This window comes from Polypterus senegalus, chromosome 10 (assembly GCF_016835505.1).
Source record: "Polypterus senegalus isolate Bchr_013 chromosome 10, ASM1683550v1, whole genome shotgun sequence".
Lineage (NCBI taxonomy): Eukaryota > Metazoa > Chordata > Cladistia > Polypteriformes > Polypteridae > Polypterus > Polypterus senegalus.
In genome coordinates, this window is record NC_053163.1 from 158,051,273 (window position 1) to 158,195,451 (window position 144,179).

The 144,179-nt window shown below is 42.6% G+C and overlaps 3 protein-coding genes, 2 long non-coding RNA genes and 1 other non-coding gene across 8 annotated transcripts in view; 5 read left to right on the forward strand and 1 right to left on the reverse strand.

Moving 5' to 3' along the window:
• Nucleotides 1–13,511, forward strand: part of rexo1 (REX1, RNA exonuclease 1 homolog) — a 123,255-nt gene extending 109,744 nt beyond the window's left edge. The window contains exons 14-16 of the mRNA XM_039767122.1: nt 171–309; nt 7,116–7,236; nt 13,020–13,511. Coding sequence (XP_039623056.1) covers nt 171–309; nt 7,116–7,236; nt 13,020–13,108 — 349 coding nt within the window. The 3' untranslated portion in view covers nt 13,109–13,511. The remainder of the gene's footprint in view (nt 1–170; nt 310–7,115; nt 7,237–13,019) is intronic.
• A 19,723-nt stretch (nt 13,512–33,234) lies between these two features.
• LOC120538287 (thymic stromal cotransporter homolog) lies at nt 33,235–47,285 on the forward strand. The gene is made up of 4 exons (XM_039767749.1): nt 33,235–34,219; nt 37,191–37,274; nt 37,416–37,572; nt 46,383–47,285. The coding sequence occupies exons 1-4, from the start codon at nt 33,235–33,237 to the stop codon at nt 46,471–46,473; spliced, it is 1,317 nt and encodes a 438-aa protein (XP_039623683.1). The 3' UTR covers nt 46,474–47,285.
• A 2,626-nt stretch (nt 47,286–49,911) lies between these two features.
• trnaf-gaa lies at nt 49,912–49,984 on the forward strand. Its single transcript has one exon. It is a non-coding gene; the product is annotated as a tRNA-Phe (tRNA).
• Nucleotides 49,985–67,586: 17,602 nt separating this feature from the next.
• Nucleotides 67,587–88,412, forward strand: LOC120537875. The gene is made up of 3 exons (XR_005635405.1): nt 67,587–67,831; nt 71,738–71,908; nt 87,086–88,412. It is a non-coding gene; the product is annotated as an uncharacterized LOC120537875 (long non-coding RNA).
• Nucleotides 88,413–114,063: 25,651 nt separating this feature from the next.
• LOC120536303 lies at nt 114,064–117,892 on the reverse strand. Its single transcript, XR_005635100.1, has 2 exons — nt 117,041–117,892; nt 114,064–114,265 (listed from the first exon to the last, which is right to left on the reverse strand). It is a non-coding gene; the product is annotated as an uncharacterized LOC120536303 (long non-coding RNA).
• Nucleotides 117,893–118,140: 248 nt separating this feature from the next.
• LOC120537876 (polypyrimidine tract-binding protein 1-like) lies at nt 118,141–137,795 on the forward strand. 3 transcript variants are annotated; one of them, XM_039767123.1, is made up of 16 exons: nt 118,141–118,225; nt 119,705–119,758; nt 124,619–124,649; nt 128,571–128,634; nt 128,711–128,883; nt 129,051–129,197; nt 130,557–130,715; nt 130,799–130,909; nt 131,015–131,216; nt 131,598–131,678; nt 131,841–131,986; nt 133,309–133,342; nt 134,671–134,763; nt 136,316–136,532; nt 136,922–136,999; nt 137,151–137,795. In XM_039767123.1, the coding sequence occupies exons 1-16, from the start codon at nt 118,218–118,220 to the stop codon at nt 137,281–137,283; spliced, it is 1,731 nt and encodes a 576-aa protein (XP_039623057.1). In that variant the 5' UTR covers nt 118,141–118,217; the 3' UTR covers nt 137,284–137,795. The 3 variants fall into 3 exon arrangements, with proteins under 3 accessions (XP_039623057.1, XP_039623058.1, XP_039623059.1); XM_039767124.1 differs by having other exon boundaries at nt 124,622–124,649; XM_039767125.1 differs by lacking the exons at nt 118,141–118,225; nt 124,619–124,649 and having other exon boundaries at nt 119,718–119,758.
• The last annotated feature ends 6,384 nt before the right edge of the window (nt 137,796–144,179 follow it).

The window sequence follows — 144,179 nt, forward strand, 5'->3', positions numbered from 1 at the left end:
CTTGCTGTTGCATTTCATCCAAGTCCAAAAAATTATCTATCTAGCTGTTGTTTTCCCAGCTTCTGTCACTTTAAGCAAGATTGAAGCCAGTGTTCACCCGTGCAATTTTGACTTTGAATTTGTGTTGTCAAATGAATACCATATGTTGTTTTCATATGTTTGTACACTAGGTTTTCTGGGGTGACAGAAGAAGATCTTGAAAACACAACTATCACAATCAGGGATGTGCAAGCCGTTCTTCTGAGCATGTTCTGCTCAGACTCCATCTTGATTGGGCACAGCCTGGAGAGTGACCTTTTTGCACTGAAGGTGATTACAATTGTATGAAAGAAAGTGAGTTGTTCACTACAGCAATTGGGGCATTGGGGCTTTAACACGAATTACCAGAGCCTACGAAAAAACTTGTAGATCCGTCCCACCTTAAATCGCTTCGAACCTCTCCATCAGCATCTTTTGTCCTTTAAATGTGTTAATAAGCAGCAAACAGCAAGCAGACTGCTATCACATCCCCCACCCCACCGGCGTTTTCTCAGCTCAAGTCTGTTTACCTGCAAGTCAGTTGCTTAGAGCTGTATAGAGTGACAAGTCAAGCAAAATCACACCTTTTATAAATACTATATCATTATTTGGAACACTTGCATTTAATGTGTACTCCGTGTCTACAGCGATCGAGTAAACACATCGTTAAAACAGAAACGTTTTTCATGTTTTAGTAATAATTGACAAAATGTAGACATGAAGTGTATAATGTGTGAAGCCTGAATTCCAAATATCAAAGAAACGCTTTCACAAAAGGTACAAATATCACAGAACAAATGTGCTTCCATTCAAAAATATAACTGCAGAAAAACTACCCACGTTAGGATGCGACATTGATACGCAGTTGCTACGACAGCTTCAGTGGCACAATGGTATCAGCTGTTGACTGGTAATCAAAGCTTCACAGGTTCGATCCCGAAGGAGTCCGTTTTGAGAAGTGAGCTGCTCATACTCTTACTATTTTAGAATAAAAACATAGATTTGATTCCAGTCTGTAACAGCTGGTGTAATTTATGATACTCGTAAAGGTTTGCTTTGTTTTTTTTTTTATTCTCTCCACTGCATTCACGATCCCAACTCAAATCAAGAGTTAACATTTGATCTGGCTCTTACATACAAAGGATGGTGCATGTGCCCAAAAAATGAACATTTATGTTACTTACGTAAAAGCCACATTGAATGTTATTTACCCATTTACCGTTATCATGATTTGAGTTTACCTCTGTTATAGCACGTCTATGTGAAAACAGCAGTGTTAAATTCGGGGGTGCGAGGGGGAGGGGACTTGCGATCATGGGCATGGCTGAGAGAATAAAACTAAATAAAAAAAAAAAAAACACAAAGCTAACCTTTACGAGTATCATAAATTACACCAGCTGTTACAGACTGGAATCAAATCTATGTTTTTATTCTAAAATAGTAAGAATACGAGCAGCTCACTTCTCAAAACGGACTCCTCCGGGATCGAACCTGTGAAACTTTGATTATCAGTCAACAGCTGATACCGTTGCGCCACCGAAGCTGTCATAGCAACTGCGTGTCAATGTCGCATCCTAACGTGGGTAGTTTTTCTGCAGTTATATTTTTGAATGGAAGCGCATTTGTTCTGTGATATTTGTACCTTTTGTGAAAGTGTTTCTTTGATATTTGAAATTCAGGCTTTACACATTATACACTTCATGTCTACATTTTGTCAATTATTACTAAAACTTAAAAAACGTTTCTGTTTTAACGATGTGTTTACTGTGCATCGATCGTTGTAGACATGGAACACGCATGAAATGCAAGTGGTCCAAATAACAATATAGTATTTATAAAAGGTGTGATTTTGCTTGACTTGTCACTCTATACAGCTCTAAGCAACTGACACGCAGGTAAACAGACTTGAGCTGAGAAAACTGTGTGGGGTGGGGGATGTGATAGCAGGCTGCTTGCTGTTTGCTGCTTATCAACACATTTAAAGGACAAAAGAAGCTGACAGAGAAGTGCGAAGCGTTTTAATGTGGGACGGATCTACGAGTTTTTTCGTAGGCTCTGGTAATTCTAGTGTTAAGTATGTATAAGCTATACATGTTTTCAGATTTTTGTCAAGTAAGTTGTTTCTCTTTTTTGTACTCTTTATGGGCCTTTTCTCTCTGGGACATGTCTAAGGTTTCCTGCACTGTTGACATGGCTTCTCATTATAACATTTTTCCAACACAGTCGATAGCTATGCCCCCTCTAGAGACTCCTAATGGTTTCTTTCATAACTGTGGGAAATGAAAGCAGTTGATCTGAATTTGAACACCATTACAACATCCACTCTGTAGCCTGCACTATAAGCATACACTCAAGTATAATGACGTCCTAAATAAAGCTCATAATGTTTTGCTACTTGAGGGAATTCCAGAGCCCTTTTTACAAAAATAAGAATTAAACAACTTCTTACTTCATTTGCTCACAGCCCTGTGAAACATTATGAACATTTCCCACTTTTTAAAATGACAAAATTTATAACAAGAAAATGCCAGCAGTTCTCTCCTGTCACTTCCTCTATTTTGAGGTCATTCATTCACATCAGACAATTTCTAAAACTTCAAAGCAGTTGCTGTCCATCTTTACCCTCACTAATTATTTTTCTGCCTCTATGCTAATGGCAAATTCAACTTTCCTTTCGACATGATGCTGCCCCTTCCTTTCTTTGTAAAGCCGGTTTATCTCCTCCAGTCTTATTACTCAGTTGGTCCACACATTATTAGCTTCTTGCTCAGTTCCACTTGTCCTTAAAACTGCTACTATCCTTAAGAAATGTGTCCCTAATTCATCTTGATCTCCATTCCTGATAACTACAAACAAACTTCTTGAATAAATGGGTTGTAGCTGAGTGAGAAGTGATTGGGATGGTAATCCGCATCCCTAAATTTGAAGCTGTGGTCCTTTCTCAAAGAGAAGCAACTCCTTCACTGATGTTAAGCAGTTAAGCAACTGTACCATGTGCAGGAGTTCAATTCTTCTTTGCCGATGAACCTCAGGGTCTTATTCATAGGCTAGGGAAGAAGCAATTGGGCGACCGATTGTCAAATCGGTGCCACTTCAACAGTATAATAACAACAACAACATTTATTTATATAGCACATTTTCATACAAAAAGTATCTCAAAGTGCTTTACATAATGAAGAATAGAAAAATAAAAGACACAGTAAGAAAAATAAAATAAGTCAACATTAATTAACATAGAATAAGAGTAAGGTCCGATGGCCAGGGTGGACAGAAAAAACAAAAAAAAAACTCCAGGCAGCTGGAGAAAAAAATAAAATTTGTAGGGATTCCAGACCATTAGACTGCCCAGTCCCCTCTGGACATTCTACCTAAAATAAATGAAACAGTCCTCTTTGGATTTTGGGTTCTCATGGAAGGACTTGATGATGATGATGGTCACGTAGACTTCTGCCTTTTAATCCATCCATTATTGTTGGAGCATCTTGAAGCTTTGAGTAGGTGGTGGTGGCGCAGGCCGCCACCACAAAGAAACCGAAAAAAGAAACGAGAGAGTAGGGGTCAGTACGGATTTTAGAGCCACCATGAATAGTTATGATGAACTGAACATACAGAGTATCAGGATTAAGTTAGTGAAGTTATGAGAAGACCATGTTACAGTAATGTGTTTTCAGCCGTGTTTTAAAGTGCTCTACTGTATCAGCCTGGCAAATTCCTATTGGCAGGCAATTACAGATTTTAGGTGCATAACAGCAGAAGGCCACCTCACCACTTCTTTTAAGTTTTGTTCTTGGAATTCTAAGGAGACACTCATTTGAGGGTCTGAGGTTACGATTTGGAATATAAGGTGTCAGACATTCCGATATATAAGATGGGGCGAGATTATTTAAGGCTTTATAAACCAGAAGCAGAATTTTAAAGTCAATTCTGAAAGACACAGGTAACCAGTGTAGTGACATCAAAACTGGAGAGATGTGCTTGGATTTTCTTTTCCTAGTTGGGATTCTAGCAGCTGCATTCTGCACTAATTGCAATCGATTGATGTCTTTTTTGGGTTGTCCTGTGAGGAGTGCGTTACAGTAATCTAGTCGACTGAAAACAAATGCGTGAACTAATTTCTCAGCATCTTTCAGTGATATAAGAGGTCTAACTTTACTTATGTTTCTTAAGTGAAAAAATGCTGTCCTAGTGATCTGATTAATATTCGATTTAAAATTCAGATTACATTCAACAATTACCCCTAAGCTTTTCACCTCCGTCTTGACTTTTAATCCTAATGTATCCAGTTTATTTCTAATAACCTCATTGTATCCATTATTGCCAATCACTAAGATTTCAGTTTTCTCTTTATTTAACTTGAGAAAGTTACTATTCATCCATTCTGAGATACAAGTCAGACATTGTGTTAATGAATGAAGGTCATCAGGTGCTATTGATAAGTACAGCTGTGTGTCATCAGCATAGCTGTGGTAGCTCACGTTGTGCCCTGAGATAATCTGACCAAACGGAAGCATGTAGATTGAGAAGAGCAGCGGATCCAGGATAGAGTCTTGTGGAACACCATATCAGATATCATGTGTCTTTGAAGTATAATTACCACAACTAACAAAGAATTTTCTCCCTTGTCAGGTAGGATTCAAACCAACTTAAGACACTGCCAGAGAGGCCCACCCATTGACTAAGGCGATTTCTAAGAATATTGTGATCAATGGTGTCAAATGCAGCACTCAGATCTAATAGGATGACAACAGATAAATGGCCTCTGTCTGCATTCACTCGCAAATCATTTACTACTTTAACGAGTGCCGTTTCTGTGCTGTGATTTGTTCTAATGAACGTTGTCCCAAACTCGGCAGTGAAGTAGGACCTTTAGTAGATGCAGAAAGTATTCAGACCTCTTCAGTTTTTTACATTATTTACTGTGTTGCACCTTTGTGCAAAAGTCATAACGATTTATTTTTTCCCACATCAAGCAACACTCAGTACACCAGAATGACTAAGCAAAAGCGGAATTTTAGAAATTTGTGCAAATTTATTAAGACTAAAAAACTGAAATAATGACACAAATTTTCCAACCATTTACTCAGTACTTAGCTGAAGTCCCTTTAACACAATTACAGCCTATAGTCTGCTTGGGTCTGATGTGTCAAGCTTCACTTGCCTGGATTTGGAGTTTTTCCGCCATTCTTCCCTGCAGATCCTGTCAAGCTCTGTCAGTTTGGATAGAGGGGATTGGTAGACGGATGTTTTCTGGTCTCCCTAAAATTGTTAGATTGGGTTCAAGTTTGAGCTCCCGTTGGGCAACTCAAGATTTCCAGAGCTGACTCCAAGCCAATCCTGTGCTGTCTTTGCTTAATCCTACGACAGTTGAAGCCTTCAGCCCAGTCTAAGATCCAAAGCCCTCTGGAGCAGGCTTTCAATAGGGATATCTCTTTACTTTGCCCAGTTCAGCTTTTGTTCAACCCTGACTAGTCTCCCAGTCCCGGATGCTTCCCCTGGAGACTTGGGTTTGCATCCCACTTTTGACGAATGGGACAGAGTTGTGATTTTGAGGCTAAGGGTCTGTGCTGGTACCCAGAAGTTGCCAGTTCGAATCCCCTTTACTGCCAAAAGAGATCCTACTCTGCTGGACCCTTGAGCAACACCCTTATAGTGCAATTGCTCCAGTGCCACTGGTTGACCCTGCACTTTGACCCCAAGGGCTAAGTGAAATCTAACAAATTCCTAATACAAGAAATTGTATAAGGCGAAATAAAGAACAAAAAAGAAAAAACATGCCTCACCAATGGAATGCTGTTGCACAACTAATGAGTGGTTCCTGGTTTCCTTGACACAAGATGCTAATCTTGCCTTCATCAGACCAAAGAATCTTGATTCTTAGTCTGAGAATCCTTCAGGCCTTTTTGCAAACTTGCAAGTGGGTTTCAGTGTGTCTGTTACTGAGAAGGGACTTACGTCTGACCCCACTGTCATAAAACCCAAATTTGTGTTGCAGTGTTGGGTGTCCTTCTGGAAGTTTCTGCCATCTCCACACACATTCTCTGGAGCTCAGCCAGGATGATCATCAAATTATTGGTCACCTCTCTTACCATGGCCCTTCCCTACAATTTCTCAGTTTCGTCAGTTCTAGGAGGAATTATGGTTGTTCCAATCTCCTACCGTTTCACATTTACGGACGCCACTGTACTCTTGGGAACCTTCAGTGCTGCAGACATTTTTCTGTAGCCTTCTAAAAGCCTGTGCCTCAACACCGTCCCATCTCTAAGCTATGTAAGCAAATTCTTTGACCTCAAGGCTCTACTGTGAGACCCTCTATCGAAAGCTATGCACCTTTCAAAATTAGTTCAAATCAATTGAATTCACCACAGGTGGACTTCAAACAAGGAATAGAAACATCTCAGTGATGATCAGTAGAATGGAATGCAAGCGAGCTAGATTTCAGGTGTCATAGAGGGTCTGAATACTTGTGACAGTGTAGTATTTTTTTAAGAAATTTGCAGAAGTTTCTAAAATCCTGGGGGGAAGAGAGTCTGGTTGACGTGGTTTTAGCATATAGTTAGAAGGCTTCTTTGGAGTGTCCGGTGAAAGATGTATAAGACATGGCCCACTGGGATAAGACTGATGGGCAAACCCAGACCACTATGGAGGGGGTTACATGTATTGACTGGCCTGGGACCATCTTGGAATATCCCAGTAAATGGTGGAAGAAGTTCTATAAGTTGGGTAAGCACAACATAGGGTGTTGCAATCTTGATCTTCATTAGGATAGGTCTAGTGAAGATAATGATGATAGTTGAGTATACATTAGTGATGATTTCGACTTTAGAAAGACCTTAACCTGAGCTCAACAACTCCAAAAATAATATTCCATGTTTAGGCCACTCTGCAGTGCATGTTGGGTGGGTGAATGGGATTTGTGGTTTTGAGGGCGTTGCGTCTAGCTGGCTTTCTTCAGCTTGTGTCAGTGGTTTAACCATAGAAGACCTTTCATGCTTCTGAAAGTATAACCAAAAAGAACAATATCCCCTTTGCCCTACAACTTCCTCAGTTTGCATCAAATGTAATCGATTCATTTGTTGTTTTTTTTATTATTATTTTAGTTAATTCACAGCACTGTTGTTGACACTGCAATTGTCTTCCCGCACCGCCTGGGACCGCCTCACAAACGAGCCCTTAGAAATTTAATGGCAGACTACCTCAAGCGCATCATTCAGGACAATGGTAAGCCTTCAGTTTCTTTTGTCACCAATGTGACGAGGTGTGCTATTCAAACTGTGCTGTTGAGGAAGTTCCTCTGTTGGTTATTTTATTTTACCAGTGCTATGTGGTTATAGTTAACTATGGCGTATGCGTGAATGTTTATAGCACCCCACATGTACAGCTTCATTTGCACATTGACAGCTGCCTTAAGCAAACTGAGACTTTGGTGTAGCTGCTTTATAGTTTACTACATGCATGGCTTTGCACATGGACACCTGCATCAAACAAAGAAACTTACTAGCAAGCATTAGCGGACCAAAGGATTGTCTTCAGTCCAGAACATCACTCAACATCTGTGCCACATGCCAAACCAATAAAGCAAAATTCATAAAAACACAGTAAAAATCAAAAGTATGAAATGTATTGAAATGAGTATTTTAAGATTACTTTCTTTAGGACACAGATGATGATGAGCTGTAGAAGAAATTAATACTGTTAAAAAAACTATAAATGAACTATAAGCCATCAGACAGGAGGAAGCTTTTTGTTGTGTCTCTAATTCCTCTTCATGAATAGGGAGCACCCTGAGCAGAAGTGTCAAAAGAATGGTCGTGAAGCAAAGACACTCATACTTATACTTATAGATAACTGAATTTACAAAATAGTGTTAAATTATTGCTTACATACCAATTGATATGTACTCTTCTTCTTCTTTTGGCTGCTCCTGTTAGGGGTTGCCACAGCAGATCATCTTCTTCCATATCTTTCTGTCCTCTCCATCTTGTTCTGTCACCCCCATCACCTGCATGTCCTCTATTACCACATCCATAAACCTTCTCTTAGGCCTTCCTCTTCTCCTCTTCCCTGGCAGCTTTATTCTTAACTTCCTTCTCCCAATATACCCAGCATCTCTCCTCTGCACATGTCCAAATCAATGCAATCTCGCCTCTCTGACTTTGTCTCCCAACAGTCCAAATTGAGCTGACCCTCTAATGTCCTCATTTCTAATCATGTCCATCCTCATCACACCCAATGCAAATCTCAGCATCTTTAACTCTGCCACCTCCAGCTCTGCCTCCTGCTTTCTGGTCAGTGCCACCGTCTCCAACCAATATAACATAGCTGGTCTCACTGCCGTCCTGTAGACCTTCCCTTTCACTCTTGCTGATACCTGTCTGTCACAATTTACTCATGACACTCTTCTCCACTCACTCCACCCTGTCTGTTCTCTCTTCTTCACTTCTCTTCCACAATCCCCATTACTTTGTACTGCCGATCCCAAGTGTTTAAACTCATCCACCTTTACCAATTCTACTCCCTGCATCCTCACCACTCCACTGACCTCCCTCTCATTCACACACATGTATTCTGTCTTGGTGGTCCTACTGACCAATTTATCTCAGTATTTGTGTGCCATCTAGCAGATAAATCCAAACAATGCATCACAGGTGACTAATCTTGATGTTTATCCCCCTTCCCTTTATGTTGATTGGTCGATATTTCCATTCATCCTGAAGGTGTTCATTAAAATGGAATTCAATTTCTGCTCCTGTTGGCCTGTTGCAATGACTTACTCAGGGTCACCTAGCGGGTCCCCTTTACATTACACACCAGCACTATACTTTTGGGGCTAAAATCTGAGTAAATGTATGTGTGTGCCCGTGCATACACACTACACACACATCTCCGTTATAATTGTACTATTCTTCAGCTTTGTGTGAAGTTTTTCTTTCTAAATTATTCTATGTATGTTAATCTGTATGTGGCATTGTGTTCTGTTTTAAGCAGCTCCAAATCTACCAAGTCAAATTCCCATACATTGAGTACCGGCAAGTAAAAGTGATTTTTGACATAAACCTGTTTAGATTCCACACTAACCCTTTGCTTACACAAGAAACACAAAAGCAGTGCATGTACCTGTTCTAAAACTGCGCATATGCCATGTCCCATGTGTTTTTAGCCACTCCCACTTCTCCTCCCACCAGTATCCATGTATGGCTTTAAAATACCATTTTTGAATATTCATGACCTAATCACCATGTACATTTGGCCATGTTCCTGAGACATCTTTACTACAAACCATGGGAGGGAACAGAAAACAAACCTTAATTGAATGTGAACTTGAGATATTACTTACATTTGGCGGAATTTAAGGAGTGGCAGTGAGGTCTATTCCCCCCTTCATGGACACATTATGCTATTAAAATATGTCTTAAATAAAGGGCACTTTTAACTCAGTTATTAAAGATCACACTTGAGGTAAATATGTTAATCAATAAATTAGGCACAGGGTGATACACCGATAGCATTTCTGTCTCTTAGAATGAAGTCTGGTGGACACCTCAGGTGCTCCTTCTGTGGAGTTTGTAGGTGGGTCTGCATGACCTTCCCTGGTTCCACCACACCCCAATCCCCCAGACTGCACATTCAGTGAATTTTCGATGGTAAGTCGGCCCTGTGTGTGTTCACCATGTCCAAGGGTTGTTCCTGCCTTTGCCTGTTGCTTGGTACCCTGGACAGCCAGGTTTATAGGATGGATGGATCAATGAATGCTGTAATTCACGGGTGTCGAACTCCGGTCCTGGAGGGCCGCAATGGCTGCAGGTTTTCATTCTAACCATCTTCATCAGTGACCCATGTTTTGCTGCTAATTAACTTCTTTTGCCTTAGTTTTAATTGACTTGACTCCGGCCCCTTCGTTGTTTCTTTTTCCTTAATTAGCAGCCAAACAATAGATAGATACAGTGCATCTGGAAAGTATTCAGAGCACATCACTTTTTCCACATTTTGTTATGTTACAGCCTTATTCCAAAATGGATTAAATTCATTTTTTTCCTCAGAATTCTACACACAACACCCCATAATGACAACGTGAAAAACGTTTACTTGAGATTTTTGCAAATATATTAAAAATAAAAAAATTGAGAAAGCACATGTACATAAGTATTCACAGCCTTTGCCATGAAGCTCCAAATTGAGCTCAGGTGCATCCTGTTTCCTCTGATCATCCTTGAGATGTTTAATTGGAGTCCACCTGTGGTCAATTCAGTTGATGTGACCTGATTTGGAAAGGTACACACCTGTCTATAGAAGGTCCCTCAGTTGACAGTTCATGTCAGAGCACAAACCAAGCATGAAGTCAAAGGAATTGTCTGTAGACCTCCGAGACAGGATTGTCTTGAGGCACAAATCTGGGGAAGGGCACAGAAACATTTCTGCTGCTTGGATGGTCCCAATGAGCACAGTGGCCTCCATCAACAGTAAGTGGAAGAAGTTCGAAACCACCAGGACTCTTCCTAGAGCTGGCCGGCCGGCCATCTAAACTGAGCGATCGGGGGAGAAGGGCCTTAGTCAGGGAGGTGACCAAGGACCCGATGGTCACTCTGTCAGAGCTCCAGAGGTCCTCTGTGGAGAGAGGAGAACCTTCCAGAAGGACAACCATCTCTGCAGCAATCCTCCAATCAGGCCAGACGGAAGCCACTCCTTAGTAAAAGGCACATGGCAGCCCGCCTGGAGTTTGTCAAAAGGCACCTGAAGGACTCTCAGACCATGAGAAATAAAATTCTCTGGTCTGATGAGACAAAGATTGAACTCTTTGGTGTGAATGCCAGGCGTCACGTTTGGAGGAAACCAGGCACCGCTCATCAGCAGGCCAATACCATCCTTACAGTGAAGCATGGTAGTGGCAACATCACGCTGTGGGGATGTAACTGGGAGACTAGTCAGGATAAAGGGAAAGATGACTGCAGCAATGTACAGAGACATCCTGGATGAAAACCTGCTCCAGAGCGCTCTTGACCTCAGACTGGGGCGACGGTTCATCTTTCAGCAGGACAACGACCCTAAGCACACAGCCAAGATATCAGAGGAGTGGCTTCAGGACAACTCTGTGAATGTCCTTGAGTGGCCCAGCCAGAACCCAGACTTGAATCCGATTGAACATCTCTGGAGAGATCTTAAAATGGCTGTGCACCGACGCTTCCCATCCAACCTGATGGAGCTTGAGAGGTGCTGCAAAGAGGAATGGGCGAAACTGGCCAAGGATAGGTGTGCCAAGCTTGTGGCATCAGATTCAAAAAGACTTGAGGCTGGAATTGCTGCGACAAAGTATTGAGCAAAGGCTGTGAATACTTATGTACATGTGATTTCTCAGTTTTTTTATTTTTAATAAATTTGCAAAAACCTCAAGTAAATTTTTTTCATGTTGTCATTATGGGGTGTTGTGTGTAGAATTCTGAGGAAAAAATGAATTTAATCCATTTTGTAATAAGGCTGTAACGTAAGAAAATGTGGAAAAAGTGAGGCGCTGTGAATACTTTCCTGATGCACTGTATATAGATAGATAGATATGAAAGGCACTATATAACATAGATAGATATTTTATTAATCCCGAAGAGGAAATTCACATATTCCAGCAGCAGCATACTGATAAAAAACAATATTAAATTAAAGAGTAATAAAAGCGTAGTGAAAGTTAAAAAGTGGAGGGGTGGAGAGTGCAATGCAGGTATCACAGACAATAACTTTGTATAATGTTAACATTTACCCCCCCCGAGTCACATAGTGTGGGGTCTCCTCAGTCTGTCAGTGAAGCTGCTCCTCTGTCTGGAGATGATCCTGTTCAATGGATTCTCCATGATTGGCAGCAGCCTGCTCAGCGCCCGTCGCTCTGCCACGGAAGTCAAACTGTCCAGCTCCGTGCCTACAATAGAGCCTGCCTTCCTCACCAGTTTGTCCGTCTTCTTTATGCTGCCTCCCCAGCACACCACCACGTAAAAGAGGGCGCTCGCCACAACCGTCTGACAGAACATCTGTAGAATCTTATTGCAGATTAATAATAATTAGTTAAAAATTATTAATTAAATATTAATAATTAAATAAATTAATAATGAGACACAAGACAAGGTGCCACAGGACCAGCTCACCTGTGCCCATCGTACAATATCAGAAAATAAAGAAAGGCGAGGGTCTCAGTAAGGCTGATCTCTCAGGTCACCAAAACATTTTGAGAGTGTTCTTAGTGAAAGGTCAAGCAAAATGCCACCTTTTATTGGCTAACTAAAAAATCATCAGTTTTGGAAGTGTCTGCTGTGGCAGAAAGAGGGCAGCAACAAGCTGTGGAATTAAACAACGGGTTTAATTAACAGCAAAAATCGGCTTCTCATTAAGAGATTGGTTGGAGTTTGAAATCCCAGTTTAGCTGGTCATCTGTTGGCTCCTTTCACACCTCATTTCTGTTTGGCTATCATTTAATGGAGGGAAAAGACAGCTGACCTCGGACAACTTCCTTTTTTGGAGCTCATCTGTTAAGACACAGGAAAGATGATCTTTCCTTCTTTAGGGCCCCATCTGTAACGTACACCAAACAAACGGTTGGCCGATTTGCGTAATATAAAATGAAATGCTCAGGTAAATGATATTGTTAAGTAAGGGGAAGGAAGGAAAACAATTAAAGCCAACTGAAAAGGGAAATCTGCGCTCTTCTGGCTTGCAATGCATGGATCCTATGTGCTCAGCGGTGACTGAATAAAGACAGATTGATTAAACTTTTCCTGTCTTCCTTGAGGGTTACTTCCACAACAGACCTACCACCAGACGGACGGACAGACAGACACTTTTTATTAAGGTGGCTGTTAGTGCCACCAGTAGTGGAGGGTACTGTATGTGTTAATTATATTCCCTTAATGGGCAGGAGTGTTACTAACACGGGATTGGATATTTTCTTACTATCAATGCATTAAGAATTTTTTCTTTTTTTGTTTTTATTTTCTTATTCCCCCAAAACCGTGCATTGTGTGGAACAGTGGAAGGACACGATTCTAGCGAGGATGCCAGAGCTTGTATGGAGCTGATGCTCTGGAAGATCAAGGAGGATGCAAAAGTGATGAGATGATGCTCCTTCGCTTTGACAATGACATACCAGAAAAGACGAATAAAAAAAGGAACGTTGACGCAACTCGGACGTAAAGCTGCGGATGGTAATGCACTTAGACAAGCGGCTCAAGGAGCAGTGGGCAGGGAGGCACAAGAATGTGTGAGGCCTTTCTGGAAAAGGAAAACCTTAATCTGCGGAATGAGGTTGGCTCGACCTGCCCCACCCGGGGGGGATGCCTGGAGCTCCTTGCTTGGGATCCCGATGGGGTGACAGATGCTGTTTGGGAGGTGACACAGTAAAGCAGTGTTGTGTTGTTGTGTCCCCTTTTTATAATGTTATTGGCATTATTTGTTTGTTAAATTGCCTTTAAGGTGCCACTTATGTTACAAAGTCTGAAAGAGAAATGTTAAAAAAAAAAAAATCGTTAAAGCCATCATATTAAAGAAAAGACTCGAGCAGTTAGTTTTGACAAACAAGCCAAAGTAAAGTAAAATATTTGTTCATTTGTTTGTTTCGAAGATGAAGGTAACACTGATTTACAGCGCTTGGCCTCTGAGAGACGGTTGCTGGCCCGAGCCCACGTAAATATTTATTCAAAGTTCTGTGTGGATCTCAGAGATCTGGTTACTAATTGATGAGATGTGATCATCGGCTCTTAGAATTACTAATGTTATTTTAAAAATATGAACAAGTAGACGGTGACAGATATCATTTCACCAAACCTAATGTGCATCTTCTTCACAGATCCAGACAAGTCAAGTCTCGGCACCACAGAGTATACCCGTTCATCGTAATCGAGCAAAAACCTACAGGTAGGGTGGAAAGGGGGTGGAGACGGGGTGGTCTGGTTACTACCTGCTAATAGCAATTTTACATTGACCAGTGTAACTTTAAAGTGCAATTGGAAATGTTGGGGCGGTGTGCCCGTAGAACTTGAGGACCAGGGCCGCCACTCCACTTCACTCCACCCCCTTCCATGTCTCTTTGGGGTAAGAGGATGGGTTATGGGCGAGGACGACGTCATGTGATTACTTTAGTGACGGTGCCCCCTAAACGGAATGGGAGTCTCCGCACCTTCCTCTGGTAATCTAAGCAAACCGAAAAAAAAAAAATGGAGCTCAAATATCACGAGAGGAGATTCTAAAATTTGCCTGCAATGAGGAGGCCAGTTGACTTGTAAATATAATGTAACATAATTTCTGTTTTTTTTTTTTATGTTTCTATGTTTTTTTTTTTTTTTTTTAAATTAAAACCCAAATATCCTTTAGTCTTTGCTTTGATGTGTTTTATTTTTTATTTTGTCGTTAATCTATTAGAATCTTAAGATTTCCGGTCTCTCTCTTCACCTGTAAAAATTGTTTACAAAGCGAATGCCTGGAGAGTCAACTTCAGGACCCAAGTTATACTTGACACGTTCATCGGGTGCCTCTAAGGCCACGTAACGAAAACGGCGTCGTCTGCATACGGTCATTGTCATTGATTTCACGGTGCAGACGTGGCAGCCTTGTATCCAAAATGGTGAATTTGAAGGAGAGGCTGGGTTACCTGGCTGCCAGAATTGATGAACGAAAGGCGGACTGTGACACAACAGGTCATCACAGCGCAAAGGAAGAAGGCCTGCAAAAATACATCTGCTCATCATGTACTCTACCAGTCAAAAGTTTTAGAAAACATCAGTTTTTCTTCAAATGTAATCGGTTGAAACACAATGAATGACTTAACGTGATGAAAAGTAAGCAGTAAACTCTCAGAGGGTGGCACGGTGGCGCAGTGGGTAGCGCTGCTGCCTTGCAATAAGGAGACCCTGGTTCGCTCCCTCTGCATGGAGTTTGCATGTTCTCCCCGTGTCTGCACGGGTTTCCTCCCACAGTCCAAAGACATGCAGGTTCCCTAGTGCGTGTGTGTGCCCTGCGGTAGGCTGGCGCTCTGCCTGCCCTGGGTTTGTTTTCTGCCTTGCGCCCTGTGCTGGCTGGGATTGGCTCCAGCAGACCCCCGTGACCCTGTAGTTAGGATATAGCGGGTTGGATAATGACTGACTGACTGACTAAACTGACAGGAGTTTAAATTTAAAGTTTAGGTTTAACATATTGTCAGAATATTACAAATATACCTGCATCAGAGAACAACTAATAATTTACAAACTACAGATGTTCTGCAGCAATTCAAGTAAATGAAGCCTTGCAAGTTTGAAGCAAACAATTTGCACACGTGTCCCAACTTGTGTTGATTACTTACAAACTCTGTGCGTCTTAAAGCAGAGTTGGAACAGACTGTGTTACTACACCCTCTGGGGTACAACGAGGACAATACGAGGTGAGGCACAGAAATACCCCGACTGGACTCGAGGTTTTCCTGGAAAAACCGCCTGGATGGTCGCTGGACGTGAATCATAGAACTATATCCCCTCCTAAACGCCCTCTCAAATCCCACGCCGGCTAGTTATATCCTGTGAATAGGCCAGTCAGTATTTGCACAACCGCTACACGAGTCGCCATGATAATGTCGGGCGAAAAAATCGATTTAAAATCAACATCAAACTTCTCGCAAATTTTCACTTTTTCCATAAATTAGTTTTTGACTGACAAAAACATTCCTGTCCTCGATCATCCTCCCTATTCACCCGATTTAGCTCCCTGTGATTTTCACTTGTTCCTGAAAATAAAAGTGACATAAAGGGAACATATTTTTCTTCAATGGATTAAATGAAGACAGTAACGGCAACCGTGTTGAAGAGCCTCAAGCAAGAAGACTTCCAGCGCTGTTTCTATCAATGGAGGATACGTAGGGAGCGGTGTAGAGATCACGAGGGGGACTATAGAGAAGGTGACAATGTTTAGAATGCTGGAATTCATCAGTAAATATTTAGGTTTTTTACCAGTCCGGTTATTTTTGTGTCTCACCTCGTATTCCAGTGATAATGACAATTAACAAATGAAATCGGATAGAGCGTTATTACCCTTAGAAGTGTAGGCCTTCCATTTCGGTGAGTCCAGTGGTGTCACAATCCAAAGGCAATTGGAAACTGGAAGAAACTCTGATAGGACGAGATCTGGAAGAGCTAAAGTCACTGGCCAATCAGAAGCCAAGTTTCTGAGGGTCACTGATCACAGCACAGCAGCATCACACGCAGCCAAAGAGTGCCGGTCGACAAAAGCAAATGTCAGCTTGTACTGTGAAGAGGAGACTTGGGGCTGCAGGTTTGACCGGGCGAGTGGCAGGAAGAAAGCCATTCCTTTAGACCAGGGGTCCCTAACTGCAGTCCTGGAGGGCCACAGTGGCTGCAGGTTTTCATTCTAACCCTGTTCTTAATTAGTGACCTGTTTTTAATGCTGATTAACTTCTTTTGCATTCATTTTAGTTGACTTGCTCTTGAAGACTCAGACTCCTGAATTGTTTCTTTTTCCTTAATTAGCAGCCAAACAATAATGAGATGCAAAATGAGCCAAAACAACTGGGGTCCATCACACAATATCTGAAAATAAAGAAAGGTGAGGGCGGCACGGTAGTGCAGTAGGTAGCGCTGCTGCCTCGCAGTACGGAGACCCTTAAGGGTTCGCTTCCCGGGTCCTCCCTGCGTGGAGTTTGCATGTTCTCCCCGTGTCTGCGTGGGTTTTCTCTGACAGTCCAAAGACATGCAGGTTAGGTGGACTGGCGATCCTAAATTGTCCCTAGTGTGTGCCCTGCAGTGGGTTGGCACCCTGCCCGGGGTTTGTTTCCTGCCTTGCACCCTGTGTTGACTGGGATTGGCTCCAGCAGACACCCGTAAACCCAGTAGTGAGGATGTAGCGGGTTGGCTAATGGATGGATAAAGAAAGGTGAAGGTCTCAGGAATGTTCGTCTGCTCAGGTCCTCAAAACATTTTAATGGCGCTCTTAGAAAAGAGAAAAATCCGCAGTTTCGTAAATGCGATTGCACCACGAGAGCCGCAACAACAAGCCATGGAATTAAAGAACGAGTTTAATTGACGACGAGACTCGACGCCTAATTAAGCAACCGGTTGGAGTCTGAGGCCCTGACTTAGTTGGTCTTCTGTTGGCTCACACACTTCATGTTTCATTTCTGTTTCGGTGCCATTTAAGGAAAGAAATGAAGAAATTCTGGGGAACAAAAAGAAACAAGTCAACTAAAATGAAAGGAAAAAGGAGTTCATTAGCAGCACAAACAGAGCACTCGTTAAAAGAAAGGCTTAGAATGAAAACCTGCAGCCACGGTGGTCCTCCAGGACTGGAGTTGGGGACCCCAGCCTTAAAGGGACAAAATAGAGGCTGGAAGTACCAGCTGTGGACTACTGCAGTGTTACAGGCGATGAAACCAAATTGGAAACGTTGCTTCATCCCGCAGGGTGTTTGTACGCCGTCGTCGTGGTGGTGGTGACGGTGGTGACGATTCCTCAGTGTGTGAGCCCAACCGTCAGACATGGAGGAGGAAGTGGGATGGTCTGTGTTTTTTTTGGTTTTTTTTTGTGCTTTTTGCAGGTGGCAGAGTTGGTGATTTGCAGAGTGACTGGCATTCTGAATCTCAAGGGTTACCACAGTTTGGCTCTTATATCAGTTAAAGGTGCAGGCTTCTGTGATTAATCAAAAAATGGGAATACAATATAATACACGTCATGAGTCCTTATTTGTCATTGTTTATTTGTTCTATGCCTTGAATTTATGAAACATTAACAACTACTATTTATGTATTCATTTCTATAGCACATTTTCATACAAATGATGTGGCGCAGAGCAACAAACAATAATAAGATGAGGTAATGTTAAGTAACAAAGAATAAAGTAAAATCAGATGGTAAGGAGGACAGAAAAACCAAACTTCAGGGCACTTCTGAGACCACCCAGCCCCCCTGGGCAGACTATACAGATATGATTCTTTTCTATCTTTCACCGCACTGAACACCTTCAGATGTGTACTTTAGTTTTGTGCTCTTTCACATCCTTATATCTTACCTACCTCCAGATGGGCTGCAGGGGTTCCAAGGCTAAGAGACCACCCAGCCTGCCCCCCACTGGGCATTCTACATACCATCAATGATCTCAATCAGCCCTCATGGCTTTTAGGCTTCACGTGAAAGAACTAGATGATGATGATGATGATGATGGTCATGTGGCCTTCAATCCATCAATGTAGGGACATCACGGTGCTTTGATCAGGTGGTGGGGGCCGCAGGTCAACACTACAGAAAAACGGAAAAAAGAGCAGAATAGAAAGTAGGGGTTAGTATGGAGTCTTGATGAAAAAGATTAACAAATACATGTACAGAATATCAGGGTCACACTAAAATGAAGCTCTGAGAAAGCCATGTTAACATAACGGGTGTTGTTAGCAGTTTTGTTAAAGTGCTCCGCCGTATCACCCTGGTGAATTTCTATCAGGAAACTCGTATTCCAGATTGGAGGTGCATAACAGCAGAAGGCCGCCCGCCCGCCGCCTCACCACTTCTTTAAAGTTTAGCTCTCGGAATTCTAAGCAGACCCTCATTTGAAGATCTGAGATTACGATTTGGAGTGTAAAGTGTCAGACATTCTGAGATGTAAGATGGAGCAGATTATGGAAGGCTTTGTGAACCATCAGCAGGATTTTCAAGTCAATTCTAAATGGCACAGGTAGCCAGTGTAGTGACGCCCAGACTGGGGTGATGTGCTCAGATTTTCTTTTCCCAGTTAAGATTCTAGCAGCTCCATTCTGCACTCGTTATAATCGATTGATGTCTTTCTTGGGTGGTCCTGAGAGGAGTGCGTTACAGTAATCTAGTCGACTGAAAACAAAGCGTGAACTCATTTTTCAGCCTCTTCTAGTTATAAGAGGTGTAACTTTTGTTATATTCCATAAGTGAAAAAAATGCTGTCCTAGTGATCAGATTAATATGTGAGTTCAAATTGAGATCTGAGTCAACAACAACAACAACATTTATTTCTATAGCACATTTTCATACAAACAGTAGCTCAAAGTGCTTTACATATTAAAGAATAGAAAAATGAAAGACACAATAAGAAAACAAAATAAATCAACATTAACATCGAATAAGAGTAATGTTCAATGGCCAGGGGGGACAGAAAAAACAAAAAAACTCCAGACGGCTGGAGAAAAAAATAAAATCTGTAGGGATTCCAGACCACGAGACCCCTGACCAGTCCCCTCTGGGCATTCTACCTAACATAAATGAAACAGTCCTCTTTGGATTTAGGGTTCTCACGGAAGGGCTTGATGATGATGATGGTCACGTAGACTTCTGCCTTTTAATCCGTCCATCATTGTTTGAGCATCATGAAGCTTTGAGTAGGTGGAGGTGGCGCAGGCCACCACCACAAAGAAACCGGAAAAAGAAACAGAAAAGAGAGTAGGGGTCAGTACGGATTTTAGAGCCACCATGAATAGTTATTTTGAGGAAATTGAACATATAGAGTATCAGGATTAAACAGTCCACAGTTACCACTAAATTCTTTACCTCCGCCTTGACTTTTGATCTAACTAATGATCAAGTTTATTTCTAATACCCTCATTATATCCATTTTTGCCAGTCACTAAAATTTCTGTTATTTCGTTTGAGAAAATTACTAAACATCCATTCACAAACACAAGTAAGGAATTGTGTGAGTGAATGATGAGAGTCGGGGTCATCAGGTGCTATTGACAAATACCGTTGTGTGTCATCAGCAGAGCTGTGGTGGCTCACGTTCGGCCCCGAGATAATCTGACCTAACATCATCCATTATCCAACCCGCTATATCCTAACTACAGGGTCACGGGGTCTACTGGAGCCAATCCCAGCCAACACAGGTCGCAAGGCAGGAAACAAACCCCTAGCAGGACACCAGCCCACCGCAGTGACCAAATAACAACAACATTTTCATACAAATAATGTAGCTCAAAGTGCTTTGCTAGATGAAGAACGATTTCTTTGTATTTCTATAGCGTTTTTCTCACTACTCAAAGCGCTCAGCAATTGCAGGTTAAGGGCCTTGGCTCAAGGGCCCAACAGAGGGGTGTCCCTTTTGACATTTACGGGATTCGAACCGGCAACCTTTCGATTGCCAGTGCAGATCCTGAGCCTCAGAGCCACCACTCCTCCTTCGAGTGGAAAAAGAAAATATATAAAAATAAAATTTGGGAACACCAATCAACATAGAATAAAAGTAAGGTCTGATGACCAGCGAGGACAGAAAAAACAAAAAAAAAACCTCCAGACAGCTGGAGAGAAAAACATAAAATCTCCGAGGCCACGAGACCGCCCAGCCCCCTCTAAGCAACAGAATGCTCTAACAGAAGCACGGAGATCAAAAAGAGCAGCGGACCCAGGATAGATCCTTGTGGACCACCATATGGAATATCAGGGGTCTGCAAAGTATAATCACCACAACTGACAAACAATTTTCTACTTGTCAAGTAAGACTCGAACCAATTCAATACGTTGCCCACCCACTGACTAAGGTGGTTTAGAAGAATTCTGTGGGCTGTGCTGTCGAATGTGGCACTCGGATCTAAGAGAACAAGAACTCCGTCCACATATCCCATAAGTCATTTACTACTCGAACCAGCACAGTTTCTGTACTCTGATGTATTCCTAAACCTGACTGAAACTTGTCAAGGATAGCAGGTTTATTCAAGGAATCATTTAGCTGCGTAAGGACGGCCTTTTCTAGAATTTTACTTAAGAAAGGCAGGCTAGAAATTGGTTGAAAATTGTCTGAAAAAAACTGAAGAGTTGAGATTGAGACAGTCTTAGACGACCCCCATATATACACACTGTGCACAATTATTAGGCAAGTGAGTATTTGGACCATATCATCATTTTTATTTATGTATTCCGACTCTAAGCTGTACAGACTTGAATAGTTATTGGATTTAAGCATGTCAGGTGATGTGTGATGAGAGGGGGTGTGGCCTAAGGAGATCAACACGCTATATCAAGGTGTGCAGAATTATTAGGCAGCTTGTTATCCTCAGGCAAAATGGACCAAAAAAAGAAGTTTAACCGACACTAAAAAGTCAAAAATTGTAAAAGGTCTTTCAGGGGGATGCAGCACTCTTGAAATTGCTCAGATATCGGGTTGTGATCTCCGAACCATCAAACGGTTTGTTGCAAATAGTCAACAGGGCCACATGTAACGTGTTGGGGGGTGGTGGGGGGGAGATGCAAATTAACCGCCAAAGATTTGAGAAGAATCAAACGTGAAGTTACCAGGAAGCCATTAGTCCTCCAGTGCTGTCATATTCCAGAACTGCAAGCTATATGGAGTGCCCAGAAGTACAAGGTGTGACATGGCCAAGGTGAGGAGGGCTGAAACCCGACCACCAATGAACAAGACACATAAGTTGCAACGTCAAGACTGGGCCAAGAAATATCTGAAGACCGATTTTCAAAGGTTTTTATGGACTGATGAGATGAGAGGGACTCTTGACGGAGCAGATGGATGGGCCCGTGGATCAGTAAGGGGCACAGAGCTCCACTTTGACTCAGACACCAGTAAGATGAAGGTGGGTTACTGGTATGGTCTGGTATTATTAAAGATGAGCTAGTTGGACCTTTCCAGGTTTAAGATGGGCTCAAAATCAACTCCCAAACCTACTGCCAGTTTTTAGAAGACAAAGACACTTTCTTCAAGCAGTGGTACAGGAAAAAGTCTGCATCTTTCTAGAAGGCCATGATTTTTCTGCAGGCCAATGCGCCATCACATGCATCGGCCTTACAGATACAAGAAAAATGGCATGGCCCCCTTCCTCACCTGACCTAAAGCCCTTCTTAAATGGCAGATTTATGGGGAAGGAAAAGAGAAGACGTCTCTGAGCGGCGTCTGGGTGAGGCTGTGGTTGCTGCTGCACAAAAAGTTGTCAACGGATGAAGAAACTGGCAGACTCCATGAATGGAAGGCTTATGGCTGATATTGAACAGAAGGGGCGCCACATTGGGCACTGATTTTTTTTTTGAAATGTTTCTTTGTAAATTTTGAGTTCTTATTCTCACTTTACAGATGAAAACAAACAAGTGAGATGGGAACATTTTCGTTTTTCCTTTAGTTGCCTAATAATTGTGCACACACGTGTATTCCCCTGATGATGTTCACACTCACGTTTCCTTTGTAAAACATTCCGGTTTATTAACATTTTGCTTTGACTGATCGCGCTGTATTTGTTCCAAATTAAGATGAATCCTCAGAAATACAGCTTGCCTAATAATTGTGCACACGGTCTAAGGATGAGTTTCTGATGTCAAGCAGCCCATCAGTTAGCACATCGGAGACTTCTTTGAAAAAGCTTGTTGGTACTGCAGGGTCAGGGACGCAGGTGGAGGGTCTCGGCTGAGAGTCTATTCTGGTGAAAGAATGGAATTTGCTTAAAACGGAATACCTGGATTTAACAGGATCAGCTTATGGGGGATGTTCTATGTTATTCGTGATATTGTTAATTTAAGGCTTTAAACTGCGTGCATTTCCGTAAAAACATCTCAGATCGTCTGCGGTGACATTATTAACTATGCGACAAAGGCTGTCACTTAGTGGCACCGGCAAACAAACGCTATCCGATTTGCTTTTGTCTCCATGTAAACCCTGTTGCTGCCTAAGCACCCTTAATATGGTGGTGGGGTGGGAAAAAATCCAAGAGGCTCCAGCAGCGGACGAGACGGTCTGAAGCCTCCGACCGATTCAGCAACCTGAGGCCCGCATGATGACGTCCCTGTCGGCGGCATCGCGTTGACTCCGCCCACTTTCCAAGAGCCACTCCCCATGTCTCGCCGGTGTATTGACGCCTTTACTGCTCTGCCCGTCATGTCGATTTCAAATCCTTTTAGTTCCTGCTCCTCAACTTGCAGGAGGCCAGTGTGTTCAGCATTTATTAAACTTATAAACTATCAGGGTCTCCCAGTTCTGCATCCAAAGCAAAACCACAGAATGAAAGTGTCTTTTGTTATATACTTTATGTGTATGTGTATACATATATATATTTATATATCTATAATCTGCTCAAAAAAATGAAAGGACCACATTGAAAACCCATCAGATTTCAATGGGGAAAACAAATCCTGCTGGCTCTCTACTGCTATAGACTGGTATGGTGATGTGTGAGGAACGAAAGGATGGAAATGAAACTGATGAACCGACAGAGGGACACCCCAAAAATCAAAGGGAACAAAATGAGGCGGCAGGCAGGCAGACGAGTCCATTTGGCCAAAATGTCATTGCAGGAACTCCAAATGGTACTCAGTAGTTTGTATGCCTGACAACGTCCTAATGAGACGGCGGATGGTGTCCTGAGGGATCTCCTCCCAGATCTGCACCAGGTCATCACTGAGCTCCTGGACAGGCTGAGGCGTTGGATGGACTGAAACATAAAGTCGCACCCAGAGGTGTTCTACTGGATTGAGGTCAGACGAGTGAGCGTGGCATTGGGGGAGAGGACGAGTCAATGGTATCAATTCCTTCATCCTCTCGCCACATGAGGCCGGGCATTGTCGTGCACCAGGAGGAACCAGCATAGAGTCTGACGATGGGTCCAAAGATTTCATCCTGTTACCTAATGGCAGTCAAGGTGTCCACCGTTGTCTACCCTGTAGAGGTCTGTGTGTCCCTCCATAGATATGCCTCCCCAGACTGACCATCACTGACCCACCACCAAACCGCTCATGCTGAACGATGTTACAGGCAGCATAATGTTCTCCATGGCTTCTCCAGACCCTTTCTTGTGTGTCACATGTGCTCTCATCTGTGAAAGGCACAGGGCACCAATTCTGCTATTCTATGGCAAATGCCAATCGAGCTCCATGATGCCCACTAGAGGACGTCGGGCCCTCAGGCCACCCTCATGAAGTCTGTTTCTGATTGTTTGGTCAGAGACATTCACACCAGTGGCCTGCCTGCCTGCCTACTGGATGTCATTTTGTAGGCTCTGTCAGTGCTCATCCTGGTCCTCCTCGCCCAAAGGAGCAGATAGCGGTGGGTCCTGCTGAAGGGTTAAGGACCTTCTACAAGGGGCCCTGTCCAGCTCTCCTAGAGGAACTGCCTGTCTGTTCAGACCTTCAGACTGTGCTTGGAGACACAGCAGACCTTCTGGCAATGCCACGTGGTATTGATGTGCCATCCTGGAGAAGTTGGACTACCTGTGCCAGCTCTGTAGGGTCCAAGTATGGTCTCGTGCCACCAGTAGTGACACTGACCGTAGCCAAATGCAAAACGAGTGACAAAACAGATGAGGAGGGCAGAATGTCAGTGGCCTCCTCCACCTGTTAAGCCATTCATTCCTGTTTTGGGGGGTCGTCTCAGTGTTGCCCCTCTAGTGCACCAAAGCAGCTGAAACTGATGAATGAGCCCCTCGGCTACTTCACTGAGCAGATCAACAGCCCACAAGTGTCACTGACTTGATCCTCTACTCTCATTAAAAAGGGTGCCTTTAATGTTTCTGAGCAGTTTATATACAGTATACAGATTCATTCGTAGTCTGAGTCCCGACCTGACTGTATGGGTGGTTACCTACCAGGTAACGCTTGTGGTTGGTCTGCAAGTCGGCTAACATCCGCCACGGTGCCCTCTTTCAGTTGCGAGAAGCAGATCATAGAATAGTTGAATAGTTTTACTGTCAAATAATGCAAAGAACACGCGACACGTGTTTCTCCCTCATTTGGGCTCATCAGACCACAACCACAAACATTACCTGGTAGGCGACCAGCCACACAATTCAGGTCGGGACTCGGACTACGAATGCAATGAATGTAATTACTCCGGACCTACTGGCTGTCAAATAAATGAACCACACGCCACGGCGCAGCGTAAAAGGGCTTCGTCTCCGACGCTGATGTCTGAGGTTCGATCCCCGAGAGGGGAGCAGTGAGTGTGTACACCTGATGAGCCCAAATGAGGGCGAAACTCGTGTCGTGTGTTCTTTGCATTAATTTGACAGTAAACTATGCAACATATATATACATATATATATATATATACTCATCAAAAAAAGAAACTTCCCTTTTTCAGGACTGTGTATTTCAACAATAATGTTTTAAAAATCCAACTAACTTTACAGATCTTCATTGTAAATGTTTAAACAATGTTTTCCATGCATGTCAATTCACCATAATCAATTAATTAACATGCACCTGTGGAATGGTCGTGAAGACCTTAACAGCTTACAGAAAGTAGGCATTTAAGGTGACAGTTGTAAAAACGCAGGACACTAAAGAGACGTGTCTACCGACTGTGAAAGATGCCCAGGGTCCCTGCTCATCTGCGTGAACGTGCATTAGGCCTGCTGCAGGGAGGCATGAGGACTGCTGAATAAATTGCCATGTCCGCACTGTGAGACACCTAAGACCGCGCTACAGGGAGACAGGAAGGACAGCTGATCATCCTCGCAGTGGAAGACCACGTGTAACAACGCCTGCACAGGATCGGTACATCCGAATATCACACCTGCGTGACAGGTACAGGATGGCCACAACAACTGCCCGAGTCACACCAGGAACACACAATCCCTCCATCGGTGCTCAGACTGTCCGCAATAGGCTGAGAGAGGCTGGACTGAGGGCTTGTAGGCCTGTTGTAAGGCAGGTCCTTACCAGACATCACCAGCAACAACGCCGCCTATGGGCACAAACCCACCTTCGCTGGACCAGACAGGAGTGGCAAAAAGTGCTCTTCACTGGTGAGTCACGGTTTTGTCTCACCAGGGGTGATGGACGGATTCGTGTTGATCGTCGAAGGAATGAGCGTTACACCGAGGCCTGTACCCTGGAGCGGGATCGATTTGGAGGTGGGGGGTCCGTCATGGTCTGGGGCGGTATATCACATCACCATCGGACTGAGCTTGTTGTCATTGCAGGCAATCTCAATGCCTTGCAGTACAGGGAAGACATCCTCCTCCCTCATGTGGTACCCTTTATGCATGCTCATCCAGACATGATCCTCCAGCAGGACAATGCCACCAGCCATACTGCTCGTTCTGTGCGCGAGTTTCTGCATGACAGCAATGTCAGTGTTCTGCCATGGCCAGCGAAGAGCCCGGATCTCAATCCCATTGAGCACGTCTGGGACCTGTTGGATCGCAGGGTGAGGGCTAGGGCCATTCCCCCCAGAAATGTCCAGGAACTTGCAGGTGCCTTGGTGGAAGAGTGGGGTAACATCTCACAGCAAGAACTGACAAATCTGGTCTAGTCCATGAGGAGGAGATGCACTGCAGTACTTCAAGCAGCTGGTGGCCACACCACATACTGACTGGTACTTTTGATTTTGAGCCTCCCTTCATTCAGGGACACATTGTGAAACATTTTTAGTTGATGTCTTATGGTGTTGACTCTTTTAGTGTTCATACAAATATTTACACATTAAGTTTACTGAAAGTAAAAACAGTTGAAAGTCAGAGGACGTTTCTTTTTTTGCTGAGTATATATGTGTGTGTGTGTATATATATATGTATATATATACATGGGGTGGCATGGTGGCGCAGTGAGTAGCGCTGCTGCCTCGCAGTTAGGAGACCCGGGTTCACTTTCCGGGCCCTCCCTGCGTGGAGTCTGCATGTTCTCCTCGTGTCTGCGTGGATTTCCTCCCACAGTCCAAAGACATGCAGGTTTGGTGCATTGGCAACTCTAAATTGTCCCTTGTGTGTGCTTGGTGTGTGTGTGTGTGCCCTGCGGTGGACTGGCTCCCTGCCTGGGATTTATAACCTGCCTTGCACCCTGTGTTGGCTGCGATTGGCTCCAGCAGACCCCCGTGACCCTGTAGTTAGGATATAGTAGGTGGGATGATGGATGATGGATGATGGATGGATGTTCACAGGTTTAAGTCCAAAATAGCACTGATGGTATGGAGGTATGATGGCGGCTTTAAAGGAAATGACATCCTGGAAGTGATGTTATCAGTGGCGCCAGAACCCTGCAGGATTTCCCGTGAATGGTCAGCAAGAGATTGAGAGAGAGTGCAGCCCTCTGGCCCCTGGTCTGCTGTGTCATTTAGGCCCAATCACACGTGTGTGACAATATATATGTATATATATAGGTGTGTATGTGTGTGTGTGTGTGTGTGTGTTGTGATAGGCGGCCAGGAGCCCTGCCCCGCTGCTTTGCCAGGAGGAAGGAGGACCGTGCAGTGTAATTAGTTTGTATACCTTGCTGTAAATGCGCGTGTGTGTTATCGACACTGCGCTGTCGTGTCTGTCTGTGGCCGGACTCGCTTTCACAATGTCTGTATATTTTGGTATTTGCTCCACTGTTTTCATTGTCTTTTCTCATGACCTTTGCGTGACGGTTCTTTGTTTTTCTGCTCTTTGTTGTGGCTGCCGTCCTTTCACAGAGGAAGCGGACCTGAAACCACACGATTGGGGAACTCGCAGTTTGACGCCCTCCGTATGCTCTGTAAATAGAAAGATGGAGTGTTAAAATGGCACTTTACGGGGTTGTTTGGTTCCTTGTTGAGCCGTTGCTTAATAATGGCCGCTTCATTCTGCATATGAGGGGGTTCCTAATACAGGAGCCAGGACGTGTTCAGCCCCTTGGAAGTTTTCACATTTTATTGCTCTACAACATTGAATGCCCGGGGGCTTTAAGTTGTCTTTTCTGACACTCGGCCATCAAAATGTCAAAGTGAAAGCAGATCTCTGTGACGTCATCTAATTGAATTACAAACGTGAAACACCGAATGCCTGATTTCATACGTCGGTATTTCAGCCTTGAGGCAGAGACAGAAGACAGAGCTGTGCCCACAACCCGCTCCGCCATTCTCAGGTCACGTCAAGTCAGTTTCACTTACAGAGCACATTTTAAACGACGCCATCTTGTCGTAGGATGAAGCGCCGTCCACTGAGTTTGGAGTCGTCTGTTGGAACTCGAAGGTCCCACGTCTCTACATCTCAGAACTCATTGTGCCGTCAGCAGGTCCATCATCAGTGAAGAGAAGTGTGCCAGTCAGGACCTGTGGCAGCCATACATGCCCACGCCATAATCCCCTGGCACCGCCATGTTTAACAGATGAGGTGGTGTGCGTTGGGCTCCACTGTTAACATTACAGCAGATAAAGAGCAGTGGTGGTGCCTCACAGTAAGGAGACCCGGGTTTGTGTCCCACGCTCTCCCTGTGTGGAGTTTGCATGTTCTCCCCGTGTCTGACAGGTCAGGTAAATTGGTGTTTCCTAAATTGGCGCGAGTGTGTGTGTGTGTGATGGACTGGTGCCCTGCCTTGCACCCTGTGTTAGCTGGGATTGGCTCCAGCAGACCCCTGTGACCCTCGCCAGGATGTAGCGGGTTAGAAAAGGACTCACTGAGGACAGTTTGTCGAAGGCCCTTTTCTGCTCCAGCATCACTGCGCCCCTCTGCACAAGACCAGGACCATAAAGACGTGGAGACCCCGACCACAACCCTGTTGTACACCTGAACTGGATCACCGATGGCCAGCCAGCCTTCTTAAGTGGCTCTTTTGGCTGAGTGGGCACAAATTCCCACAGACGCCCTCTAAAATCTCGAGGAAAGAAGAGTGGAGTCTTTTGTGAGGATGACTGGGGGTGGGTATGGTGAAGGGCATCTCCATATCAGTGCCCCTGGTTTTGGAGTGGAATGCCCAACAAAGACATAGAGGTACAGTATTATGGTCAGGTGTCCACTGACCCTTTGGCCGTGCCGTGTATTTTGAGCAGTTGACTTCCAGAATTATAAATGATGAATGGCACGTGTGAGAAAGACAGAGGGAGGTAAATGAAAGGCGCTATATAGAGAGGACGGGTACTGTCACAGATGTCTGGGGTTCTTACCTGGCCGGGATGCCTGGAGGGACCAGATAGAGACATTAAAAGCTTCCGGGTCAGGAGGACACAACCGCCCTGGAGCAGGAGAGGACGACGAGAGAGGAGGAGAGACATTCCAACTTGTTGGGACCCGTGGCCACCGCCAGGGGGTGCCGTAAGCCTCCGAGATCCTGGGAGAACTTTACTTCCGCCACACTTGACAAGATGGCGGAGGAACCTGCCAGGGACGCCCGGAGTGCTTCCACCACACCAGGAAGTGCTGCCGGAAGTTCGCGTCCAGCCACCTGGAATGCATCCGGGCGGGAATAAAAGGGCCCGCCTCCTAACAGTCGGGGAGTGGGAGCAGGACGAAGCTCCCAGGAGGAGATTGGCGGCCAAGGACAGAGTGATTGAAAAGAATTGTGGTCATTATTGCTTTGTGCATTGTGTGGTGTTTCGGGACTGTGTTATTGTGTTTAATAAATGTGTGTCTTTTTATAAAGATGTGGTCTCCGACTGGTGGTGTCCGGGCAAGTCTCACAGTACGTCCATTCAAAGCAGTCCCTCACAGCGCTGACCGATTTCCATCCATCCATCATCCAACCCGCTGTATCCTAAACACAGGGTCACAGGGGTCTGCTGGAGCCAATCCCAGACAACACAAGGCGCAAGGCAGGAAACAAACCCCGGGCAGAGTGCCAGCCCACCGCAGGGCACACACACACACCAAGCACACACTTGGGACAATTTAGGATCGCCAGTGCACCTAACCGGCATGTCTGACCGATTTCTCATTCTCAGATTCTCCTCAGAATGTGCATTACCTCTTTCTGCCCAGCAGGTGGCACCTCGCCCTTTACAAAACACAACCTTCAGGTCTCACCCGCTCATCTTCTAAACCTGCTTTGTGCGGAGTAAGGTGGTAGGGGAGCTGGAGCCGATCCCAGCAAGCATGGAGTACAAGGCAGGACCAACAGCTGGAGAGAGTGAACACACACACACACACACACACACACACTCTAGGGCCATACCTACTAAACCCAGTAGAGCCAATCGAAGCCCCCCATCATAAGCCCACTCTCACGTACAGCCACGCTTCTGCAGGGCCAGTCATGAAGCTGACCTGATCTCAAATTACTGAATCGTTTGGAGCAAAAACCTCCACACACGTTATCCAATTTAGAGGTTTTTGGGACCCATGCCAGTAATAATAATAATAATAATAATAATAATAATAATAATAATGCTTTATTTTTATAGAGCGCTTTTCCTACTGAGTGGGGAGCCACTTGAACCAAGATGATGCGATGGCAGCCATTTTGTGCCACACATGAGGTGTTGGGAGAGAGGCAGCCAATTAGAGACAGGGGGTGATTAGGGGGCTAGAATGACCAAGCCATGGTGGGCAAATTAGCCAGGGCATCAGGATAAAAACAAAGCCTAAGAGTTAGCCAGTGATGTACATGGTCTACATTCTGCTTTATTTTCTTCTCAATCAGCTTGCCCACCAGAAGGACCTTCTTGAAGTACATTAGATATATGCCACTGCAGTATGGGGTGGCATCGTGGGCAGCTCTGCAGCTTTGCCAATCTTGAGTTCACATTCAGCACCTGCTCATTGTCTGTGCAGAGTTTTTGCATCCCCCCCCAAAGACATTGAGGACTTTCCTCCTTTAAATAAATGGCAGTTTACTGGGAAGGGTGGTAGGCAGGAATCCCACCAGGCTGCATCAGGCACAAGGCAGAAAAATGGATGAATGGTTGGAGGAGAGTGTCGATGTGCTGCATTGTTGTGAACTCGGCACACCTGACAATACACTTTCTGGGTGGGATTTTGTTCTGTGGTTTTAGAAGCAATGCTCCTTCCCACCACTAGAGGGGGCCTGTCCTGCCAATCATAAGGACTCCTTCCTCAGCGAGTCTTCTCACATTGGCAGCATGGCAGGCCATAGGCTCTCCCACCTCTAATGGAGGCCTGCTCTGCCAGTTCAAAGGTCTCTTATCCCACTGACTTTTCTCACGGTGGCAGACAGGTGACGGTGTACTGGGTGCCATCATGTGGTGTCGCCCTCTTTCTAGTAGGTACCAGAGGTCATTACCCTTTCCCACAACTCAAGGAGGCCTGTCTTGCCAGTTCTTATCCCACTGACTCCTTTCATGATGGCAGTATGGTGACAGTGTGGTCAGCCTTTTCACTAATGGGAATGAGAAGCAGTTGCTCTTTCCCAACAGCAGTGGGATCCCACTAGAGGTGGGGTGGGTTGGGGGGGCAGTCCTTGCAATACAAAGGAGTCTTATCCCACTGGCTTTTCTTACAAAGGCAGCAGGGTGATGGTGTAGTTGGCCTTCTCTCGTTGTGTTTTTCACCAGTGTGAGCCTGAGCAGTACCCTTCCTCACCACTAGAGGGTGGCAGTCCTGCCATTCCAAAGGACTCATTTGTCACAATGGCAGAGAGGTGACGATGTACTGCTGCAGAACTTTCTAGTGGTGCTGCCTTTTTTTTCTTCTGTTGTTTCACTAGAGGGGGCCTCAAGAAAAACTCATTCCCACCACTAGAGGGGGCCTGACCTGCCAGTTCAAAGGAGTCGAATTCCACTGACTTCTCTCATGATGGCGGCATATGCATAGTGTGGTTGACCTCTCACTAGTGGGACCCCGAGACAGTCCCATTTCCCACCACTAGAGGGGGCCTGTCTTGCAATCATGAGGAATCTTTTCCCACAGATGTTTCTCACAGCGGTGATGGTGTACTGCAACAGGAGCCCCTCAAGCGGTGTTGCCATTTCCTTGTGTTTCTTACTAGTGGGAGCCAAAGGTCATACTCTTTCCCACCACTAGAGGGGCCCTTCATGCATTTCCATTTTCTACCACTAGAGGGGGACCGTCCTGCCAATTCAAAGAAGCCCAATTCCACTGACTTCTCTCATGATGGCAGCATACTGACAGTGTGGTTGTCCTTTGACCACTAGAGGGGGCTGTCCTGCCCCCTGACTTTTCTCTCAGTGGCACAGAGGTGATGGTTTACTGTAGCAAGCCTCCTCTAATTGTGTTGCCCCTTTTCTTGTGTTTTTCACTAGTGACAGCCAGAGGCAGTACTCTGTCCTACCACTAGAGGGGCCTTCATGCATTTCCCATTTCCCACCACTAGAGGGAGCCTGTCCTGCCAATTCATCCATCCATTATCCAACCCACTATATCCTAACTACAGGGTCACGGGGTCTGCTGGAGCCAACACAGGGCACAAGGCAGGAAACAAACCCTGGGCAGGGCGCCAGCCCACCGCAGGGCACACACACACACACACACACACCAAGCACACAGCAGGGACAATTTAGAATCACCAATGCACCTAACGTGCATTTCTTTGGACTGTGGGAGGAAACCGGAGTACCCGCAGAAAACCCACATAGACACAAAGTGAACCCAGGTCTCCTAACTGCGAGGCAGCAGCGCTACCCACTGCGTCACCGTGCCGCCCCCTGCCAATTCAAAAGAGTCCAATTCCACTGACTTCTCTCATGTTTACAGCACGCTGGCGTGGGAACCCGAGGCAGTCCTGTTTCCCACCACTAGAGGGGGCCTGTCTCGCAATCATGAGGAATCTTTTCCCACAGATGTTTCTCACAGCGGTGATGGTGTACTGCCACAGGAGCCCCTCAAGCGGTGTTGCCATTTCCTTGTGTTTCTTACTAGTGGGAGCCAAAGGTCATACTCTTTCCCACCACTAGAGGGGCCCTTCATGCATTTCCATTTTCTACCACTAGAGGGGGCTTGTCCTGCCAATTCAAAGAAGCCCAATTCTACTGACTTCTCTCATGATGGCAGCATACTGACAGTGTGGTTGTCCTTTCACCACTAGAGGGGGCTGTCCTGCCCCCTGACTTTTCTCTCAGTGGCACAGAGGTGATGGTTTACTGTAGCAAGCCCCCTCTATTTGTGTGTTTCACTGGTGAGAGCCATAGGCAGTACCCTGTCCTGCCACTAGAGGGTCTCCTCATGCATTCCCATTTCCCACCACTAGAGGGGGGGGTGGGCTGTCCTGCCAATCCAAAGCATTCTTATCCCACGATCTTCTCCGACAACGTGCAGCGGGTTAGCGGTGTGGTCGGCCCTTTTCTGGCCGTGTTTTTTCAGCTCCGTCAAGCGCCAGGCCTCACCACGTGTTTACCTGAAAGCCGACACCTGGTCTGAGCAGGTCGACTCTCGCAGCACGAAGCTTCCCCTGCCGCTCAACGCCACTGGTATTTTCACTTCTTCTTCTTCTTCTTCTTGTTTCAGTTTGAGGCCCAGGGGTCTGCAGCAGCCGCCTTCCCTTGTCGTTCTGCCTGAGGCTGACTTTCACTTTGTCGTGGAGGGGGCAGCGTGGTGCATCTTCTCAACTTCTGAATGTGGTGCACTGCAGCTCTGCTTTCCGTTGTGCTTGGTGAAGACTTGGGCTCCTCTTCATCATGGGGGGGGTCGTCACCCTGGTGGAGCCGGTGGTGATCCTGAACAGCATTGGCTGCTCCTTTTACGACACGGCGTTGACCATGGTGGTCTACAGCTACTCGAACAGGACAGCTGGTGGCCACAGCAGTGAAGCTCAGGTCCTCTCTGCCCGCTTCTTCCTGGTCTATGACACGCTGACCTGCCTGACCTCTCTGCTGTCCACTGCACTTCTCGGCAGGCTGGCCGACTCCCGAGGTCAGAAGCTTCTGCTGGTGGTTCCACAGGTGGGATCCATCCTAGGGAAGACGTTCCTGCTCCTTCTGCTGCTCCTGCGCCTGCCCCTGTACACGTTGCACGTCGGGGCCGTTGTCCATGGCCTGTGTGGCGGCTCCTCGGCCTACTGGAGTGGCATCGACTCCTTGACTGCTCTCAAGTCGGCCCTGAAAACACGCAGCTTGAGGTTGAACTCAGTAGACTTCTTCTCTGGGGTCGCCGGCATGGTTGGTGGCTTTGTGTCCGGCTACATCTACCAGGTGAAGGCATACGATGGAGAGATGGGCATCACCTCGACACTGGTGGGCCTGCTTGTCATTGGTGCGGCCCTTTTGTATTCGGTCTTCTTCCTCATTTACCCTGCTGCTGGACTCAGTGGAAGCAGCAGCAACAGCGGCAGCGGTGGTCAGCTCGCCCCCTCTGGACCAGCGGAGCCTGACAAGATGGCGGTGGCCCTGCTCTTCCTGTCCATGGTCCTCTTTGTCTTGGGCATGGCCGGGGCAGAGAACGTGCTCAGCCTGTTTGTGCTCAAGCCTCCCTTGAACTGGGATTCGGTGTGGGTGGGCTACGGCCAGGCGGCCACCAACATGATGTACGTCACCAGCTTCCTTGGCGTGCTGCTCCTGTCTCGCCGCATCAGTGACACGGCTCTCATCCTGCTGGGCATCGTGTCCAACTGCACGGGCATGGCCATGATGGCGTTTGCACGGCACAGCTGGCTCTACTTCCTTGGTGAGAACACAATTTTGTTTTACTTGTTGTCGGGTCTTTCGGTGTCACTTTAGACAACCTGCCAAGTGACTAAAGCGTGGCGGAAACTTCCAGTACCCTCAGGTCAGACAGTGGCAGACTGGCATCATGAGACACTCGAGAAAATCATCCTTATTGAACCCTCTTGACCCACTTAGTGGGATGGAAAAGAAATAAATGACGGAGGTAGGATGGTGGGTCATGGAAACAACGTGAGAAAGTCGGTCAAAAATACAGGCAAGCAAAAACTAGACATACAGACATAGAAAGAGATATATAAAGATATAAATAGTAAAGATATAAATAGTAAAGATATATATATACTGTATGTATAAATAGAGACAGGTAAAGATATAAACATATAAATATATATATAAATAGAAGATAGATAAAGATATAAATATATAAATAGTATATATATATATATATAAATAGAGAGATAGATAAAGATATAAATATATAAATAGTATATATATATATATATATATATATAAGTAGAGATAGATCGATATACTGTAGATATATAGATATACAGTATTTATAACCTGCTCAGAAACATTAAAGGCACCCTTTTGAATGAGAGTACAGCATCAAGTCAGTGACACTTGTGGTCTGTTGATCTGCTCAGTGAAGTAGCCGAGGGGCTCATTCATCAGTTTCAGCTGCTTTGGTGCACTAGAGGGGCAACACTGAGACGACCCCCCGAAACAGGAATGAATGGGTTAACAGGAAGGCCACTGACATTTTTCTCTCCTCATCTGCTTTGTCACTCGTTTTGCATTTGGCTACGGTCAGTGTCACTACTGGTGGCATGAGACCATACTTGGACCCTACAGAGCTGGCACAGGTAGTCCAACTTCTCCAGGATGGCAGGCACATCAATACCACGTGGCACTGCCAGAAGGTTTGCTGTCTCCCAGCACAGTCTCAAGGACATGGAGGAGATTCCAGAGACAGACAGGCAGTTCCTCTAGGAGAGCTGGACTTAAAAGAGGAGAGTTTGGGTTCTTCCAGTTTATCAGAATAAGTCTGCGTGCCAACAGTGTAGTGAATGCAATCCCAGTTTGTTTGTCCTTCTCCACTTTAAGCCCCTCTGGAAGACCCCCAAACACAGCTGTTAATGGGTTAGGAGGGATTGTGAGTCCAAGGCCGTCTGAGAGGTAATTAAAAATGTTTGTCCAGAATAATGTTAATTTGGTGCAGGCCCAGAACATGTGACCTAGTGAGGTTGGGGCTTGGTTGCAACGTTCACAGGTTGGCTCTCGTCCTGGAAACATTTTGGAGAGTTTTAGTCGAGACAGATGTGCTCGATATATAATTTGGAGTTGTATAATTGTATGCTTTGCGCATATGGAGCTGCTAGGTGGTCATTTTTATTACTTACTAACAACCTGGCGCGCGCTACGCTGCGCGTTGGATGACCACAGTTGAAGGACTCAATCGTAAGGACCTCTCGTCGGGTGTCTCATTGACACGCTTTTCCTTTCTTTCGCGATCACGGCGTAATCTGTCTTGTCTCTCTGTAGGAGTTTCAGTTGCCTTTCGTTGTGCGGCAGAGACGCGGCGTCGAGCTAATCTGCGTGAATGCCGAGTGTCCGTTTCTTGCGAGCGACTGTCACGCCTTTGCCTCTTTGCTTGGTGATCACGCTGTGATGTGTCGTCTCTCGCAGCAGCAGGTTTAGTTGCGTTTCGTTTCGGCATTGTTCCGTAAGGTCTCCTCCGTACAGTGCACATGGATAGCTGAAGACGGAAAGGCATAGTGAAAGACACGAATTGGTGATCAGGTGAACCATCCGACTCAGACGTGGGGCTCGAAATACTCAAGTGCACGTTATTTATAATTAAATTTTTTTTTATGAACTTCCCCAAAAGAGTTGATCCCTGTAAATAGTTAATAGTATATGAACAATATAATCTGTTGTAGTACGGGCGTTAATTAGCGTAGCCTGCATACACCACGCGTTTGGCTCTAACGCCAGAAGCGCGGTGGACGCTGTAAGGGTAGGCTGTGGTTTCTGTTTCTTTCGTGATTTTTTTATTTCATTTTATTGATTATTTAATAGGCAGAGGGGAGAAGACGTTAATGTGACGCTCTGTCTATTTCTTTACTTTTGTTTTGAAAAGATTTTTGGGAACGGGAAGAATAAAAGAAAAGGGGAAAGAACGGAGGGGGGTAAGCAGGAATTCTGAGAGGGGACGGACTGGGGCGGCTATACAGCCAAAAGGAACGCGGACACGGACACCGCGCTGGGCTTTTATTATATAGATGACGAGAAGCCCACCGGTAAGCCGTACATGGAGATGCCAGCCCTGTTTGAGATTCCTCAGCTCTGGTGGCTCGGATTCTCTGCCGTCAGCCTCATCTTTCTTTCGTTTTTAAAGCTCTCCCTCAAAGTCACGCTTGGGCGACGAGACGCTTCTCTCTTTTGTTTCTGCACTCGTTTGTAGCGATTGGACGAGGACGCCGAGACCAGGTGATAATTCTTGTTTCCATCCTGGTGTGCCTCAGTGCTTCAGCTCTTGTGCCCAGTTGTTGTCTGAGTGATGTTGTTCTCTCAGGGTCTGTCTGGGTTTCCCACCCTCATCCTAAGAGGGTGGCAGGAGGATGTTTTTCAGGTTTGTACCTGCCCTGAAATGAATTTTATATTAGCGCCGACTGACTGACCGTAGACAAATTAAGATTCCTGAAATCCTGCCTCCTACAGAATCAAACCCGTCTTCCCAGTCAGAGCTGAGGCCCCCCGCATACACGAGTGACTACCCTCCACTTCCACCTAAACTGGCGATTAAGAATGTATTCACAAGACAGGATGAGGACCCAGCATGGCTAAAGCGTTGGGTGACCCCTCGTGTGGCCTGCAGAGGACGCAGACTCACAAGGGACCACCTTTACTTTTTTAAAGAGTGCATAAGCAGCATGTCTGACCAAAAATGTCTGGGCTTCTGTTCACAGCACGAGGGGTCATGATGTTCGCCTGCGTCCCTATGCCCACCATCCGGTCGCAGCTTTCCAAGCTTCTTCACACTCACACTTATGGTAAGCACCTGCTGAGTGTTTCATGAGGCAAGCAGGGAGTGGAGGGGCGCAGCTCCTAAAATGCTCCCGTTGGTGGAGACGTCCTTATTCTCCAGAACAAGGGGGCCACACAGAGCAACTCTAACACTCTCTCCTTCACAGGGCGTGCGTTTGGTGGTCTTCAGTCCTGTCTGGCAGTGACCAGCCTGCTGTCCACACTGCTGTTCGCCAACGTGTACCCTCTGACACTCCAGTGCTTCAGCGGCTCCTGTTTCCTGCTGTCGGCCATCATCAGCTACCTCAGCGCCATTCCAGTGCTGTAAGTCTGTTATACTGGATTGTGGATTACTTGTGTTCTGTTCTGCGTATTGTATTGTATTGTATTGTATTGTATTGACCCCCCATTTCTCTTTGCCACCCACTGCACGCCCAACCTACCTGGAAAGGGGTCTCTCTTTGAACTGCCTTTCCCGAGATTTCTTCCATTTTTTCCCTTTGTTTGGGGAGTTTTTTCCTTGTGTTCTTAGAGAGTCCAGTCTGGGGGGCTGTCAAGAGGCAGGGTCTGTTAAAGCCTATTGTGCCACTTCTTTTGGGCTATACAAAAGTAAATTGTATTGTATTGTACTGACTGGTGCCAGCGTTGACCTGCTAAGATTAGAGCTCTCTTAAAGATTTTTCCTTCCTCTAAGAGGTTTTTCTTACATTTTTGAATCACAAGGATTTTTAAAATATTATTTTCTTAGTTTTAATACTTCATCCAAAAGTGACTTTTTTTTTATCTGTTACCTACCCCATATATATATTTTGTGGTGATGGCCGGGTTAAAGATTGAACCTCATGATTTCATGAAGGATGATAGAACAGTCGTCTATGGAGACCACCATCAATCAATACAAAATGCTCTGCTGTGTTAGCGTCCTAAGGTGGCCCAGTATCCCCCTCTCAAGACCGGAGCAGAATGTCCCAAATTGTAGGTTTCCTCTTATGGCAGGCAGTGTGGCGTAGTGATTAAGCCTTCTGACTTCAAACCCTGAGGTTAGGGGGGTCTTTACTGGTTCAGATCTCGCTGCTGACGACGTCTGTGACCACGAGCAAGTCACTTCACCTACCTGTGCTTCAACTTGAAAATCAAAAGAAATGGAACCAAATGTCGTAAGTTGTCTTGTTGAAAGGCATCAGCCTAGGGTCGGCAGATTAGAAAATTAGAAATACTGTACGGGACTGTGACGATGTGGGTTCTGGCTCCACGCTCCCATGGCTGTTTGGGAATCCTTGAACCCAACACCGTCGATAATGAAACCGAGTGAGCCAGTCAGTGAAGGCAAATAATTGAGCATCTGAGCAAGGGGATGGTTGAAAATGAAACAGTGCTTTTATTAAAAGAAACAATCAAAACAAAAACAGTGTTCCATGTAAAGTGCAGTTCATTCAATAAATAATCCAATAAAAGAACGTGGAGGTTAAAATCAACAAATAGAAAAAACACAATCCTTAAAAACCAGAGGTTAAAATCTTCTTTAGGAAGCAGTTCTTAAAACAACAAGTCTGGTGCTTCTTTTCTGGTAGCGTCTCACCTGCTTATCCCGTTTAGGCTTAGCAGCAGGCAAGACGCTCTCTGCAGCTGCCCTCCTCTACGCACTCGAGACTGGAGACCTCACGATCCCTGGCTTCGGTATGGTACTCATCCCAGTCCCCGAGACTTAGTTTCCACCAATGGCCAGGACGCACACATTGGGGACTCCACCACCAAGTCTCCCGACTTCCGCTGCCTTTCCGCGGCCTTCTGCGGCTCGTCGCCTTCCCCTGGTCACTCCCGCTACCTGGTCGCTCAGCGGGAGCAACATCCACTCAAACACCCGGGTGACGGCCTTTGTACCCAGCTTCCTCACAGCTGCCCTCGATCGCGCAATCGCGCGCTCTCCACACACACGCACCGCCTGCTTCCTTGCTCCCTGTAACCTCCGTCTTCTTTTCTTTCTCGTTCTTTTTCTCATCTTTCCATTTTTTTTACCCCACAACCGACTCGCGCTTTTTAAAATGACGAGGGCCACAGCAGCTGCAGCATTAGCCACGGGACAATCACGAATGTGGGCAGTTCCTCACCTGTGCACTCGGTGAGAAACGCCCACACCCTACGGATCGTCCCACGGCTCGCTATGGCCCAACGTCCCCTCGCTAAGCCGCGAGTGCGTCGATTATTTATTTAAAATGAATGGCCTTTGCTCAACGAGCTGTGGACCCGTAACACCACAGGGACACTCTTAAAATCTCTCTCTATATTACTAATGACCCTGTTATGTTGCAATGCTGACAGAGAGCTGCACAGCGGCGCGGCTGGAGAGCAAAACGGTAAGAGAGTCGCCGTCCTCGGCCAACCAGAGCAACTGAACGAGTTCCAAACAGGCAGCAAACACGAGTTTCCTCGTTACATTTGGGTTATTATCATTCAAGAGAATCTCAGAAAAGAAAGTATAATTACTTATAAAGTTACAACTAAGTAGCGTAAGAAGGTAGTAAAAATATATTTGTATTACGAAATTTGAAAATGAATTAAATGCGGGACATTTGGGTGTCCCTGGAAGGTCAATATGGGACAGAATGATCAAATATGGGACATGTCCCGTATATAAGGGACGTCTGGCCACCCTGCGTTAGCCCGATAAATAAATGTGTGCCTTACCAGCCTGCTCACTGTCTGGGTTGATTGCAATTGTAGTTTAATATTTCCTTTTCATTGTCACCACCAGCGGGTATGGTAGCACCCAAATCCTCCAAGGGGAATTCGACTTCAGTATACCAGCGAAACATCTGACAAGAAGATCTAAAAAAACGGAAGCAGCACACTTTGTGAACATCATAGACTTTGGGTCATTCTCAAAACTTTTGGCCATGACGGTAGTATGTTGATTCTTCTCTTGCTCGACGTGGTCCAGCACGGCCCTTGGATGGAATGGTAGAGACAGCAGCATGGCGGCTCTGTTAAGGCTCAGTTTATCCAATCCTGATGGTCCTTGACACGCCTGTTACAATAGTCCTGATTGGGTATGACACCATCTCCCTCTCAAACACGACTCGACCTCAATTGGCCTTTCAACTTTGCCACCTGTATTCCCTCTGGAACAGGAAGGAGGGCTTATGTTTCTAAAAATCGCCCTCCTTCCGGATGCACGTACAACTAAATCCACACATCTGATGTCACAGACAGATTATCAAAGCGGCAACGTAAGAAGGAACACAGGTGTCGTAATACATTGAAGAAAGAAGGAAATCTTCTCCTTAACTAGGCCTTCTCTGAGTCAGGAATCTGGCAGGAGGAAGCGTGTCCATTGTGTCTTTTATTTCTCTTCAGCAAATGCCAAAGAGGGAGCTTTCATCACAGTAGTCTGTTAGCGAATGGTCAAAGAAGTGAAGGCCGAGGTCCATTTTATACACAAGTGAATTAACATAACAGAGCTCATTAATGCATACCCCGAATCACGTATCAAAATAAAAGTCTGTTCTGTTACACTCTTGTTCTTCTCGATCTTTAGGTTCAGCCGTTACTGTTGAAGTCTCTATGTTTGTGACAACTGTCCAGTCTTGTTGTTCACATGTCATCTGCTGATCCCTCAGTCATCTCCTGGTACATTTTATGTGTTATGTCAGCCTTCCTCCTACTATATCCTTGTCTTCAATTTACTTCACCATTTCAGTAGACCTCTTCATGACATTTCTAAACCAAATGCTTACATATTTCAATGTGCACTGCAAACCAGGACGCTTAACCACTGTCTCCTCCAAATGATTCTCTCGCACAGATTAGAGCCAAGCAGCGTTGTGCAGTCGTTTACGGGCAAATCGATGCAGAGCCTTCAGTCCGCCAACACAAACTGCACGTCACACAGCAGCCCTTAGCAAAAGTTCTTATCTGGCTTAACAGGGTCATAAATGTGACCAAGCAAAAAACTGGCTTCACCAGCTTCCCCTTAAATATTAAAATAAAAGCGTGGCTCAGACTTATTTGATAAAGACAGTTTTCCATCCATCCATTTTCCAACCCGCTGAATCCAAACACAGGGTCATGGGGGTCTGCGGGAGCCAATCCCAGCCAACACAGGGCACAAGTAAGGAGCCAATCCTGGGCAGGGTCTCCAACCCACCGCAGAAAGACAGTTTTACAAAGTAATAATTACCATATAAGACCACCAGGGGGCGCTCCAGCTCCCCAAACACTTGACACACACATATAAGCTGACACAAGTCTGCACGTTCAGTCACACAATAGTAACGCGCAGCACTTTGTCTTCTTCCTTTCTCTCTCTCTCTCTTTCAGCCTCCGCCTCTACTGCTCCTCACCGTAAGCTTCATCCTCCTCTTCCTCCTCCTCCTCCTCTTCTTCCTGACTCTGGCTTCTCGAGTTGTGGCAGGCACTTCCAGGTGAGGTGAGAGCCTGACAAAATAAGGCTCCCACGGCGGCACCCACCGAGCCCAAGAGGGCCAAGTCAAAGAACTCCATTTCCCATGATGCCCTGTAGGAATCCCTGGCAAAGCTGCAACCTGTGGGGGCTGCCATCTTGGGGTTTGGGGAACACAATGCCCAATGCATGCTGTCTTCCCCTGTCCTTCAAGGTTGAGGAGCCCAGTTGTCCCTATCAGTAGATGTTACCAATTTTAACTTCCACTACACAAAAACATCCATGAAAGAAATGTCACGTTACTCGTGTCACCTAACCCGTGTGTGAAGTCAGTCAGTCTTAAGCTCCAAATGTCCCAAACATATGCGTTTCAACTAAAACTTTGATAAGCAATTTCCAGAAAAAGCTGTCATGAATGAAAATGGAGGACATATGAATTGTAGACCTGCCCGCCATCGTCACATTAATCTTCATCATCACAACTGGAGAGCCTCAGGATTATTTATCCGCTGTCTGTGAAACTACACGGGCGAGCTGACGACCTTTTGCTTGTTGAAACATCTCAGGTATGGACAACTGGTGACGTTTTCACTCGCTTTATTTTAACTTTGGATCTTGAGTTGTACTCGAGTCTCAATGCACTTTGCACTGTCGTTATCACTTCAAACGCAGTGTTAGCCAATGAATAAGCTGCGACTTGACTGAACTTGTGACCAATGAATGAGGCGGGGAGGCGGGTCTTCAGTCCAAATGCTCATTTGCGTCTGAGTGTCATCCATTTTCCTTAACTAGAAACAATTTATTTAATAATAGTAATAATAATAATAATATACATGCTCAAAAAAATTAAAGGAACATTTTTGAATCCGAGGTATCGCATCAAGTCAGTGACACTTGTGGGCTGTTGATCTGCTCAGTGAAGTAGCAGAGGGGCTCATTCATCAGTTTCAGCTGCTTTGGTGAACTTGAGGGGCAACACTGAGACGACCCCCCAAAACAGGAATGAATGGGTTAACAGGTCGAGGAGCCCACTGACATTTTTCACTACTCGTCTTTTTTTGTCACTCGTTTTTCATTTGGCTATGGTCAGTGTCACAACTGGTGGCATGAGGCCATACCTGGACCCTACAGAGGTGGCACAGGTAGTCCAACTTCTCCAGGATGGTTGGCACATCAATACCACGTGGCACTGCCAGAAGGTTTGCTGTCTCCCAGCACAGTCTCAAGGTCATGGAGGAGATTCCAGGAGACAGACAGGCAGTTCCTCTAGGAGAGCTGGACAGGGCCACTCGTAGAAGGGCCTTAACCCATCAGCAGGACCCACTGCTATCTGCTCCTTTGGACGAGGAGGACCAGGATGAGCACTGGCAGAGCCTACAAAATGACCTCCAGCAGGCAGGCCACTGGTGTGAATGTCTCTGACCAAACAATTAGAAACAGACTTCATGAGGGGGGCCTGAGGGCCCAACGTTCTCTAGTGGGCACCGTGGAGCTTGATTGGCATTTGCCATAGAATACCAGAATTGGTGCACTGTGCTTTTCACATATGAGAGTACATTAGACAGACGTGAAGGGGTCTGAAGAAGCCGTGGAGAACGTTATGCTGCCTGTAACATCGTTCAGAATGACCAGTGTGGTGGTGGGTCAGTGATGGTCAGTCTGGGGAGGCATATCCATGGAGGGACACACAGACCTCTGCAGGCTAGACAACGGTTGGCACCTTGACTGCCATTAGGTAACAGGATGAAATCCTTGGACCCATCGTCAGACTCTATGCTGGTTCCTCCTGGTGCACGACAATGCCCGGCCTCATGTGGCGAGAGGATGAAGGAATTGATACCATTGACTGCAGTAAAAGTTTACAGAAGGACTTGGATAGCAGACAGGCTTGGGCAGATTTGTGGCAGATGAAGTTTAATGTCAGTAAATGTAAAGAATTACACATAGGAAGTAAAAATGTGAGGTTTGAATACACAATGGGCGGTCGGAAAATCGAGAGTCCACCTTATGAGAAGGATTTAGGAGTCACAGTGGACTATAAGCTATCAACTGCAAGACAGTGGTGAGAAGCCATTAAGAATTTAACCTCACTTTACTTTTTAATAACTTAGTCTTTGTTTTTCACAATCGTAGATACCGTCGTTCTCGGCATACGGTATGCAGCAGCCAAGTCCCGGATACGCACGCCACCTTCATACTTTTCAACAATCAATTTAAATGTACGCAAAAAAACACAAAATGACATGATAATCCACACAGAGTTATAGCGCGGGTTGTTCACTGAATGCTAGCAAGTGGCGTACGGACGCTCGTGGGCAGTCGTGGCTTTGTCTCGAGAGAGGTGAACAAGGGTGGCGCGCGGTGTTCGAGCACACGGAGAGTCGTATTGCTAACAGGACGCACACCAAAGGTACCACTGTGTGTATATACTGAGTATCAGAGATGGGGAGTAACGAGTTACATTTACGTGACTAACTTTTTAAACAAATTGTACTTCCGAGAGTAGTTTTACTGCACCATACTTTTTAATTTTACTTGAATAAAAGAAGAACCGCTACTCTTACTCCGCTATTCCGACACTCGACTCGTTACTTTTTTTTCATTAGATGAAGTCTGACAGCCAATTTTCAATCTGCTCTGTGTAGCGTATTCTGTCAAGCTGCGCACACGCCTTCCATTGCGTCTCCAGCTCTGACGCGAGGTTTTCGATGTTCCCCAAATCAAGGCGCTGCAGCTTTGAGGACAGATGTTGCATTTTACGTTTGAAAGCATTAACTGAGCTAATCATACTGACCAGATTGGTTTTCTCTTTTCCTTGCAGCTGTAAATTAAGCTCATTCAACATGTTGGTCAGATTGGGAAAAAAAAAAGCCAAGTCTAGCAGCCATTGATCGTTATTAAGTTGCTTGTATTCTGCATGTTTAATGACAAAGAGAAACTCCTTTTTCTACCGGCCAGGGGTCTTGGAATCTCAGCAGGAATTTCTCCCAAAGCCATCTGTCTCAACGAGGGCCTCTTTTATCATCTCTCCATCTTGGAAGGACTTCTTATGCTTAATGATCGAGTGACTCACCCAGAACGATGCTTCGGTGCGTCTGCCTTTGCTTTTGAATTCAGCCGAGTGAAAAATGACGGCTGTCCGACTAACTGTGATTTTAGTTCCCTCTCCTTTCTCTTTCTTTTTGGAAGGAAGTCAGTTTCGTAGTTTTTATGAACCGTTCCAAAGTGCCTTTCCACATTCTCCTTCTTTGGAATAGCAGTGATAGATTGACAGATCAGACAAACGCACTTCGATTGTGACATTGTGAGAGAAAAAAATCCTCTTCCAATTCCTCATCCAGCCCATAAACAACACATTATTTTTTAAATCCCTTCTTTAGTCGATATAAATTGGAAGGCTAACTAGATCACAGCCGGAGTTTTGCAGTAGCTCGCGCGTTTGATCGTGTGTACGGGATGACCAGTGTGTTAGAAGAGAAGAGATCTCCGACTGGCCGCCCTGTGTGTCACTCAAGTGGCAAATGCCATAGGGAGGATACATGATGGACTAACACCCATCCATTCATTACCCAACCCGCTATATCCTAACTACAGGGTCACAGGGATCTTCTGGAGCCAACACAGAGCGCACGGCAGGAAACAAATTCCCTGCAGGGCGCCAGCCCACCACAGGGCACAACACACACACACGCCAAGCACACCCACTAGGGGCAATTTAGGATCGCCAATCCACCTAACCTGCATGTCTTTGGACTGTGGGAGGAAACCCACGTAGACACGGGGAGAACATGCAAACTCCACGCAGGGAGGACCCGGGAAGCAAACCTAACTGCGAGGCAGCAGCGTTACCCATTAACATTTAAACTAACATTAAAAAAAAAAAATGCACTCCCTTTCTGATCTACCGGTCGATCGCGATTCACGTATTGGGCACCCCTGCCATAGAACATCTGCGGGGAGACCTGAAGATGGCAGCTCACTGGCTCTTCCTATCCAGTCTAATGGAGCAAAGAATGAGGTCAGTAGCCCACCCAAATCCAGGGGCGCAAAGCTTGTAGAGACTGACACCTGGAAGACCTGCAGCTGGAATGGTTGCCAAAGGGGCTTCCACAAAATGGCGAATTAAGGGTCCGAGTATTTATGTGAATTGAGAGAGTTCAGTTTTTGATCAATTAATAAATTTGCAAGTCTTTCTGAAAACGTGCTTTCACTTTGCCATTATGGTTAATTGATCCATTTCAAATTAAATCTACAACACGGTAAAGTGCACTGGAAGTGAAGGAGTCCACTGCTTGAGTCCAACTCTTTGTGTCTTTGTCTCAAACATTATGGAGGGAACTGAATGTTTGCAATATTTCAAAAATTCACATAATCTACTGTATAAGAAAATGCTACTCTGTGTATGTGTGTGTGTGTGTCTAGTCCTTCTGAAAAATCTGATTGGTCAGTTTGGTGTTAGGGACTCACTGGAAGGGACGATGACACAATACTTTAGGGGTGGGATGTCCAATTCCAACACTTTTCTTGACATGTGAAGCTGGAACTTTTCCATCATAATTTCTTACTGTTATGTGTGTTAAGCTTACTGGCTTTCTCTTCCACTCATTCTGTGGCCAGGCCCTGTAAGGAGCCATAAACTGAAAGCCTGTCCCATCCCATCCTTCTTCCTCTGCGTTGTGTGTGTCTTCAGGATTCTTCCGTGTAAAGCACAAGCTCTGTGTCTTCTCTTCTGCAGGTACCTAAACTGCAGACGTGCTGAGCCCCGCTACATGAGGATCTCTGGCAGGGACAATCCAGAGGGGCCTGCTGGTGCAGAAACATCCTGAGGACCCCTTGAGTGAGTATGGACTGGCAACAGATGGGCCTGAGGCTTTGTACCCAACTGAAAGGGTGACTGATAAGAGAGATGGGAAAGGCGCCATCAAAAGTAGCCATTTGTCCTCTGTAACCTGTCCTTTCATCAACCCAAGGAGCTGTAGACTATTAACATCTGTCCATTAATCCACCCATCCACTACAGAGTTCTGGAGAGCCTGTCACTCCTGCAGCTGTCATGCCAGTCTTTGGGAGGGCACTGAATGTACATGGGAAGCAGACAATGACTGACTGGGGAGCCTTTAGCAGCATCTCCATCAAGTTTGCCCATCTGGACTCCTAAGACAGCACATTGTCCTTCATTAAGCACCTTCAGGAGACATGAGGAGCGTTGGCGCCCCCTGGTGCTGCACTAAGGTGTAGACTTCAGCCTTTTCAGTGTTTCTCCCATGTCACAGTCCTGCTTGAAACGGATTCTTGTCCCAGGTGGTCTTCGGGTCTCTGGAAGGCAGAAGCAGGATTTTGTCTGTTGTTCCTTTTCTTTCTCACATGCTGACCAGCGGCTATGGTGGGCTGTGTAGGCTCGGCCTTGTGAGCTCGAGAGCTGATGTTGGTGTTCTTCATGGCACCTTCTCTTGATGGCCAATTTTCTTAATGGAGCAGCATCTCCCATACATTATTTTAATTTTAGGCCTGGGGGGGGTTCTGGGAGGTCTGGACCCCCCAATTAACCCCATGGACCTCCTAAGCAACTGAAACTGAAAACATAGATAGAAAGATAGATATGAAAGGCACTATATGATAGATAGATAGATAGATAGATATGAAAGGCACTATATAATAGATAGATGGATAGATGGATAGATAGATATGAAAGACACTATATGATCGATAGATAGATAGATATGAAAGGCACTATATGAACGATACATAGATAGATATGAAAGGCACTATATAATAGATAGATAGATATGAAAGGCACTATATGATCGATAGATAGATAGATATGAAATGCACTATATGATCGATAGATAGATAAATATGAAAGGCACTATATGATCGATAGATATTTATTGTCATTGCCACTTTTACAAATGAACAGTGAAATTGAAGGTGGGCCGGTGTTAGGGTGTTACAAATCTAAAAGTGAAGATGTCCAAGAAAGACTGAGATAAATGACAAAGAGCTCAGCTGATGGCTAAAATAAGGGGGGGGTGTGGCACTGAGTATTGTATGAGTTCAGCAAACAAAGAAAAGGTGGCAGCATTAGGCAGAACGCAGGGCACATCTGACTCCTTACATTTATTGACTCGTCTGCTTCCACACTTGATTTCAAGTCTACTCTCCTACTTGAGACACGTGTGCTAAACTGGACGGCTGGACGGGCCTGCATGTGGCTGTCATGTGAGAGCAGCTTCCTATGATTGGGAATTCATTGTGAAGTGATGAGGGCCCACAAAATGACAAATGAGTTTAGGGCTTAGTCTGGCATCATTGGACCCAAGACAGGAACCAACCCTGGACACGGTGCCAGTCCATCACAGGGCCAATTCAGATTTCATGATCAACCAAACCTACAAACCTGTGGGACGACAGCAAAACACCAAGAGCAACTCATACAGACACGGGACAACATGGATAGTCCAGGGGGATTGTGACCGGGTGGGAGGTTTATACCCAGGAGGCAGTGGCACCACTCGCCACCATGCCACCCATTACAACACCTTCACCAGTATGGAAAACAAAAAAAGTCCAGTGTGGGATATAAACATAATTATAATCTAGAGATATATAGGTAGAAGTGAAAATCACCATATGATAAATTAGATCGCTAAATAGATATGGAAGGCACTATATAATAGATATAAATAGATAAAAAGAAAAAAGGAATGAAGAAAGGCACTCTGTGACATGATAGAAATTGTATAGACTAAGTAGAGACAAAGAAAAGAACTACACATTATTTAACTGTGAAAGGCACTATATTATAGATTAAATAGATACCAAGAAAGGCACAATGCAATAGTGAGCTCACAGAAAGGCACTCTGTAATAAATAGAATATAAAGGTAAAGTATAACTGAACAAAAGAAAGGCACTCTTTAATAGGCAGATACAAAGAAAGGTGCCATACAATAGTTAGTGATACAAAACTTAACTATTAAAAGGCACTCCATAATAAATACAATTAAACAAAGGAAGGCACAATGCAATAGAATGAAAGGATAAAAGAAAGGCGCTATAAAGTAGTTAGATATGAAAGGCACTTAATAACAGGTAGATTGAAAGGATGTATCTGTAATAGACAGAAATGAAGGCCCTTTATGAGATCATCATATCTTCTCACATCACTGCCATATCCAGGTAAGAGCAGCGTCATCAGCATCCTTAAGATCTTCATCGGTACATATAGGGCCTCGGGAACATTCATGGAGAATGTGGTCCATTGTTTGGGTGGGCTCACCACAGGGACATTCAGTGCTTGTTGTGAGGTGCCCTCTAAATAGATTGGCTCTTGTTTTGCCCACCTTTGCCCTCGCTCAGTTAAGCGCAACTCAGTCTTTCCTAGAGAGGGATGTTCCATTGGGTAGATGCTCTTGAGGTGTATATATATCTACAGTATCTATCTATCTATATTGTAGATAGATGTGAAAGGCACTATATGATTAGATAGATAGATAGATAGATAGATAGATAGATAGATAGATAGATAGTGCCTTTCACATCTATGTAGATAAGGAAGACACTCTTTATAGATTTACATTATACGCTGTTACCACCTGAGGGCGCCATAAAGCAGCTAACGGGCTTCTCACCGATCTGACGTTGTTCCCTATAAATGCACCTCATTTGTTTTCGGGCGGTTCCTCACTCTGCGCTCAGGTCAAACTTAGTTTTATCCATCCATCCATTATCGAACCCGCCGAATCCGAATAGGGTCACGGGGGTCTGCTGGAGCCAATCCCAGCCAACACAGGGCACAAGGCAGGAAACAATCCTGGGCAGGGTGCCAACCCACCGCAGAAACTTAGTTTTATTGACTCTGCAATTCAGTTTACTTACGGTATCGAACACGGAGGTCAAGGGAAAGAACGCCTTTTGCAGGCTGTAAATTATCAGCAGTTTTAGGCCACAGATTGTTGCCCAAATCGCCTATTTTGATTCAATTTAAATCCGCCTTGATCGATTCTGGGTTCGAAACCAAAGCGTGAAAATTCTTTATTAGAAAAGTGAGGAAATAAAACATGTTAGAAACGACTCCTTCGAAGCATACGTTTTGTTGTATTATCGGTGGAATTGTACTTTTTTGTGTTTTATAAATAAATTAATCATCTATTGTCTATTATTAATTGTCTGATTATCTTTGTAAACAGTAAAACTCCACCACATTTCCACTTGTCATTTGTCCTGTTTGTGTCTCTTGTATTTGACCTCGGTAGTGGACGAATGCGCCGAAATAGCTCAGTTGGGAGAGCGTTAGACTGAAGATCTAAAGGTCCCTGGTTCGATCCCGGGTTTCGGCAAGTGTTTTACCCAAACCGCTATGAAATTTAACAAAGAACAACAAAAAGGGTCGGATGAAAAACAAAACTTCACATTTATCAGACGAGATGTTGAAGTGGAGAGCGCTACATGTGACGCACTTCTACGAACGGACGTCTCGCGCTCGATCAGATTCAGACAGACGGCCGTTGTTCAGAGCTCCGTATGCGCGTTTTCAGGTCAAAGTCCATCACCGACTCACTCTGTTAGCTTCTCTATATGAAAACAAAACTGTAAGGGTCGGTAGGAGGCGCTCTTTTTTCTCCGTCGGAGAGCGTCTGTTAATTTCAACTCAGTTTATTTGTGTTTAGCGCTTTTTCCTGAGCGCAGGCTTCGAGCGCAGTGACAGCTTCAACGGGGAATGTAATTAAAACAAAAATAAAAAATGTCTGATTACATAAAGACACACGGGAAGGCAAACTGCTTTACATAAATGGAGCCCGGCGATTTCCGCTTAAGGCGATGGACTTCAAGCCCTGAAGGTTGTGACTTCACATCCCGGTTTTATCCCTGTGGGACACCGAGCAAGTCACTTCACCTGCCTTGAAAAAGAAGAAAAATAATTGTAACCAATTAAATCTTAAATGTTAAAATGCTAGGACATAAAATTAATAATAACAATCAGGGGGCGTGTCTGTGGGCGGGGTTGTTCTTGGCCGGGATCTCCGGCGCTTCTCTTCACTGTCTTTCTGGTTCTGTTCTGCTAATGAACACTAGATGGCAGCATCTCTAAAGAACTCAAGGTTGTGGTTATTTTCATTCACTGATTGGTTTCTTTGCACTTGTACTTCATTATTCACGTTTATAATGTGCTGTCTTTTACAGTTTTTTTCTGATTGCTTAAGCACATTTTTTGTAACTATTGGCTATTTTTGCAAAACTCTACACACAAATAAGAAAACCTTTCACCCAATTATCAAAACATTGTAGTTCTCTTGCAAAAGCGAACACAGCTAGATTAACTCTTCACACCTTCGTAAAAATGGTGTTTTCGTATCAAACAGTACACACAAGCCATCATCTACTAAGCACACAATGCGCCAACTGCACACTGATGGTATGAATACAAAACACATCTGGCTTTTGCTTTCTCTGTGTACAGATGACAATTTGAGGTCATACTTTTGTCATAGTGTCATGTAAACATACAAGGATCCAAACTTTAAGTATTGGTGTTTATTCACACTCATCAAAACCAAGACAAAGTCAGAACACAAAATAGTAATTTCACAAAAAAAAAAAAAAGAAAAAAAAAAGACAATCAGCCTACATCATGTCGTCTTTCTGGGTCCGGCCACAAAATTTCGTCCACATCGCATGTGATATCCTCCAGTCCAAAATATCTCCTTGAATGCTGTATCCAGGCCTGACATGATGCCTGGTCAATATCTCCACAAGCCTCCTCCATTGCCTGTAAAAGGGCTACAACAACAACATTTATTTCTATAGCACATTTTTATACAAACAGTAGCTCAAAGTGCTTTACATATTAAAGAATAGAAAAATGAAAGACACAATAAGAAAACAAAATAAATCAACATTAATTAACATTGAATAAAAGTAAGGTTCAATGGCCAGGGTGGACAGAAAAAAGAAAAAAACTCCAGACGGCTGGAGAAAAAAATAAAATCTGCAGGGATTCAGACCATGAGACCACCCAGTCCCCTCTGTGGACATTCCACCTAACATCAATGAAACAGTCCTCTTTGGATTTAGGGTTCTCACGGAAGGGCTTGATGATGATGGTCACGTAGACTTCTGGCTTTTAGTCCATCCATCAATGTTTTAGCATCATGAAGCTTTCAGTAGGTGGAGGTGGCGCAGGAAAAAGAAACAGAAGAGAGAGTTGGGGTCAGTACGGATTTTAGAGCCACCATGAATAGTTATTATGAGGAAATTGAACATACAGAGTATCAGGATTAAGTTAAAGTGAAGTTATGAGAAGGCCATGTTACAGTAATGTGTTGTCAGCAGTGTTTTAAACTGCTCTACTGTATTAGCCTGGTGAATTCCTATTGGCAGGCTATTCCAGATTTTAGGTGCACAACAGCAGAAGGCCGCCCGCCCGCCTCACCACTTCTTTTAAGTTTTGTTCTTGGAATTCTAAGGAGACACTCATTTGAAGATCTGAGGTTACGATTTGGAATATAACGTGTCAGACATTCCGATATATAAGATGGCGCAGATTATTTAAGGCTTTATAAACCATAAGCAGAATTTTAAAGTCAATCCTGAATGACACAGGTAACCAGTGTAGTGACACTAAGACTGGTGTGATGTGTTCAGATTTTCTTTTCCTAGTTAGGATTCTAGCAGCTCCATTCTGCACTCGTTGCAAGTGATTTATATCTTTTTTGGGTGGTCCTGAGAGGAGTGCGTTACAGTAATCTAGTCGACTGAAAACAAACGTGTGAACTCATTTCTCAGCATCTTTCAATGATATAAGAGGTCTAACTTTACTTATGTTTCTTAAGTGAAAAAATGCTGTCCTAATGGCTACCTGTTGATGAGGATGACGGTCGTACACTTTACAGCGCCAGGCAGAGAAGAATTCCTCGATGGGATTTAAGAATGGAGAGTATGGAGGGAGGTTGAGTGCCATGAAGGATGGGTGGTCTGTAAACCAGTTGTGGACCAAAGCAGCCCTATGGAAACTAACATTGTCCCATATGATGACACATCGGGTATGCTCTGGTCTCTGAACAGTGAGCATGTCATGTAAGGTGTCCAGGAATGCAATAATGTGTGCAGTGTTGTATGGGCCTATGGTTGCATGATGGTGAACAACACCATTTTGGCTCATAGCTGCACACATGGTTATGTTACCACCACGTTATAATGGGACATTGATGATGGCACGGTGTCCAATAATGTTCCTGCCACGTCTCCTGGTTTTACTGAGGTTAAAACCGGCCCCATCTACAAAAAGTAGCTCATGTGCCATGGCGTCTGCTTCTAGTTCCATCACTCTCTGGACAAGACAAAACAGATGCAACACATCAGGCCCATGCACAGCACTACAGTATGCACTTCCAAATTCAGAACCAATGACACTATAGCTTACCTGCACATAGTCATATCGCAGTTGCTTTACACGTTCTGTGTTTCTCTCGAAAGGAACTCTGTAAATGTGCTTCATTCTTATTCTGTGGCGCGCAAGTACACGACTTTGTGGAGAAATGCTTGCACTGTGTATATTTTGAAAGATGGTGTCATTATCAATTATGCGCTGCTGTATTTCTGACGGGGCGGCACGGTGGCGCAGTGGTAGCGCTGCTGCCTCGCAGTTAGGAGACCCTTAAGGGTTCGCTTCCTGGGTCCTCCCTGCGTGGAGTTTGCATGTTCTCCCCGTGTCTGCGTGGGTTTCCTCCCACAGTCCAAAGACATGCAGGTTAGGTGGATTGGTGATTCTAAATTGGCCCTGGTGTGTGTGTGTGTGTGTCCTGCGGTGGGTTGGCACCCTGCCCGGGATTGGTTCCTGCCTTGTGCCCTGTGTTGGCTGGGATTGGCTCCAGCAGACCCCCGTGACCCTGTGTTCGGATTCAGCAGGTTAGAAAATGGATGTATTTCTGGCAGTCTTATTGCATTATTGGCAATCACCATGTTCACTATATGGGTCTCTTGCTCTGGAGTGAACATTCTGCCTCTGCCCCCAATATCTGGACGTCTAGCAATTCTGTAAAGTAACAATTTCAGTATTTTTGCATGTATGGTACTGTTGTGTTTCTCATTAGAGTATGGCAGTGCTACAAAGTACTTACCGACTCTCATTTCCAAATGTCCTAATGATGCTTGCCACAGTGTAGCGGCTCAATTTAGGCTGAACCCGTTGGCCAGCTTCCCTCAGGGTCATCCTATGGTTGATGACATGGTCCACTGTTGTAGCTCTGATGTCATCAGTTATTCTATTTCTTACTCTTCTTACCCTTCCTCTTTCCCCTCCTTGTCCTCTTCCTCTAACTTCCTCTAACCCTCTCGCTTCTTCACCTCCACGTCCTCTCCCTCGGCCTCCTCGGCCTCCTCTGATTCTCACTCTTCTCACTCTTACTGCTCCTTTCATTGTACTTATGATATTATTTATCTGGACTTTCAGAAAGCATTTGATAAGGTGCCACATGAGAGGTTGGGCATCAAATTAAAAGAAGTTGGAGTTCAGGGTGATGTTTTTAGATGGGTGCAGAATTGGCTCAGACACAGGAAGCAGAGGGTGATGGTGCGAGGAACCTCATCAGAACTGGCCGATGTTAAGAGTGGTGACCAGCAGGGGTCAGTGTTAGGGCCGCTGCTATTTTTAATATATATACACGATTTAGATAGGAATATAAGGAACAAGCTGGTTAAGTTTGCAGATGATACCAAGATAGGTGGATTAGCAGATAATTTGGAATCCGTTATATCATCACAGAAGGACTTGGATAGCATACAGGCTTGGGCAGATTTGTGGCAGATGAAATGTAATGTCAGTAAATGTAAAGTATTACACACAGGAAGTAAAAATATTAGGTTTGAATACACAATGGGTGGTCGGAAAATCGAGAGTCCACCTTATGAGAAGGATTTAGGAGTCATAGTGGACTCCAAGCTATCAACTTCCCAACAGTGTTCAGAAGCCATTAAGAAGGCTAACAGAATGTCAGGTTATATAGCGCCTTGATGTGTGGAGTACAAGTCACAGGAGGTTCTGCTCAAGCTTTATAACACACTGGTGAGGCCCCATCTGGAGTCCTGTGCGCAGGTTTGGTCTCCAGGCTACAAAAAGGACATAGCAGCACAAGAGAAGGTCCAGAGAAGAGCGACTAGGCTGATTCAGGGCTACAGGGGATGAGTTATGAGGAAAGATCAAAAGACCTGAGCCTTTACAGTTTAAGCAAAAGAAGATTAAGAGGTGGCATGATTGAAGTGTTTAAAATAATGAAGGGAATTAGTACAGTGGATCGAGACTTGTATTTTAAAATGAGCTCATCAAGAACACGGGGACACAGTTGGAAACTTGTGAAGGGGAAATTTTGCACAAACATTAGGAAGTTTTTCTTTACACAAAGAACGATAGACACTTGGAATAAGCGACCAAGTAGTGTGGTAGACAGTAAGACGTTAGGGACTTTCAAAACTCGACTTGATGTTTTCTTGGAGGAAACGAGTGGATAGGACTGGCGAGCTTTGTTGGGCTGAATGGCCTGTTCTCATCTCGAGTGTTCTAATTCTAATTCTACTCCACATAGACAGCTTACCTGTGGCTTATTTATAGTGCTTAGGCTGATTGCAAAGTGAACTAATTATCTAAAACAGTTTTCACATGTGAAAGTGTGCCAGACAGTTGGCAAAATAGTGTTAATGATAGCCATACATGTGTAGAATTTTGCTAGGAGTGTGTTGGAAATTTGGTAATTGAGTGTAAGCAGTGAGTTGTGTTTAAAAGTTCTGCAAAAAGAGTGTTGTGCAGTGAATTGTGCCTACAGTTTTGCAAAGTGTGTGTTACAAAATTGCAAACTGAGTGCAAAGCAGTGTTTGTGCTTTTAGTTTTGCAAACTCAGTGAGTGGTTTTGCTATAAGTATTAATAGTTTTAGAAATTGTGCTATAAGAATCACAGTTAGGGTTTAAGCCATCAGAAAAAAACTGTAATCAATGCCATGCTACAAACGTATCATATAAGACTAAACTGTGATGGCAGGCACAAGGGGCCGTGGTGCCCTCACTAAAACACCCTGCAAAGAGGACACACGAAAATGAACTTCAGCAGGACAGGAAACCAAATATACAAAAGAACAGGAAGATGCCTGGCTCTGGGAAAAGCCCTGCTGGGACCGATTAGAAATGTGGGATGGAATTCCGCCCTCAGGAATTCATCCCGTTTGATTTATTACCCCAGTGAAATGCAATACAGGCAGGATGTAGAAAATGTAAAGGGATCGGGAGGCGTGACCCCCTTCAGCTTGCCCGACCGTGACAGGCAGTAAGTCAAATGTGCTTGAAGTGGGGGAAAAAGAAGAAGTCAGGGACACCACAATTTAGGCGCATAACCACCACCGCCGTTTCTTTGAAACAAAACCTCTGAAGCAAATCTGAACCCATCATGCAGGTCATGTCACAAGTGCGCAGAACGCATACGGGACAGAATCCGATTCCTGTATGACGTCTTTTTTATGCTTTTATGTTTTCCTCATGGAGAACCGTTAAGACTTTGCGTGTGTTTTTTGGATTCTTTGTGAATTTTTATGTGGAGAAAAAGACTGCTGGACACCAACAACAGTTAATGGTCCTTGGAAAGAACGTTTAGTTCTTTGTGACAAACCCCGTCGGTCCCAGGAGACGACGTTTCCTTCCAACGGCCACTCCAAGCTGCGATTCGTGTGTTTCAGTCCAACCTGCGGCACTGTTCAGTGCGGCACAATTGGCTCCGCCCCCTGATGCCCACCGGCGTATTTCCTCACAGCTCTGAGTCACCATCTCGTTGACTAGGGAGTCCCAAAAGCTCCAAAAGCACTTTCAGAATTGCCCTCTGGGCAAACCCCGACCCAGGAAAGGGCCAGAAAAAAAAAAACCTCTCTATTATATAAAAAAAAAATCTTGGGACGAGAGGACTGCGATGGGTTGGAACCCTGCTCGGGATTGGTTCCTGCCTTGTGCCCTGTTTTGGCTGGGATTGGCTCCTGCAGACCCCCGTGACCCTCTGTGTTCGGATTCAGCGGGATAGAAAATGGATGGATGGATGGATGGATGGATGGGACGAGAGGAGGCATTTTCAGAGAGATAATTTCAAGTCCCGCAAGACGAGACTTTGTGCCAAGAGATGAACTGAAAGCCTAACAGGTCCAAGCGGGGGCAAAAAGACAAAGAGTAGAAGACAAAGCAGAACGTCGTAAAGATGTTTAAACACGTTGGCGCGATACACATGCAGAGCAGGTTAGAGGTTATGAAAGGATTAAAATTAGAAAGTCTAAAAAACTGATAGTAAAGATCGCATTAGCGCTAACAAACGGAAATTATTACTCTGTGAAATAACGGAATAGCGAAAAGAGATCGAATATATGGACATAGGTGATATGACAGACATATGTAGTTATTGTTTGGCTTTAAAGTTTAAGTCGGCGACTTGTAGATCGTCTAATTCGTGTTGCCATCAGGGAAAAGTTGGGTTTCTTAGTAATGAAGAGACGTATCCGCGAGAAATAAAAGATTTGTTATTTGGTGAAAGTAAAATCTGCGGTTGCTTGGCTCTTTGCCCGGGGTTTGTTCCTGCCTTGCGCCCTGTGTTGGCTGGGATTGGCTCCAGCAGACCCCGTGACCCTGTAGCGGCTTGGATAATGGATGGATGGATGGATGAAAGTAAAACCCACAAACACTACAGGCAAAATATGCGAATCTTCTGTACAATAATCTGTTCGTGTTCACATCATTCAATGCTCAAAAGATTTACACGATTCAGGACCATACGCTATGAGAATCTGTGGTCCCGCAACAATTAAAGCTACGACAAGTTTAATTAAAAAAAAAAAAACAACACACAATTTGGTCAGGTTTATATTTATGATCACGGAGAAGCGATGCAACATAGAATCGAAAGAGTTAAATGATCGGACGTATTAGAAATTCTGCAGCCAATAATGGATACAAATCTATACGTCCAAAAGTATTGCACTTTATATTAAATTTATCTGAAAAACACGGACAAAGAAGTTTTCTTGGATTTCTATATGAATCTGAAAGATCACTCTCACATATATAATAAACCAACATGTGACGAACAGGCCCGGTTCCAGGGGCGAAGCCGCCATCGTGCCATTTAATTTCAACCGCCCCCTCACCCTGTAATACTTTCACTCGTTTTCTAAACCATCCATCCATCCATTTTCTAACCCGCTGAATCCGAATACAGGGTCACGGGGGTCTGCTGGAGCCAATCCCAGCCAACCCAGGGCACAAGGCAGGAACCAATCCTGGGCAGGGTGCCAACCCACCGCAGGACACACACAAACACACCCACACACCAAGCACACACTAGGGCCAATTTAGAATCGCCAATCCACCTAACCTGCATGTCTTTGGATTGTGGGAGGAAACCGCCGGAGGAAACCCACGCAGACACGGGGAGAACATGCAAACTCCACGCAGGGAGGACCCGGGAAGCGAACCCGGGTCTCCTAAATGCGAGGCAGCAGCGCTACCAGTGTACTTAAAATTAAAATTTTTCGCAATTTCCTTAATGTAAAAAAAAAAATTAAGAAAATCTCTTCGTAGGTAGACGAAAACTTGACTTACGCATTTAACGAATCGACGACAAGTTTAATTAATTCATCAGTAAAATTCCGATTAGCACTACAAAAACTTTTCATTGATGTGCTGCCACAATTCACGTGTTGTGTGGGACTTGCCCGTTTTTCTTTGCAGTAAGTTACCGACATTGAAAAGACGAGCCTGCGTATTGTTGAGGGTGGCCCCTATGTTCGGCCGCCTGAGGAACTGCCACCAATAATAGTTTTCAAAAGACGGAGATATTAAAGACAGAGTTGATATTCGTGTTTATCCAAAAGCACAGCACGATTCATGACAAGCTGCAGTGCCCGCACGGGGGTTGGCGAGAAGGGGGCAGAGTCCCCTAGTCTTTATAAAAATAAAAAGGTTTCTTTTATCAAAAGGCTCTGCGATACATGACCCTCTGAAGAGCCCAAAGGAATTGCCTGAAAGGCAAAGCAATCACAGCAAACAAACAGAATCCAAAGACGTAGTTGAGAAACGGAGCACAGGTTCGAAAAACCCAGAAAGCACAAAAAGCAAAAGCACAAGGCCCAGTAAACCCAAGAAACTGTCCAGTCTGTAGCGAAGCCCTCACAATGAACCGCCAGGAACTACGGAAGGCCCGCCCATAAATAGGGTGGAGGGTCAGTGATTGGCAGGCAGCCCCGCCCCCTTGGGAACCACCCACAAAACATACTGGTCATAATTCTAGGCCTGTCCTACTTACAAATCAACACAAAGATATACAGAACTAGCTGTACCCCGTGGCTTCGCTCACATGGTAATGAAACTTTAAAAATCAATAGATGTTGGCACTATATCTGATCGTGTTCAGCTTTGACTGGAAAGCGTTCCCCACATGGGGACAAAAGCACATGGCCGTGATATCTCTGGACATCAGCAGCTACCCTCTAAAGCACACGTAGCTCTGATCTCTCTCTCAAAAACGTCAAACGTTACTCCTTAACAATCTGTAGATGATAATGTCTGTTGAACAAATGGGTATCCCTAGCTAAGCATAGGCGAGGTGCACTCCAACACGTGGCGAGACGTAGACCAACTCGAACAGAGGCTGGCAGTGAATGAGGAAGGCCCCACATCCCTGCTCTCGGTCCACAGCCACTCTGTTGGATTTACATAAATACATCGGTACAGCAAACAAACTCTCGGTACTTAGCGTGATGAGAGAAGTCGTAAAATCGACTGGAAAGTTCAAACAAATTATAGACAACAACCAGATCTAAATCCGTTAAGTAGTCCTCTTGTGAAAAGTGGACAGACATACAGACAGAATGCACTTAAACAAAATTTTTCAAACCGTTTCTTAGTGAGCACCTATGGGCCAAGGGTAACCTACATTCCAAATTTCAAGTGCCAAGTCCACATGGTTCAGGAGATTTCGTGATGAGTGAGTCACTGGGATTTGGCTTTTATATATCTTTCAGGGGTTGGTGGCAGAATTGGCACTCCAGCCACCATAAAACAACCTCACACTGGTCCCATTCTATCTGATCTAGTGTGGTGCTGAGGTGTCACCTGTCACATGGCTGAACTCGGGTTCTAATCTGGGATCCTGAGTTGGTTTGTCATGTGGTGGGTGCGGCAATGTGCTCCTAACCTCTCTCTCTCTCTCTCTCTTCACTTGTACCCTTGTCCTGTCACTCTTGTCCCCAAACTGTCCCCGAAGACGGTTGTTTACTCGACTATGTAGCAAGCCTACATAACACTACAAGCGGATTGGCTTTCTGGACTGGCCGTCACTGTATTATATGACCTGGAGGTTGTCTAAGAAAGAGCCCTTCAGGTGTGATTATGGATGACCAGGTTCTGGGAGGACCCCACCTCAGTAAGGATTCCAGCTGCCTAGTGCAGGGGTCATGTTGCTATGACATCTAAGCAGGAAATCGATGTTTCCACGGGAATCTTTTCTTTTTAAGGGGACTGAGGAAAGGGGGGAAGAGAAGCAGAAGGCAAGGAGCTCGGCTATCCACATTTAAGAATATGTCACGATCCGACTTCACTCCGCTATTTGTGGGAGGCCACACTGATATGTTGGGAACAGTGAGGAGAATCCCCAAGAAAAGGCAAGGAGTTGCGGTATATGGACCTGAGGTTCTCCAGATGCTCCCGTTGGAGAGTGGGTCTCGTGTTTTTAAATTCTTCGGGATCGCAAGAAGGAAGCCATATTCGCCTGAGGTCCGTTTTTTTCCCTTCATCACGCAGTAAGGACTGTGCTAAAGGATTCTTCGCCGTTTCACACAGCCTACGTTTAATCTTCCTCTTTTTGATATCCTCTTTCCGTTATGTGTGTTTCGAACTGGGGATTAAGATTTGGCCACTGGGGGTAGGGAGGCAGTGGAAAAAGGGATCACTAATGAGCACCCAGTCACCTGTCCTGGAAATGCAAACACGTTGGATTACAATACGCTTGCTTATTTAACCAATCCAACTACCATCTGGTTTCTTTCAAGTACTGATGGGCACGTAAAGGGCAGAAGAGGAGCCGAGGACCGAATATTTTTAATGCTATTATATGCTTTGAACATCATCCACTTCCCTCTCGGCTGGTGAAGTGTAGTGATCGCACCCCGTATCGGGCGATTGTTACAACAATGTCGACCTCTTCTGTAAGTTGCTTTGGATGAAGGCATCAGCCAAGCAAAGAAATGGAAGTGAGTTGCTGCGCCTGTGTTATCTCCTGGTGAAGTTGGATGGCCAACAAGAGGCAACCCACCCACTCCATTCATTGGTCAACTTAATTCCTGGGCTCATAGATGGGACAAGCAAAACTCATGGACTTCCATATGCTGGCTCCCAGTTTACCATTATGATATAGTAGTAGCCAGTCGTAACTTTTGTGAAATGATCAAACTTCCCACCTTGTCCAGCATTCCGGATTATCGTCTTGCTCAGATGAAATGTCGCCTTTGTTGAGGTTTTCAGAATCTGCTGTGTCCTTAACGTGAGGCGTGGGGTGGATGATGATAAGGGAACTCTGGTGTTTGTGTGACTTTTGAAGTTTGCCTTTGCTTCTGTCACCTTTGTGATAGCGCATTTCAGATGTAGAGACTCGTGGAGCCGTTAAACGATTCAATAAAGCCAACGATGGACCTGCAACCATTTAATAAATCGACCAATCTGAGCTCCTCACGTTTCCAAAACCCGCGTCCACATACTTCAAGAAGCAGACATTTCACCTTTCATCCGCACCACCCCGCACCCCCCTCTTTAATCCCCGAACATGGAGTCTTTTGAGAACGCTCTCCACATGGATGGCGTCACACGTATGTGCTTGGGGAACAGCGTTAGGGCTCGAGTGATCGTAATATTCCACCGAGACACGAGGTGGCGCTGTCTAATAACAAACTCTCCTCTCCTCCATTGGCAGAAAGGAAGATTAACAGCTTTCCATTCATGATGTCACTTCCGGGGTCCAACCACCTGGACCCACCTCTTCCTCCCAGAATCCAACATAACTGGAAGAAACCAGTCTGCCTGTTTGCATAGTCGGAACGACTCACTAGTGTTTTTACCACGTGCTTTATTTCATTTTTTTGCAATTGTTTAATTATACAGGGTTAGCCTCATGGGACCGTGTACTTTTTGGTATTTGAAATTTCGTTTCAGAAAATATCATTTAAAAAAGAAAAAGAGACACTTATTTGATTTTCAACTTGTCCTTTCGCACATCAGAAAAGAAAAATGCAAGAAACGAGACAGAGAAAACGGCATTTATTTATTTTGTCTATAATAGATAGATAGATAGATAGATATGAAAGGCACTATATAATAGATAGATAGATAGATATGAAAGGCACTATATACTGTAGATAGATAGATATGAAAGGCACTATATAATAGATAGATAGATAGATAGATAGATAGATAGATAGATAGATAGATATGAAAGGCATTATATAATAGATAGATATATAGATATGAAAGGCACTATATAATAGATAGATAGATAGATAGATAGATAGATACTTTATTAATCCCAAAGTGAAATTCCCATACTCCAGCAGCAGCATACATAAAGATCAATATTAAATTAAAGAGTGATAACAATGCAGGTATAACAGACAATAACTTTGTATAATGTTAACGTTTACCTCCCCAGTTGAAATTTAACAGTCATATAGTGTGGGGTCTCCTTAGTTTGTCAGTGGAGCAGGACGGTGACAGCAGTCTGTCGCTGAAGCTGCTCCTCTGTCTGGAGATGATCCTGTTCAGTGGATTCTCCATGATTGACAGGAGTCTGCTCAGCGCCCGTCGCTCTGCCACGAATGTCAGACTGTCCAGCTCCATGCCTACAATAGAGCCTGCCTTCCTCACCAGTTTGTTCAGACGTGAGGTGTCCTTCTTCTTTATGCTGCCTCTCCAGCACACCACCGCGTAGAAGAGGGCGCTCGCCACAACCGTCTGGTAGAACATCTGCAGCATCTTATTGCAGATGTTGAAGGACGCCCGCCTTCTAATGAAGTATAGTCGGCTCTGTCCTTTCTTGTACAGGTCATCAGTATTGGCAGTCCAGTCCAGTTTATCATCCAGCTGCACTCCCAGGTGTTTATAGGTCTACATCTTCTGCACAGTCCTCAGACGTGATTTCAGAGATAACAAAACAGGGCCTGTCATTGAAAATGACTATCTTAGTGTCTGTCATATAAACACCGAAAAGCAAGAGGGTTTTCTTAGCATTAGTAACTTAGTGTTAGTAAATGAAATCGCCAAATGTTAGCTGTTTCGCAGTAAGTAATAACAATAACATTCATAAAAGAACTGCTACATCAAATTTGCAAAGCTTCTATTTTTATCTGAAAGATACGACTCAGTTCTTCTGCAGTCATGTCCTCGTCCTGGTGTGTGACTCTTTTACTGTTCCGAAAAACAATAATGGTCCATCCTCTGATGATGCCAGTGTATCTTCAAGGCCGTCGATTGATGTGTTGTGAGGAGGACCGTTTGCATGTGTCGCCAAAAATCGCGCAGAAGAAGAAGTACTTCCAGTTTCAGACAACGAAAATGCGTCTGTTTTGTTGTTTTTGAGCTATTACACTTTCATTATTTGAATCACAAATAAATTTCCTTCATTTTATTCTTTAATCAAAAGTCAAAAATTGAAAATTCATTTCATTTTTGTATTTTCGTTTATTTCTTCTAATATGAAATTTCAAATACCAAAAACATACACGGATACTGGGCTTTAAAGATGGCGCCATCCTTCGAATGAGACTTAAAACTAAGGGTCCTGACTCTCTGTGGTCATTAAAGATCCCTGGGCATCCTTCATAAAGAGTAGGGTGTATCCCAACGTACCTGGCTATATGGCCAACCATGGCCTGGTCATTCTGGCCCCCTAATCATTACCTGTCTCTAATTGGCTGTCTCTCTCACACCTCTTCACCACCTACCAGCTCATGTGTGATGAGAGTATTGGAGCCAAAATGGCTGCCGTCTCATCATCCAGGTGGGTGCTGCACATTAGTGGTGGTTGAAGTGGCTCTCAACTCACTGAAGCGCTTTGAGTAGCAGGAAAAGCGCTATATAAATGTAAAGAATTGTTATTACTATTATATTTTCATTTAAAAACAGCAGTATGTGAAATTTCTGCTCTGCTAGATCTTCCCCGGTCCACTGTAAGTGCTGTTATTGTCAAGTGGGAGCAACAACAGCTGAGCCACAATGTGGTAGAACCATCAGACTTACAGAAAGGGGCCGGCGGGTGCTGATGACTGTAAAAATGGCCAGTTGTCTGTGGCATCACTCTCAGCAAAGTTCCAAATTGCTCCTGGAAGCAACATCTGAACAAGAACTGTGCATGGCAGGGGGGCTTCTTCATGAAATGGGCCTTTGATCACGATGCGCAACACCAAGAGTCAGCTGGAGAGGTGTAAAGCTCATGGCCATTGGACACTGCAGCAGTAGACACATGGCATGATGAATGGCACTTCACTATCTGGCAGTCTGACGGACCAGTCCGGGTTTGGAGGATACCAGGAGAGCACGAACTTCATTGTGCGTACTGTAAAGTTTGGTGGAGGTGGGATGATGGCAGGGTTTGGGCTCAGCCCCTTGGTTCCAGTAAAGGCTTCTGTTAATGCTACAGCAGAGAAAGACATTTTGGACACTCATGTCCTCCGATCATGAGGTCACTGGAAAGGGGTGTCTGGTTCTCCCAATATCCGTGCAAAAGGACGAAGGTCCAAGTCTTTAGAGTCCTGCTGCTTCCTGTTTGCGAGACATGGATGGTTTCCAGTGACCTGAGACGAAGATTGGACTCCTTGTGTCTCTTTGGAGAATCCTTGGGTACTGCTGGTTTGACTTTTTAACGAATAAGTTACTCACGAAGTCCCATACGATTGTGAGAGAGCATCACTTATGGCACAATAGCCATCTGGCGAGATTCCCCGAGAGCAATCCTCATTGTTGAGGAGCCAAGCAGCTGGACCAGGCCAAGGGGACACCCTCATAATACCTGGCTGCAGCTGATAGATGGTCATTTCCAGAGGGTGGGACTGGACCGCGTGTCTGCCTGGGTGGGGGGGTTGCCATCAATGATCCCGAGCTGTTTTGTTGTGTGGTGGTTGTGCCAACATGCCATACCAGTGCAGGCTGCCCAACCTGACCTGGCCTTACCTGTGTCCCACACTGAACATGGACCAGAGAAAGCAAAAAGGAGAGAGTTGTCAAAGGAGATCAGAAAGAAAATGATAGATAAGTATGCATTATAAGTGTAAGAGATCAGATCTGTGGATGATGGCAGACTTGCAAACTGTTCTGGTAAAAACACCAAACAACTCCATCAGGAAAGTGTTCATGGACAATAGCTCTGCCAAGAATGCCATTGTGTCCTTCAGTCTGCTGCTAAAGCTTAGAGTCTGAGTGGTTCAATCTGTGGCCCCTAGGCAGTAAGAACTCCTCCATGCTGTTCACCAACGTCGTTTTCAATAGACACATAAGCACAAGAAAACTGGATGTCGTTCACTTAGCTAAACGGGGATCATTCCATAGCACTGATTAGCATTGTCCAGTCTTAGCACGTCTAGCAAGAGAAGGGAAGGTCAGCAGACAGGCAGAGGCAAAAGAGTTATATGGGGCAACCAAAGACAGGAGATACTGAAGAGCAAATCCAATGAATCAGAGGACTGTAGTTGTAGACAAGAGTTTTGAAGTGGATCCTTGCAGTAACAGGAAGCCAGTGAAGACACTAAACCAGTGGAGTAGTAGGAGTGAAATGAGGAACAGCAGCACACTGGAAGAGCTGGAGACGTCAGAAAGCAGTTGAAGGAAGCCCCACTAGGAGAGAAAGTTGCAATAGTCCAGCTTGGGAGAGGACCAGCGCCTGAATAAGAAACTGCATGGCATAAGTAGTGAGGAAGGATCAAATCATCTGAATATTATGAAGAAAGAAACAATAGGATTGGAACATTGAAGAAATGTATTCAATAAATGAAAGTGAGGAGTCCAGGCTCATATCAAGAATTCGTATCACACACGTGTCTGCAATCGTGAAGTCAGGCATTCAGTCGATTTAAATGGAGAAAAGTCATCACTCTGCTGTTTGGTGTCCTTGTGTGACCCACACTGAATATGAAGCAGAGAAAGGAAAGGAGAGAGTTTTGTGAGGAGATCAGAAAGAAAATGATAGACAAGCATATGAAAGGCAAAGACTAGAAGTCCACCTTCAACAGTAACAACAACATTTATTTCTATAGCACATTTTCATACACACAGTAGCTCAAAGTGCTTTACATATTAAAGAATAGAAAAATAAAAGACACAATAAGAAAACAAAACTAAATCAAATTTAATTAACATCGAATAAGAGTAAGGTTCAATGGCCAGGGGGGACAGAAAAAACAAAAAAAAAAACTCCAGACGGCTGGAGAAAAAAATTAAATCTGCAGGGATTCCAGACCATGAGACCGCCCAGTGCCCTCTGGACATTCTACCTAACATAAATGAAACAGTCCTCTTTGGATTTAGGGTTTTCATGGAAGGACTTGATGATGATGGTCACGTAGAGTTCTGCCTTTCAATCCATCCATCATTGTTGGAGCATCATGAAGCTTTGAGTAGGTGGAGGTGGCGCAGGTTCCTGTGACAACAGCTGCAAATATTATGAAGAAGTTGAAGGTCCATGGGACTGTAGCCAAACTCCTTGGAAGTGACCACAAGCAGAAAGTGTGTATTTCAGTTTGCTGAAGATCATTTTCTGTTTTGTACACAAAGCCAGGTCAGCAAAGACATGAAGGAACCTGAGTGGTCTGCACAAAGTCCTGACCTCAACCTTACTGAACACTGTTGGGATGAACTGGAGCCACGTCTTCTCCTCCAGCATCTTCAGCACCTGACCTCATGCATGCTCTTTTGGCTGAATGGACACTGATTCCCATGGGCACACTCCAGAATCTCATGGAAAGAAGAGTGGACGCTCTGAGGGGGCCGACTCCATATGAATGCCTCTGGTTTTGGAATGAGATGTCCAACAAACTCATATAGGTTAGATGGTCAGGTTGGCCCATATGGTGTATGATGTCCACACTGTCCCTAATGGCCTGGTGCTTGTTTTATTGTCTGTCATTCTGGTCTGACATCTGCAGCAGGCATAAGACAGGGGGCGCCCTCCTGCAGCTCTCTTCTGCATGAGCAACTGTCTGTCTGTGTTGGACACCAAACTGGAGGGACCAAAAATATAACGAACCAAATTAGATTTTGTAATTTTGACATTTTGTTAAAGTTTCCTAAGGTGTAGTTATCTCCATACCCACCAGATCCACAGAAGAAGATGCCACCTTTTTGGAGGGCAGCACCAGAGGTTACTTATCTTACCTTACTTTTATTCTATGGTAATTAGTGCTCTCTTATTTTAATTCTTACTTTGTCTTTTTTCTCTTTTCTTCTTCATGTAAAGCACTTTGAGCTACATTATTTGTATGAAAATGTGCTATAGAAAGAAAGGTTTTTGTTGTTGTTGTTATCTTCTGTCCTGGGGAGCTGCAGGAGAGGCTCCACAAACATGAAGATCTCTGCTTGAACCCCTCTGCAGTCTAACTTCACGTCAATTTGCTATTTTAGGCTCCACCGTGAGTCGTGCTTTAAAAGTGGGACAATAGGAAGAAGAAGAAGAAGGCCATTGTTGTCACACTTGTCAGCTCACATTAAACATAATGAGCTGAAGAGATGCATTGTGGGGATGCAGGCTCACTCCTTAGCTGAAGGGCCTCAGCCAGCAGGGCTTCAGTTTCACTCCGTGGAGCACCTGATGCCTGCAAAGAACATCTTTAATTGAAGGTAAGCTGATCCGAGCGCATCTGCTTCTGTCTGTTTGGGGGCTGGGAATCTCTGGCACACATGGACCTTGGACTTCTCCTCAGTTTCATTTTCCACATTTCCTGCTGATTTGATTAACTTTGTAAATGATCACCTAACAAAGGAGACTCGGAGCACCAAGTCGGATTGGATGTTGGTGAACTCTCTTAAAGACTGCTGAGGGATATCATGACTCCAGAAGGCGCTGTATAAAAATATGGATGGATGGATTGTTGAGAGTCAGCATGTGGCGCCAATTCTTAAATGAACTACAAATCAGGTACGTCAGGGGAAGCAGGTGCATGAAATGTAAACAAAACTAATAATGACAGCATAAAATAAATGTGTCCACTGGTCTGTGCTATGAATTTGTTTTCTGTATGATTCCAATAATTGTGATCATTTTTATAGTCAAAATCTCTGAACTGGCACACTTGCCGTTCAAATACAACAGAGACATGCGAGGAGGTGCGAGAGCGATGAGCCTCACCTCCCCTCGGACTGCGCTCTCCCTCCCTTCACTCACGGGGTGCATGTCGCCAATATAAGGTTTGCAGACACGTTTATTAGACACCCTGACTTTCCACAGTCTGGCTAATATCTTTAATGAGTGTGTGTGACATAGTTAGTGTTGCTGATCGGACATAAAATCAGCATAAGGGCATAAGGTGAGGCAGACAGTACCGTGCCGCCCTGAAGAGCTAGATAGCGAAATCAGAAAGTCAAGTGCACTGCAGCGCTCCGTTTATTTTTATGTTTTGTTCCGAATGACTGCCAAAATGGAAGATTTAAGATTTTTAAAGCTAAAGGAAAATAAGGAGGACTTTTACAGGTCGGATAGGCGCATGGACTTCCTTTACAAATAAAGTGTAAGACCATAAACGGTTTTCAATTTTATAAAAGATGGGATCAGAATAAGAAAAGAAACAATCCAATACTGTATTTTAAAACTAAATGTTGACCTTAAATAAAATATTCTTTTTTTGTTCTTCTTATTCTTTTGTATTAATGTATTAAAATTGATTAAAGCATCAGAATTAAAATCATTTAAAAATAACTAAATATTTCATTTAAGGTCAAAATTACAATCCGTTTTTTTTTTTGTACAATACTCCATACTTTCATTTGTATTGAATGAGTGTGAATTGTGGAATTGCAACGGCGAATTTAGAACACATGGAGGGTGAGGAGCAAACGCGTTCTCTCCACTCTCTCTCTCTCTGTCGCCACTATAAATGTAACGTTCTTTCTTAAATATGCGCCTTACCTGTGTGTGTGTACAGAACGCTGAGGAGATATGAAACATTACCAGTATTTAATGTGCAGGCTGCCAACTGAGTAGTGAATGAGCGACTCTTTGGGGTTCATATATTTGTAAATGTCACTCTGAAGGAGTCACCAGCCATGGACATCAGCGCACGTCACTGCTACAAATCCCAGCAGCCCCCCGCGAGTACCTTACAATTGGTCAGCTTTGGAAGTTGTCGCTAAGGTTGCAGGGGGAAATGAGGTTTGGTGTAGACTTCAAAAGAGCCATAGAGGAGCCAGCAAGCCCAGTTGTCCATCTTTAATGTCTCATTATAGGACCACTACAGTTTCCCGAAGGTTACAGTTTCTGGATTTGTGTTCATGCCCTGTGACTGAGGTTCATGTGGTCTGATCAGAGTTGATGAAACATCTTCATCTGTGGAGCTCCCAGCACCTACAAGTTTTCCCCATCATCCCATCACAATCGGACACAACTTTACCTGTTGCACTGAAAGCTACTCACTTGGAACTTCTGCTTAATCATCATCTTCACTCCGCCACTGGCCGGTGTTTGGACTTTGGATCGTCGTGTTAATCGTTAATCTTTTTGTACTTAGTATTTAGTTCTGTTTTAGTTACCGACGTGGACACATTTATTGATGCCCCACCATCCACGAAAAAAGAAGAAGCCGCAGTTACTCTGAAATAACTTGAAACTGACAAAAGTCATCGACCCCCATTATTGTTTATTGTGTATTCAATACAAATCTAATTTTTCTTTAGAGTTTTCATTCTACAGAATATTTTAAATAGTGACACAAATGACAAAAATGATAGGACCCTTAACATAATACCAGCAAATTGTGCTTGCAAAAAATTTTGCAAGAATAAAAGCATTAATGAAATGATGATGAGGGAGAGAAGAACATCACACGTTACAATAAGAATGGAGATGATTTTAATAAGTAGTGACTTGTGAAAGGACTCAATATTAGAATAGTCCCATGATTAGTATCGGATGATATTATATATATATATATATATATATAATACTCTCTTTTCTGTTTCTTTTTCCGGTTTCTTTGTGGTGGAGGCCTGCGCCACCACCACCTACTCAGAGCATCATGATGCTCCAACAATGATGGACTGAAAGCCAGAAGTCTACGTGACCATCATCATCAGGTCCTTCCATGAAAACCCTAAATCCAAAGAGGACTGTTTGACTTATGTTAGGTAGATTGCCCAGAGGGGACTGGGTGGTCTCTTGGTCTGGAATCCCTACAGATTTTATTATTTTTTTCTCCAGCTGTCTGGAGTTTTTTTTTTTGTTTTTTCTGTCCACCCTGGCCATCGGACCTTACGTATTCTATGTTAATTAATGTTGACTTATGTTTATTTTTTATTGTGTCTTTTATTTTTCTATTCATTTTGTAAAGCACTTTGAGCTACATTTTTTTGTATTAATATGTGCTATATTAATAAATGTTGATTGACTGATGTTCTTATAGTCACATATTTACAATCCAAAAGTGTAACATGCAGGTTAACTGAACATTTTGGATAAGAAGGGAGATGCGGGGCACCTGTAAGTCAGCATGTGTGAAGTGTGGCCGTCAGTTAGTGTAGCATACCGGCATCTATAAGAATTGTCGGAAAATGCAATTTGTTGCATAAACGTTATTGTCAGCAAAAATATTCTCCTGTGCACAACCCGCAAGTAGCTATACGTTCAACTCGGGTTTCAATGTCCATCCATCCATTCTCCAACCCGCTATATCCTAACTACAGGGTCTCAGGGGTCTGCTGGAGCCAATCCCAGCCAACACAGGGCGCAAGGCAGGAAACAAACCCCAGGCAGGGCACCAGCCTTCCACAGGGCATGCACACACACTAGGGACAATTTAGAATCGTCAATGCACATAACCTGTATGTCTTTGGACTGTGGAAGGAAACCCACACAGATACGGGGAGAACATGCTCCAAAGGAAATGGAACCAATTGCATCATAAAATGTTGTAACTTGCCAGTGTTGTAATTTGTAACTCTGGTGTCAGCCAAAATAAGTAAATGTAAGCTACGGTTTGCAATACCACTCCATGCCAAGAGAGGGTGCTGTTGCTAACAGTACAAGAGTGGCATTTGGGTGTGGTAAGAAGGGCGACTGCCCCAGGCCCTGCTTTTGAAGTCCATGTGTCCCGTTCGAGCGGATTTGTCAAGTTATAGTCTCCAGTATAGATCAACCACGTCTCAAGACAGGCTTTGTGGTCTGGCAATCCTATCTGTCGAAAAAAGACATTGCAGATCCAGATTAGATTACAATGATGTCATCGACATCGATTTTACAATCAATCCAACCAGTAACAGCATTTGTGAATTTCCCCTTGGGGATTAATAAAGTAACTATCTATCTATCATATAGTGCCTTTATCTATCTATCTATCTATCTATCTATCTATCTATCTATCTATCTATCTATCTATCTATCTATCTATCATATAGTGCCTTTATCTATCTATCTATCTATCTATCTATCTATCTATCTATCTATCTATCTATCTATCATATAGTGCCTTTATCTATCTATCTATCTATCTATCTATCTATCTATCTATAATATAGTGCCTTTAATATCTATCTATCTATCTATCTATCTATCTATCTATCTATCTATCTATCTATCTATATATCTATCTATCTATCATATAGTGCCTTTCACATCTGTCTACCTATGTATAATATAGTGCCTTTATCTATCTATCTATCTACTGTATCTATCTATCTATAATATAGTGCCTTTAATATCTATCTATCTATCTATCTATCTATCTATCTATCTATCTATCTATCTTGATGTAACCGGCCCCATGTGGGGTTGGTCAGCCCTAGGCCCCGCCCACCCCTAAGGCCACCTCTGTCACAGTATTTCCTCTTCTTTCAGCTCCTCTGAGAAGACACCCAATGAGAGCATCTGACCCTGCCCACAGTGCCCTGTGAATGCCTGCCCCTTCAGCACAATGCCTATAAAAGCAGGACCTCCCTGGAAGGAGGCGTCTCATTTGGAACGGAGTACCCAAGCTGACCTGCTCTTCAGAGAGAATTCATACAAAAGGTAAAGTGAGGATCTTACAGCCCAAGTCTGTCTGTCCTTCTTTTGTGCCATCGAGCACTTATTTTTTTCTTGTTTTTCTGCCTTGCACTTAAGCAGGGAGCCCGGTTGGCACCCCGGCTATTGTTTTTGGACTCTTCAAGTCACTTGGCATTCACCCTGTGTTTACCATTGTAAGTGCCCTTTGATGAGAATTGTGGAGAAGGGTGCTTTATAAAATAAAGATGGGTCATCTTTTAGGAGGAGACTCGAATACTTCATGAGGGTCCATGGGGGGAGCCCCATGATAGGTGCAACACCCTGGAAGTCTCAGACGATTTCTGCATTTCTGTCACCCCTGGCTATAGTCTGCAGTGCCTTTCTTGTCCACCCACACTGACACACCCAAACAGTTTAACATTTTAAGGTGCGTGGAACAATGAAAGATTCCCCCCGGGGCTGGGGTGGCAGTTCATATGCTCGAATCTCCTTCCTTTGGCACCCCTGCTAATTTTAAGGTGCGTTTTGCACGCTGTCTGCTTCAACCTTGATGGTTCAAAAATTTAAAGAAGGATTAGAGCACCGGGTGTGAGATAATTGCATCTCAGATAAAACAAACTCCATACAGGAAGACCACCAGGTCAGTCACTTTAACTTCTGTGTCACACCGTGAGTAGCAGGCCCAATCACCACCAATGTAAATGTGTTGGGGGTCACAGCATGTATACTTGATAAAAATCTGTACCTTAACATGTCCTTCAAAGGAAATGAGCTAAGGACATCAAATCTCTGAACCGCACAATGAAAAAAAAATTAATGGGATTAACCCTATCCAATACATATATGAAAATATCAACATGTATGTGAAAATATCTTGTCTGTACAGGGTGCTTGTATGTAGGTACGAGATGTTTTCACGTATATACAGAATACTTTCACATATATGTTAAATGTTTTCAAGTACATATGGGATACCCGAAACATTACAAAAGTGTGCTTTAGGTATCTTGTACCTAAGTGAAATGATCTCGTATGTAAGTAAAAGTAACCCAAACATATGTGAAAGTATTCTGTACATATGAGATATTTTCATGTACGTACGAGAGTAGGGCTATCCCCATCATTTGTTTTCATTCTGTGGTTCAGAGCTTCCGTAAATCTCAGGTTGGAAGAAGAATTTATTCTATATTTGTATTATTTTAGTAAAGATTAGAAATGAACTTCACAGACCTGAACACCTCACCGGGGCTAAGAAGCACAAATCGATAACGACTGGGGTGAGCAGCATATCGATTACAAAAGATTTAATGTGCTACTTTAGTTGGGGTTTGAAAAACACTAGAAGATGTAACGTCGATGCTCACCCCTCGAATGATTCAGTACGTTGACATACAAAGCCCCATCTTTAATCCCTTAAACCAGAGCTTCCCAGACTCGGTCCTGGGGACCCCCTGTGGCTGCAGGTTTTTATTCCAACCAAATTCATAACCAGTGACAACACCTGATAGCACTGATCTCGTTTAATTAGCTTATATTTTTTTCTCTTTTTCTATATTCAGAAAAGCACAGCAGCATAAATTTTACATTTATAAGACTTTTAGAAATATTTCAGTTTTTGCTATAGATTTAAATGTTTAACTCTTTTTCTGTTGATTTCATTATATTTTGCTCTCTCTCTGTGATGTGATTTCTCAGTTTTTTTATTTTTAATAAATTGGCAAAAACCTCAAGTAAACTTTTTTCACGTTGTCATTATGGGGTGTTGTGTGTAGAATTCTGAGGAAAAAAAATGAATTTAATCCATTTTGGAATAAGGCTGTAACATAACAAAATGTGGAAAAAGTGATGCGCTGTGAATACTTCCCGGATGCACTGTATATATATACTGTATCTATGTGTATATATCTATATCTATGTGTATAATATAACCAAACAGTTTTCTAATTTTTACATTGTTAAAGAAAAACAGAACTTGAGAAATAACTTAATTAGCCCAGTAGTCCAATTAACAATAGAAGTTGGTTGGAACAAAAACCTGCAGCCACAGAGGGTCCCCAGGACCGAGTTTGGGAAGCACTGCCTTAAACTCCCCGCCTGGGCACATTTGCACGTGACAAAGCGTCTCGCATTCAGGAAGTGTTAGTGTAGGGTGCGAAGCTACAGATCATGTGATCACTCTTTGTTTTGACGTTAATCCCCGAAGAAAAACTATGAGAAATTAGATCACGAAATAGCAATAGTAACAGCTGGACTTTCATCATGAAGGGGTGGCGCAGTGGGTAGCGCTGCTGCCTTGCAGTTAGGAGACCTGGATTCGCTTCCCGGGTCCTCCCTGCGTGGAGTTTGCATGTTCTCCCCGTGTCTGCGTGGGTTTCCTCTCAAAGACATGCAGGTTGGCTGCATTGGCGATCCTAAATTGTCCCAAGTGTGTGTGTGCCCTGCAGTGGGCTGGCGCCCCGCCCGAGGTTTGTTTCCTGCCTTGCGCCCGGTGTTGGCTGGGATTTGCTCCATCAGACCCTCGTGACCCTGTGTTAGGCTATAGTGGGTTGGAAAATGACGGACTGACTTTCACCATAAAATAAAACTACAAGATAAAAATACACAATTTCGATACTACTATAAAAATGTTGACTTTAACCGTGAAACAGACGAGTTTTATCTTCACTGCGTTCCTATTTTTCTTCTTCTCTTTGGCTCTAATATGTTTTCTTAAAAACTGACCGCCTCATTTCCTTCAGATTTTGTTTAATTCCGCACTGTAGTCCTGTTTTTTTTTTTTTTTGTTTGTTTGTTTTTTTGCTTCTTCTTCCTCACTGCTTCGCATTTGGGCGCAGTCGCTACATGTTATGTTCCGTTCCTCCGCCCCGGTTCGATATCGATCGGTATCACATTTGGACCGTCGCATCACTTACTCTGTACTAAAAGGGGTCGTGCCGGTCAAGTCTTCCGACCTCCAAGGCTGTCAGCGGATGACGTTGGCGCTGTGGGAGTGGACCCCCCTTTGCAGAAGTGCACATGCCAGCCGCGACGTGCTGAGAGCGCGTGTTCTGCTCCCGAGCAAACAGATGTGGGCAGAGAGGGGTCAAAAGTACAAACGGGGGTTTTCAGGTACTCGTGCAACCATGGCAACAAAAAAAAAAAAGAAGGGAATTCCAGCAGTGCCGCTCTCTGCTCCAGTCTGGGCTCCAAGTGCTGCTCCTCCCTCCCGGCTCATCGTTATTTTTTTTTTAATACTTTCTCGTATACGAAGTATTGGGAAAGTACTGGAATCGTCCGAAGAGTTGATGTCGAATCTAGACGTTTTAGACCTCCCTGAATCCGAAAATACCATTTATGGAATTATGCGTGTGTGAATGTAAACACGATAACTTGAGAACACTTTCACTTAGGTCAAATTAAGTTTGCATACAAGTATTAGGTATAAAGCGTAGATTTCTATCAACTTTTGGGCTATTTCTGCTAACCGGAAGTGGTACTTTACCTTTTATTCAGCAGCTGCAGAGTCCAATTTATTCAACTTTACTTTTATAATAATTGTCCAATTTATTAATTTGATTTGTTGTTGATGGTTCTTTAATGTACATAATATAAAAATTTGTCATTGTCTTATGGTTTACTCCTCAAATATCCATCCCCATATCTGATCATACGAGAAAGTCCCGATTTTGCACCATCACCTGCATAACCTACAGTGTCGCTTGACTCGCGCCTTCTAACAAATGTGACCACACGTTGCGTTGGCATGAGCTCTGTGCACACCCCTGTGACTCTGATTGGCCAGTTTGGTTATTACGTATTTCACTAAACTCGTATCCATTAGTCTTCTGGTTTCGAAGTTGGCGAATTTATGAAAAAAGTGGAAATATGTGAAGGACAAATGCATTCACCTACGAAAGAAAATGTGTAGCAAGGGGAGTGTTGATCCTGAAGAAGAAGAAGAACTGCGTGCTGCAAAAACCAGCAGTTAGTGTACCGGGATGCAGCGCGGCAATGCAGAAATATAAACTTCTACAGAACTGGCTTCAAGCAAAAGTATTAATCCGGCTTTGCCTTACTGTTGAGGTATATGTTGTCAAAAACACACCTCAGATCCAATGTATTTCATCACTGATTCCTGGCACTTTTTCTTCTGCAGGTTTAAGGACACATTCCCGTTCAGCTGTCTGTTCAAAGATAATGTTGTAGATGGAATTTTCATGAAAATAAGGAAGTAAAATAACACAAAACTATGTACGCATTTGAAGCTGTTTAGTGCAGCTGCATAGTCCGGTTTATTAAGCTTTACTTTTATAATAATTGATGAATATATGATTAATTTGATTTATTGTTGATGGTTCTTTAATGTACATAATATAAAAATATAATCCTTGTCGGTTTACTCCTCAAATATCCATTCCCCATATCTGAGCACACGAGAAAGTCGAGGGGAGACCAATCCCGATTTTTTTTAACAACAACGTGCATTTCAGCCTGCAGCTTCAACAAGCCCCGATATTTTGCAGTGTGGACGAGGGTGACTATAAAAGGCACGATAGGACGCTCGCGGACCATCGTCTTGGGATCGAGCCCCGCAGCAGGTCGTCGTCTGTCTCGGGTCGCCTTCAGTTTTTCTTGACAACCCAAAGACTTGCGATGGCGCTTATGAGACGCCCTGAACGTCGCCGTGTGCGTAGAGCGGATTCTGTTTATTAAGTTAGAGACCCTGAACTGGATTCTGGTCTAGAATATTATTGAGATTTATCGTCAAATGTGTGTTTTTAGACAGACCCCACCCCACACCCCCGTATATTACATCAAAACCCGGCATATCTTCAAATGCATTATATAAGTCACTATATTATATAAATTCCTAACATCAAAACAACATGGTGCTAGTTGGAGATGGGCACTATCTATATATACTGTATATAAAATTCTTTTCGCGTTTGAAACGGAAATTGCGTATGATCACAGAACATATAATACAAGAACTAATCACTTCGTTTGTGGACACCATTTTTATATCGTCTTTACGAATCGTTATTATTTGTGTAAGAGTTATTTTACTGATATTGAAAAGAAGTAAACACAAACACGCCGATCTATCCCATGGAAGTGCGCCCCGCGTCGCCCTCTCCCAGTCCACCTCTCTGGACTCCAGCGCTGAGCCGTCCGCCGCCAGGCGCGTTCTGACAGAGAACTTTTATTTATTCGTCCACGTGACTGTCGCAGAAACTGCCACATTGTAACTTTTTTTTTAATTGACAGTACTTGATAGTAGAAGAGATGAAGAACACAGCTTTGCGTTTGAGTTAAGCACGGAAGGGCAGCGTCCACATTTCTCAGAATACTTTTTCTCTTAAATCACAGGCACGTAATGCAACATTGTCAAGCAGGTAGTTTACCCGAAGCCACTGCAGTAGTACTCAATGTATCTTTACTTCTTAAATGTTAATGTTTTACTGTTTAATAATTTATACACTTCGCATATATCATTCAACTTCCTTTATCAAAACGTTTTACTACTTAATAACTTATTTTACATTTTATTTTTTTCCCTTCCACTCAGTGAGCGAAGCCACTGGGTAATCAGCTAGTCTTCTTATATAATGCGCTACCGTGGCTGTTGGTTTGTCTGTCCAGGATTTTAAATCACCTGTAGCTCACAAACCGTTTCACCTATTGACTTGAAATGTAGTACACATATACTACGTGACGTCTACTATCCGCTTTCGGGTGATGATTTTTATTCCTCTTTTTATTTTTATTTTATGTGATTGTAGAATCAACTCTCGGCAGCGCGCAGCAGGGCGGCAGTGCGGCGCAGGCGTATGGGCACCGTTCTCATTCCCTGCCACCTTCGGTAATCATTTCTTGAGGCAGATTGAAGACTTTAGTGCCAGCTTAAGTGAAAAATTAAAGAAAACGTACTAAGTAATTGCAACACAAAGAAAAGATGCCGACGAAAGAAAAGAATCAGCAGGCGCTATAGGGTGGAGAGAAGAAGAGCTGCTCAGGAAGGAAGGAAGCATCAGCCTCTGAGCAAACGAATGATAAACAGAGACAGAGAAAGAAAGAGGATGAAAACTAGGAATACTTAAGTCAAGCGTATTCGTTGCACGTTATCGTTCAATACGCCGTTACTGGTATTATATAAATTCCTAACTTCAAAACAACATGGTGCTAGTTGGAGATGGGCACTGTCTTCTTATATAATACATACCGTGGCTGTTCGTTTGTCTGTCCAGGATTTTAAATCACCTGTAGCTCGCAAACCTGTTCACCTGAAATTTGGTACACATAAACTACGTGACCTCCACTATCCGCTTTTGGGCTGACGATTGACCTCAAAGGTTATTCCTCATTTTATTTTTATTTTATTTTATTGTAGAATCAACTCTCGGCAGCGTGCAGCAGGGCGGCCGTGTGGCGCATGCGTATGGGCGCCGTTCTCATCCCTGCCACCTTCGCCATCACTTCCCTACCTCTTCATATCGTAAATCACTCTTGAGGCAGATTGAACACTTAAGTGCCAGCTTGAGTGAAAAAGAAAACGTACTAAGTAATTGCAACACAAACACGGACTTAATCAGTTTTAACGCGAAAAGATGCCAACGAAAGAAGAGAAGAAGCGGGCCGCTAGGGTGGAGAGAAGAAGAGCTGCTCAGGAAGGAAGGAAGCATCAATCTCTGAGCAAACGAATGCTAAACAGAGACAGAGAAAGAGGATGAAAACTAGGAATGCTCAAGGCGAGTGGATTCGTGTGGTGCGCCGTTACTGGTGTCATATAAATATCTGACTTTAAATGTCTTAAAATGTCTTATGTTCATAGATTTTTAGGCTTATAGGGTGAATTAGTCATTGAAAAGCACTATATAAAATAGATGCTTGATATTTAAACTATAAACATTTAAATATGCTATGTTACATTATATTAGATGGAGAAAGAGATTACATTAAATAAAGAGCTGATGTTCAAACTGCATATCTTCAGATACATTACATTAGTTGGGGAAAGGCATTATATTATATAAATGAATACCTTCAAACCAGTCAGTCAGTCATTGTCCAACCCGCTATATCCCAACACAGGGTCACGAGGGTCTGCTGGAGCCAATCCCAGCCAGCACTGGGCACAAGGCAGGAACAAAGCCCAGGCAGGGCACCAGCCCACCACAGGACACACACTAGGGACAATTTAATATCGCCAATGCACCTAACCTGCATATCTTTGGACTACGGGAGGAAACTGGAGCTCCCAGAAGAAACCCACACAGACACGGGGAGAGCATGCAAACTCTGAGGACCTGGGAAGCGAACCCGGGTCTCCTAACTGCGATGCAGCAGCGCTACTCACTGCGCCACCGTGCTGCCCACCTTAAAAACAGTATATCTTTAAATACATGGAGTTGGAGAAGGACACTACATTATTTACAATGCCATGCAAAAGTCTGGGACCCCTTTACTTAAAATCTCTTTTACATGAACTGATCGCCGAAAGGCATCAACTTCATAGTGACACATTACTTTAATATTTTAAGTAAGATTATATTTTTATTTAATAAAAAAAAGAAAAGGGACTGAAGCAAAAGTCTGGGCCCCTGACACGCAGGTGAATGTCACAGCTCGTAAACACTTTTTGTAGCCCGTTAAGAGTCTTTCAGTTTTCTTACTTGGGGTATTTTCACCCATTCGTCCTCCAAAAGGATTCCAGTTCTGTGAGATTCTCGGGCCGTCCTGCCTGCGCTGCTCTTTTGAGATCTCCACAGATTTTCAATGACGTTTTTGTCTGGGGGCCGTGAAGGCAAAACCGTCAGCTTGAGCCTCTTGAGGTGTTCCATTGTAGATTTGGAGGGGTGTTTGAGATCGTTATCTTGTTGTAGGACCCATCCAACTTTTTTACCAATGTTATGATGTTTGCTTCCAGAAATTGCTGGTATTTATTTGAATCCATTGTTCCCTCTACCAATCACATGTCCCCTGTACCACTGGCTGCAACACAAGCCCAAAGCCTGATCGATCCACTGCCATGCTTAATAGCTGGAGACGTGTTCGTTCTTTTCCTAGAATTCAGCCCCCTTTTGTCTCCCATTGCACATTGTGGCCACAAAGTTCTATTTTGATCTCCTTTGTCCACAGGACTTGTTTCCAGAATGCATCAGACTTGTTTAGATGTTGTGGCAGACGGCTGGGGATTCTGCCCAGCCTGGATGCCTGGAAGGTGGGAGGACCGGGAGAGGGACAATACCTCCCTTGGGACATGCAAGGGCAGCCGCCCTAGTTTGCTTGGGGGCCACAGGATCAGAGCTTGGAAGCTCAACCCTGTTGGGGCCTGTGATTACAGAGCCTTGGACTGCAGCACTTCTGCCACACCAGGAGGTGCTGCCGGAAGATCATCACGGAGCACCTGGAGTACATCCGGGGCATTACAAAAGGGGCCAACTCACTGTATTAGCGGAGCGGGAGTCGGGAGGCAGAGGACGGAGCTTGTGAGTAGAGGAGTAGAGGTGGCAGAAGACCAGAGGAAAGAGAAAAGAAAGAAGGGATTGTGAGCAATTTCTAGGTGTTTAGTGCATTGTGTGGTGTTGTGAGACCATAAAGGAAATTAAATGTGTGTGATTTTGGACATTTGTGGTCTCTCTGTCTGTGTAAAAGGGCTGAACCTCCACAATTTTCATTTGCAAAGTTCAGGTGCTAAATTTTGTGGCGAGGACACAGGAGAGGTTTTCTTCTGCTGACTCTACCTTGATTTTGGTCATCCTATGGTTTTCCTGAAGTCTCCAATGGTTTGATTCTTCTTTTGTAGCCTCATGATGGCTTCCTTGACTTTCACTGACACAGCTCTTGTCTTCGTGTTGAACAACGGCAGCTACAGACTCCAACGGGTAGAAGCAAGCCGAGGTATCTTATGAAGCCATGAAACCCACCTGAGGAATCACAAATGCCTGTGACGCCAATTGTCACAAAGATTATGGTGCCCTGAAATTGGGGGCCATGCAGAAGAAGTCAGTCATTTTTTCACAGGGTCGTTTTTGGGGTACTGGAGCCAATCCCAGCTAGCATAGTGTGCAAAGCAGGACAAACCCTGGACAGGGCACCAGTTCATCACAGGGCAGTCACACACACAACCACACACTAGGGCCAATTCACTATTTCCAGTCCACTTAACCTGTATGTCTTTGGATGGAAACCTGTGCCACCAGAAGAAACCCACACAGACACAGGGAAAAGATGCAAACTCCATGCAGAGAGAACCCGGGAAGCAAACGCTGGTCTCCTTACTGCGATGCAGCAGCACTACTACTGCACCACCTTGTAGAAAAAGTATGTCATCGAAATGTACACAAATCCCCTTAAACGAAGACTGGAACTGTGCACTTTAATCACATCGGAATTGTTTGATTTGTAAGTTTAAACTGTGGAGCAGAGGGGGACATCAAGGAAAAACGTGTCTTTGTCTGAAACGTTATGGAGGACACTCTATATACAGACTTATGAAAACACAAAAAGAACAAAGTAGAGATTGAAACACAAACACAAATGGAAACCAACAATATCTGTCTGTTAATTAACTGATCAGCTATGGCCAGTTGACAATGGAGGAAATCTATACTAATAAAAGGCAAAGCCCTTACTGACTGACTGACTCATCACTAATTCTCCAACTTCCCATGTAGGTAGAAAGCTGAAATTTGGCAGGCTTATTCCTTACAGCTCACTTACAAAAGTTAAGCAGGTTTCATTTCGATATTCTACACGTAACGGTCATAACGGTCGATAACAGTCAACAACGTCCGCCATGTTGAACTTTCTTATTTATGGCCCCATCTTCACGAAATTTGTGAACTTCCCTGCGTTAACCGAAACCGATGTACGTACTTATTTCGATGGTATGACGCCACTGTCGGCCGCCATATTGAACTTTCTAACGTCACCAATTTTCCGACTTCCCGTGTAGGTAGAAGGCTGACCCCATCTTCACGAAATTTGGTAGTCGGCTTCCCTGCACTAGCCAAAACCGATGTACGTACTTATTTCAGTGGTATGACGCCACTGTCGGCCGCCATATTGAAATTTCAAAACGTCCCTAATTCTCCAACTTCCCGTGTAGGTAGAAGGCTGAAATTTGGGAGGCCCATTCCTTACAGCTTACTTACAAAAGTTAAGCAGGTTTCATTTTGAAATTCTACGCATAATGGTCAACAACGTCCGCCATATTGAACTTTCTTATTCTTGGCCCCATCTTCACGAAATTTGGTAGGCAGCTTCCATGCGCTAACCAAAACCGATGTAAGTATTTATTTCGGTGGTATGATGCCACTGTCAGCCGCCATATTGAATTTTCAAAACGTCACTAATTCTCCAACTTCCCGTGTAGGTAAAGGGCTGAAATTTGGTACTTATTTCGGTGGTATGATGCCACTGTCGGCCGCCATATTGAACTTTTAATGGGAACTGATGTACGTACTTATTTTGTTGGTATGACACCACTGTCGGCCGTCATATTGAACTTTCCAACGTCACTAATTCTCCAACTTCCCGTGTAGGTAGAAGGCTGAAATTTGGCAGCTCATTCCTTACAGCTTACTTACAAAAGCAGGTTTCTTTTCGAAATTCTACGCGTAACTGTCATAACGGTCAACAATGTTCGCCATGTTGAACTTTCTTATTCATGGCCCCATCTTCTAGAAATTTGGTAGGCGGCTTCCCTGCGTTAACCGAAACCGATGTACTTACTTATCTCGGTGGTATGATGCCACTGTCGGCCGCCATATTGAACTTTTCAACAGTCTTTGTTACCTATGGGCCCATCTTCAAGAAATTTGGTACGCGGGTTCCCAACGCTAACTGAATCCTACTTACGTACATATATACGTCCATAGCCTGCAGCTCGGTCACCATGTGAGGTGGCGTTGGGTCCCCCATCCCAACGCCTCCCACGTTGTTGGCTGCCTGCCTATATAAGTCCGTCTGTCGCTCCGGTCTCTACATTCCCTTCCTTGCTTTGCCACAAGATTCATGTCTCCCTGCTGATAACTGCAGCCTTTTTGTTTAATCCACAGCTTCTCCGCTGTTTTATTGTTCATTTATTCCGATTATAGTTATTGTGTAGGTATTTTAGACTTACTTTACATTTCTCAGGTACCCATTTCCTTTATCATTCCAACCGTACCCCCATTACCATATCTATCGAGGTGATCACCATCGATCAAAGAACTGTCACTTACCGAGTGGTTTCCATGCCCGGAGATGGCACCTGCCTTTTCCATTCTCTTTGTTACATATTGCACGGCCATATCAGGCTCCCTCTTGATATCTGGAGGAACATTGTGTCTTATGTATTGAATGACTGGACAGGTTCAAGGTGTGGACTGATGACGGTACAGGAGATAATTAGACTACACAGGAGCACTAGAAGAGTGAAATGCTTAAGCCCTTCACCTATGGTTCTGCATGTGAGTTGATGGCTGCCGCTGAATTGTTCGGTTGTCGCTTTCAAGTGTACCGAAATGGCCAAATATTTTACACCTTTCGACAACTGCCAATGCCTCTTAAACATCTTAGATTGACAGGTGACGATTTCAGTAGTGGACACTTTGATGTTTATGAATGTTTAAACCGATTATGACAGCAGCAATCCAAGCTGTGAGATCTGAAACAAGATTACTGTTCACATGGCCGACTGTACGTTACATGCTCAAGAGTAAGCTCAGTGCACAGCTTGGTCATATTACAACCGGAGGGCCGAACTCGCAATGTGGTATACAAAGAGATCCTTAGCAAATAATTATTGGTATATTTTCCCTCTGGCATATATATATATATATATGCCAGCAACACTCGTAACAATGACAAAACAATTACATTGACAATCATGTTATGTTATTTTTAAAATGTTTCCTTTTCGTTTTCATAACTTTTTTAACACACTACTTCTCCGCTGTGAAGCGCGGGTATTTTGCTAGTTCAAATAATAAAAGAGAAAATTAAAAAGAAAGTCGCAGTCTTGGAGAACCTGGCTGCCTACCCCCCGGTTGGTCCTTTTATAGTGGAGTCTGTGCTGGCCGTCCAATCAGATGAAAGAATCTTTCCATTGGATGATTCAACACTCCTTTATTTGAGAAAACGTTTCAATATGCAAGCGAACAGTCTGGCAGCAGAGCATGGGCACCAAGTGTCCCATCAGGATACCGAGAAGAGAAACTTAAAAGAGCAGGTTTAGTTACAGTTTATAAAGATTGTGATAGTTACATTTCTCAACAAGTGACTAACAAACAGATGTGCAGTGTACATGGCTAAACAGCAGCTCTAGTCAGGGTGTGCTAAACTGAAATTGCGAGTCTTCATCCTGGGTTTATAGCTGAGACTGAAGGGGCATCTCTTATAGTAGCGGGCAGACCATACCACCACTTAGGAACCCTGAAACTAAAAGCTTGAGCTTTCACATTTGTTTTATTAATCTTTGGAGGGCTGGCATCTTGAGATCTCAATGTGCGCTCTGGTTTGAAGATAGCGATAAGTTCAGATAAGCAAGCAGGGCCTCGGACATTAAAGGGTTTTTAACTTAGACAGAGAATTTTTAAATTAGCCCTAAACTTAACCGGGAACCAGTGTATGGGTGTGAGAGCTGGAGTTATGTATTCAGACTTTCTAGTTCTTGTAATGATTCCTGCAGCAGCATTTTGGGTTAAATGAAAGCTGCTTAAAAGTGATTTGAGCCATCAGTGAAAAACAAATATTCATTCTCATAATCTAAATGAACAAAAATGCACAATTGTCATCTGGAAAATAATAAGTTCTCCCCTACATTTATCAGCACTTCAAATTCATTGAATTAGAATCAGGTGATCCAGATGAGGTACCAATGATTAGAATCTCCTTAGGGAGTCTGCAGCCGTACATGACTGTCTGATTTAAACCGCAGATTCTGAGGGTTTGGTGTTTTCTTTGCTATTGACATATGCGGTGTCATCGTGCCAAGATCAAAAGACCTCTCTGAGGAAGAAGGTGGTGGATGCCTAGGAGTCTGGCAGGGGATTTTAAAAGATCATCAAATTGTTTGAAATCAATTTTTTTACCGTAAGGAAAATCATATACACATAATTCCAAACTCAAAAGACTGCTAATTTGTCCAGGACTGCCCAGGCTGGCAATTTCTGCCAAAGAGCTTGACTGTTTGATACTAAAGGAAATCTCCAAGAACTCCAATATTTTATTGAGGGTACCATTAGGTAACTCTTGCAAAAGTTGTTGTCACCATGAATGCATCTACAATCAGAAAGAGATTGAATACATTTGATGTGCATTTGAGGAAAAGACTCTGCTGTCCAAGAAGAACAAGATGACAGTTTGACATTGAACATCTAGGCATAGCCCAGGCCTTCTGGAACAATGTGCTCTGGACAGATGAATCAAAGATTGAGTTGTCTGGCCACAGTAACAGTAGACATGTCTGATATCATTTCAGGAGATGAACGACCTACCAACTGTGAAGCCTGGTGGTGGAGATGCTCTGGCTTTGGGCTGCTTAGCTGCACTCGAAGTCCCGGGAAGCTTGCAGTTATCGGAGTCAGCTATGAATTCTGCATCGTATCAAAGAGTGCAGGAGGAGAATGTGAAGTTAAACCGGAAATTACCTTTGCAACACGATAATGAGCTGAAGCACACTAGAAAATACACCAAGGAATGGCTCAAGAAGAAGAAATGGAGAGTTATGGACTGTCTGAGTTCAAGCCCTGGTTTGAATCCCACTGAAATGTTGAGACAGACAGGACATGCAAGAAAACCCATAAACGTCTTGACACTGAGGGTATTTTACATGTAGCAGAGGGCAAAAATACCACTGAGTCGATGTCAGAGACTGGTGGGCAGTTATGCAAAACACCTACATGAAATAACTTCTGCTAAAGGGGCAATGCCAGCTTCTCTGGCCAGGGTGGTCTTATTTTTTCCACATTAGATCATTACATCTCTTGATACATTCATTCAATCCTTAAAATCCTTAATCCTTAAAATATGCAATCCTTAGGACATATATTCTAAGGCGAACAAGGGGCAGAAACAGTCACAGCACATAAAATATGTAGCAACCGTTACACAATAAATGATTGAAAGGGCAAATTTCCCTTGTATTTTTATTCAGGTGTATCCCCTTTACTTGTAGGGACTGTTTGCCTGTTCAAATATGTTGAAAAATTCAGTCATTTCCATGGGGTGCACTTACTTTTTCACATGACTGTCTTATGTGGCTGAAAAGGCAGAACTCTCCAATCCACCACCATGAATAAATGAGAAATGCAAATCTGTCGGAGTCAGCTGCTGCCACATTAGTGCTTTTCATGAAGAAATTACCATCCCAGCAGGCTCTGGGGCATACTATGACATCTATGGCCAGACCTAAGAGAAACGCTGCTCAGATGTGTGCAGGCAGTAAGAAGGAGCTGAACCATGTGGAGCAGTTGGCTATAAATCTGGCATGAGTGGTTTAGCTTGAGAGTCTGTGGGATTAAACACTTGACCAGTAGCGTTTACAATGCCTGCTCCACTGTTTAAGTCCATCAGTCTGGATGTGTGGCTGCCGACAACCCTCATGAAGTTTCCTGGCTTTGAGTTGCTGATGGAGTTGAAAAAAAGTGAGTACAGATGGTGCTGCCTGTGACCCCCAAGTGAGTACGCAGATGTGAAGCAAACAGAATGTGAACGTGCAGGCAGTGGACGTGGCATATGAAAGGAGCTATAGAAGTTTAGAATAGCGGTGGCTACAATGTTGGAAGGCGGCCGAGGAAGGAGATGGCAGTTACGACATGAAGTAAGAAACAATGCATAACTCAAAATGATGGTGTTGTGATTACTGACACAAAATGGCCAAAGTGGTTTGAGGCCTCCAGAAATAAGCTAGTGTCACATGTCTGTGGGTCATCCTCAGGGCTCCTCTAAGGTGTACGAGAGGAGGTGCTATCGCTAATTGTGCCCTCAATAAATTCCATCAACAGCACTGTGAAGATGCCCGGTGAGGGCACCTGACTCCGCCCCTTCCGGTCTCACGCCTCTAAGTCACGAGGTCAACTGAAAGAGGAGTCACTGAGGAGCTCCTGTGTGATTGACCTAAAAGATGCATAACCTGAAGCCTGAATTTGGCTTCTTTTTTGTTTTAGTTTATTTTAATGCCTCCATGCCATTGAGCGCTTGTAATTTTCTTGTTTTATTTTATTTGATGACTAGGTTTGCAGCCCTACATTTACTGAAGAGGACTTGTGATTCCTCACTCGACCACACCAGGAAGCAGACCAGAATCTCCACCAGCCCGCCCAGGAAGGGTGCACACAGAAATCTCCATAAATCAAAAAGTAAAGGGTATAAACTCTAAAGAAAAAGCCTTTGACTTAAGCACAAAGCAATCCCAAGAAATTGTTATAAATAAAAATATTTATTTAACAAGAAACTCAACAAAAAATGTTGCCAACGGGCTATCTAAATACAACAAATTTTGAAACACAATCCTTAAATCACTTGCAAATTAGTCAAAACAGAGCAAATATACAAAGAAGAAAGCAACATTCACAAAAATGACCAAACTCCACCAAAGCACAAGCAAAATGAACCGCCTCGGGACTTCACTTCCCTGTTTGCCTTTATTGTCTGGGGGCGGTCCCTTAAAGATGATTGACAGGTGACCCTGCCTCTTGGGGATCCACCCACAAAGTACACGCAACATGAGAGAATTGAATAATCTGCATAGAGACTAAATGATAACCAAATGGAATACAATTAACAGAAAATATCTAATTAGAAAAATAATAAATTAACAGAAACAGAACAATAGGTTAAAAACATATGTGCCACTTAAAACGGCACCCTTGGCATTCATCTGTGTCACCTAACAGATTGATGGGCTCTGCGTCATTCATTCTTACACATGAAATACATATCCTGGCCAATTAAATCCCCTGGGATTCAATGTTGTATAACATTAAATGTGAAAACTTTCATGGGGGTGAAGATGTTTTATGGACACAAAACGTTTACAGTGGGCAACTTCAGTGCCAAAAACTGAACTCACGTCTTGGAGAGGTGAGACTGCACTGCTGGCCACTTTGACGTGAAATGTATAAATGCAAAAATAATGAAGATGCTCTTCCTACACAGCCGACCATCTCGTGTTTGTTTGTTTGTTTGCAAATCGAGTGCCTCATTCCCGACAAATTTCTAGGAAGCTCAGCCATTTGTCATACTGTTCCGAGGTCAGCGTTATTTTTGGCTGACGGGAAGTTAGCGACACAAGGGCAGGCACTCTTTGCTCTAAGCTGCTGACTCGGTTCCTTTAGGACAATGCTCAGCACAGCCATCGCGTGACTTGAAGCAAAGCGATAAGAGCTTCTGCAAAGTTTCCAGAAATTCAACAGGAATCTTTTTTTTTTTATTTTCCTAATGGCAGGATTCCCAGCTTTAGTTGAAAGTAAAACAGAACAGGCTGAGAGGCAGGACGTCCTGCTTGCTGGAGAGCAAAGTCCTGGGGTTTAAGGAGGACTAGCAAAGGGTCATCCATGAAGAGCAGGCTGTGCATAACTTTCTCTCTCTTTCTATATATATCTATCTATCTATCTATCTATCTATCTATATATATATATATATATATATCTATATATATCTAAATATATATCTCTCTATATATATATATATCTATATCTATATATATATCTATCTATATATATATATCTATATCTATATATATATATATATTGTGGAGCTGACCCAGACACAGACAGGCGGACATGTTGTAAATCACCTCCACACGTTTTATTATATACACTATTTACAATAATAATGGTCACTCAGACCCAGTCCAAACCCCAACACACAGTCCTGGCCTCACAATGCCTTTCTTCAGGCCGCCTCCACACTTCTCTTGTGCCTTGTCCTTCTTCCACCCGACTCGAGCCTTGAATGAAGGGAGACAGCCCCTTTTATACACTCCCGGAGTTCCAGGTGGTTCCCGGCATTCCCCTCTTGGCCACGCCCCAGCGTGGCGGATGTGCTGGCTGTTCTCCCGGCAGCTCTCCGGGTGTCCGTCTAATTCTTCCCCCCAGCACTTACTGGTGTGGCGGAAGTGCTGAGGTCACAAGTCCCCAAGGCATTGGGGCGCCTCCTGGCGGTGACCACGGGCCCCTACAGGGTGGGGCTTCCATGCCCTGAACCCGTGACCCCCAAAGCAACTAGGAAGGCAGCCCCCACGTGGGCACACGCCCACTTCCGGTCCTTCAAGGTGTCCCAAGCCGGGTCGTGGCCCCTGGCATCCTCGACAATATATATATTCATTGAATTCGTAGTCTGAGACCCGACCTGACTGTACGGGTGGTAACGCATCCAGGTCGGGACTCGGACTACAAATTTAATGAATGTAATTACTTTGGATCTACAGGATGTCAAATAAATGAACCAGTCATAAAGTGACATTGACGTCTGAGGTTTGATCCCTGCGAGGGGTGCAGTTGAGTGTGTATGCCTGATGAGCCCAAATGAGGGTGAAACACATGTCGCGTACTTGTTGCATTATTTGACAGTAAACTATGCAATATATATACATACATACCTATATATAGCGAGGAAAATAAGTATTGAAAATGTCAATTTCTTTCTCAGTAAATACTATATATTTCTGATGGGGCTATTGACATGACATTTTCACCAGATGTCAGCAACAGCCCAAGTAATCCACACATACAAAGAAATCCATCCATCCATTATCCAACCTGTTATATCCTATCTACAGGGTCACGGGGGTCTGCTGGATCCAATCCTAGCTAACACAGGGAACAAGGCAGGAAACAAACCCTGGGCAAGGCGCCAGCCCACCACAGTACAAAGAAATCAAAACAAATAAGTCCATAAATTAAGTGCTGTGTAATAAAGTGGAATAACACAGGAACACACACGAAGAACAGGAGGTGCAAAACAGCTTGGAAAGCCAAGAAAGCAGCTGAAATCTGTTAATCCTGATAGCCCCCTATCAGTGCAAATGAATATCAGCTTCTTTAGTCCTAATTGATGGTTTAGAAAAAGGTTTCTCATTGCCAAGGTGTCACACAAGAAGCATCTCATGATGGGTAAAAGCAAAGAGCTCTCTCAAGGCCCTCACGACCTTATTGTTGCCAGACATACTGATGGCATTGGTGACAGACGTATTTCTAAACTTCTGAATGTTCTTGTGAGCACCGTTGGGGCCGTAATCCACAAGTGGAAAGAACATCATGTCACCATAAACCGGCCACGACCAGGGGCTTCTCGCAAGATTTCTGACCGAGGAGTCAAAAGAAGAATCAGAAGAGCCAAGGACCACTCGCCGAGAGCTTCAGAAAGACCTGGAATTAGCAGGTCCTGTTGTTTCAAAGAAAGCAATAAGTAATGCCCTCCACTGCCATGACCCCTATGCATGCTCACTGTATAAGACTCCACTGCTAAAGATAAAGCACATTGAAGTTCATTTAAAACATTTGGAGAAGCCAATGAAATACTGAGAGAATAGAGTCTGGTCAGATGAGAGTAAAATTGAACTCTTTGGATGTCACTGCACACCCCATGTTTGGAGGAGAAATGGCACAGCACATCACCCCAAAAACACCACCGCAACAGTGAAGTTTGGAGGTGTGAACGTCATCATGTGTGGCTGGCAGACTTCATAGAATTGAAGGAACGATAAATGGAGAAATGTACTGCTGCCATCTACTAGGATGCTGAGGACATTTCAGCAAGACAAGGACCCCAAACACACAGCTAAGGAAACTCTCAGTTGGTGTCAGAGAATAAAGAAAATAAAGAAGCTGCATAGAATGGTCCAGTCAGTCACCCATCTTGAATCCAATTGAAAATCTATGGAAAGAACTGAAGATCAGAGTTCACAGAAGAGACCCCCGGAACCTTCCAGATTTGAAGAGAGTTTGTGTGGAAGAACAGCTGAGCAATGCATGGGACTCGTTTCTCCATTCGGGAGGTGTCTTGAAGCTGTCATCACCAACAAAGTCTTTTCTACTAATCATTCAATACATTTCAGTAAGCGTGTTCAATACTTATTCCCTGTGTCATTCCACTTTATTACACATAACTTCATTTATGGACTTATTTGTTTTGATTTATTTGTATGTGCGGATTACTTGGGTTGTTACCAACATCTGGTGAATATTTCATGTCAGTAGCCCCATTAGAAATATATTTACTGAGAAAAACGTTGATGTGTTCAATACTTTTATTCCCTGCTGTATATATAAAATCACCTCCATTCAGCAGATCCAATGTATGGATGGATGTCATTGAAACAGTGAGAATGGAGCCTGGCTGACAAACAAGCCTACTCTTGTTGTCCTCTGAAGTGGACCCTCAGAGCTTTTATTATTGAATATCGCAAAGCTGAGGACTATTTACATGACCTGCCCATTTTCTGAAGAATGTTAAGAATGCAGGAAGTCTTTGTGCTCAAGTATGTAAAAAAAAAAATTAAAATAAAAAATGAAGTGGACGTTGGACATTTGTGAACCTGTAGTACTCAATGTGAACCTAAATTCTTTGGCTGTATTTTTTTTTAAGTTTTTTTGAATCTTCTCTGCCGCACCATAAACAAACAACCTTTATGTTATATAACGTCTGCTGTTCAAAGGTTCACAAGCGCAGACACAACGCATTTCGTCTCTCGTCAAGAAGGCTCACGGATGCTTTATCTTCCTCAGGTATCTGCTTCTTCATTTGTTCTCATGAACTACTACAGGTGAGTGGTGAGAGTGGCACAGAATATTACTGGCACCCAGCTGACTTCTGTTCAGGGCACAGGCAGGACCCCCCAATGCTACAGCTGAGAACATTAGAAAACCTATGATGAGAACTGGCCATTCAGTCTAACAGACTTGTCCATTTATTTCAACTAGATTGTCCAACGTAACATCAAGTCAAGATTTCAAGGTCGCTAAAGTCTTAATCTTCACCACACTACTTGGTCACTCATTCCATGTGCCTGTGTTCCTTTGCATGAAGAAAAAAACCTTCTAATATTTGTGAGAAATTTGCCCTTAACAAGTTTCCAACTATGTCCCTGGGTTCTTCTTTCAGAATTACTTATAAAGTAACAACTCGTATCATGATTTTAAACACTTCCGTCCAAATAGGAAATGGCATTAGGCCCCTAGTTGGGGGTGTAATTACATTTACGTGAACCTTGAAGCGCACCAGGCGCATGTGTTTGACAATTATTACTGTCCCTTAATATTCCAGGGTGGAGTGGTGGCTCTGAAGCTAGGGATCTGCACTGGCAATTGGACGGTTGCTAGTTCGAATCCCGTAAATGCTAAAATGGACTCTGCTCTATTGGGCCTTTGAGCAAGGCCCTTAACCTGTATTTGCTCCGTCCTGGGTATGAAGTTAATCTGAATCCAGTCCTGCAAGGAGGCCCTCCAACCTGCAGGGAAAAACCTGGAGGTTGGTGACAGAATTAGTTCCATCTGAACTAATGTGGTGCTGAGGTGTCACCTGTTGCATGGCTGCACTCAGGTCTGATCTGGGATCCTGAGTTGGTTTGTCGTGTGGTGGGTGCGGCAATGCGCTGCATTAGTGCCTGCTCCTAACCTCCTCTCTTTATATTCATCTCAGGGCACAGTCTTAGGAGTTGAGCATCTAAGCATTTCACTACATGCTGTACTGCATGGGTAATTTGTATGTGACAAATAAAATTTGATTTGATTTCTGCTGGGAAGATGCAATTAAAAAAACTATGTGTATTAAGTTAACATCAGTTAGTCCATTACAAAAAGGACATAGCAGCACAAGAAAAGGTCCAGAGAAGAGCAACTCGGCTGATTCAGGGCTACAGGGGATGAGTTATGCGGGAAGATTAAAAGAGCTGAGCCTTTACAGGAGAAGAAGAGGAGACCTGACTGAAGTGTTTAAAGTTATGAAGGGAATTAGTGCAGTGGATCGAGACGGTGACTTTAAAATGAGGTCATCAAGATCACGGGGACACAGTTGGAAACTTGTGAAGGGTAAATTTCACACAAACATTAGGAAGTTTTTCTTTACACAAATAACGATAGACACTTGGAATAAGCGACCAATTAGTGTGGTAGACAGTAAGAAATTAGGGACTTTCAAAACTCGACTTGATGTGTTTTTGGAAGAAATAAGTGGAGAGGACTGGCGAGCTTTGTTGTGCTGAATGGCCTGTTCTCATCTCTGTTGTTCTAATACAGTTAGTGCAATACACATTGAAACAAAACAACGTTCCTACTTGATTACGGTGCTACACAGAACACGAGACTACAGGAAAAACTACACATTTTAAAACAAAGTGCATGTGGGCAGGCTTGTGCAAACACTTTAGGACAGTGGAAAGACCAAAGCCAGACAGGGGGTACAAAATGAAGACAGTGCAGCACCAACCAGTAAACATCTACAGGTACAGAAATTAGCGGGTTGTGCCAAAATGTGCCAATATCCTTTATGAAGGAACAGCTGTAAACATGACACTGGAAGTAGGAAGAAAGTAACAGTATGATAATAAATATAGTAATAAATCTAGTTGAGTGAGAAGGTGTGTATACAGTCATATGAAAAAGTTTGGGAACCCCTCATAATTCTTTGGATTTTGTTTCTCATTGACTGAGCTTTCAAAGTAGCATCTTCCTTTTAATATACAACATGCTTTATGGACACAGTAGGATTTCAGCAGTGACATTAAGTTTATTGTATTAACAGAAAATATGCATCATAACAAAATTAGACAGGTGCACAAATGTGGGCACCCAACAGAGATATGACATCAATACTTAGTTGAGCCTCCTTTTGCTCCTTTGAGCCTCTTGACGCTGTCCTCCTGTAGCCTGTGATGAGTGTCTGGATTCTGGATGTTGGTATTTCTGACCATTCTTCATACAAAATCTCTCCAGTTCAGTTCAATGTGATGGACAGCCTGCTTCAAATCATCCCATAGATTGTCGATGATATTCAAGTCAGGGGACTGTGACGGCCATTCCAGAACATTGGACTTCTCCCTCAGCATGAATGCCTTTGTGGATTTCCAGCTGTGTTTTGGGTCATTGTCTTGTTGGAATATCCAACCCCTGCGTAACTTCAACTTTGTGACTGATGCTTGAACATTATCCTGAAGAATTTGTTGATATTGGGTTGAATTCATCTGACCCTAGATATAAACAAGGGCCCCAGTCCCTGAACTGGCCACACAGAGCTATAGCATGATGGGAACTCCACCAAATTTGACAGGAGGTAGCAGGTGTTTTTCTTAGACTGTGGTGTTGTTCTTCCGCCATGCAAAGTGCTTTTTGTTCTGACCAAATAACTCCATTTTTGTGTCATCAGTCCAAAGCACTTTGTTTCAAAATGACTCTGGCTTGTCTAAATGAACATTTGATACAACAAGCGACTCTGTTTGTGATGTGAGTGCAGAAAGGGCTTCTTTCTCCTCACCCTGCCATACAGATGTGCTGAATTGTAGAGCGATGTACAGATACACAATCGGCAGTGAGATGTTCTTGCAGGTCTTTGGAGGTGATCTGTGGTTGTCTGTCACCATTCTCACAATCCTGCCTCTGCATATGTCGCTCCTGTATTTTTCTTGGCCTGTCAGACCTGCTGAGTTGGTTTAACAGCAACTGTGCCTGTGGCCTTTCATTTCCTGATTCCGTTCCTTACAGTTGAAACTGACAGTTTAAACCTCTGAGATGGCTTTTCGTAGCCTTCCCCTAAACCAGGAGACTCAACAATCTTTGTTTTCTGATCTTTGGAGAGTTGCTTTGAGGATCCCATGCTGTCTGTCACTCTTCAGAGGAGAGTCAAAGGGAAGGAAGCACAACTTGCAACTGACCACCTTAAATACCTTTGACCACTCATGACTGGACACTCCTGTCTATGAAGTTCAAGGCTTAACGAGCTCATCCAGCCAATTAATCAGCATTGAGCAGTGACAGGCATTCAAATCAGCACAATGACAAGGGGACCCACATTTGGCACAGCCAGTTTTTCACATTTGATTTAATTTCATACAACTAAATACTGCGTCACTAAAAATCTTTGTTTGGAAAACACCGCAGTACTCAGATGTTCCTAGGAAATGACAGACATACCACTGTTATCTTTATTGTTGAAAGGAGAGTCAATTAATATGCAGGCTGAGAGGGGTTCACAAACTTTTCCATAGGACTGTATGTTATTAGGCTAGCCCAGTGGTCTCAAACTCTGGTCCTGGAGGGCTGCAGTGGCTGCTGGTTTTCATTCTCACCCTTTTCTTAATTGGTGACCTGTTTTTGCTGCTAATTAACTCCTTAACCTCTCATTATAATTGATGTGTTTTTAAAAATTTGTTCCCCTGAATTTCTTCACTTTTTCCAGGGCTGTCTCAACAGCATTATAGGCCCCCAGGTAAAGCAGTGCACTGGGGGCCCCTACGTACACAACCACTCAGCAAGTCACAACATACATAGATTAGCATGGTGCTTACTGTATATGCTCTTGGCGCCCCCGGGCAACTGCCCAGAGTGCCCTTGGGTTAAAATGACCCTGACCGTTCCTCTGAATTACTTCATTCCTTTCCTTAAATGGCACCCAAACAGAAATGAATCATGAAGTGAGGGAGCCAACAGAAGACCAACTCAGTCAGGGCCTCAAACTCACACCAACTTCACTCCAACCAGTTGCTTAATTAGGCGCAGAGTCTTGTTTTTAATTAAACCCGTTCTTTAATTCCATGGCTTGTTGCTGCTCTCATTGTGCAATAGCAGACATTTCTGAAATTGTTGATTTTGTCTTTTCTGGTAAAATGTTTTGTGGACCTGAGCAGATCCGCATTCCTGAGCCCATCATCTTTCTTTATTTTCAGATATTGTACGATAGACACAGTTTACTGGTCATGTTTTTGTTCATTTTATGCCTCATTATTGTTTGGCTGCTAATTAAGGAAAAAGAAACAATTAAGGGGTCTGAGTCTTCAAGAACAAGTCAAATAAAATGAATTCAAAAGAAGTTCATTAGCAGCAAAAACAGGTCACTAATTAAGAAAAGGGTTAGAATGAAAACCTGCAGCCACTGAGGAGTCTGAGACCACTGGTTTAGTCCCTGAGTGTTTAGGAGTCTTATGGCTTGAGGGAAGAAACTTTTACACATTCTGGCAGTGAAGTCCTGAATGCTTCCATATCTGTGGCAGGAGAGTAAATAGTTTATGTGGAGGGTGCGTTGGGTTCTCCACAATACTGGTGACTTTGCAGATGCAGCGTGTGGTATACGTGTCCGTGATGGAGGGAAGAGAGATTCCAACGATCTTCTCAGCTGTCCTCACTATCCTCCCCAGAGTCATGCAATCCATGACACCACAATTCCCAAAAGACACACTGATGCAGCTGCACAGGATGCTCTCAATATTCCCTCTGTAGTAGGTGGTGAGCATGGGAGGTGGGAGACGGGCTTTCTTTATTCTCCACAGCAAGTAAAGCCTCTGCTGGGCTAACGAGGTAGTGCTGAGGAACCAGGTGAGGTTTACTGCCAGTAAACACCAAGAAATGTGATGCTCCACGCGTCTGAAGTCAACAACTGTCTCCTACGTTATGTCTGCATAGAGGTTGTTGGTTTTGCCGTTAACCTCTGAACCTTCTCTCATTATACTCACTCGTCATCGTTGCTGTTGAGGCCCACCACAGTCAGTGAACTTGATTATGTGGTTCAAACTGTGCATTACCACATAGTTGTGAATCAGTAAAGTGAACAGCTAAGATTCACACCGTCAATAGGACGGTGACTTATTCATTCTTTCGATGGGGTTTCCAGGAACGCACCCAGCCTTGGCCCAACCCACACACACTCACATGCAGAAATACGAAATCAACAAATGAATAACTAATATCCATCCATCCATCCATTATCCAACCTGCTATATCCTAACTACAGGGTCACGGGGGTCTGCTGGAGCCAATCCCAGCCAACACAGGGCACAAGGCAGGAAACAAACATCGGGCAGGGTGCTAGCCCACCGCAGAATAACTAATATATTAAATGGAAAATCCAATACAAACAACAACAATCAGACAGACCTCCACTTTCCCTTACGGCGATACACACAACAATGACCCCCAACAATAAACAGTCACGACAATGTCCTTATATCCTAATTTTCAAATTTAGGTATAGGTATATTTTTGTATATACAGTATGTGCAGCTATATGTGTAGATATTCATCCATCACCCAACCCGCTATATCCTAACTACAGGGTCACGGGGGTCTGCTGGAGCCAATCCCAGCCACAAGGCAGGAAACAAACCCTGGGCAGGGCACCAACCCACCATACGGTGTACACACACACACCAAGCACACACTAGGGACAATTTAAGATCACCAATGAACCTAACCTAACCTAACTCTTTGGACTGTGGGATGAAACCGGAGCACCCGGAGGAAACCCATGCAAACACGGGGAGAACATGCAAACTCTACGCAGGGAGGACCCGGGAAGCAAACCCGGGTCTCCTAACTGCGAGGCAGCAGCGCTACCACTGCGCCACCATGCCACCCCCACTGGACTATGCCTTTCAGAATTTTAATCACGTCACCTCATAATCGCCATTTTCTTAAAGGGAAAACGTTTAACTACTTCAGTCCTTATTCCTTATAACTCATATGCTGCAGTCCTGGAATCAGCCACTTTGACGTTAAATCCATTGTGACTAAATGTTGTATGACAGCTAAATGTGATAAGTTCCAAGGGGGTGAATTCCTTCAATAGGCACTGCATGCAGGGCCATTCTTAGTGGTTTGGTGGCCCTGAGCGGTTCAGAAATGTGCAGGCCCTGGAGCTCAGGAAGGTGTTCTAATAAAACGTCAGGAAAAGGCCTTAAATGACCAGTAGGCCTACGTTTGTGTGTTTGTGGTAAAATATTGATTTTGTTCTGGATCTGGTAAAGGCCGGTAATATAGGGATATGTCATGATTTTATGGGGATCTCTCTGAATGAATCCGAAATTTTGCGATAAAATTTTGGATGAGGAGGGTATCGTGGGACTGGCACAGACGGCTGCAGTACCAGGGACATGACAGGGGCCCCAGGCCCACAGCCCGACAGAAGAAAAATAAAATAGAATTGTAAGTTGGGGCCGGGTTGGGGCCCTACATGGATACGTAGTTCGCGTATGCCTAAGAATGTCCCTGCTGCATGTTGGTCTCAAATTTACACGACTTGTGGACCACACAAGACAAAAGAGGGGAAGCAGGACCTCAGCCTGTGGATATTCTAGAAGTCTTTGCTTCTTAATCAAATGAAGTAATGATCATAAAGTGGAGCACAGCTGTTCCGACTTTGACTTATTCAAAATGAGGTGGCAGCTCATTTTTGTTAGCTAGAGGTTCAAGTCTGTTCAAACCGCCCCATTCTAGTTGGTATTTGAAGTGTCTCTTATCTGGTTCCCTCATGCTGTGTCTTTCCAAATATTTAGAAAGAGCCTCTACAGTCCTCTCATTTCCGCTCGGCTGTTATCACGGTCAGGGTGCTTCACAACAAAAGGCTCCATGGCTCAGCTCAGTTCCTGGCGTGAAATCCCTTTGCCTGCTCCATTTTTTTTTTTTTTTCATTCTTTCAGTGGAAGATGCAGGCCTGTGTTTAAGTGGAAACAGCTTCACTTTGGGGCACACCCTAAGCAAACTTGCCGTGACTTTTATTGTCGAGCAAATTAGCTCTATAAGGTTGTCTCTTTAGCACAGGTGTGTTCATTACATACATAACAATGAAAAGGGCTGTTAATGGCCTCTTAACTGGTGAATTTGATACTGCTGGTTAAAGGTGATCCAGCCTTAGAAAAAGATTGATTTCATAAGGAATCGGTAGCCGTCTCTAAAGTCAATTGTGTTCTCTTTTTATGCTGTGTGTGGGTGTGGCAGTCAGTGTGTAATAAAAGGATTTATAAAGGGCACAGTGCAACTTTCTTTAATCTAAGGGTAATATGGGACAAAGCTCAAGGAGTTCACACTCCCTCCAGAACAAGGTCATTTGCTGATATCAATAATGGTGCCCCATTATTAATAGCATTCAAGATCTTTGCAGCCTTTGTCGATTTGCGTAAAGCGTTCGACTCAGTTGATCGAGCTGCCCTGTGGGACATCCTGAGGGTTCGTGGGATCCCCTCGAGGTTGCTGGGTATCATGGCCGGCCTGTACACTGGTACTGTGAGTGCTGTGCAGAGTGGAGGATGCAGACCCTCTGTGTTTTTCCCAGTTGATTCTGGGGTCCTTTAGGGGTGTGTTCGACTCCTACTCTCTTCAATGCTTGTATGGATTTGGTGTTGGGCAAGGTCATGGGGTCCAGCAGTGTTGGTGGATCTGTTGTGAAGAAAGATTCACGGATCTTGACTTGGCTGACGATGCTGTGATCTGCACAGAGTCAATGGAGGCTCTGATCGGGGCGCTCGAGAGACTGAGTGAGGAGTCTGAGTGTCTGGGCTTGCGAGTATCTCTCTATTTTAAAAAAAAAAATCCTGGAAGGGAGACCAGGGAGACGGGACGTGAACTTCTTGGAAGACAGTATGAAGTCCAGCGGGAGACATGTTAACGTCACGCGAGACAGGGCAGTGAGACAACATTTAAAACAAGTTCCCGGACATCTAACCAAGCAGTTGTTGGAATGCTTTTGGCAGTCAGACATCATGTGCTTTCAGCTCTTAAAATAATGAGAAGTGACAAGCAGAACACGCAGCTTGCCAGCAGCAGCAGCAGGAAGCTAGAAGATGATCCAACCGTTTCTCCTTAGCGTGTGCTCAAAACCCCCCCAGCTTTCACAACGTGAGCGGAAGAGACATGAAGTGGCAAAAGGACAGCTGCAGCACAGGCTTTAAAATGATCGACGCAAAGTGCGACAAGCAGAAAATGCAGCAGCAGCAACAGCAACAAGCCAGCAGATGATCCGACTGCAATTCCTCAGCGTGCGTTTAGCCCCCCCCCCTCTTCACAACGTGAGCGGCAGAGACGTGAAGTGGCAAAACGACAGCTGCTGCACAGGCTTTGAAATGATCAACGTGCAGTGTGACAAGCAGAACATGCAGCTCGCCAGCAGAAACAAGCCAGCAGATGATCTGACGGCAACGCCTTAGTGTGTGTTCAGCCCCCCACCCTCCTTCACAATGCGAGCGGCATTATACGTCCTGAGAGAAAGAGATTTAACCACGCCCAGGGCCGGAAATAAAGGACAAATATTGTCTTTACAAAAGATTTAAAGTAAAAGTGAAAATAATGCTTATGTAACAATTCCCATGAAAATATCAATCTCTTTAAATTGTATATCGGGTAAACCAAACCTGCAGTGGGGTGAGCGAAGCGAGCAGGGGGCAGAGCCCTCTAGTCCTGATAAAAACCAAGATCCGGGTCTTTAATGACCTCTTGGGCATGGCCATCAGCAGTATGTCCATCTGTGGAGAGAGTGTCGACCTCGCTGAGTGGTTTACTTACCTTGGCAGTGACATTCATGTCTCTGGTGACTTTTACTATGAAGTCTGTAGATGGACTGGGAGAGCATGGGGGTCATGAAGTCGATGGAAAGGAGTGTGTGGCACTCCTGATACCTATGCAAAAGGACGAAGGTCCAAGTCTTTAGAGTCCTGGTGCTTCCTGTCTTGCTATATGGTTGTGAGACATGGACGCTATCCAGTGACCTGAGACGAAGACTGGACTCTTTCATGTGTCTCTCTCCAGAAAATCCTTGGGTCCCGCTGGTTTGACTTTGTATTGCTCATGGAGTCCCGAATGAGGCACATGACCTGCACTGTGAGTGAGCATCAGTTACGGCACTACGGCCATGTGGCACGTTTCCCTGAGGGTGATCTGGCTCGTAAGATCCTCATTGTTGGGGACCCGAATGGCTGGACTAGGCCAAGGGGTCACCCACGTAACACCTGGCTGCTGCAGATAGAGGGTCATTTCCAAAGGGTGGGACTGGACTGCACCTCTTTCTGGGGAGTTGCCAACCGGGATCCCGAGCTGTTTCAAAGTGTAGTGGGTGCAGCAACACACTGTACCAGTGCATGTTCCCCGCCTTGACTTGATTCTAGATTCATCAAAGGGAGATAAAGAGACCATCAGACACTGCTGTGAAGTTGCAGGAGGTGGTCAGTAGTCACGTGGACCCAGGCCTTTGTTTCCCCAGTTCTTTCTTTACCAAGGATTCATAAAGAATTTAGACTCCTTCACATTCTGCACACTTTATTGTGTTGTACATTTAGCCTAAAATGGATCAATTTGGGACGGCACGGTGGCATAGTGGTAGCGCTGCTGCATCGCAGGAAGGAGACTTGGGTTCACTTCCCGGGTCCCAGGTTCGTGGAGTTTGCATGTTCTCCCCGTGTCTGCATGGGTTTCCTCCCACGGTACATTGGCGATCCTAAATTGTTCCTAGTGTGTGCTTGGTGTGTGTGTGTGCCTTGCGGTTGGCTGGCACCCTGCCCAGAGTATGTTCCTGCCTTGCGCCCTATGCTGGCTGGGATTGGCTCCGGCAGACCCCGGTGACCCTGTGTTAGGATATAGTGGGTTGGATAATGGATGGATGGATGGATACAAATCTACGCTCAATGACCCATAATGACAAAGTGAAACCATGTTTCCAGAAAGGCTTGCATATTGGTTAAAATACAAAAACTAAAATTTCTTAAGTCAAGTCAATTTCATTTATAAAACACAACTACAAGTTGACCAAAGTTCTTTACAGTGTCACTCAGGCACGTCTATGCATCACCCTCAGGGCTCCTCTAAGGTATGTGATACCACCCTGGGTCTAGAGGGGGCGCTGTCGCTGATCATGTCCTCTCCTATTCCTTCCACAGCACTGAGAATATGCCCAGTGAGGGCACCTGACTCCGCCCCTTCTGGTCTCCCACCTATAAGTCAGGGGGTCGATGGTAGGAGATGTCACTCTGTGAACAGAGCACACCACAGGACCTCATAACTGACCTGCTAAAGGAGAAAGATTGTGACTACCCTTTATTCTCATTAATTTCACCGCTTGTGCGCCATTGGCTGCTTGTATTTTCATTATTTTTTTGTCAAGAAGTAAATGAGGATGACCAGGTCCCACCATCTATTATTTGGGACTTGTGAAACCTCACTTGCCCACAACAGTAAACATCCAATACCCAGTTACAACACAGCTCCCAGTAGGTAAAAGCTAATAAATACAAACAAACAATTAAATAACTTAAAAGCTATGCACAATCTCCACTTTAATAAAAGGATAAGTGTGTGTGTGTGTCTGTTTGCGTGTCCATCCGATTGCTGTACAACAAATGTTATGCAATGTATTACTACAAACGTCTGTGACGTGCCATCTGTTGGAATGACACATGCAATGCATGTCATTGCTACAAATGTTTCTTGTGTGCCATCTGTTGGAATGACAGAGAAATAAAAAAAGGCTGAACACACAGACACTTATCCTTTAAAAAAAATGAGCTTATCCATTAATACTGCTTTATAACTCTCATACCAAATGGCATGTAATAGGGACATATACATTGCATGTGTCATTTCAACAGATGGTGCCTCACAAACATTTGCATTAATGCATTTTATTCCTACAAATGTTTGTGATATGCCATTCATTAGAATGACAGTGAAAATCGCAACCTGGATGGACACACAGACACTTATCTTTTAAAAATACTAAACTTATCATTTAACACTGCTTTTACGAATCTCATACCAAATGGCATATGACAGAAACATATACATTGCATGTGTCACTCCAACAGATGGTGCAGCACAAACATGCATTGTATTACTTCAAATGTTTGTGGTGCACCATCTGTTGGAATTAAAACTTCAATGTATTTTGCTACTACATACAATACAAAATACATTCCAATAGATTTTGCAAACTCTGATCCTGGAGGGCCACAGTGGTTACAGGTTTTCATTCTAACCATTTTCTTAATTAGTGAACGATTTGTGTTGCTTATTAACTTCACTTAATTGATTTGTTATGTAAGACCCAGACCCTTTAAATGAGGGGTAACAATGTCGATCCTGGAGGGCCGCAGTGGCTTCAGATTGTTTTTTCCCTTTGGTCATTCAGGAGGCCATTGTTTATGTTGAAACTCCATGTGGGGGCTTCAAGATATATGACATTACACACATTTTCGATTGTCTAGCTATTCTTGTGATGAGTGACTCAGCTCAAATTCTTTAATCTTTTTAGTGCCCCCACACTGTTTTCCTTTCCCAAGTTATAAACTGACTGAAACAGCAGCATCAAAGTTATAAATAACTGGTGCAATACAGGAAGAAGGTGTGAGAGAGGAATACTTTGTATGAATTGCCCAGGCAGTTAAATTGCTTTAAGAGTCATGTAAATTCAGTTCAGGCTTTTAAATGAACAAAAGTCAGAACTCTTTAACAGGGATGTGGAATCAAAAGAAATTACAGGGTTACTGGAGCTGGAGTTGGTAAAAATGTACAGAATCTGACTCCAACTAAATGTAAATTGCAACATAATGTGTTAAAATTGAATTCTTCTTCTTCTTTTGACTACTCCCATTAGGGGTTGCCACAGCAGATCATCTTTTTCCATATTTTTTTGTCTTCGTCATCTTGCTCTGTCACATCCACCACCTTCCTGTCCCCTCTCACCACATCCATAAACCTCCTCTTAGGCCTTCATCTTCTCCTCTTTGGCAGCTCTATCCTTAGCATACTTCTCCCAGTCTACCCAGCATCTCTCCTCTGCACATGTCCAAACCAACTCAATCTCGCCTCTCTGACTTTGTCTCCAAAATCCAACCTGAGCTGACCCTCTAATGTCCTCATTTCTATTCCTGTCCATCCTCGTCACACCCGATGCAAATCTTAGCATCTTTAACTCTGCCACCTCCAGCTCTGTCTCCTGTGCCACCGTCTCCAGCCCACATAACAGAGATGGTCTCACTACCGTCCTGTAGACCTTTCCTTTCACTCTCGCCGATACCCGTCTGTCATGAATCACTCCTGATACTCTTCTCCACCCACTCCACCCTGCCTGCACTCTCTTCTTCGCCTCTCTTGCACATTCCCCGTTACTCTGTACTGTTGACTCCAAGTATTTAAACTCATACACCTTCGCCAACTCTACTCCCTGCATCTTCATCATTCCTCTGATCTCCCTCTCATTTACACACATACTGTATACGAGGTGAGACACAAAAGTAAACGGACTGGGCTTGGGGATTTCATGGAAAACTGTCTGGAGGTCGGCCAGATGTGAATCAAAGAACTATATCCCCTCCTACACGCCCTTTCAAAGCGCTGACCAGCTAGTTATATCCCATGAATAGCCCAGTCAGTATTTGCACAACAATCGGTACACGAGTTGCCGCGACAATGTTGGGTGAAAAAATCTAATAGCGAATCAACATCAAATTTCTTGCGAATTTTCACTTTTTCTGTAAAGCAATTTTTGACTGACAAAAGAATTCCTGTCCTCGATCATCCTCCCTATTCGCCCAATTTAGCTCCCTGTGATTTTTACTTGTTCCCAAAATTCAAAAGTGACCCGAAGGGAACACATTTTTTTTCAATGGATGAAGCGAAGACAAAAATGGCAAGTCTGTTGAAGAGCCTCAAGCAAGAAGACTTCCAGCACTGTTTCAATCAATGGAACATAAGTATGGAGCAGTGTAGAGATCGGGAGGGGGAGTATATAAAAGGTAACAATGTTTAGAATGCTGGAATTCATCAATAAATATATATACAGTATATATATATATTTTACCAATCAAGTTATTTTGGTGTCTCACCTCAAATTCAGTCTTGGTGGTCCTTCTGACCTTCATTCCTCTCCTCTCTAGACCATATCTCCACCTCTCTTGGGTCTCCACAACCTGCTCCCTACTCTCACTACAGATCACAATCTCATCAGCAAACATTATAGTCCACAGGGACTCCTGTCTAATCTCGTCTGTCAGCCTGTCCATCACCATTGCAAATAAGAAAGGGCTCAGAGCCAATCACTGATTTGTAATTCCACCTCCACCGTGAATGCATCTGTCACTCCGACCGCTGACCTCACCGCTGTCACACTTCCCTCGTACATATGCTGTACCACTAATACATACTTCTCTGCCACTCCCGACTTCCTCATACAATACCATAACTCCTCTCAGTCACCCTGTCATATGCTTTCTCCAGGTCCACAAAGATGCAACGCAACCCCTTCTGGCCTTCTCTAATCTTCTCCATTAACACCCTCAGAGGAAACATCACATTTGTGGTGCTCTTTTCTGACATGAAACCACACTGCTGCTCACTAATCATCACCGAGCTTCCACTACTCTTTCCCATAACTTCATGCTATGGCTCATCAATTTTATCCCCCAGTCCTGCACATCCCCCTTATTCTTAAATGCCAGCACCAGTACATTTCTTCCCCACTCCTCAGGCATCCTCTCACTTTCCAAGATTCCATAAAACAATCTGGTTAAAAACTCCACTGCCATCTCTCCTAAACACCTCCATGCTTCCACAGGTACCTCATCTGGACCAACGGCCTTTCCATTCTTCATCCTCTTCATCGCTGTCCTTATTTCCTCCTTGCTAATCTGTTGCATTTCCCAATTCACTATCTCCACATCATCCAACCTTCTCTCTCTCTCATTCTCTTCTTTCATCAGCCTCTCAAAGTCCTCGTTCCATCTGCTCAACACACCCTCCTCGCTTGTGAGTATGTTTCCATCTTTATCCTTTATCACCCTAACCTGCTGCACATCTTTCCCAGCTCAGTAACTCTGTCTAGCCCATCTGCCCTTTTCTCCCTCCTTAGTGTCCAACCTCTCATACAACTCGTCATAAGCCTTTTCTTTAGACTTTGCCACCTCTCTCTTCACCGTACGCCTGACCTCCTTGTACTCTTGTCTACATTCTGCATCTCTCTGTCTATCCTACTTCCTCTTCACCAACCTCTTCCTCTGTATACTCTCCTGTACTTCCCTATTCCACCACTAGGTTTCTCTGTCCTCCTTCCTCTGTCCTGATGTCACACTAAGCACCCTTCTAGCTGTCACCCTTATCACTTCTGTTATATTTGCCCAGATATCTGGTAACTCTTCACTGCCACTCGGTGCCTGTCTTACCTCCTCCCTGAGCTACAGCTGTTAATATGCAGAAAACAATACATATTTACAAAATATTAAAATTTTACAAGTTTTCTTATATTAATTCAACTCACCTATTTTTTTCTTCTTGCCTTTTGGCAAAATATTGCCTCTTTATTAATTCTGTAAGTATTATATAAAACATTGGTGAGCAACATCGGTCCTGGAGGGCTGCAGGATTTTGTTTTAACCCAATTGCTTCATGAGAAGTCATTTATTGCTCAAGAGCTTCATTTTGGAGGTCTCGCTTGTCAAGATTTTAAACCCTTAATTGTTTATTTTAGTCTTAAACAGCTGCGTTCACTGTTTTATAATGGCTCCTTATTTGCAATAAGATGCAAATAGCAAAAGAACCAGCAGTTCTCCATCTCGCTTCTTTCCATTCACACCTGGGTGTATTCAGCATGCAACTCTTTGAAGAGTGAAGAGAAAGTGAAGAACTGAAATGTACTCATCTGTTTTAATTTGCAAATCATTTGGATGATATCCTTAGAAAGGAAAAAATGTCTACGGTTTAAGAATGACCTGACATTGCAGAGTCAAAACACTAACAAGTCATGAAATTAAAAAGGATTTGTTATTTATTGGCAAGGATTGGTTTTTAATTAAGCGACTGGGTTTCTAACCCAGCCCACCAGGACTAACTTTGATCACCCTTACAATAGATGGTGCACTGCAAATGATAACACTGAGGAGTACGTGGATTACTTAGATTTCAATCCATATTAGATGGGTAGTACGGTGAGTTAATACATAAAAATCTTTAACAAATTTTAAGAAAAAGGCTTTTACTAGGAGCCAAATGTCCAGCGAGTAAAAATATATTTTTATAAAGCAGAGAGCTTCAAAGCCTCTGGGCCACTGCTGCAAAACCAGGGGATAACACATAAGCTTCTGACGTATCTGCAGAATCTTACATATTAATGTCTACATGTGGTAGTGTGTGTGTCTGTCTGTCCGAAGTGACAGGTGGAGTCGGGGTAAGGGATCCACCTCCGAGGAAACAGAAGCTCACTTAGCCGCTACTACACAAGCGAGGTAAGCATGTCGGCAAAACGAAACCTCCTAGAAGAGAGACGCCCAGAGTAATTCCTTTCAACTACCTGAAATCTCTATATTTCCGTTTTTTTCTGACAATTTCAATAGTTTCTAGGACCCCCAGGCTTTTTACAGCATGAGCTTACACAGCTAGTACATAATAACTGATCCAAGGATCTGGATGGTAAATATGGAGCAAAGCCATGCAGTGCCCTAAACACTGTGGTGGATGACAGGAATTCTCCAACAGTGGAAGGACCGGACTAGACAGGATATTCAGGACAGTTTCTCCCCCGGACCAATAGAGGACAGCTCCCTTGGCTTACAGTGGGGCCACGGGTTTAAGTAAGGAATAAATGGTGGAAGCATAATGCTTTGGGGGTGCTTCTTAGTGGCAGGGACAGGGAGACTGGTCAGAATTGACAGAAGGATGAATGCAGCCAAATGCAGGGAGTTCCTTGAAGAAAACATGTTACCTCAGACTGGGCAATGGTTCGCTTTTAAGCATTACAATGACCCAAAGCATACACCCAAGTCAACACTGGAGTGGCTTGAGGACAAGTGACTCAGTCCTTGAGAGGCCCAGCCCAAGCCCAAACTTAAAACCCATAGAACAAGTATAGAGAGACCTAAACATGGCAGTTCTCAGACACTTCCCGTTACATTCAATCCAACGGATCTTGAGAGGATCTTCCAGGGAGAGTGGAATAAACCGCCCAAATCCTGTGTGGAGGAAATTAAATTTAGAAATATATTAAAGAAAGAAAACTTATCCTCAACTAAGACCTCTTTGAGTCAGGAACCAGGCAGGAGGAAGCTTGTCCATTGCATCTTATATTTCTCATCATGAAGAGGGATACACTCCATCATTTCAGCCTGTGATGGAGTAGTCAATAAGCAAGGTTACAGGCTCATATTTATAGACAACTGAATTTACATAATGATATAATGAATTAATGTATACACATCACCTGACATTTACTCTGATTGGTTCATTGGCTTGCACACCTGAATATATTATCCAAGTCTTATTCCACTACACTCTTGTTCTTCTCATATCTCTCGGGTTCAGCTCTTACCCTTGAAATGTCTCTGTATGTGACAGACTGCCCAGTCTTGCTGGGTGCAGGACATCTACTGATTTCTTACTCTTCCTCGAACAATCTGTGTATAACATCAGCCATCTCCTAGTACATTCTTGTCTTTTGTACTCCACTTGACCTTTACCTGGTTTCCTGATATGCTTGACCAAGTTTCTGACATTTATTATTCCTTTAATACTCGTTCTGTGATAGATGATATATTTGAATGGAAAAAGCATACCAAAACACATTATGTGCAATAAATACATAACTCCTAAATGACTATGTGACCCCTAAGTCTCATTTTCCTTCCGCATCTGGTGTGCAAAGCTTCTAGAGACCTGCTAAGAAGACTCAAAACTGGGATTACTGCCAAAGGGGCTTCAACAAAAGGTCTGAATACTTTTATGAATGAAAGATTTCAATTTTTGATCTTCAATAAATTTGTAAATCTTTCTGAAGACATGCTTTCACTTTGTCATTATGGGTTATTGAGTGTAGATTGAGAATTTCAAATTAAATCTATAACACAATAAAGTATCTGAATACTTTCTGAATCCACTGTATGTGCCTTATGGTTGATGCCATCATTTGCATGACATGCAGACGTGGCTAAAAATATGGCACCCTTTCTCTGAAAAAATCCTTACCATTTTCTCTACACTAAGCTGTGCCATCTGTTGGAAAGACAGAGTTCTAGCAACCGGATGGACACACAGCCACTTATCCTTTTATTGAGGTGGACAGTAGATAGATATCTTTTATGAAAGAATGACACTTCATAAGTAGGCTTTTTAAATATACTGTACATTCCACAGTGATGCACTGAAAGTCATTTATTTTTACTGCTGCCTAGACACACACACACACACATTTTGAGGCAAAACTGGATTTATCTATGCTACCTGGGAAAGGCTCCAGTAACCCCTGTGACCCTGTTCTTGAATAAGTGGGTTAGAAAATGGCTGACTGATTGTTTGCAGTGTGCTTTTTATCCCTGTTCTTTTTTCTTCTTTGTCAGAACCCCTTTAAACTCCTGCAAACTACCCAGACCCCCCAAAAAATGTTTCACCACCTCTATGAAAACCTTCTGGTGTCACACCACTTATGACCAAAGCTACTTGGATATTATGTGGCTCACTGCTACCCTTACATTTGAATTAAACAGATTTGGTGAATGGATGCCCAGTTTGTTTGGCAGAATTGCAGCACTGCAGACGTTCATTCGGTCTCACAATGCTTTGACTTTGCTCCTGTTCTCAGTGGCTATGCATTCTGTTTGGAGTTTGCATGGTATCTCCATGTTTCATCAATGCCTTACCAAACCCCAAAGTTAATTAGTTAAGTTGGCTGGTTTGTTGGCCACAGTAAATACGATCAATGCAACATGTTCTGGGATGGAACGATGCTGTGTCTGTACTTGGTTCCTGCCTTGCACAGCAGGGAAAAACTTGAGTTCCAATTTTGCTTGTGAGGGGTAAAACAGAACAAGAAAAAAATTGAACCATCGATGATTTATATTTGTGCAAAATCCAGTTCAGTCTGAGGATTCTTTGAACCGTCACACAATCTACTATCAAAAGGTGTCTGAGTCAGCAGCCAATCATACATCTCATGTTTACCTTCTATCAGCATAGCTGTGGGCAATTTGAAAAGTAGATCCTCTGTTTGAATGGGGGGTGGGAGTCCTGCATTTGAATTTCAACAATGTCCTGGTAGCCTGAAGATTTAATTTGAACAGCACGTCATGAAAAGTATCTGTGATCTGCAAGCAGGTGACTTCTTATCTGACTGAAGAATTCAATTCAGCCCTTTGAAGTAGCCCAGAAGTGTCAAGCCACCATTCGTTTTCTCCAAGGTGCCATTGGTATGCTAAACCTAAAACGTCCATTTTGTGCAGGATTTTCACTATCAGTCAAAGGTGTGGACGCACCCAGAAATGTTTATATTATCACAGAAACTGATGCCATTTTTATCAAGGTGCCATTCAACTTATTTAAAAATAAGGCCAAGACATTACTAGTGTTTCTAATGGCTAGCCCTGCTTGAAATGACTGATTTTTAACTTCTGGTTAACATATGACCACAAAACCCCTGTATCAGCAGCCATTCCTCTCGTGTTCAAATAGTCAGCTCCCTTAGCTTATCCTTAATTAGTCATGCATACATGCTGTGAGACGAGCCTCGGACACAGACAGACGGACAATGTTTGGTCACCCAACACACACATATTTATTTACACAATTTACAGTTTCAGTTCGTGCACAACACAGTGCCTCTGCACCAATCCCCAAAAGTCCAGGCCTCTCTCTCCAGTGCCTCTTTCCTTCAGGCCACCTCCAATCCTCTCCAACGCAACTCTCGTCCACTTCCACCCGATTCCAGTTCTCGAATGAACGGAGGCGGCCCCTTTTATACAAGCCCGGATGGGCTCCAGGTGCTTCCCAGCAATCCTTCGCGGACACTACCCTGTGTGGCGGAAGTGCCAGCTGTGCACCCAGAAGCCCTCCAGGTGTCCCCAGTCTTCTTCCCCCCAGCACTTTCTGGTGTTTCGGAAGTGCTGAGGTCCAGGGCTCTCCAGGCACCAGTGCACCCCCTGGCGGTGACCACGGGCCCCTACAGAGTTAAGCTTCAAAGCTCTGTACCCATGGTCCCCATAGCAACCAGGGTGGCTGCCCCCACGTGGTCTGAGATGAGAATACGCCCTCTTCTCGTCCTCCAATGCGTCCCGGCCGGGTCATCGCCCCAGGCATCCGCCACAATGCTAACTGGTTATTAGAGAAACTTTTCTAATTGCATTAGCACCAATGAAACACATTACCTGAATTGTGAGGGAGCTTCAGTTGCGGCACTACAACCATGTGGCATGATTCCCCGAGGGTGATCTGGCTCACAGGATCCTCATTGTTGAGAAGCAGTTGGACCAGGCCAAGGGGATGCCCACGTAACACCTGGCTGTGGCAGATAAAGGGTCATTTCCAGAGGGTGGGACTGGACTGTGTGTCGGCACCGGGAGTTGCCAACTAGGAGCTGTTTTGTCATGTGGTGGGTGCGGCAACATGCTGTACCAGCGCAGGCTCTCCAACCTGACCAATGAAACTTGCTATTCTGTTCACTTGGGTTGCAAGGTGCTGACATTCCTAAAACTAAGTTTTGGGTTCAGAATTGGCCAAAATGAAACAACATTTACGAGAAATATGCCTGTCTGTCAGTCATTTTCTAACCTGCTCATTCCTGAACAGGGTCTCAGGGGTCTGCTCGAGCATATCCTAGCTAGCATAGGGTGCAGGGCAGGGAACACACCCTGGACAGCGTGTCAGTCCATTGCAGGGAAAACACACACATACACGCATACACACCAAGCACACCCATCTATCCATTATCCAACCCGCTATATCCTAACATAGGGTCACGGGTATCTGCTGGAGCCAATCCCAGCCAACACGGGGTGCAAGGCAGGAACAAACCCCACCATAACACCAACCACACACTATTGCTAATTTAGGATCACCAGTTTGCCTAACCTGCATGTCTTTGGACTGTGGGAGAATACCGGAGCCCCCGAAGGAAACTCATGCAGACACAAATATTGTTTTTTTTTTTTTTGGAATGATTGTTATTCCATTCATATAATGATATAAATTATCATACTGTATATTCATATGGACTATATGAGTCGACTTGTGGTAGAATACCTGGACCCACTGCAGTTTACCTACCAGACAAAGATTGAAGAGGAGGATGCAATTATCTATCTGCACCACAAGGACGGACAAAGCTGGCAGCACTGGGAGGATTATATTTTTTTTCTCTCTCCAGTACCTTCAGTACCATCCCTGTTAGAGGGTAAACTCAGAGATATGCAGGTGGATGTGCCTGTGGTGTCCTCGATAATGGAGTAACTGTCAGGCAGAACGCTGTTTGTGAGGCTCAAAGACAGTGTGAACAACCCTGGAGCACCACCTGGAACAGGCCTTTCTGCTTCTTTCTTCACTCTGTACACCTCCGACTTTAAATATAACAGCAGGTCATGTCACCTGCAGAAATTCTCAGATGATTCTGCACTTATGGCGTGTATGAGACAGAGGACAGGAATCAGATGGAGGACTTTGCGTGTGGTTGCAAAGTGAATTGTTTACATCTCAACATCAGAAAAACCAAGACTTTCACCGCAGTAAAGAGCCTCTATGTCCAATCACTATTTAAGCAGTGGATGTTTAGGTGGTGCACTACTACAAGTACTTGGGGGTCCACATCAATGACATGTTGGACTGGTCTTGTAACACAGAGGAACAATGGACAAAAGGGCAGAGCTGACTCTTCTTCCTTAGGAGACTGTGCACCTTTGATGTGGGAAGTGACATCCTTCTGTGACTCTGTGATGGCTAGTGTGGTGTGCCAGGCTGGTAACATCACTTCAAGAGAGGCATACCAAATCAACAACCTAATCAAAACGCCAAGCTCAGTTATAGGACGCACTGGAGGCTGTAGCGAAGGAGAGAATGAAAAGAAAACTGACTGCAATTATGAACAACGCTGAACATCCTGTCTCTGATACAGCAACACTAAGGACTTTCAGGCAACAAATCATTCAGCAGAAGGGTGGCAAGAAGCGTGACTGGGACTCCTTTATTCCAAATGGCAATACACCTGCCTAGTGCCTCCCTGGGACTGTGACAGCCAACTCAGAACTTTTCTTTCTTTTAAAATTTCTTTCTTTATAGTCATTCATGTGTGTGTTCAGAACAAAGTGTCTGTGTATATATTTATTTGTTTATTTACTTATCCACCTTTTAATGTATTCATTTGTTTAACAAGCTTTTGGAAAAAGCCAAATTTTCCTCCTGGGGACAAATAAAGTTCTGTCTCTCTATCTATGAATCTGAGAGATTGCCTTGAAACAGAATAATTCATATGAAAACTGCCAGTTACCGTCTTGTGAATAATTCTGCTGAAAAAGTAAGATGCAAACCACTAGTTAGCCATAAAAACAGGACGGCCAGATTGCAATTTGCAAAAAAGGACTTAAAAGAGCCCACAGAATTCTGAAAAAGGGTCCTGTAAACAGAAGAGACAAAGATGAACCAGCATCAGAGTGATTGTAAGTGCAAAGTGTGGAGATGAAAAGGAACTGTCCGAGATTCAAGCAGACCACCTCATCTGTTTAACATGATGGTGCAGGGGGTGTTATGGCCCGGGCATGTATGACTACCACAGGTCCTGGCACACTTCTCTTAACTGATGATGGAACTGCTGATGGCAGTGCCACAATTAATTCTGAGGTGTACAGAAACATCTCATCGCTCAAGTTCTAGTAAATGACTCCAAACTCATTAGACCTCGCTTCATCCTACAAGATAATGATTCAAACATACTGCTGAGGCAACACAGGAGTTTTGCAAAGCTAAAAAATGGAAAATGAGTCAAGCAGCCACTGCATATGTGACAAAGTCCTAAATATAATAAACCCACTATTACTGTGTCCCAAACATTATGGTGTTCCGAAATGGGGAGACTGTGTAGAAAAAGTGGGGTGACTAAAATTTCTGCAAATACCCTTAAATGAAAAGTCTGCAATATGCACATCAAATACGGGTCCGTGTGGAGCAGAAGGGGAAATCAAGGAAAAATGTGTCTTTATCCCAAGCATTATGGAGGGCACTGTACATGACTGATAAAATACAAGCTAAAGGAGCTGACTATTTAAACATTGAAGAAAGGTATGCTGAAAATGGAGCTTTTCATTCACATATCAATAATAAACTACACTGTAAAAAATAATGCGTTAAAATTACTTAAAAGAATAAGGCAACAAATTACAAGCAATATTTTTGAGTAGATTTAATATACTGCACAATTGAGTAAACTTATTAATTTACACAAATTTACCTAAAATAAATAAGTTTTACTACGAATGTCAATGAAAATTTTCTTTTCTTTTTTTAAACTTTCTTCAAAAAGTATATCTCAATCAAATAATGTCCCAGGAATGAGTGGTAAACGGGAAGGAAACAGAGAGTGAAAGAGTGAAAGAGTGAAATCCTGCGGCAGGTGCCGCTCTTCAAACACGTCCTGCATTTACGCCAACATATCCTCTTAAATGAATGGCGCCTTTTCACTACTTTTCAGTATGCGATAGCAAAAATCCTGAAATAAAATAGGACATAAGAAATCAAACATCCCTAAATAAATCACAGTGTTATAAATTAACCAGAAAATGCATGGCCTATGTAGAACACTAATTAAATAAGAGGTCAAACAATGCCATGACGGTTAGACAAACGTCTTTTTATGTTGTTTACAGGATGATGTTTAGGACAAACGCCATATCATTCTCAAACTTATTTCAAAGTGTCATTTTCTTTTTCTGTGTAAAATAAAAGTTTTAAACGATAAAAAAAAAAAACATACAAACATACATAACTATCCTAGAAATGTGCTTGCTTTTTAAAGCGAACCAACGAGGTAAGTTGTTAGAAAGACGCTACCTTGCCCGCCATGTTTCTCACATGAAGGGAAAGGTTTCATGAAAACAACAAATGCTTACGTCTGTAACTATATGAAATGAAATACTAGTTATTCATTACAGAATTAATATGCTTTATACTTACACATTCGTAGTAAAATAGCTCTTATTATGGATAAGCGTTACAGCTGAATGCGTTGTTGCAAAGACCAAGAAATCGATGTGAGAGGAAGGGCCGTGTCATTAAACTTAACTTAACTTAAATGTGTTCAATTCACAGTATAGTTTTTTTTTACTTAGAATAAGTTATAAGAAATGTTTACATTTTAAGAAAAATAATAAATTAACATGATTCTTAACTTTTTTATTGAATTAGAATTAAATAATCAATAAAAAGGGTAAAACCCATTTTTATTAATTAAGGTAGTGATTATTTTGCGTATAGTTAGCAATTTTTTATTATTTTTCACACATGCAAGATTTATTTTTACATTGTAAAAATCACTCATGTAAAGCAGTGATGGCCATTAGAAACACCAGTAATGCCTTGATCATATTTTTAAATTAATTTAACAGGTACTAAAATGACTTTTTATTGGCCAGTACTTAATGTGGCGGCTTTGGAGTTGCTTATAACATAACAAACAAATTAATTTTACATGAAAAAGTAACTCTTGACTAGTACAGTACATTTTAAAAGAAATTCTAGATTACTAGACATTAAGCCCATTACAATAACGGGCTCTAGAACAGTAGTGCATAAACATTAGTAGGAACAGTCTATATTAAATGGCAAGGGGCCTTGTATGTGGCTGTGATATGCATGACTGTATTGTGTGCCTTTAATTTTCTCTCTCAGTAATACTGGTTTGTATTTCCATAAAATGCCTGTAGTTTTGTCTGACAGTAATACAGTGGAACCTCGGTTCACAACCATAATTCGTTCCAAAACTCTGGTCGTAACCCGATTTGGTCATGAAACGAAGAGTAATTTCCCCCACAGGATTGTATGTAAATACAATTAATCCGTTCCAGACCGTATGAACTGTATGTAAATATATATTTTTTTATGTTTTTAAGCACAAATATAGTTAATTAAACCATAGAATGCACAGCGTAATAGTAAACTAAATGTAAAAACACTGAATGACACTAAGAAAACCTTGAACAACAGAGAAAACTAACACTGCAAGAGTTCGTGCTATAGCCTTACTACCCGCTTGCTAAAAACACTTTTTTTTAATGGGTTTTAAGCACAGGGAAAAAAATGAACATTTGAAAAATCTGTAATGTAATAAACAACCAAAAAAAGTAACATTGCAACAATGCACACACGCGCCTGTGTGTGTGTGTCTCTCTTAAGCGCGCGCCTCTGTGTCTGTGTGTGTGTCTCTCGCCTGTGTGTGTGTCTGTCTGCCTCTCTCTCGCGCGCGCCTGTGTGTCTGTCTGCCTCTCTCGCGCGCGCGCCTGTGTGTGTGTCTGTCTGTCGCGCGCACTCACCTGTGTGTATGTGTCTGTCTCACGTGCGCCTGTGTGTGTCTCACGCGCACCTGTGTGTGTGTCTGTCTGTCTGTCTGTCTTGTGCATGCCTGTGTGTGTGTGTCTGTCTCTCATGCGCACGCACCTGAGTGTGTGCCTCTCTCTCTCTGCACACACAGGAATGCAAAGGAAGAGACTGAACACGTGCCGTGTGGCCCCGCGCATGCGCACTTCACCAGAAGACACACACACTGACACCTGGACGCACACAGGGGTTTTATTAAAGAGGATAGTGGAATGTTTCATCTTAAAGGATCTAAAAGTAAACTGTCTGAATTAGTATGAGCTGCCCTAATTTGAGGTGTTGATAAGAAATGTAATCATGGATGTGGTGAGAGAGGGCATGCAGGTGATGGGTGTGACAGAGCAAGATGTAGAGGACAGGAAGATACAAAACAAGATGATCTGCTCTGGCAATCCCTAAAGGGAGCAGCCAAAAGAAGAAAAAGATAAGAAATGTAATTATTTCTTTCTCATGAGGCAGGAATACATAATAAACAAAAATAGTTATGGATATAGTGAAAGAGGACATGCAGGTGATGGGTGTAACAGAGCAAGATAGAGGACAGAAAGATATGGAAGAAGATGATCCACTGTGGCAACCCCTAACGGGAGCAGCTGAAAGAAGAAGTTGTATCAAATATTTGAAATATTCAAAAGTGTGCTTCAATTTAAATGTTTAAAGCCTATATATGTTTGATTGTAACAGAACTGTGTCAGTTTTCACCCACTGATTGAAGTCCATAGTGGGCTAGATCCCCAGTCTTTTTCTTCTTTTAGATGCTCCTGTTAGGGGTTGCCACAGTGAATCATCTTCTTCCATATCTTTCTGCCCTCTGCATCTTATTCTGTTATGAGGGCTAGATTCCCAGTAAAGGATCAACATCAAAAACAACCTGATATTATTAATCACTGACCTTGAAATAGTCTTGAACTACCCCTTATGTTTGAAACTTGTCATTTGCAACCTCCTGGAAGTTGCTCTTAAGAGGGTAGGAGAAACGTTAAAAAATACAGAATCAAAATAGTATCATCAGTGATCAGCAACCTCGAAATGGCTTAAAACGCCCCCTTACATGCTTGGCTATAATACCGATCCCCATTTTTAGGGGAAATTTTAGAGTATTTTTGATCCATCCTGTTCCATTAGGGGGTGAACCCCTGTGGGTCGGTTGATGCACAACTTCAAAGTCCTTCTGATCATTCTGAAGACACCTGTTGGTTTACTCTTAATCATAAGGGTATAATTTCTTGCATAAATATGGTACAAATATTTGGTAAATGGCTTAAAAATTAGAGGTTTTCAGGAGACAAAATTAGATTGCATAACTAGACGTCAAACACGTCGAACGGAATGTCAAATGTGGGGGGTTTCTCATTGCAGCGAAGAGGTGACGGGTTAAATAACTGAAGCGGTTTCAAACAATCCAGAAGTAATTCTTTTTAACACAATGTAAGCAGTTCATTTGATGAGAACATAACCAGATAATGTTCATACTGATATCGTATTTCGGTCAATCAAAACTGTGTTTCACTACCTAAAAAATATTCGCTCTAAATGTTTCATTGTTCATCTGGTAACAGCGCTGCCTCGTCGAATTTAAATTGCAACAATCGGTGAAGTTCTAATTATGCATTTACTTCCCGCTCCTCAAAGTTCATCTCCCGCGAACTGCGCATCCATAAACCGGTCGATAAGCTCGTGAAACTTCTTCCTCTTCGCCCTGACGCCTTCAGAACTTTGCGCAACTAACTGGCAAAACTCAGCGCTCTCAGTCAACCGTGGAAAAAAAACGAAGCCTTAGCCAATCAAATTCAACTATGCGCAAAAAAGAAACCCCGCGTGAGTGACTCTCAGGCGATCCACTCGAATGCTTCATTTCATTTTTTCCGTCGGCCTCTTTTAGATCGACGGAAATTGTAGCCAACCGGTCCTAAGGGTTCCTATACTTAGCCACGCCTGCCGACTGAGCCCGCTGGGCGTCGAGCCAATCAAACCGCGTCTCGGTTGTTCGCCGCCATTTTGTAGAGGTATAAGATAACCTAGCCAAGCAGCAGTGTCGTTGCTCTTAGCCTGCACTTCTGTATTGTGCAATGGACGGGTATGTTTGGTCTTCGTTTATTTTCTGTTGTGGGGTTTTATTTTTTAAAAAACTATTTTCCGAGTAACGGAAAAGCGTTTTAGGCAGAGTCTTAAGTTTTTCACCACGTAAGCGGACACGTGTTGATAGCATAAGAAGTATAGTGGACGTGGCGAAGTTCAGACATGAAAGAGTTTTTCAAAGTAATGAAAAAGAGAGGTTTACTGGCTTACGCTACTCAAAGCTGAAGCGCCTAGCTTAAAGTAGATACCCGGTTTGAAAAATCTTAAACAGCACCGTGGAGTGTGAAAAGGAAGATAAGCGGAATATTTTTTCACAACTTTTTTTTTGGATTCTTGCCACTTAGTTACTGTCTAAACGGCATCGTTTCGTCCGAAGACTCGCGCACTCGTGGGACTGAGAGGAGTCGCGTCTTACATTTGCCAGTGTAGTTGAGCGCGGAGTTACGCAAGCTACAAATCGAGGGTTAGTCTTTTTTTGCTTCTGGCAAGTAACTGAAAGTTGAATTTGTGTATGTGTTTTCGTGAGATTTTTGCGTTTACGGTCGTGAAATGTTACTGGGGTTAAAGATCAGACAGGTAAGTGTAGGGGGATGGGCAGGAGGAAGTTGCTTTCCGCTTCTTCGTGTCTAACCGATGATTTGAGCGCGGCTTTATTCACTTTTCCTCTAGAGATGGCCGAAAAATATTTTCAGCATGCCCCAGCACAACCTGTGAGTCACCACTACGTACTTCGAATGTTCGATTTCGTTCAGAATTTAAATATCGTGTGGCATTCACCTCCCTTCCTTTTCTGCGTTTCACATTTCACACTTTTTCCAGTCTGGATCTGTCACGCAAGCGATGCAGTTGGGCTTCTTGACGTTGGTTTCTTAAACGGTATTTCTCTTTCGCCCTTTTCCGCCGTCCGCGAGACGGCTACGTTTTTAATCTGTAACATGAGTTGAATTGGTTTCGTGAGAAGTGAATTCTTGTGCGGATTTTCCTCCCCCCTCCTTCTCTTCCGCGTTGTTATGGGGTGTGTCCAGTCTCCAGGTAGCGAGGGGGTGGGGAATGGGCTTGAATCCGATACGCTTGTTCTCCGTACGCCAGTTTAGCTGGCTTTGGTACCTTTCTCGTTTTTTCACTTTTTTTTGCCTTTTTTTTTTTTTTTTTTTAGCACGGGAGTTTTATTTCTATTTAAGTTGAGTCATACATGCTAGTCGAATATTGATTTATCTGTTAACCACCCATTTGGGGTAGGGAGTGAGTAGAACTCTTTCCGAGTTGGTGTTTTTGTTCCCAGCTCAACATTAAGTTAATGAGATGACCACCATCACACCCCCGCCTGTTTTTCGAGATCTTCAAACGATCAAAGCAGGGTTGCTGATGCTTGGGTTTGTTACTGCTGTGAACGTAGTATTGTGAAAGACAAATCGACGTCACAGACGGGCAACGAAGTAAGCTAATGACAATCCGTATTTTATGTTTTGTTTTGCAGCCGTCTAGAGACTGATTTGTATCCTATGGGATCCAGTTACACTGCTGAAATAGAGTAAGTTTCTTATTTCCATATCCTTATCCTATGTACTTTATTGTAGACCATGAAGTTGCGAAGGTTTCTTTAGGTGACCAGATGTGATCTCACCTTTAGGCTGAGTCATCTGGTATGAGGGGTTTTGTCTGGCTGAATGATTCCAAGCTGGGAAATTGTATTAGTACTGACCTAAATAAATATTTAAATAGTGGAATAAATGACTACTCCGTTTCAGGTCTGCCAGGTAATTTGAGTGTTGTATATTGTATGGCATGATACCCAAAACCTCTTAGTAGCTCATGTTTTCTTTGGTATCCATGGGCCAGACGTTTGCATAATTGGTAAAGGATGTACAGTTTTCTTACCAATGTCTCTTAGAACTTCAGTGTTTTAGGTTTTCCAATTCTGAATTTGGAGCTGTCTCTGTTAAATTTGTTACACATCCATAGATATGCATAATAGAATTAAAATTTTGTCTGTGTGATATGCTTGGTTTGTTCCATTTACTCAGTAGTACTAGAGAGTAAGCTGTTCCACTGCAACATGATTGGATAATGCAGAATACATTGTTTTATAATGGCTCCTAATACACAGGTGTATTACAAAGCAAAGTAAATTGTTCAGGTTCAAATACTTTTGAAGAAAGTGTAATCCTGTCATTGTACCAGACTGAATGGGTTTTCGTGATTCTGTCCCTTAAATGTACCTTTTTAGCCAGCAATAGAAGTCATTTTATAAAAGCCAAAAAACACTTGTTTAATGCTGCAAATTTAAGTATTATGCCATTGTTTAATATTGTAGGAGGCATTCATTAAAAATAGTCAAGACTATTTTATACTTTATTAGCCAATAAAATTTATGCTTGCTGCTTTCCCTTTTTAGTCAGTTCCTGCCACCTGAAGCTAAGATGTCAGGCCAGCGCTTAAGTGTGGGACAAGCTTCAGTTGGCAGGATTTGACTAAAAAGGGTTAAGAAATCAAGCGTTGGCCTGATGTCTTATTTTGTCAACTTTAATATCAACTTATAGTAAAATTAACATTGAGCAAATTGTATTTTTTGCACTTGGTAGGCTTGTACAAGCACAGTATTCTGCTTGGTCTTAAACCAATTTAATATCTTGTAGACACAGGCAATGGAGTGTTTATTTCTAGTTTGTAGCTGAATGATTTCTTGGTGTTGAGATGCATAAACTTAAGATTTGACAAATATTGTGTAGCTTTGTTAAATACAAACTGTGCTACCATTGTAGAGTGGAGACATTTTGGTTAATTGTGAGTCTCTATAGCAAGTCTTCACTTTAGGGATATCTTAAGTTTGTCTAAATCACTGCTAGTAAATATCTATTTTTTTTTTTTTTTTTTTTGCTGTTTGAGTTTATTTTTAGCACATTTTATTCCTGGTTATTGCTGTAAGTTGCTGCCTTTTTAGTGGGCTTTTTATATATATAACTATAGTTTATATATATATAAACTTCCTTGTAGTAGTCAAAATGGCCTCAAGTGCTTTAGATTCCTTTTCCAAGTATGGTAATGTCTCCAGACTTTTTTTTTTTTTTTTTCTGTGAATTATAGTAGTAATTGAGTGGTTGTTCCTCACTTAGAGTACTTCCTGTGTTCTGTAACAGGATGTGGCGATTTTGCTTTGGGATTTTTGAGTTTTGTCCATATCCTGTTCTCAAGCCTCCAACAGAGTGGCAGGGATGTTTTGTGTTAATCTATAAAATGTTTAAAGGAATTTCAGTTCTGCAAGATGGGTTTTTTTTTTTTCTCCATGCTTTAATACAACCTTGACGTTTTAGTGACTATTGCAGGTCCAAAGTACTAGTTAATAAATGTATTTTTAAAATACCATGCCTCCTAACATCTGTTGTCCTTGATAGCTTAGATTAATGCTGAACTCCCCCAAAACCCCCCACACTTTCCAGGGTGTGGGTGTTTTTCATTTATTACTTGCCAGATGTTCCCACTATGGACTTCGTACCAAGTTGGTGATTCGACTGTATATTTAAATAAATATTTTTGGTTACGTTTGTTATAGAATGTCTTGGCTTTTAACTGCTTTAGGTTAAAACCAAACACCAAGAAGTTGCACATTTTGGCTTTTTTTTTTTTTTTTTTGTGTGTGGTGTGCACAACCCTCTTGTTTTGGGAAATAACTCTTAAGTTTCAAGTCTTGCCAGAGCCGCTGCTTGCTGTTAAGGCAGAGTTTCACACGAATGGCTGCAAGTGTGGTGGTTGTATGAATCTTGTTACCAAAAGTTTGGTGTCAATTAGACACTTTTTTTTTTTTTTTTTTCCTCTTTCAGGTTTTAAAACTGATAGTGTTTGGGTAAAGGAAATTACATTTTAAAAGTAAAGGTGTAATGCAGAATATGTTCTATTTAGAACAGTAAATTATAAACTTCTCTGAATAAATTGCGTTCGCATAAAGTGAGGGCTACAACCTGCATGTGAGAATTTGAATCCTAAACAAAATACATCTGTTTTACGCTTGTATTGATATGTGTCACAATCGAACAGCCCTTCCTCATATTTAAATGAGGTTGTACCCATGCTGGTATCTGATTAAACAGTGTTTTGGGTTGGTAATAAAAAAAAAAAAGGGGGGTGGCGTTTTAACAAGTGGAAATTAAAAAAACGCATTTTCTGTCCACATACAACTGTCCACTCAGTTAAGCTGTGACATCTAAACCGCTTTAAGAAGTGAGTGGAGTGTCAGTTATGGCATGTGACATTGAGCTACTATCTCCTTCGTTACTGTTTGTGTGTGTATGAAATGCATATTAAAAGGGGTTTAGGGTGGGGGCACAGGGTTCAAGAGAAAATGAGAGTTCTTTGTCCATTGAGTCTAGACTTGATGATTTCGGGAAAGTTAAGTGTGAATAGGTTAAACTATTGCACCACAAGGCCTGCTGTTAATTTTTCTTGCATATTTAATTTTGCTTTTCTTGGCTGTATGCATTTTAATGTTTTTGCTATATTTAGTGTTGGGACTGTAGAGCCAAGTAGGTTTAATGAATGTGACAAATTGTATGTACTCCATGCATTAAAACACCCAGCGAGGCATTGTCTTAGTGTTCACACTCAGTGTTTAGCACCTGGTTTTAAAATGCTTAAGGAAAATGGAGTCATTTAGGTTAAGCTTAAATGCATGTGAGGTGCTGTAGTTTAAAATGTCCTACCATGTTTATAAAAATGGCAGATTATCCTGTGAACTGCCATTTGAAGTATGCTTTCCCTTGTCAAGCTGTTCTATTGCAACACCAGTTGATTTTATGAATGCTTCAGTTAAGGTTGGTTTCTGGTGCTGAACAACCCAAAAATTTTTTTTAAATGGTACAGTTTCTACCCCACTGGCTTCATTGCAATTTGGACATTATGGCTTTAGAGATCTCTAATGTAGATCTGTTAAAGTAGTGCTATGGCACGGCACTCCAGGCACACCTGAAGCAAGATTGGCTGTTTTGAGTTGTTACTTGGTTTGGAACCATTTTGATTCTGAGGTCTGAAAGATGGTATTGATATCAAAGTGAAAATTTAGTACTGATCCTACACTAGCTCTACAGTACATTCTAGTTTGACCAGTTGGTCTGCAAAATTCTCTTTGCAGCTTGATCTGTTTGAAACATACCTTGAATGGGTTGCAGTGAATTAAAGGGTATGAGTGTTGTAGCAACCAGATGTCGGGTATTGAGTACATTAAAGACCTAACGGGGCAAATTACAGTGGCTATTAACCTCTACTTCTGTCACACATTGTATGTTTGTACTCAAGCATCATGATGCTCCAACATTTCTGGACTGAAAGCCAGAAGTCTACGTGACCATCAAGTCCTTCCATGAGAACCCTAAATCCAAAAAGGACTATTTCATTTGTTAGGTAGATTGCCCAGAGGGGACTGAGCAGTCTCTTGGTCTGGAATTCCTGCAAATTTTTTTTTTTTCTGGCCATTGGACCTTTATTCTATGTTTTAATGTTGACTTATTTTTTTATTGTCTTCTATTTTTCTATTTTGTAAGGCACTTTGAGCTACTTTTTTTTTTTTTCTTTTTGTTTTTTGTATGAAAATGTGCTATATAAATGTTGTTGTGCTGTGTGGATTTAAGTTGCTGAGGAAATTGATGGTGCCAGGTTCTTCCTGCATTAGACTGTAAAGAACCAGTTGGGTGATGCAGTTTTAACTATTGGTCCTTTCAGCTTTATCAGAATGACTTGATTTTGTGATCATAAATTGACTATGAAGATGCCATAGACTCTGCCACTTGCACGTTCTTTTTTTTGGTTCTTGACACCTTATTTGGAAACTTATTTCCAATACTTAAAATATTACATTATGGAGAATTCGTGCAGATTACATTAACTTTTTGTTAGTGTGCATTTTTCTCTTGGGTACTTTATTGATTCTGCCTCCTCAGAAATGAACATGTTTTAGGTGAACTGGGATCTCAAAATTGGGTTTGTATTTTTTTTTTAGACGGCTATTAGATTAGTGTCTGGAGAATACTGTACTAAACTAGACATTTGAAGTCCCTTGCCACGAGTGTCCTTTTTGAAAACTAACTTTCTGCTATTTAATACAATTGTCAAATAGCTTTTTCTAGTTAAAACCCAAGGTGTTTATGGGATTTTTGCTGTCTTTGTTTTTAAAATTTTCAAAATCCAGTTTTGGGGTTCACATTGCATTTGAAAAAACTTGTCTGGTTACCCGAAGACTTTTGCTCTAACATTCTTTGCAGTTTCTTGTTGCACACCAGCAAAGAAGCTTCCTAGCAGCTGTATTTCTTGCACTTTACCTAATTGCTTATCCATACATCTAGTCTCCTGCTTTTTAAAATTTCTACTTTACTGCTTTCTAACCTTGCCTTCTTTTTCTTTTCAGCAGTGTCCACGATATTACAGTTGGTACAAAGGTAGGCATTTTGTTTTCTGTCTTGTTGCTATATACTTGTGTGGTTAATGCCATTCCACATCAGATTATTCTGTCATAGGGTGGTGGTGGTTTGTTCTCAGATTGTATAATGGCCTTTTACGTTTTGGTTTTTCTTGTGATTGTATCCTGAAATTCCTATGGAGTGATGCTTTAAGAGAACATGACCCTTTCTTACAATTTAATTGCAAAAACTTAACAGATCAATTTGATGTTTTTATACATATTAATGGACTGTTCTTTAACTTAATATTGATCTGTAATTGATGTAAATGTAAAATCGAACTGCTTTGGCAACGAGTGCTGCATAGATTAAATGAATGGTGCTTCACCTATCTTTGTAGCTGTACTGTCTTAAATCCTGTTAACCCTTTTGTATTTTACTGTATCTTGCAACTTTTTAAACCTATACAAAAGATGCATTAAATAAGTCTTAGGAAACACTTAAACTGAATTACTGACCTAAGATGGATGCAAAGGTTTGGATATTAACATACAGAAATTTTAACTCTTCATATCCTAATTCTACATTAAGCAGTATATGTGGCTTGTGCAAATGTTGGGTGGGTATGGGATGAATTGCAGCTAAGGGGGGGTTGGTTAAAAAGCAAAGAGTTGCCATTGGAATTTCCCCCTTAATTCTTAACTCAATTATTGGGTCGTATTGCATACAGCACATGTTTGAGAGCACAAAACATTTTTCACAGCACCAAGTTAGGGTTGAATGTCTCAAATCCAAATAATTCATTCCTCTGCATAGTCAAGTGTGATTTTTTTTTTTTTTTTGGATTGTTAATGAAATATCCAACCTCACAGCCATGACTCTACCCTTGAACCATCCATAATTTAATTCTGGCTTCTATAAATTGTTACATGGACTTTTCTCTTCCCCATATGTTTAAACAGAAATAGGTGATATATTATTGGTTTAGGGTTATTTTTCAGTGTAAGGTTTGTGATGAATTGTCATGGCCTACCTGATTTCTTACCGTGTGTTTTGACATTTTTCTGTTTCATCTAGTGCTTTAAGTCTTCTCCACCAAGACTTCAAATCTGGTTCTTCAAAAAGTCACTTGGTCACATTTGTTTGCTTGATACCTGCATTTTGAGTGGTGTGGCTTTTTTTTTTTGGTCCTTGTATGGATGAAACATTATCTGGAAAGCAGTGCTTACAGAAGTGCATATTATCAAGATGATCCTCCAGCTAAATTCAAGTCCTGTATTTTTCGAATCCTTTTCTCTCATTAATGCTTTACCATTGAGAAGGAGTTTCCAAATTTTGTCCAAATGTATTTTTCATTCTCCAGCACTTTTAAAGTTAAAAGGATATGAAGTACCAAATTCTTAATATTTTTGCATTCTAGACTACAGTTATTGGCTACATTATTTTGCAGGTTGTTCTGTAGCAATGTGTTAATTTCCCTTTGCATATTAAGTTTACCTATAGTTCTTCAACCTCATCCCAATCTCCCTCGTCTTGCCTTGATTCCAGTCTAAATGGAAGGTTAACTAATGATCTGACTACAAAACTTCCAGACTACAAGTGTTTAAAGACTTTCATAATGATTTGACTACATTTGTTTCAAGACCAATATAGGGTGCTTAAAATGGAGCTTGTGGCCAACTAGAAACATTCTGATCATATCTGCCTTAAATCCTCCCCCTGTAACTGCTTTCATACTGGAATGTGGTGTTTTTTTTTTTCTTTAATGAAACTGATGCCTCAAGAGTTTGTGCTGTTGCATTTGAAGTTTGAAATACTAGAATATAGTAAACTTCTACTTGGAGTGAAACACCATTTGACTGGGGTGTCGGAACCTTTTGTGACCTACATCACGTATGACAGTTTGTATAGCAGAAAGTTGTGTGTAAAGTGCATTTCTGTCTTTGCCTGTTGCCTTGGAAACTCTGGTTAGGTGGCTAGCAGAGAATGTGCATTCCTTTCTCCTGTTATCCTGGAGTTGGTGCAGATTTAATTTTCTGCATATGATAGGATGCGGAAGACAGGCTAGCACATGCTAGTCATGTGGTAATTGCTTATGGGCTTTATCTGCTTTTAGTATGGGGGTTTTTTCTGGAATTTTTGTATTCCCTCCCATTTTGACAGGGTTAGTTCAAAAGGTGTGTGCGGTTGGGTGGGTTTTTTTGTTTGTTTTATTGTAAAATCTGAGTTCTGCAGATGTTTGCATTTCTAGGATTTATTTATTCATGCTATAATGTTTCAACAGGGTACTCAATTGATAGAATACAATGTTATAGCAACCACAACTTTTTTTTTTTTAACATGGCTATTTATTGAACTGTATACTTGTTTCCTTTTAGCTACCAGATCAGATTTGCACATCAGATTATATTCTGCCTTTGTCACTCCACTTTCTTTCAAAAACAAATTTTAACCCAGTAAGTTTAAACACTTAGCGATGGCTAAAAACTGCATGTCTGCTACAGTTTTTGGAACCATTCTATCTTGACCTTTATTTGAGTAGTCCTTGCATGTGCACTACTCCTGCATGTCCAATTGAGTCTGTAGCTACAATACATCTCCATTTAATATATGGTAGGGGTATACAGCTTGTACCCATTTTTTTTTAAATGTTTTGGATAACTGTACTTGAGTGACTTGAGGAAAAAGAATTGCTGTAGTATGAAGAGGTCTTGCTCAGTTTCTAAATTTGTAGATTATCATGGCATTTTTCTTTAACATGTTGGGCAAATTCCAGGCAGGCAGTGCTAGTTTCCATTTTTTTTTTTTTTTAAAAAAGGTCAGAGACCAAGCAGGGGCTATTCTAATTTGGGCCATTGATTCATACATGCATAATTTGATTCTCTCTCTCTCTTCTCCCCCCAAATTTAATGCATTATCAAATTTTAGTGTATTTTGCTAAATCATAAACTGATGCATAAAGTACCATGTCAGATCCTGTAGTTCCTCAGTGTTTTTTAAGCATTTTAATTCTAAACACTATTTACAATTGACAAGTTTTGCAAAACCTGTGCCCAAACTTTTCAGCATTCATCATACATGGATTTCGGAAGTCCTATAATGCAGTATGTTAATAACCGTTTACATTGGTGATTTGATGTTTTCAAATTACTTTTCTGGATTCTTAAACTGATGTTAAGACTCTACAAGTTCACTGTCGGCTCTGCTTTTATAATACTGGGGACCTTCACACCCTTGCTGTATTTTGGCATTGTGTTGTAGCATACCTATTTTCCTTGGCAGTCAGTCCTTGTTCCTTTAGCTTTGCTTTCTGCCAAACCAAAAATTACTAAAAAATCAAGTACAGACTGCATTATAGTAGTGAATAAAATTGATGGTTCAGGGCCAGTTGCAGTGTGTTGGTTAGTGCTTGAAATATAATTGGTAATTGCCAGCCTTAAGCGCTTTCTCTCCCTGTAACCCTGAGAGTAATATGGACATTTTTTATTTATTTATTTTTTTTTTAAACTGAATAAAACCGAAGTTTAGTCTGGAGCAGTTTTGGCATCCAAGTTGCCATCTGATAACTATGTACAAGATCCTTTGTTACAGAGGTTAAATGGCAAGTTTACCATAAATAGTTTCTCCAGCACCCAACTTGACCCACACACAATTCCAAAGACTTGCATGCTTTGAGTTGGTCCCATGTGCATGGCCCTCAGATGGTAAGCATTCTGGAAAAACCTAAGCTATGGAAGGCATGTATTGTTTTATTAGGTGCTTGTCTATTAAGTCCATTTATTTCCCGGTCCATTTTCTCATTTACCTTAAGTCTAACAACTGACAGTGGGGTGTTGTCGCATTAAGCATTTCTAATTTTTTTCTGTAGGATATTTTGTTAGCATCTTGGATGTGTTTTTATATATCAGTTTTGAGTCGAATGCTAATTGGGGGGACAAATATATACTTTTGTCTCTGCAGCGGGGATCTGACGAGCTGTTTTGTGTCTCAAACGGACCCTATATCATGAGCAGTTCTGCAACAGGTGGGTATCTGTTTACTTTAGGTGGTAATTTTCTGCTCGTCCCTGATATATACTAAGTATAATTTTGTTTGTTTAGCCAATGGCAACGACAGTAAAAAGTTTAAAGGTGATAACCGAAGTCCTGGAGTGCCTTCTCGTGTAATTCACGTTCGTAAGCTTCCCAATGATGTAAATGAGGCAGAAGTAATTTCCCTTGGACTCCCTTTCGGCAAAGTTACTAATCTTCTCATGCTTAAAGGCAAAAACCAGGTTAGTAACACTAGTGTGAAATAAAGAAACAATATCCCATACAAGCACTGCAATAGGTTTAGTGTGGTTGCTAAAGTAACTTATTCTTACTTTACAAACCTGTATGTAGATTTTATTACTGTTTGTCTGCCAGAAGAAGCAAATTTGTTTAAACCTCTGCATTGCAGGCTTTCATAGAAATGAACACTGAAGAAGCAGCACAGACTATGGTCACATACTATGCCTCAGTCACTCCTGTTTTGAGGAATCATCCAATATTTATTCAGTACTCTAATCACAAGGAACTGAAGACTGATAACTCACCCAATCAGGCAGTAAGTTTTTTATGGCAATTTTTTTTTTTTCTAATAATGCATGACAGTTGGTCATGTGAAGTCCCATGTATTGAAGGATAAAAAAATTACACAATTGCATCTTGTTCTAAGAAAGCTTTTGCTAATGGACTGAAATGCTGTAAAGGGCACTAACCTTCTAAAGGTAATGTGTATGGTGACCTCATTGCTAGGTAACAAACTAAGCTTGTATATAATTAAACTCGGCATTCATGGCAAGATTAAGTTGCTAAGCAGGTGTAAAACATGTCATTATACAAACTTCTTTAGAAAGGCCAGATATGAACTTGGATTTAAGCATCTGATCAGCTTCTTGGTACATCACTGCAAAATGTCTCAAATGGTGACTATTTAGACACAACTAAGTTAATGGAGCATTACTAAAAATTAAGGTTTGTATAATTGGTTACTTGTGGACTCTCCCAAACCTTTTTTGATAGATTCAGAAATCCTTCCCCCTCCCCGGTGCTTTAATGTATCTGGACTGTCTTGAGGTATCTGTAATGAACACATAACCGAAACTGATTTCCTTTCACGCACATTGAATGTTTTGAGTTTACTTGCTGTGAACTATTTTACTTTTGTCTAGGGTGGTGCATAAGGTTTTGCTGTGGGATTAGATCAATGTTAGTCTGGTTAGATGTAGAACTGTAATCCTAGGTAGAGAACAAGTTTAAGGTTGAATATCTCCTGACACTGCATCAGGATCTTGTTTTAACTGGAGTCCATCCTCTTGGAGAATAAAATGGGTCAATATCCTAGATTTTGACTCCTGCCCGATGCTGGCAGCGAGGCATGCAACATGAGCAGGCCCTTGTATCTTAAGTATTAGGTGGTTGAGTATCTGCAGTTTTTGGTTTTCTGTGTGGCTGTGCATTTTAGTCAGTAATCCTGGTGATGTCAGTTTGAAAGTGTTCGTTAGATTGGTAATGTCATCTTTCATATGGTAAACTCCAAGTCTGTTTTACACACATTCCAACTTTAAATGCTGAAATGGTTTGCCTTCCTACTCGGTTTATTGTACAAGGCAGAGCAATAAGATTCTGGTTAATCCTTCTGAATTGAGCTCATTTTGTTGAGCATAGAATTACCAGGAAGGAATATGCTAGTAGGTGGTTTTTAAACTACACTGTACAGTTTTAAGGTATTAACTTGGTAGAACCTCTACAATGTTTTGCAGCATAGATAAACTTGACATCTAAACCACTTTTTGGGATGTGGTTGGTGTGTTTTTTTTTTAAATTCAAAATCTGGTGGGGGTAGTGTATAAATGACGTTTCAATATTTTTTTATTTATTTATTTTTTATTCCCTCCCCCCTCCCATCTTTCACCTACACCAGAGAGCACAAGCAGCTCTTCAAGCAGTAAATGCTGTTCAGACTGGGAATGTTGCCATGCAAGCTACACTAGATACTGCTGGATTAGGTGGTCAGAGCCCTGTCCTTCGCATTATTGTAGAGAATCTCTTCTACCCTGTGACACTGGATGTTCTTCACCAGGTGGGTTTTCCTAAGGTGGGCATGAGACATGTTGAGTTTTGCAATAGTTGAGCCTGTTGGTAAATTTCCAATTTCCTCTGCAGATTTTCTCAAAATTTGGAACAGTATTAAAAATTATCACATTTACCAAAAATAATCAGTTTCAAGCCCTTCTACAATATGCAGATTCCTTGGCTGCACAGCATGCTAAATTGGTGAGTTACTAGAGGGTTTTTTTTTTTTTTAAATGTGCATATTTGTATAACACTGTACAATTGGTTTAGCTTTTTTGTGAGTTTTGTGAAATTTTTTTTTTATAGTCCCTGGATGGACAAAACATCTACAATGCCTGCTGCACCTTACGCATTGATTTCTCCAAGTTGACAAGTTTGAACGTGAAGTATAACAATGATAAGAGTCGAGATTACACACGTCCTGATCTTCCAACAGGTGATAGCCAGCCTTCCATTGAACACCAGACAATGGCTGCTGCCTTTGGCAAAGAAGCCACTTTCAGACTAGGTAAACACTTTTTGTTCTTTCAGAAGTGCTGCTCCCTCAGTTTGTCTTTATGGGGGTGGAAGAGTGGTTCCCTGACAATTGTGCTACAGCTTGGGTTTTCAAAGATTTCTACAGTTTTACATTTTGTAGAGTAATACAGAGACTTCCAATCCAGTCCCCTCCAGTAGTTGACAATTTCTGCATACTACTATCGAGATGCAGATGTTGACCTGATATCCAGAGGTGGTGGTTTCCTTATTCAGAGCTGTAAGAGCTCTAATTTCTTTCCTGAGAGATTTAAACTGTTTCTGAATTTTTAACTACTTGAACGTTACATACTGTAGGTTTTCAACCATTTCCTTGTTCCACTTTCTCCAGATAATGTTTTTCATCTTTCTATAGGTGCCCCTGGCATCATATCTGCCTCCCCCTATGCCGGTGCTGCAGGTTTCCCACCTGCATTCACCATTCCTCAAGCAGCAGGTTAGTTAAATGTTAACTGTATGAGATCTTTTTATATAATGGGACTGTGTGGGGGGTGTTTTTTGTGGTGGTGCACTACAGTGATGGACATTTTTGTGGTTCAGAGAAAAGCAATTTTACTATATAATTCCGTAATTTGTTTTGTTTTCATTGTCTCTTCAGGTCTTGCCATGCCTGGTGTACCTGGAGCACTAGCTTCCCTGGGCATCCCTGGTGCAGCTGCAGCAGCTGCAGCAGCAAGTAGATTGGGCATTGCTGGCCTTGCTACTGGACATGCAGTTCTTTTGGTTAGCAATCTCAACCCAGAGGTTAGTCAATTTTCCCAAAAGTTGTATTACTGGGTACCAGAAAGCACATGAATCTCCAAGTGAATCCTTTCTCTTATGAACAGTAATGGTGCCAGTGTTTTAATGTGTTCTTTTTTTGTGTGCCTGGTATCCTTCCTTATACCTTCTATTATCTCTAGTGTTCTTGAGTAGTTTGCATTTTAAATCTTATTAGTGTAAACAAAACTCATGCCAGTTGAAGCTGGGATGGATTGATGACCAGAATCCCTTCTCCTAATGTCCTATATATATCTTCCTTGTCTGTAGCAAGACTTGGCTGTATGGGTTTTTCCTCTCTCCCCAACCACTTCTTAGACTTGGACTTGTATGTCTTGTTTGAGATTGTTTCCAAGTTGTAGAAATACTTAGGTTTTTTTTTTTTTTTTTTGTCTAGCTCTTCTGTCCTTCATCCATTATCATTTTTTGTTTATATTTTTCCTCAAGACAATATCGCTTTTTTTTTTTTTTAACCCCTCCTAACCCATACTGAACCAAATTGCCCACATGGAGAGGTTTGTAACCCTTGGATGCAGATGACACTTAGGAATCCTATAATGCTCTAATATTATCCTTATTTCAGACGTGTTTAGTTGTCTTGAATATAGTGGACATTGCACAATGTTTAGTTTTAGGCTTAATCCGTCGGTTCAAAAGATGTTCTACTAGTGGTTTGGGAGAGTTGGAATTGGAATAATCGTCGTAAAATGTATGTAAAGTTTTTCCCATAACTTTGTAATAGAAGGCGATATTGTCTTAGCTGTATTCCATGTTTATACACCTAAATGTTCCTCATAGGCTGAGAATCACCGTCTTTATTTTAACCATTTAATGGCAGGTAATCTGCAAATTGGAACACTTCATATTTCTTTGTGTATACTGACCTGTTTTTACCTCCTTTTTTTCTTTCTCTCCCTCCCCAACCCCCTTTCCTGTTTTTTATTTTTAATTTAATTAAACTTTTTAACTTGGATACTCTCTGCAAACTGACTGCACGTCCCATTTACCCACCTACCCCATCTGCTTCCTATTGTTGCAAACATGACTGTACACAAACACTACAAATTGGTTTGGATTTGAATACCAATGAAAATGGATTTTTCTCCTCCCTGTTCCACCTACCCATTCTCCCTTTATTCCCTTATAAAAAATATTAACCATCTTGAAACTTCATGATCCAACCACCGTATTCGCCATTTCCTGTGGATCTGCCTCGCTGTGGATGATATGTTCAACCTCCACTCTCCTGCCTCCGATCTTTTCCTGTCCCTTCTCCCTCCGCTGCCTTGCTCTGCTGTCCTATAAAGAGAGTTACGCCCCAATGCCTCTTTATTCTCTTCGGTATGTTATCATTAGCATCTTTTTTTATTCTTAAGTTTTGAATTCATCTTTTAATAGCTTGGTATATTGAGTGCAATTTTTTATTTTGGTTTTTGATTTGTGGACTTAAAGTTGCAGCATTCTCTATCTAAAGCAATGTTTATAAACCAGCAGTATGACTTTAATTATGGTACAGATAATGCTGCTTGGTTTACTTGCTTCAGGTAATAAGAGTTGTAACAGTTGATTTTTAGTGTACCTGTTTTTATAAACAAAGTGTACACAAGTAAATTTTAATGAGCCAATTCTGATGCAAGTAACCACATAGGTTTTTGTGGAATTGGTTTGAGTATCTTGACATGGGGTGGGGGTTTTTGTGCTGCCTCTTCTTCCCCCACCCCCACTTATAAAAAGGCATTTCTTTTGGATCATTGATACTTAAACAGTGATATTAAACTTTACAGGAATATTCATATCATTTACAAATGAGACTCCCTTTTAAATTTTTCTTTCATCTGTCTTCCAGTATATTGGATTCAGAAACTAAAGCTGTTTGTGCATGGGAATTGAGGTTTTAGGACTTCATGTGTGGGTTCCAAGTTGGAATATCCTGTTCCAAATTGAGTAAAGAAATGAAACTGCATTGCTAAGTGTGGAATGTAGTTTTAAGAGATGCTGCAACTTTTAATCACTCAAGTTTGCAAAGTTTAATTTCTTGTATTTTAAAGCTTTGAATTTGAAATGTGCATGTTTCATTGCTTTGCATGTCTACTTTTTAGTCTTCATGAATTTTTGGGTCTTTGTGGGTAGGGCCCCCTCTCTGAATCCTACTTCCTTTGCAATGAAATAGGGTCAGATCCTACACTATTGTTGGGAGGAGGATTTTTTTTTTTTTATTTCCTGCTGATTATTTTATTCTAGAATATTATAAATCTGGAAAACCAACTTTCCTTCCAAACCCTTCATTTCCAGAGTTTTGGGTTAATCTGTTAAGGTATCCCTTCATTCTCAACTAGTTCAGAATACTTGATTGCAAAATCAATTTCCCCTGACTCAATTTCTCCCCACCTCCCTTGATTTACCTCATAATGATTTTAACTTTTTTGATGGTTATCTGTGCGTGGAGAGAATCTTTGCATAATGCAGTGTTTGCCTTCAGCACTTGAGTTAGAATAGGTTTTATACTTTGGTCAGTTTTTTTTTTTTTTTAATCTGAGTTAAGCCTTTTTGTGACCTTTTTTGTTTATGCTGTCGACTGTCTGAAAAGCCTCAAGTTCTGTTAAGCTTTTGTGTTTTTTTTTTCCCCCTCCAGTCCTTTTGTAACTCATTTTTATTTTTCTTTTGCCAAGGTGTGTATGGTGATGTCATAAGAGTGAAGATCCTCTTTAATAAGAAGGAAAATGCCTTGGTGCAGATGGCCGACGCAAACCAGGCTCAGCTAGGTATGCTACACGCATGAATTGGGCTGTGTGGTATGTGTGTGTGTGTGTGTGTGTGGTTTTTTTTTTTTTTAATTAAACCCTGATTGCATTTAAATATAACGAATCCCTTCAGTAGGCTTAAGCAAGAATTGCAAGATGTGTATTTTAAATTGCTTGGCTCACTTAGGGAAGAATGGCCTTACTTGTGTCCTTGTCGCTAAACTTGGAATGAAATGTCCTCATATGGGTCTACCCAGTATGCAGATTGGTTGAGCACAGTACTCAGCAGTTCATGCAATGCACATTTCATATTGCCCAAGGTTGAAGTACATTTTAGAGTTTGGAAGCCCATGTTTAATTTCTGAAGCAAAGCTTAAGACAGTTTGCAAATCAAGAGTGCCGACAAAAGATTCTAACTCGCTAGTTTTAGTTCATGTAATCTAGGCATACCATATTAACACACTTGTGCCTCTTGATGCTCTTATCAGAGCAAGTAACTTAAGTTTTTCTAACCTTGTCTATTCTGTGTTGGCATGAGGTGTTTGTGGGTTTTTTTTGTTTAAGTGTAAGTGGGCAACTTTGCCAGACCTGCCTCTGTTATAATTAAGTTGCCCAGTAAAAATGGTGTTCTTCATGGAAAGCATTTGGAAAATGAATGCACAAGAGTCTAGTCTGGCTCCAGCGTTGCCTGTTTTAGTTATTACTATAATTTGAGAATTGAGGTGTATTGGCAAGGTACCTTTTTGCTATAGATCGGTTTAGTAGAGCATTTTTGCCAATTTTAACTTCTACAGGATGGCTCAAAATTGTTAACAATAATGGTACCGCATGTATGTAGTTTGCCATCATGTTCAACACATGTACCATATATGGCACAAACAGGTTGACACATTTCCTGTAAATGATCTTGCACATATGAAGTATGTTTTGTGAATAAATTTTCTGCCATTCAAATGTTAGCTAATTTGACTCTCCCTGTATATTGCACCTTTTGTAAGATGTGCTTATAAATAGTTTAATAAACAGAATTTTTTTTATGAAAAGGATTTTAATCGGGATTCATAAAAGATCTCTTTCAAATGTATCCATTTGAAGGTAAAGTAGAACATGTCTATCTTGTAAGATGTTTTCATCTGGTAATTTCGTTAATTCCACTTTAGTGATCCATCAATATGGTTGTTGGACATGATACACACCTAAAAGATGAAGAAATAAACAGCCAGCCTCTTTCCCTAAAATAGCATTTAGGAAGCTTTGATTTCTGAACTGTTCTATACTTGAAATCAAAGTTGCAGTTCAGTCTGATTCCTAATTATTCTAATGCTATTTGCATACGTTGTATTCTTTGAGATTGTAAATATTCTTGCATGATGGTTCACGGTTTTTTTTTTTTTTTTCTTTTCAAGCCAGGTAAGAGTTCTTAATTTTATACACAGAAACCCATTTTTGATGTCCTTTTATACTTTTAGTTTTCTTACATTTGGTTATGGGTGAAAATCCTTTGTTGGTCAATGAAAATCTGGACAGAGTGGTTTATGGGACAGATGCTTATTTGTGTGCTTCACTTCACTAGCTATGAGTCACCTTAATGGACAGAAACTCCATGGCAAGGCCATTCGAGTAACTTTGTCCAAACACCAGACTGTGCAGCTACCTAGAGAAGGTCAGGAGGACCAGGGTCTCACAAAGGACTTCAGCAATTCACCTCTTCATCGTTTTAAGAAGCCTGGATCCAAAAACTTTCAGAACATTTTTCCTCCCTCTGCAACACTCCATCTCTCTAATATTCCGTAAGTACAGTCAAACTTTGTTTTTGGTCAGTCTTAATGGAGTTCGATGGATTGTAAATTCAAACTATAGAAAATGTGTGTTCAGGAGGTTGCTGAATATATGGTCCATAGTTTTTGATCTTTAATATGTGAGATCAACATGCATGGGTTACTTGGTTTTCATTTTTTCCTTTTGTGAATAAAGAATGCCTTTAGTATAGTAGTGTTTTTTGGTTTGTGGAGTGTCCCTAGTGCTGTAAGAATTTAAATTCCTGTTTTAAGCAATTGCTCTAGGAAGGTGAAATCCTTTTAATCTGTCTAATGCATACATTTCTATAATGGTCAAAACTGATATACTTGCTTTCTACAAGATTGCACAACAAATTTAATCTTTCTGAATTTTTGACTAGGCCTTCAGTAATGGAAGAAGACCTGAAGAAATTGTTTGCAAGTACAACTGCTGTTGTCAAAGGTTTCAAGTTCTTCCAGTAAGTACAGAGTTCAATATTCTTGAGCATAGTTGTCTTTAAGTATTCAAATATTCTAGGTTTGTTAGGAACTAGGGTTTTACATCTTTTTGAATTTCTCTGAAATAACTAATTATACATTTTTTTCCCCCCCTCCCCCACACAATTTTAGGAAGGATCGAAAGATGGCATTAATCCAAATGGGCTCTGTGGAAGAAGCAATTCAGTGTTTGATAGAATTTCATAATCATGACCTTGGGGAAAATCACCACTTGAGAGTTTCCTTTTCCAAATCCACCATTTAGAAACCAGCTTTGGCAGTTATTTGACAGACGTTCTGCTCCTCATGGACAGAACTGCCAACTGGGGTCTTAATTCCATTAGACTCTGTTCCATCATTCCTTGAAATATATACAAATATATATATTTATATATATCTATAAAGCCACTTTTTCAACATGGACACCAGAGGGAGGGAAAGATTTTTTTATTTGTTTTAAGTATCAATTTTAGCTTTTTATGACCTCTTCCTTCCCTTTTCCAATTTCTGTACTTTTTTTTTTTTTTCCCATGACTGAAGTATTGGACTGAACCATAATAACTACACAATGCTGCCTGTTTCCTGTAATTTAAAAGATCACATTATGGAGTCCTACAGAACAGTGTAAGCCTACGTACAGTTAATTCTTATAGATGACCTCAAGTATACTGTGCCTTATTAAAAGCATTTCTACAGATACTGTGTATTCCCCTAGTAAGCAACACCATCTTTGTACACTACATTTAACGCAGTGTAATTAAAAGCCTAGCAGAGTAAGCCAGTATTATCTTGGTTTATGTTAATGCCTAAATGGGCTCAATAACATTTTTCCCTTTTTTACTGTGCAGAATCAGTTTGTACTTGCAGCATTTTTGATTTGGGTAAATAAGCAAGAGAGCCTGATTTTCATGGCTTATTTAGCTCCCATTTTTGATGGAAATTTAACTTTTGTAAGGGGAAGCAAGTTGAGTTGTACAGCTGGGAAGATGGCACCATCTGTATCAGTGATCTATATTTAAATTTTATAATTCATAGTCTAACTTGCTAAATTTCCCGAGAGTGCATCAGTTAGTTGCTCCATTACTTTTGTCCAAGTATGTTATGTTGTTGGAAAGTGCAATTAGTGCATTGCTGTTTAGTCTTAAATACTCCATTTTGTTATCAAGTGGTTTTTTTTTTTTTTTCCCTGAATTTATTTTATAGTACGAATATATTTAAAGCTCCCTGCTGTATATTGATTGGCAGAGGGATTCTTTGTCACATGTCAACTTAAGGTGGTCATCAAATTTGTTTGTAGTAAAATGCATCTGTTTGAGAGACCTATTGTAATATCTGCACATTTGTTAATTTGCATTTGCAAGCCACTGTTGTGCAAAAGATACAAAGCTACATCTTCAGTTTCTCTAGAAGTATACTGGCTCTTAAGATTCTGCCAGCCTCTACAAATTTCCTAGTTGCTCTTTAAACCAGTCCTTAGGCTTTGTTTTGAGTGTTACAATCTCCGTGGATGTGCCTTGTGCTGAATTCTGTAGCAGCACCTTACCCTTCCAAGACATTGTGTTGTCACTTTACCTAGATGTTCAGATTAAAGCTGTCCATTCTTGGGTCCTTGTTCGGTGTCTGATAAGGTGTTCAGCTGGCAGTTGCATGGTTTAAAAGCTCTTCTGATTGTATTAAGATGCAAGGTTGGTGTGGCTGGTTAGGCTTGCTTTGTAATGGGATTTTTTTTATACATTTGCTGTAATAAGCAAGATTAAAAGCATCTGGGTTTTATTTTCTTTTTTTCCTCCTGCTGCTATTTAATGAGGTTTTTGGGACCAAAGTGGGGCCTGGGCTCCCAAACCCTCCCCACCCCTTAAAAGTACCTGCCACCTTCCAGCTGGTCTTTAGCATAATCGTTACAGAAGCTGGATATCCTGGTCATTCTTAGCCAGGGTTGCATTCTTATTTTTGGACGTCTGGGGACAAATTCCACTTTTCTCAGGTTTGTTTTCCAAGGGAGCACTTGTAGCTTTGGAGCATTTTGTAAAAGTGCTACCAAAAATTTAATTTTGCATTTTGCATATTCCAGGTGTTCCAGGGAGCTTAATGTGATGATTTGACTTTCAATTTTTAAATTAAATATGCAAGTCTTTCCACTACACAGAATATGGGTTTCATGGGACTGGGTTTACATGTCCAGCAGATGCCAGCACATGGTGTTGGGATTTGCCTTTTTTTTTTAAACCTAAGGAAACAAGCTTTAAATGCCTGTTTTGTCCCATAGAATGCTGTCTTAGTTAGGGACGGGTTATTAAAAGGAAAGGTGTACATATAAATTTTTGCTATTTGAACAGGGAGCAATATTGCTTTTATATTGATTAAACAATTGTATATTTTGGTAGTGACTGTGACAAGGGGAGAAGTCGACAATAAAATCAGTTTTTCTAACTTGTTATCTATGTATTTCTTTGTACTTTGTTAAATTGGTAGATTTTTTTTTTCTTACTCTGTGCCTTTTCAATAAACTTTATATTCTCTTCCTTTTGACTAGAACTTTTTTTTTTTTCTTTTTCTTTGCTGAAGTTTAAGGTTTGACTGCTTTTAGTTTCGTGGGGGGGGGGGTTTGTTTGTGGGGGGTTTTTTTTTTTTTTCCTTTTCCCTTCTACCCCACTCCCCCACCCCCTATCACACTATTGAATTTTTCCAGGGGTGATTTTTAATAGTGCTTTGCTTTAACACTAAGTGTAGCCCAGCTGGATTTCTGGACTACCATAATTGACAACTGTTCTTCACTCTGCATAACCGTGACCCCTGCTGCTAGCCAGGGTGTTGGGCAAGTGTCTTGCAAAAGATTAATGTACCTGATGGGGCAGTGACATCCTGTTGAGGGTTGGTGTGTTTGGTGGGGGGGGAATGCTGCAGTTTAGCTGAAGCAGGAAGGGGTGGGGAGATCTTGTGTGAGAATGGAGTTGAACTCCTGAAGGAAACTGAGTAGGTGTGTGTGTTGGTTTTTATTTATTTTTTAACTTTCCCCTCCCATTTGCTTAACTCTTTAAATCTGGACATTTTACGGTATGGGCAGCCACATCTGTTTGTACATTGTGAAACTCTGCAAGCAATGGATCTGTTTTTTTTTTTTCTTTACATTTTTAAGATCCTTGGCCAACATGTACTCATGCCTTTAATTTTAAATAGCAAGCAAAAGACAAGACTCAGTTGCTGGGTTTGGGACAGACTTGCATGCTGACAGAAGAACCTATTCACCAGTGAGGGGACTGGATTCTTTAGTCCATGTGGGAAAGACACTTGTGTGAAACGTCAGGTCTTTGTGTAGTGTATGACAATTTTCTTTCAGCTGAAGTGGGTATTGGACATTTTGACAGTGGTAATTTTTTTTTTTTGCTCATGGAAGTGAAGGGAACCTTTTGCTTTTTCTATGGCCAATATGTTTGCAAGCAATAAAGTACAGGCTTGCAACAAGTACAGTACATGTGGGTGGTTATGAGCCCATACACTGGTGACTTGGTAAGTTCATGACTCGTTTACGGCCCACATTTGTTATGCGATGCAAAGTTTCAGATTAAATTCTGACCTACCACTGCAGTGTTCTCTTCACTGAACATTGCCTTAGTAATTTGTTAATAGTTGATTGGGTCTTGTATGTAATAGTTAGGTTTAGTACACCTTTTTTGTATTTAATATACTGTTTATAAAGTGATCAGTAAATGTACTAATTAAGTTCATTTTGCATGCTCTGCATTTTAACTTTTGGGTTGAAGTAAAGCCCTGTAGCTCACCCAAGTTTAAATAGTTACTCCCTAAGACAATTTGTAACAGGAGAGTATCTATCTTTATATTGGCTAAATGTGGGACAAGAAACTGTTTCCCCCTTTTCCCAGGTTACCCTGAAATGCCCAGCTCAAGTTTTCTTCCCAAACCTTTTCATCTATGCCATTTGCGAAATGTCAAGCACCTTACAACTTTTTAAATTTCTTGCCTGCTGCCACTTCACAATGGAGGCTAATGGCATGAGGCATCACTAGAAAATAAAGCTTAAACATGTTTAATGCCAAAAAGTTGTCTAGTATTGATCTTTGTGTGTTATAGTTTATACATGTAATTTTTTTAAACGGCACAAGTAGTGAGATTCTGCGGCTTTCTTTTTTGAAATTACAGCAATGCACACCACCTCCTGCAATACATCTTCATTCTGCAGTCCACAGTTTAAGACTAAATTGCAGTAAGTTTTCCTGCTCTGTGTGGTTGGTTAGTTTTAATTTATTTTACACTTGTGTAAACTTGCAGGAGTGACTTATTTTTTAAAGTGTCCTGACCATGAATAGTGTAGTACCACAAATGTTAAAGTGGTTATTTCCAAGTCCCTTCTGTTAGAAATGTGTGTGTATGCCACCTGTTAAGCATGTTAGTTAAAACGTTTTGACATTTCATTGGTGTTTTTGTGTAGTGGATGGGGGTTTTTTTTTTTTTAAATGGTGGTTTCTTTTTACCTGCATTATTAAAGTGGGAAGCTTTCCTATGTGCAGTTTAAGATAACAGCCAGACATCAGTTTGTGGTAGAAATATAGTTCTAGCAGGTGTATTCGTAATAGAAAAACCTTCATGACATGTATGCTGCAGGTTCTGTGTAATTGAATCCTAAATTGAAAGGGGTGTTAATAGTGTGGAGTTCAATTAGTGAGGTCATTCATTCTGTGACAATTGTCTTAATTGAAGGAAGGCAGCAAATGTTGTACGTGCTGGTTATCGGGCATTTCCCACTGAAAATCAAAGTAAAAATGTGGTACTCCAGACATTGTTCAGAAGAGCAGCTTACTTTGATTAAAAAGTTGATTGACCAGCACAAAACAGAAGTGCAGAAAATGAGAGGCTGCTCGGCTAAAACGATTGCAAATAGCAACTACAGCCTGTAAAACGTATTAGAAAACTGAAAAGTACCATTTGAATGGACTGAAGAATAGCCGGAACGGCCAAGATGCAGCCAGTGATCAGCTCCATGAAGATCAAAAAAGGTCCAAAGTTAACTGTATTACAATTAGAAATTGTGAAAGCCAAGCTCTTGGTAAAAAGCCCCCACAGCCTCCCAATCTTTGGGGGGGAGAAGATGTTAGTTTGCCAACAATCACTATGACTGGCCTAAAGAGAGACGGTGCAATATTTTGTGGAGTGATGAAAGCAAGATTGTCCTTTTTTGGGTCAAGGGGCCACAGACACCCAAACCCTGAATTCAAGCTCCAGTACACTGTGAAGATAATTAACCATGATATGGGGATGTTTTAATACTATTTATCACATATCATGAATACCTCAAAATGCCTATTGTGCCTAAGAAAAATGCTCTTGCATTGGGTCTTTCAACAAAACAATGACCCCAATAAACGAGCAGCATCTTGGTTACAAACCAGGAAGATTGACATGATGGAGTGGTCAGCCTGCTCTCCGGACCTCGATCCAGTCAAACTGCTGGGCTGACATCAAATGTGCCGTTTCTGAAGCAAAACCAAGAAATGCAGAAAATTTGTGGCATGGAGTACAATAATCCAGAAGTTGGTCAGCTCCATGAAACACACCAGTGCAGCAGTTCTAAACTAAATATTAGTTCAGTTTTTATCCAGTGAATGAGTTTAAAGAATAATGCGGACTATTTTAATAACCAGCTGAATATTCCCCACAACTTTTAATATTTCATGTTTTGATTTGGAATCGAGATGTGCAGTGTCCCCAATGCAATTGCATGTATGGAAATAAAAGCTATTATATGGATTTTGAGCTTTTCATATTTTTTAACACCCTATTCTGAATGCAACTGTACATTTATGGCAGGTAAAGGAAAAATGCCACAGTAAGAATGGACTGAAAACTATTGTATTCTAATAATTCTCAAGTTGTCTTTTTACAATCCTGTAACTTCTGAAAAGGTTGGCAGTAGGAATTGCAAATGAGTTCTACGTAACATTGCAGCATGTTCGACATTTTTGAAAGTCCACGCTCATATAACGAATGCATGGGTTGGCCCGTCATCCAGACCGGCTGTACTTTATGTAATTTCAGCAATGCTAATTAATGTGGGCCAGTCCTGGGTGCTCATCCTGATTGCTTAATTAAATTCCCGTTAATTTTGTATTCCATTTGCAGCTTTTTGCAGAAGTTGTATAAATGTATGCAGAATAATTAAAAAGGAGCAATTTTTAAAAGTAAGGCATTACACAGTATTGCTGTTGATACAAAGGAGCCCTAGTCTGGTGTGGCACAGAGAATGTGTGCAGCATAGCTCATAATGGCAATCGGTTTTGTTTTAATTCTCTCCTCCTCTTCTGAGGGCCACAGATTCCACACTCTGGGCACTCTCTTCGTTTCTCTGGTAGTAGAAATGTTTCCAGCGCAACTGGCTGTCATCGGGTTCTCGATGTGAAGGATGTCGCTCCCCCCGTGAAAGGACCACAGTCTCCGAAGTTAAATATGGTGTCCTGCAGTACTGGGTCCTTTTACTGTTTTCATGTCTTATGCTACCACTGGGATCTAATCATTTGAAAACATCCCATTCATTTTCACTGTTGCCCAGATGGCATCGGGTTATACCTTTTTATACCAAATTACTTTTCTGTGATGTTGTCCTTAACGAGATGTGTCACTGAGTTAAAAGAGTGGATGGATGAGCACAGCTTGTCTCTAAGTAAATAAATGTTAGTCACTGGAGGGATTGACGCCCATTGTAACAATACTTTCTCATTTTAACTATTTGTATCCATGTTTAACTGAATCGGCCTGCAATCTAGGCAGTATCTTTGATAGTTGTATGTTGTTATACAGCACACATTACAGAACTGTCGTGTGTTTTCCCCCCATCTTTATGTTGGAACAATGAAGGCCTTTTAAAGCTCATTGATGTGATTTTTGGGCTATTCAAGAAGTTGTTTGACTGCAAAGACTTTAGACAATTGTGTGTCTGGTTTGGGGAAGGCCCCTTTCTGTTTCAGCGGGACTGTGCTGCTTCTGCTCCATAAAAACAGGATGCTGAGTGGCCTGTCCAGATCCCTGACCTCAACCCTACTGAACACATTTTAAAAGTCAATCACCTTGCGGATTGTGAGGCAGGTCTTCTCATCCAACATCGGCACCTGCCCTCGCATAGCGACCTTCTGGGCATCAATTTCCACAGAT

Excerpts from the sequence above, each read along its gene's own strand:
- LOC120538287 (XM_039767749.1), top strand. The coding sequence starts at position 33,235 with ATGGGGGGGGTCGTCACCCTGGTGGAGCCGGTGGTGATCCTGAACAGC. Across the intron at positions 37,275-37,415 it reads TCTTCACACTCACACTTATG|GGCGTGCGTTTGGTGGTCTT; the intron begins GTAAGCACCTGC and ends TCTCCTTCACAG. Across the intron at positions 37,573-46,382 it reads CTCAGCGCCATTCCAGTGCT|GTACCTAAACTGCAGACGTG; the intron begins GTAAGTCTGTTA and ends TCTCTTCTGCAG.
- LOC120537876 (XM_039767123.1), top strand. Across the intron at positions 124,650-128,570 it reads ATATTACAGTTGGTACAAAG|CGGGGATCTGACGAGCTGTT; the intron begins GTAGGCATTTTG and ends TTGTCTCTGCAG. Across the intron at positions 136,533-136,921 it reads CTCCATCTCTCTAATATTCC|GCCTTCAGTAATGGAAGAAG; the intron begins GTAAGTACAGTC and ends ATTTTTGACTAG.